At 42.1% G+C, this 121896-nt stretch overlaps 2 protein-coding genes across 8 annotated transcripts; one reads left to right on the top strand and one right to left on the bottom strand.

Moving 5' to 3' along the window:
• Positions 1-371: 371 nt before the first annotated feature.
• On the bottom strand, positions 372-70956 carry KLHDC10 (kelch domain containing 10). 6 transcript variants are annotated; one of them, XM_042972290.1, is made up of 10 exons: positions 70540-70744; positions 41696-41782; positions 26108-26329; positions 23983-24137; positions 22659-22807; positions 20947-21031; positions 19793-19859; positions 19216-19263; positions 17024-17163; positions 372-507 (listed from the first exon to the last, which is right to left on the bottom strand). In XM_042972290.1, exons 1-10 carry the CDS (start codon positions 70613-70615, stop codon positions 430-432), a joined length of 1107 nt encoding a protein of 368 aa, XP_042828224.1. In that variant the 5' UTR covers positions 70616-70744; the 3' UTR covers positions 372-429. The 6 variants fall into 6 exon arrangements, with proteins under 6 accessions (XP_042828224.1, XP_042828207.1, XP_007078143.3 ...); XM_042972273.1 differs by lacking the exons at positions 372-507; positions 70540-70744 and adding exons at positions 11248-16388; positions 70763-70956; XM_007078081.3 differs by lacking the exon at positions 372-507 and adding an exon at positions 11248-16388 and having other exon boundaries at positions 70444-70742.
• Positions 70957-84787: 13831 nt separating this feature from the next.
• On the top strand, positions 84788-104578 carry ZC3HC1 (zinc finger C3HC-type containing 1). Of its 2 annotated transcripts, XM_007078080.3 has the most exons (10): positions 84790-85029; positions 86538-86649; positions 90974-91124; positions 91664-91747; positions 97159-97286; positions 98669-98823; positions 99888-100131; positions 100943-101155; positions 101815-102021; positions 104149-104578. In XM_007078080.3, the coding sequence occupies exons 1-10, from the start codon at positions 84884-84886 to the stop codon at positions 104215-104217; spliced, it is 1509 nt and encodes a 502-aa protein (XP_007078142.1). In that variant the 5' UTR covers positions 84790-84883; the 3' UTR covers positions 104218-104578. The 2 variants fall into 2 exon arrangements, with proteins under 2 accessions (XP_042828179.1, XP_007078142.1); XM_042972245.1 differs by lacking the exons at positions 90974-91124; positions 91664-91747 and having other exon boundaries at positions 84788-85029; positions 86538-86671.
• The last annotated feature ends 17318 nt before the right edge of the window (positions 104579-121896 follow it).

Below are 121896 nucleotides of genomic sequence, written 5' to 3'. Positions count from 1 at the left end.
GGCAACCAGTCCCGGGGCACCCAGCAGACGGCTTCTCCATCTCTGTCGTGCCCAAGTCCTCTCCCAACCCTGATCTCATTAAAAGGAAACCAAAAGAGCTATATTATTTGGCTTCCATCTGGTCTCTTGAGACTCAAGGACTTTAATCAGTAAAATGTTAAAGAACAAAATAACTCTACAATAACAAGAAAGCCGCCAGCTGGCCCTTCCAGTGACCTTGCCAGAGTGCCTGGGAAATGGATCACACCATCTGGGCTTGACTTCCCTCCTGGGGAAGAGTGAGCAATTATGCCATTTTAGGATCCAAGTTTACAAAAAATTTATTTCCCCAAATAAGAAAATGTGTGCCCCCCAAACAGCTTGTATCTAATATATCATCTGCTTCCTGCATCCCACTGCCCCCACCCCAAACCAGCCCTCCTCTCTTCCCTATTCCAGGCCCAGAATTCCAACATGGCATGGCATCTTCGGGAAGGGTTGACAGTTCAAGGCACCACAGAGGGCTCCCTGTGAAGAAACGTGGACAAGTCTAAGAGCAGGAAATAAATTACACTGGTTGAAAAGATAAGAAAATTGGTTGAATTCCTCCTCCAGGTCCAAGTGTAGGACTTACCAGACCTCTTCCTGGGGCCATCTTGCTCTCATGGGGAGAACCTAAACTCTATGAAGGAAAGACAGAGTGGGCAAGGTGCCCAGCAGGTGACAGTTGAGAGAGAAGAGTGCTGGTGGTTCAGGCTGGGTCTCCCTTTTCCAAGGAGCCCCTGAGAGGGAGCTTCAGGGTGTAGACCTGGGAGGCAGCCCTTAAATTCCCACATAGCTTCCTCTGGCAATGGCCGACTAGCCCTTAACCCATCTGGTGTGTCCCTGGGAAAAAGAGGCAAAGGGGAGCGGGAAGGACTCCACCACAGTAGCAGGGTTGAACCTGGAGCCTGGGGCTCAGGCTCTGTGCTCTGAAGTGCCGTGAGGAAGGGGCTCAGGCTCTTCCTCCCCAAGAGGGACAAGGAAGAGGAAACAGTCTGAGGTAAATCTCCCCACCGAAGGATATATTTTCAGCCTTGAGCCACTTGGCTGGCTCCCCCTCTCACCCCACTCCCCTCCTCAGACTCCTTTTCCACAGCCTGTGGAAGCCCATAGAAGCTTCCTTCATAGCCATGGAAGCTTTGCCCGGTTCAAAGGGTTAGGCACCACAAGCAGGCCCCGGGGGTCATTGTCATCTTGGTCTTTAGGGCCCTTTCTGAAAGAACTGGCCATCACCCCAGACCGCAAAGGTTGGTGTGGCCCGAATGCAGTGGGAAGAAGCTGCCTCCCTGAAGGGTGACCTCTGAAGTCAGACCCCAGAGAGACACCCTCGTAAGGTCAACAAGGGGCTTTCAGGGTGAACAGGGCCAGTGAGTGGCACCTGGGTGGGGATGGGGGGATCCTGAGTCTGGGACGAGAGCTGCTTCCAGGCTGTTAAGTGTGGTGTCAGTTGCTCAGGAAGTATCTAACCATGGAGCTGTGGATATTCTGGCACTTTCCAGGTCACCCTGAGTTTCTTCTTATGTCTCATCTTCACAACTTTTGAGGGCAGGTTTTCTCATTTATTTATTTTTATTTTTATTTTTTAACGTTTATTCATTTTTGAGACAGAGAGAGACAGAGCATGAACAGGGGAGGAGCAGAGAGAGAGGGAGACACAGAATCTGAAACAGGCTCCAGGCTCTGAGCTGTCAGCACAGAGCCCGACGCGGGGCTCGAACCCACGGACCGTGAGATCAAGACCTGAGCCGAAGTCGGACGCTTAACCGACCAAGCCACCCAGGCGCCCCAGGTTTTCTCATTTAAAAAACTTTTTTTAATGTTTATTTTTGAGAGAGAGAGAGAGAGCGTGAGCAGGGGAGGGGCAGAGAGAGGGAGGCACAGAATCCGAAGCAGGCTCCAGGCTCCAAGCTGTCAGCACAGAGTCCCACGCGGGGCTTGAACCCACAAACCGTGAGATCATGACCTGAGCTGAAGTCCGGTGCTTAACCGACTGGGCCACCCAGGCGCCCTAGATTTCCTCATTTGAGAAAGGAGGAAGGCAAGGCCCAGAAGATCACATTCTAAGTAGAATCACTGAGACCCAAAGCCATGTACTGTTTAAAGCTCATGTAACTAAAGTGCCCCGGCCAGTGCCCCGGTCCAGGCGCACCCGCGGCATCAGGGCCCCCCTGGGTCTGCCGGCTTGTTCTCTGCAGGGCAGGCTCTCCTCCAACAGAAGCCGCTGGCCCCCACAGCTTCAGGCTCGCAGCCTATCTGGTCAGCAACCCCAAGAGAAAGGCCCCGAGTCTCTAATTCTTTAAGAGAAAGTGTTGAGAATACTCTTATACCTACTACCTGGATTTGTCGTATCTTTATATTCTGTCCTGAGCTGGTGTTTTGAAAATTATCTTTTAAAAAAGAAAATACAGGGGTGCCTGGGTGGCTCAGTCGGTTAAGTGGCCGACTTCGGCTCAGGTCACGATCTCGCGGTCCGTGAGTTCCAGCCCCGCGTCGGGCTCTGTGCTGACTGCTCAGAGCCTGGAGCCTGTTTCGGATTCTGTGTCTCTCTCTCTCTCTGACCCTCCCCCGTTCATGCTCTGTCTCTCTCTGTCTCAAAAATGAATAAACGTTAAAAAAATTAAAAAATAAATAAATAACAATAAAGAAGAAAATACAGGAAAGGGACAAATCGTGGTACCTTCAGACAATGGACTATTATTCAGCACTAAAAGGAAGTGAGTTCTCAAACCATGAAAAGACATGGAAGAAACCTGAATGCATATCATTAAGTGAAAGAAGCCAAGCTGACAGGGCGACATAACGTGTGATTCCAACTGTGTGATGTTCTGGAAAAGGCAAAACTACAGAGACAGTAAAAAAGATCAGGTGTTGCCAGGGGTTGGCGGGGGTGGGGGGGTGGGGGAATAGGTGGAACATTTTTAGGGCGGTGAGAACACCGTGTATGAGGCCGTACAATGGTGGATACGTGTCATTACTCATCATCAGTCCAAACCCACAGAATGGGCCCCACCGAGAGTGGACCCCGAGGTAAACCACGGACTCTGGGTGATAACCACGTGTCCATGTGGGTTCATCAGTCGCCACCAAGGTACAGCTCTGATGCTGGATGTTGTTGGAGGGGAAGGCTGGGGTGGGGGAGGGGAGGCACATGGGAAAATCTCCGGACCTTCTCAATTTTGCTATGAACCTAAAACTGCTAAAAAAAAAAAAAAAAAAAAAAAAAAAAGACGAAGTCTCTTAAAAACACACAGAAATACAATTATTAAGAACGATGACACCCAAGTCTCCACGATGCCCCCCCCCCACCCCCCGAGCTAGTTTCCCAATTCAGCCTCAACAGAGTACCACAAACTGAGACGCTTCAACCACGGGGAACATACGTATTCTCACACAGTGGTGGAGGCTCGAAGTCCGAGGTCAAGGCGTCCGCAGGACCGGTTCCTTCTGGGGCCGGCGGGGGCGGGGGGGGTCCATTCCCTGCTTCTCCCCCAGCTCCGGTGGTTGGCTGGCAATCTCTGGTTTTACAGATGCATCACCCCATTCTCTGCCTCCGTGCTCGCGTGCTGTCCTCCCTACACGTGTGTGTCTGTTCTCAGATACCCTCTTGTTATAGGGACACCAGTCATACCGGATGGGGACCCGTCCTAATGACCTCATTTTAACTCGATTACCTCTGAAAAGACCCCGTCTCTGAACATGATCACATTCTGAGATACCAGGGGGTTAGGACTGCAACCTACATTTTAGGAGGTGGCGGGGGGGGGGGGGGACCCATTAACACCCACTGAAGACACAGCCTTGCCCTGACCTGTGGCGGCCGACTGAGCGCCACATGGCTGTGTCGCTGTGTCACACATGCGTGTGTCCCTGGCAGTATTCCGGCTCGGAATTCTCACAGGTGATTTCACAAGCAGGCTGCAACTCACACCTGGCTCTCCCCATCTAGAGCAGCCTGTCAACGCACGGCGGGGTTAGACACATTTTCCAGGTGTCACGGGACGATGCAACACGTGGCAGGGTGGCCTTCACTCGGCAGGTGCAGCCAAGCCTCAGCCCGGCACATCCAAAAGGTCTCCCGGAGACTTGGGCGCTCCCAGCGCTTTTCTTCTCTTACGACGTCTCTGAGCCACAGAACACATATGCCAGACATTCCGCGGAGGCAATTCCGAGGCGAAGTGTCTCAAGATCTATCGCCCAAAACACACTTACTGTCTGACACAGCCATTTCTATTCCTCTTAGAGTCCCTTTTTGCATTGCTGACTCCCGAGAAAGCTAATTAATTATTGGAGACACCACTATGAAATTGACACGGTGATTAATCTGATAATCCCTTTTATGAAATTACCTCTGAAATGCTAACTTTTCATCTTTTGAAACTCACTGTGTAAATTACCCTGAAGATTACATTGTACCGGCTTTTGGCTCTGTAAATCTTAACGGCGGTTTTTTGCCAAAAGCAATAAAAGCTGTCCCGAATTTTATCAGGTCAATCAGGAAAGAGGCAGGCAGGCAGGAAATTGAAGGTGACACACTGCAAGTGGGGGGTTTGCCTGACGGATTGGTAGAACCTGCTGTTGCCAGTTGGCTACAGGAGACTTTGCGCCGAGGAGAGGCACAGCGGTAGCCTCCTGAGGCAGAGGGACAGGAGCCCCTGGTCGCAGGTGTCGAGGCTCCTCGACACAAGAGCCAGTGTGGTTCTAAGCGGTGGTCCCTTCCCCGCTTCTCTGCACCACCATCCCTACGTCCCCTCCCAATGCACCTCCTGCAGTGGTGGAGACCTCTTGGTGCATGACAGAGACAATGCCTGCCCTCCTGGCGCTTCCATTCTAACAGAGGCAGACAATAAACAAGACAAATGACAAGTGACAGGTGTGAAGAGGATAAGGGAGACCTAGCGGGGGTGGTAATACACACTTTTTAAAAGATTTTTTTCATGTTTTATTTATTTTTGAGAGCGAGAGACAGAGGGCCAGCAGGGGAGAGGCAGAGAGAGAGGGAGACACAGAATCTGAAGCAGGCTCCAGGCTCTGAACTGTCAGCACAGAGCCCGACACGGGGCTCGAACCCATGAACTGCGAGATCGTGACCTGAGCTGAAGTTGGACGTTTAAGTGACTGAGCCACTCAGGAGCCCCTGGAAACATACAATTTTAAACCAAGGGTCAGGGAAGACCGTGTTGCCTCGTTTACCTCACCCTGGCCCTGCCTCGTTGAGATGACATTTGAATAAAGAACTGAAGGCGAGAGATTGGCCATGTGGATGCTGGAGAAAGAGCTTTCCAGGGCACAGCCAGTGCCATGGACCTGGCATGGAAACCTGACTGGTCAAGGAACAGCAAAGGGGAGCTGGAATAGAACGAGCAAAGGGGCAGTGGCAGGAGTTAAGGTCACAGAAATTTGGAATCCATGAGCCATGGAAAGAGCTGAGTAAAGCTGGCACTTTGGGGTGTTTTGCAAGGGAAAAGCAAGTCTGTCGATCCTGTTCTCTGCAGGTGTTCCCTCCCAGCCCTGGGTCCTGTCCTGAAGGCGTCTTCCAGGCAGACCCCAGCGTCTAAGGGCCCACTCAAGGAGAAGGGTGTGGACTGCACGACGTGTAGGTGAGCACTTCCCAGGCCTGTAGTCCCGCCGCCAGGGTTCTCGATGCATCTGCCCCGGGAAACCGAGGCACCTCCCTCCAGCTTCCCACAAAGCATCCACCTTCTTTCTGCTTTGCGGGGGCAGGAAGCTTACTGCCTCCCACCTCCTTCTGTCCCAGGTTTTCTCCCATTTCTGCCTACACAGGTGAGAGCCGAACAGTGAACCCCCCACCCCACCCCCGCCCCCGCCCCCGCCCCCAGCCAGGAAGGCCCATGCCTGAGGTGGAGCCAGTTTCTGATCAATCTCTTATGAAGCCTGGAAACCAGAAGAGGTTTCTGATGCCCTCAGCGTGCAGGAGTTGTGGTCAGCAGCTGGAGTGACGTGGCGACAAATGGAAAGCACCTGTCCCCTGGAGGGGGGAGGGTGGGCACCTCCAGCTCACTCCGCAGCAGGAGAACTGTGGGCTTCTCTGTTTCAGACAAAACCTATCTATGGCCTTGAGGCTCTGGATCCAGCCTCTGTGGCTGCCCTCCGGCTGAGCTGCCCCACGGAAGGATTTTTCTGGAAAGGGACAGCCAGGTGCACACTTGGGGAGGCTCTGAGATCTCCGCCATCCCTGTTTTCTGCCCCCTAGGTGTGGGGATGGAGCCACTGACCGACAGCTGTCACAGTAGCATGTGTGGTTGCTTTTTTGGTGTGTCCCTGGCCCTCCCCGCTCATCTGCCACTGCACGGATGGTGCCTGACTCCTCTCCCCCGCTCCTCCCTCCATCCAGGCCCACACCGCGTTCCAGAACAATCCCCCACCGTGCGTCTGTGGAAGGGGCCGGTCTCCCTGTTGCTTTTCCAGTGAGCCTTTTCTTCCCCTGAAGCACATCCAAGAGAGCCGCACCGACTGCCCTCTGGGTTGCCATGGAAACGAAGCATTCTTCCCACTTCCCTCTTCTGTTTACCTTGGTCAGGGACTGCGGCAAAAACCAGCCAGTCGCTGTAAGGGGAGGGAGGGCGGCTGGGGGAGAGGGAGGGAGGAGGGGAAGGCAGCCGCTCTAAACCAGATCAATCCGGTTCGGAGCGGTTCCCCGCTCTACCCCCGAGAGGCTCTCCAAGTAGGCTCTCCAACTAGGCGTGGGCCGCGGACGGCGGCTCCGCGCCCTGAGATCAGTGGAGAGGGTCTGGAGGCTACTCCGCACCCCCCGCCCCGGGCTCCCCGTCCGCCTGCGCTCTGCCTGCCCCGGCTTCCTCCCCGCCGGTGCGGGGGGTTGGCGGAGCCTTTGTCGTGCCGCCCGGGCTCGCCGGCCTCTGCTCGGCGGTGGTCGGTCGGTCACGACACCAGGGCGCCCGGCGGAGGGTGGGGGAGCGACGGGAGCCGACGTCCAGCCCCGCTCTGTGACCTGGCCCAAAGCACCCTCACCCTGCCCGCACCACTGCCGTGGCCTCCCGACCGAGGGCCCCGCTTCCTCTGGCACCCTCCCTCGGCAGCGGGGGGGACCGGTTCGTCCTCTCTCTGCCTTCCAGCTTCCAGTTGATCTCAGAATGAAAACCAGACGATTTGCCCGGCTCTTCCATCATCTGCCCTGCCTGCCTCTCCTTGCTTCCCTGGCCTCCCCTCCCGGGTTCCCGTCCTCCGGCTACGCGGCTTCTTCCCCTTCCAGAAGACGCCAGGGGCCGGGTTTTTGTCTTTGGAATGCTCTGGCCCCTTGATGGAGTGGCATTCTCCCTCACGTGCTTTCTAGCTCCTGGCGCGCAGGCATTGCATCCTCGGGGAGGCTCTCCCTAACTTGTCCGCGTCCGGCCGCTCGTGCTTCTTCACAGCAGCTGTCTCCCCGCTCCCCGCCTCCCGTGGAAGCTCCCTGAAGGCAGGCGTGCTCCCCGCCGCCTGGCCCGGCCGGCTCCCGGCCCCGCGCGGGCGCGTACTAGGTGCTCAGTTAGTGAGCGGTCCGAGCGGGCGCGCGCCGGCGCCGACCCCGGCCTGCGCACCGCGCGCTCCCGCCTTCGGGCCGGGGGTCGGGCGCCCCCTCCCGGCCGAGCTCCGCCGGCTGCCGCTGCCCGCCAGGGGGAGGCAGAGAAGCCCCGGGACGCGAGGTCGCCGGCCCGAGGCCGGCGCGCCGCAGGGGGAGAAACCGGCTGCGGGCCTCGCTCGCGCGGGGGAGGCGGTGGGGGAGGCGGGCGGCGGCGGCCGGGCCGCCCTCGCCGCCGGCCCAGGGCTCCAGGGCCCCGGAGGGCGACCGTTGTGGGGCGGGGGATTGCAGGCAAGGCCACCCCTTCTCCGGGCTTTGCGGATCTGGGTAACTCTCTCTGCAGGCACGTCACTGCGCTTGGCTTGCCACCAAGTGGGGGTCAGCCCTCCAGGCTTAACATTCCAGTACCGCTTTGGCGGGGAGAAACGAAGCAGGGAAAGGCGCGGCTGGCGCTTGAAGGAGGCACAGGCTGGGTGGGCTCCGAGGTGGTGAGGTTGGCTGTGGGGGAGCAGGGCTGGAGTTCCAGTCCTGGGCGCCTCGGTGCACCCCTAGGTACATGTCACTCCGTGCAACGTCCGCGTTACCGTTCTTACGGATCACCTCTCTGTGGGTGGCAAGTGGGCCTCTTCCTTTGGGGGGGGAGGGGGCAAGGGCAGTTGCTAGCATCCTGAGCCACGATCTGACCTTGGCTGTTGCAGTGCACGCTACCTTTTCCTCCAGGGTGAGGCTCAGGGAGTAAATGAGACCCCAGATGCCTGGCGGAGGCCGGAGCAAGTTCGCTCACTTCAAGTGGAGGAGCTCTTGTAGACATCCTTGGCCGTCGCAGGGAGAGCCACCTCGGCTCCGGTAGCCGGGCAGCTTTCGGTGGAAGGTGCAAGAGGGACGAACTGACCGGTGTGGTCTAAGGTGACGCGGACTAACAGCGGCTTTCTCTTTGCACAGTTGCCATGGGCACAGCCACCCTACAGCTCCAGGCCGGGTGCGGGCTCCTGAAATAGCAAGTGGCCGGAGCTCCCAGCTGTCTCTGTCCTTCTCTCCTTCGCAGCCCTGAGCTGGGCTGGGCTGGTCACTGCCCCGTCTGCCTGAGCTGAGCTCGGCGCCTTCCTTCCTAGGAGCGCTGAGGAGGCCCTCCTGTTAGGCGGACCATTGGAAAGGAACTCTGACACACTCGTGTGTTTGAGGATTTGAGAAAAGTGTCTCCCTCTTCCACCGGAGACTTCGAGGCCAGACCCCAAGGCCTGTGCAGGATGGGTGGGTTTGCCGGGTCTGCTTTGTGTATCGCTCAGAAGCCTTCCACCTCCCCTCCCCTCCCCTCACTGTGGAGTGGATGACAGAAAAAGCCTCTAAAATAATGTATTATCTTGCTTGATTTTATGAAGGGACAGGATGGTGAGGAATGGTCTTCGGGCAACAATTAAATCTTGAGACTTTTTTTTTTTTTTCCTCTCCCTCTCCTGGATTTTTTTTTCTCCTACCGGCTTCCAAGATGGGCTTTTAAATCGAAGATTTCCAAATACCAGTCAGGCTACCTCTTAATCAATGAAGAACTTAAAAATACTAATACTCCAGCCCTACCCTTTGAATCACCCAATTTTTTACAGCCTGATGTGGTCAGAACGGACCCAGATTCACAGTATCGGACCCAGATTCACGGCCCTGAAAAAGGGCTAAATCGAAAGAGTCATGAAGGGTTCTGATTTATAAAGGAGAGAAAAGGGGGAAAAAATGAACAAAAACCGTGAACATACTTAAAAAAGCCAGCAGTCCCTGCTGTGGCCCCCTACACCTCCCGGGCCACCTGACCACTGTTAGCTCTTCTGGCTGTTTTTGTTTGTGTTTTCTGATACCTTCCTTTATGCCTCTAGTCAATATGCTTTCCTGGTTAGTGCTTGATTTGAGACATTCTGTATATTACCTTCCTGCCATGGAACATGAGGATTTAGCTCTCACCTATGTCACCCCACTTCCCTTGTCTCGTCCTCTTAGTTTCTTTATTGGTTAATTTTGTAACTTTTGGTAAATACTTCGTCTTCGTTCCCCGTGCCATCAACTGTAGAGGGCGAGAACGGTAAATACCTAGATCCTGCTTACTATGTGCCAGGCATGCTTCAAAGCACCTCACACATTATTGCAGCCACACGATAACAAGGACTGAGCCGAGAGCCAAGAGCTAACCAAGCCTTGGTTCTCCAGCTCTCCAGGCCATCTCCTTCCAGCACTGCACCGAGGTAGCCGCTAGCTACGCGTAACAGCTTATACTTACAGAAATGAAAATTAAATGGAATGAAAATTGTAGTTCTTCGGTCACACTAACCACATCTGAAGTGCTGAATAGCCAGTGGCTACCACATACCGGACAGCGCAAATATAGAACATTTCCATCACCGCAGGAAACCATTGGTTTTGCGCTGGTCTGGAAGCTGGGCCTTTTATCTGAAGGTAAGTATGGAAACTGGATGGTTTTACCAATGTCGTCTCCCATCAAGCAGTTACTACCAAAGATTAACTGCAAGAGAATTGTGGTCCTACTGTTCAGTTATCAGAGCTTCGTAACAGCATTTTGACAAACTAGAATCTTACACGTGTAACTGGAAGAACAAAACCACCCAAACCAACTAAGCCACTGAAACCTCTTCCCACCCAAGCTGAGACGGGGCTTAACTAAGAACCGAATTAGATACCAACAAGAGTTCATTTCAAAGCTCTGGCTGGTCTAAAGTCTAAAAGGCACAGGGTCCATTTCTTGCCCCTGATGGGCCTCAGGGGAGTATACTTCAGAAGACGTAGGAGAAATAAAGCAAAGGAAACGAGACTGCTCTGCGTAATGAATGTGCTCTGCGTACTAACTGTAACGTGGGCTGGGAAGCCCTATAAATCAGGGGGTAGAAATTGTCATGTTTTCCTCTGGTCGATTTATGGCAGAATATCGAAGATTACTTGTCCCAGGAAGGTATATTCGATCCAACAGTTTGTCGACGGAAACACTGAAAACTAAGAGGCATATGTGCGATTCTGGATGAGAGACCTTAAAAGTGACCAGACTTGGGAGTGTCCACACCTACACCGGGCTTCAGAGCCTGAAGAAAAGCACTGCTGGGAGAGGGATCCTAGCAGAGGGTGAAGCGATACAAAGCAGAGGTTTTGGAGAAAGAAGCATCTGGAAGACCGAGGCAAGAACCAGGAACTGTGGTTTCATCCCCAAAGGACCCCCTGGGAAGGGCTCAGCTCCTCCTGGGGTTTTTTCCTTGACTCAGAGACAGTTGTGACTCTGTATGTAAAGTTTCACATCTTCCCTTTGAATTCCCTGTAGCTCCTCCAACTCTTCAGAAAAGGCTTGAGACATCCGTACAGACTCGGCTAGTGGGAGTTTGGGGAATATACAGAACGGGACAGGAAAAGGGAGTGTGGTCTGCCCCACAGTCACTCGCTCCCTTGCTGGTGTCCTGAGGGGAAGAGCGTTCTGTTGAGGGGATGGTTGTAGGTCCAGGAGTCCCGGATGGTGAACAGAGAGAGGGACCCACGGCAGGCGGCGGTGGAAGGCAGATGACTCACAGATATTAATTACAGAGAAAAGTGCACCCTGGTGGGTGGGAAAGGGGTGGCGGAGGCGGGCAGACTGACGCTTATGTCATAGAGGTGAGCTCGCGTACACGCAAATCACCGCCCCACAATCAAGGTCGCCTTGAGCCAAATAGATTTGGATAAGATTTATTGATCAGATTGTTTTAGAAAACCAACAGCAAAACACTGACAAGGTACATAAATACAGACTGGACATTTTAGGGTAAATTCACTATTTTTCCTACTTGCTTGTAGGAGACCAAATAAGGTGGAAAAGCTGTCCTGATCATATGGCATGCACACCAGACTGCAAAAGGACTTCCACACTATTTAACAGGACTGTGGCAAATAGCTTTACAGTAAGGCAAGCATCGTGTGTGGCCTAAGCACACCCTGTACAAAGAGCCAAGCCCAGGCCTGCCCTCAGAGACTGCGTGTGAGAGGTTCCCCTTTCTTGCCTAGGTTCTTCCAGTCAGATCCTCACCGGCAGGTGCCTTTACAGGGAAATGCCTGGCGCTGTCCCTGCTCAGACTCTGTGTACAAGGAAGTGGCTTCAGAGAAAGTCAGTGTGTTTCTGATGCCTCCTTTGTATTCTAAATGTGCAACTAGTAAAACAGCAATCACTACAGCTCGGCGAGACTGCCTCTGACTCACGCTGCGCACTGACTAAGCAGGGCCTTTCAAAAACTTCTATAAAGTGAAAAAAAAATAAAATCATGAAAATTACAACGAAAAAGATGGTACCGCTTTTGAAGCACAACTCAGAACTTCTTTTTGTAACACCAGGTAAGAGAAGAGGTCGCTTCCCACCAAACCCAGCGACCTCAGAAGGGAAACCGCATCACTGGGCACGACCCGCGGCGGCACACACGGGAGGTACAGAGCTCTACGAAGCCGACCTCGGGCCCTGCCAACGTCCCTAGAGTCCCGAGGAATTTGGGGAACCAAAGCACTTTAAGCTAACAGTGACCAGTTTTTGGAGCTTGTGATCACGGGACCGTAAGCCCTCATCCGTCCTGGAGCTCAACGCCAGAACAATGAAGAGTAAGGAAAACGGCTTCTTGTGCTACATCAGAGTGCTGGCAGGTAGACGATTTATAGTAACGGTGCCACCTGCTAAACATCTGTAAGACCACATAAAAACAAACTGGTTTTACAGAATTAAGACCAACACGGACTTACAGGGTAATTCAACCTTTTCCCACATGCCAAGCTATATGGCTGGAAAAGGTATTCCCAAAGGAAAAAATAAGGCTCCTGCAAGAACAGAGGAAAAGCAAGTATTTGTCAAGAGCCAAAGAAATGTGTTCAAACGATGGGATTCCTTCTGCATCACACACAGCAGCTTTTTCTTCCTCTAGGTGCTAAGAGTTCTTTGGTGGTTACAGGAGAGACAGCCTAGAACTCGGGGCAGGAAAACCGTGCCGAAGCAGAGGAGTGAAGAGTTAACATCTCAACTCAGGATTACCACCCGTGGGTCCTAATTTCAGCATTCAACAGCTGTCGTCAAATTGACAATTACAGCTAATAGGGCTGCCTATATGCTTGCTGGTTTCTAGCCCTCCGTGACTCTTCGTTTTCATTTCTAACTACTTATTAGCCCTGCTCCACTGAAAAGGAGGTGCTTGTGGGAAAGGGGTAAGGAGGAGGAAGAATATAAATGGATCAATTGTTTGATAGAAAAGTTGAAACGCTGATTATCTATGAGTTTCAATTATCTGTGCTTTACTCTTGTTACTCTGGGTAACCGAAGGTCACCGTTAATAAACCTTTTGCTTAGAAATGTTAATGTTTATCATCATATGTTTAAATCTAGCTATGTGATGGACATGAATAATTTAGAGCAAATTTTTACACCATGTCACGAGGGCCCTGAAAACAGATTCTGCCAGTGGAAAGGATTTCAGTCTGGCCCCTGAAGAACAGTGAAAATTTCATTCTATTCTATATTGGTTAATAAGATTTTCCAGAATGTGGAAAATATTTTATTAAATGAAGAAAGCATCATTTTCTTCGTTTAACAAAGTCTTATATTCACAGATAAATTAGTATGTACATGGGAAAGCTGACAGTATTAAATATTAGATTTTAATTCTCCATTTAGAAATTCCTTACAGGTAGACTTCCTTTTTTCGTGGGCAAGAAATGTAGTAAGATAGGCAAGCGTGAGATAGTACAAAAGATGACTGGGGGAAAGTCTCAACTCTAACAAACCCAAGGAATAAGAAGTCTTTAAGAACTGGGGGAAGAAGACAAGGACTTGAAAATCCAGATTGACCAAGAGTTGGCTTACGCTAGCTGGTCACATCTCAAATTCTTGGTATAAGCTGACTCTAAAGGAATGAGCTGGCTTTCCCCAAGGCAGATTTCAAAAAAAAAAAAAAAAAAAAAAAAAAAGTAGTCTACCTGCTTTATAGTTACACCCTATATATAATCTGTATATATCCATATGTGTTTCTATATATTGCACTTGAATTTACAGGACTGCAGTAAGATGGCAGGGAGTACCTCAAAGAGGCAGAGAAGCAGCAGGCATAAACTTTCCTAAACCAAGTAACAGTGTCGGGAATTCAGGGTGCTGGTTATAGGGATACTAAATGGTCGGGGACCCCCTGTATAAAATTCTGCTCATCTACATTTAAGTCATCATACACACAGTCTCATTTGGCATCCAGAACATGTGCATATGTGTGGTTCTATAGCACTCAGAGCTGGTCATGCTACATCGCTTTCACTAGTGTTATATGAAAAGAAGACACTTTAGACCAAGGATATGTACTTTTATAAAAATGTCACACACAAGGTCTTGGATGTCGGGCCTCCAAAGTCTACCTCAAAGAAGACTGCCCTCAGAAGGCTTAAATCCTTTTTGCTAGCAAGTGTGGACTGAACTAGACGCTCTTTCTAGCTCTCCAGTGTAGCAAAGCTAGAGACCTGCTTATTTCCCAAGGAGCACGGAAGGGTAAGCACAGAGGCTGAGCACTGAGGCTTTGGTCCCTACGTAAATCCATGACCAAATACCCTTTCACCACCCTAGACCGCACAGCTTATTTAACTGGATATAGTCCACCGAATATCCAGAGACCAGGCTGGAGTCGTGCGGTAAAGCTTTGTTTTGAACTCATGGGGCTGTTCGACCTGACTTGCTCCGGAGAGACCTCCTCACTGGAGTAAGCTTAGCAGTGGGCGGTAAGAGGTTAAATGTCAAACAGACTTGGTCATGGCAAGATGGGGGTGGGACCTCTAGAGGAGTTGCTCCTTGTCCTGCCTCTGCCCCACACCCATCATTCCCCCAAAAGGACCCAAACTCACAGGTGAGTGGTATCATAAGACCTTGCAGAATTTGGGCTCCATGAACTCAACCCAACATGGATGGGATGTTCTAATAAGGCATGGAAGTTAAGAGTCCAAGTCTAGAGACCACAGTTTTCTCTTCCCCAGAACTCAACACTGGAGGGTGACTTTTTAGCCATAACTCAAAGGTGATTTTAAATCCACACATGAGCTAAAGAGATCCCTTCTGGGATGAAGGAAAAAAGAAGAGTAACTTTAAAAGCTAAGTGAAAAAGAGGCACTTAAAGGAAAAATGTGTCCCAAATCTCCCGTCTGAGTCTCCTGTTGTGAGGTGACCAACGGGATGATCAGCACTGTGCCTTCTTGCATGCCTTCCGCACCTTTCGTACACCTGAGGACTTCCAAATGTTCACGTCTCAGTGACTTGCTCAACTACTCTAGCAGCCTGATGGCAAAGAAGTGAAAATTCAGGTCACTCCTTTTTTTAGAGTTAAAATACAAAACAAACCAGAACTAAAATGTCACACCAAAAAGCTAATGATCTTCAGCTTCATTCCTTCCTCATGCTAGTTCTGAAAATTCACAATAGTTCTTTGGGAAGGATGGCCTGTGGCTTTTCCCCCAAGACCTTTTATCCAATAACTAGACAATTACTCACAGCACCATGCACATTAAAGCAGACAAAAAAGAGGCAATAAGCTAAGGGAAAAATCAAGGGCCAGTTGGCTTTCTAGAGATAAAACCCACTGCCTGAGAAAATGGCAGGTGCATGGCCCAGTGTTCAAGTTCTGAAAAGGAAACGGCCAATATGATGGTCAAAGCTCACAGCCTGGAGCTGAAGCCCTCCCCGCCTTGCTCTTTTCTGGCCTCTCACAAGCTTACTTTTACGCCCCATGGCATTTATGCCACATGTTTAGGGTCTACAAGTCCCCCCACGAAGAAGTCAGAGATACTTGAAACCAGTTATAAGCACAAGGGAATTTCAAAACTGCCCAGAACAAAGAACTTTGACCACCATCAATTCCTTGATTTGAAACGTTCTTGGTGCCATAATTTCTAAGAGCAACAATAAACAGCACAACTACAACACACACACACAAGCTTTTTGACGGCCAAATCTAACCATTGCTGGCACCAGAAGAATGTGGAAAGAAATCACTGATCAAGAGTTGCTGAGCCGCCTGACTTTCCTCCAAAGTCAAAGGATGGGTTTGGGTATCGATGCAGCAAGATGTCAACCGGTGCTGCCATCAGATCCAGCCACGCAATTAGAGGCGTCTTGGAAAACAGTAAGGTTGACATCTAGGTTGGCATGTAACCTGCACAATTCTCAAGGTCAGCCTTCTTGTTGTTGTTATTGTTGTTGCTGGATTTACATTTTTTAAAATTTTATTTGTTTTTGTCAATGATGCTGCTTTAATTTGTGGAGCACTGGCTGACATGGTCATAGTTTCAGAGATCCTTTAAAAAATTCTTTATCTGATCATGATTCATAACATTGTTAAGGTACTTTCAGACTTTCCCTCAAGTCCATCCAGGAAGAGGGAGTATGGGAGTATGTGTGTGTGTTGAGGCAGGAGGGAGAGAAGCAAAGAAAGAAGCACGAGGGAAAGTGAGATTGCCATAAACTTAAAACCAATTTACAGAAAGGCATCTGATGTATTTTCTGAATAAGGCCTTGATCAGGGTAACCAATTCTACACTGCCCATAAATAAAGGAGTCTCTTTAAATTAACATTTCCAGTATCAATGAACAGTCCAGAAATCCTCATTTCAAGCGCTCGATGAGTCCCTGTGTGAGTCCAAGGTGCAGAAGCTGTGTGCGGGAGAGGTTTGCTAGGTTGGGGAAGGCTGCAAGCAGCTTCTCCCATGCCAGTTCCAGCAGGCTCGGCACCACCAGCCAGATCTTAAACAGTGACCCAGTCCGTTTGTTTTCATGGATGTTCACCACTCCTCCATGAATGTACATGCAACCAGCCTATGAACAGACGGCAGTCAAAAGAGGACAAATTCAAATGGGAGAGAAGCAGATAACTTAGGCTGAAGAGTCAGCGACAAAATGCACAGTAGGCCAAATGGAGACGGGGCAAAACAAAAAGAATTTCTCACTGATCCCAACATAGTGCAGAGATCAAGAGGCGTTTAAATAACAAATGAGTTTACTAGGGGAAAACTGTAGCTTTTTTCTTTGTTTTTTTTTTTACTTCAACGAACATTAAAGTAACATTATATTAAGTATTCATTGTGCCAAATACTAGGAACACAAAGATGAAAATAAAGGTCTTTGCCTTGAGAAACTGGTGGGATCTTTAAGAACAAGGCATCGGGGGGATAGAGCTATCCTGCCCTTCCAGAAAACACCTTTTATGTCACTGCAGGGGCCTAAATGCCATGCACAGCATTTCTTTTATATTTATGCTGCTCTTTTAAACTGTGTATGATGGCTTTTCTCCCCTCTTCTCAGAAGAAGGGCTGGCTTTGTCTTGAAGAAAGTTTTAGAAACACATTCTTTATCCAAGGTTGGTAACATCAGAATCTTTTTTTCTCGCTAATATCACTGTCAAGACTTATCATCTGCAACTATGTAAGGAAGATATGAAAACAAGAACTTACTGGTGTAACAGCTGCACAGTGAAAATAAACTGGCTCTGGCATGGTAGCTGGGAGCTTCACCCATTGAAAAGTCTGCAGATTCAGCTTCCAGATGTCTCCCAGGATCACTTCTCCATTATAGCCCCCACAAATAAACACGTCTATCAAGAAGAGAGAGACCCATGATCACACCAAAGAAAAGAGCCACGGCCACAGCGTGTTTTGTAGATCACCTGGCAGGCTGACAGGGGTCAAGTTCAGTGGATTCCCCCCTACTACAGACGGCTCTAGCCGGGTGGTCCTCCCCTGCTGCTGTCTTGTCCCTTGCTAAAGTATGGATACTATGCTGGGATCTTTGCTAAGGCTAGGGATGCAGCAAGCCTCTATGCAGGCCTCGTGTCTGGGTCCTCAAATTCAAATACCTGTAGGCACAGGAAGCGAATGAATGAGAAGGTCCAGGGAAAATACACAAACAGGAGATCCAGGGAAACAAATAAGAAGAGTGCACATGCCCTGCACCAGCTGACTGACACCATGTAGAGTTTAAGGTCAGCAACTGCTAGATCTGTTTTTATAAGAGAAGCTGGAAATCTGGATTTTTTTTTTAAGTGAAACACTTTGATTCTAATCCAAAAAAATTGCATACACATGTGAGCCAGACAAAACATAACTGCAGGTCACCAGTTTACAAATTCTTCTTTTAAATAATGCTCTGGAAAGGATGGACACCTATCTGCCCATAGAGACAGATGTCTTCTATGTAGACATTTAACCTGAGGAGAAACATTCGCTGCAATGTTCAGTTTGGGGCAGAAAAAGTAGTTCTTACAAATTTTCTTTAGCCAAAAGAGGATAGTTTGAAGCCCCATTGGATCTAAACAGTTTTTTAAGTTCTTTAAACCTTCTCCAAAATCAAAGGTCTGTCTTTCTTTCTTTCTTTTTTTTTTTTTTTACCGTCGTCATTGCTTTGTTTTTGTAAAATTAGACAGTTATAACTGGACAACCTGTAACAAAGTCTACATAAACATTCATACTAAATGCCCCAAACTAAGGCACTCCACTAGTATACTGCCTGGCCTCAACAAATCAAATGAATAGATGTCTTAATTCAGGTCTAGGTCAGGTTTAAGCCAATACTTAATTAAACTACAAAATACACCGGAAACTTTTTGGCCTAAGATTCAAGAAAAGTTCAGCTCCAAAGCAAGGTACAGCTTTGCTTCTTCCAGAGGCAAAGCCGAACGATGCCACTATCTATAAATCCTACCGAGAAAGCAGAAGCATAATAAAATGTACCTCTGTACTAGATGGCAGCATGATCCTAGTGAAATCCAAACAAAACTGCCGAAAGGATACAGGCTATCAAATTCATTTACACACACCTTCCTCCCAGGGAAAATGGAAGGGGGTATACCAAACGATAAAATAAGTTGTAAATTAAAAGACAGGAGGGTTGTCCAAAGAGGAGTCATTTATCACACTCGGATGAAGTAGCCTCAGCTGCTTTCTGAAGCCACACAATGCCTCTGTTGTAATACGGCCAAAGAATGAGCCAAGAGTCCTATTTGGCATCTGAGAGAACACAGAATAAACTTTAGAAAATACCACTCTGAAGGACTCATTGTAATTTTAATACTTTGCCCACCAAGGTGTCCATTTTGTATGTCAAGATTGTTAGTATCACCCACCACAGCCACAGACACTGGTTGGGGGGAGGTGCTGAAAGGTCAGGTGGTGTAATAAAAGCTTACTTATCACCAATTTTTGAGTTCTCTGGTAACTGAGGGAACCCAAACACCCCACTAGGTTACTGGATGAAAACTGCTGAGAGAACCATAATTTTATGGGTTTCCTTTTAAGTTTAAACTATAAGAAATAGACTCTTCTCAAAGTTATGCCCCCTTTAAGGAGCTATTATTAAGAAATAAGACATTCTCAGAGCACCTGGGTGGCTCAGTCAGTTGAGCATATTGATTCTGGCTGGGGTCACGATCTCACGGTTCAGGAGATTGAGCCCCACATCGGGCTCTGTGCTGACAGCATGGAGCTTGCTTGGGATTCTTCTCTGTCTCTCAACATTTCTCTCTGCCCCTCCCCCACTCACGCACTCTCACTCACCCTCTCAAAATAAATAAATAAACATAAAAAAAAGAAGACGTTCTTGGCATATACGATTACAAAAATGAAACTAGAATGTTCTTTAGAACACTTACCATTTTTTATTTGAACGCAACTGTGACATCTTCGGGCTGCAGGAAAACCTGCCAAACACATGAACACAAATAACCCATTATCCACAGAAAGAATAGAATAACGGTGATGTGCCACGGTGAAAGACATCCTATGAGTCACTTACTTAAAACAACCCCTTTGTTGCATTAAGCAATCATTGATTAGTCCTTCCAACCCTTCCTTTTTTCACATTAAATTAAAGCCATCGGAGTCCCATCATAACTACAATGCTCAGGTGCCAGGGGAACAAAACGGGGTTACTAATGGCCTTCCCAAGCATTATGCCCACAAAAAACAAGCGGACCTTGATTCAAAGTGCCTGCTTCCTAACCCATCCACATTTCCCTATTTCCACAGAACTCAACAATCCCCATTAAAAGTCTCTGCACAGTTGCGGAGGAAGCATAATTGGGCTAAGGAATAAAATAAGTTATAATACCAGTACAACAGATATTATACTTGTCATATAACTCAATAAAAGCACTTTTTCTCTTCTAAAATAAGTAAAAATATAAAGCATAGTTATTAAAGAAAAATGAATCAATAATTTAAATTTACCTATTTTTTCGTGGGGTTTTGTGGCAATTTCCTCCCATGCATTCGTTTCAAGGTTGTATGCATGGATCTTGGGGAGAAAAAGAGAAGATACACACACATAAATAACTTTAGCTAGCCTGAAAACTGCAATTTTTTAAATTTATTTTTTATTTTTTTAGAGAAAGAGTGTGTAAGCGGAGGAGAGGGGCAAAGGGAGAGAGAGAGAATCTTAAGAAGGCTCTGTGCTAAGCGCAGAGCCTGATGTGGGGCTCGATCCTGGGATCATGACCTGAGCTGAAATGAAGAGTCAGACACTTGACTGACTGAGCCACCCAGGCACCCCTGAAAACTGAATTTTTAACAACAACCTGTATAAACATGTATTCTTGGTTGAAAAGTCTTCGTTTCTTTTGCTTTTCTCTGATTTTCCCTAATATTAAGGCAAAAAACATTAAATGAAGCAGTTGAAAACTAGCAGATATCGGACTCCAATTTTTTAAAATCACAGAAAAAAAACGAAGTAAAAAAGTTGGAATTCTACAACTACCCCATTTTTCACAACGAACGTGTGTATCATTTTTTTATACCAGAAAAAAGCAACTGTTCATAAGAAAATATGAGAATGCAGTTTTGACAAAACTTGAAAAAGATCAATAAGGTTCCAAAGCAGAGCAGGAGCTCTGTAGCCTAATCTAGATCTTCCCTGGGAGATGTGCATTTAGAAATGCCATAGGAATGGATGAATAAAAACCTTCAGAGTACAGCTTTCTAAAGTGAGTGATGCAGAGCCCTAAAAATACTGTTCTTTTTAGACATCTCACTGATGATGAGAGACATTCTGTGGGACATTCTGAGCAACGTGGCTCCAGTTCTCATCGGTTTCTCCATTTAAGCTACTGTGTCCTCCTTTTGGTCTCTTTCCTCATCCAGTTTGTGCCAGGATTCATTTTCATGTGTTTTTAGTGTGTGATCACTACAACTGTCGACTGGAAAGTGTAACAGAGGCATAGTTCGGCCTTCTGTTACGACGAGCAGGTAACACACAACAGGTGTTAATGAAGAACCTGTCCAGAAATCTAAATATCTACAGTAACAGAATTATCTTGCTTGGTATGAAACATGCCTCTTCCTATCCTTCTCTCTCTGTCTCTCATTATTATTATTTTTAAATATACCTTGTTTAAGGAATAAGCTGTCCAGGAAGTACCACCTCCCAAGATGTAAATCCTCTGCCCATCATGTGCAATTTCATGTCTGTATCTGAAAATACACAATAAAATCCATTTATAATAAAGTGAAAAATTATCTACCTAAGATTTAGCTACAGGATATTTTTATTGGATAATTATTCACAGTAAATTATAGAATATATATACAATGGATTAGTATGCTCCAATAAGAAAGTAGGTGTAGACGATGGTTAATATATTGGAAACTTCTTTTCGTGTCATTAACTAAAAAAGAAATGCTCTCATGTAAGAGCAGATAGGCTATAATCTCATTAAAAATTTATAGTTACACAAATACGCACAGAAAAGGACTACAGAGATACATCCAAAATGTTAACCCTGGTTATCCCTAGATTTAGGTTTTGCTTTTTTATTTTCTTCATTTTCCTTATCTGTATTTTCCAGATTTTCTAAAAAGTGATCTGTCTACATTTCATTAGAAACCCTAGACTATGCGCTTTTAAATGAAGATACTTATTTAATAGATACAAAGATATCAGAAAAATTACACTACTCAGAACTGTGAATATGATGTGAAACACCTACCAGAACTTTCATCCAAGCAGTCTAGCTAGAAGCTGAAACAATTTATAATATGTCCATAAAATGATTCAAGAAGGCAACCATGTGAAAATGCTTTGAAAACTTAATCTATTTCCTCCTTTCCCTGAAGGCCCTGGTGCTGATAAAATAAATTACATCAAAATTATTCCAGTAGCGGTCCACCTCCCAAGTCCTCACACGGTAGTTCTACAATCATCAGCCCACTGACATACTGCAATAAAGTCTTCCTTAGCACCTCTATGCTATTTTGTTTAAAGGAAACAGAGTTAACTGCATTCATCTGAACAGAGTGAATAAAAAAATGTTTACTGTCTTTGCATTTAATATGTATTTTTTTAAGTTTATTCATGTAAGTAATCACTACACCCAACATGGGGCTTGTACTCACAGCCCTAAGACCAAGACTTGTGTGCTCTTCTGAGCCAGCCACGTGCCCCCACTGTCTTTACTTTTAAACAGGAGGGGAAGAAATTAAGTTTTTCATAGAGCTTACTGCTAAGAGGAAACTCCTATCAGGAAAGAAAAGTGAAAGGCCTACACCTGTTCCTAGAAGGCAACTAGGAGCACCATGTGATGTTTGCGTGCTTAACAGGGCACTTAAAATCAGTGGCCTCCCTCCTCCTTTCCACCCATCCATCCGATCAATATTCATTGAGTATTACTATGGGAACTGATGCCACGGGCACTGCGCCTTCTTCTGGGTATACAGCTGCGAACAAATGAGCCAAAGAACCCTAATATGCAAGTTAAGAAGGGAAATCAAAAAAGTAACTAGAAAGTAATTGTTTTGTCTGTAATATGGTATTTAATTACAATTGCTACCATTGGTTTCTTCTTCAAAGTGTTACTATCTTCTTAATGCAGAAAAACTGAGGTATAAAAGAAAATAACATGAGGAAAAAATCTATAGTTAATGGAGAAATAGCACTCCTTAACCAGAAGACCTTTCTTTAATGCTGAACTGGGATCTACCAGCCAGTTAGCTATTTTAACCAGGCTTTAAGAATTTTCTTTAAACCATATATTACCAATATTCTGAATAAAGTCAAATCTTAGCAAGAAAGAATAAATATGCTTTAATCCTAGAACCTTACCTCTCTTCTGGCAGATCACAGGATAGGTTGTTTGGTTTCAGTTGTGTCCACTCTCTGGTATTGAGATCTAATTTGTGCAGATCTGTGCTATAAATATAGCCAGTTGTCCCTCCAAAAACATAAAGGGAGCCATTGATGATCGCCATGGCCTGGAAAACAAGGAAATGTGAACACCACTGACTCATGAACACTTTGTTAAAGAATGTAAACTTACTAAATACCCCAAAATCAGACTTTATGAAATTCTTTTGTACTTTTTAACCTTCTAGAATATCAGACGTTTAAAGGATTAAAGATTTTAGAGAACCCAGAGATTACTTTTAGAAAGGTAGAGCTTTGCTCAACTGGAAAGCAGTCCTACCTAGATAGGCAAGAGGACTGGATGTTCCTTACGGGTCTTAGCCAACCCAAGAATGTATACATCGGGGGCATTAGCATTTCCATGCAAAGCTGCTTCTCTTTCTAAGCAGTATGAAGAAAACTGCTCTAAGAAGAAGAAGCAGATATGAAAATAAGCCACCAGAACTCCTTAAGTAAAATGTCTAGAGTTAGCAGTCATAAAACTTCACATTTTCCACCAGATTCTTCTTTAGCATAAGCTCAGCTTTTGTTACGATCATGTTATCAGAGTTTAAATGCCTCCTGTGGTGGGACAGAGTTATCTAGGGTGTGCCTCTACACATAGCTCAGAAGGAAGGTATTTACCAGTACGAAAGCTGGCCAGCTAAACAAGAAGCCAAAGCTTAGCTGTTTTAAGCTTAGTCCATTACTTTCAAAGGGTCTCTGATGCTGGTAGGTCGCACCCTATCTTTTTGGATATAACTTTTCAAACCTAGGATTTGAAGCACGGCAATGTAACTAGAAACTCATCTCCACATAATCTGTGTTTTAGCTCAGATTAGTCTTATAAAAGTCTTGTACCAAAGTGCGGAGATCACCTCCTCTACTAACTTAGGTTAGAAAGCTCTCCACAGAATCGCATTGTTCTAAAGGTGGCAGCGTGCAGACCATACGTAGAGCCCAATCTCTCACTGGAGGTGGGGGTGGGGATGTGGTGGGTCCTGACACTGAAAAATACTTCCGTATAGATCTAGATCACGGTGCCCAATTGGACTAGAAACAAAGAGTGAGGGAAAAAAAGGAAGGGAGAAGGCGAGCAACCAGATTTATAAATTACAACTTCGTATCACAACTGAAAAATCAAGTATTAACCCCAGTGAATTTATTCTCTGTTAAAAACATGGAAATAATTATTCTGACATTGTCCCCCAAACTAGAAAAATCTGCAGAAATACATCCACCGTGACTGGCCACAGATTGGTACCTGTCCATATATACGACTGGGTTTCTTCCCACGACAGCTAAGTAAAGCCCATCTCTTATACTTCACGTTACACACGTGGACATCATTGCCGTTGCTCTCGCCAAATGGGATGCCTGTACCTCCGAATACCAACAGGTTGTTTCCATGCAGCACAACTGGGGAAGGAGAAGCACAAATTCCATTTACGTACTGGCTACCTGTAGTATGTTCCCACATAAACCCAGAATCGCTGAGAAACTGGGGGAAAAAAAAAAAAAGCCTGCTTTAATGCTCTCAGAAGATAGTCCAAACCACTGACATCTAACTAATACAAAGTACTGCAGAAAAAGGTTTAATTCACACTCTATGGACTGTGTCATGTAGCCAGCTCATTGTTAGGTGTGTGACATGTATTCAATGCGTATTTGTGGAGTTCATGAAACACTGTGGATAATAATACTAAATGACATGAACCACTGCGGCTCAAGGCGGTTCAAGTACGCAGCAAAGCAGAGGAAGTATTATCTTTGTCTTAACAAAGGCCCAGCAGGGCTCTGGATGAAGGGATAAAATGATCATTCTGTTTTTGCCAGGGGAATGAATGATCTCTACATTTTAAATTATGGTTTCTGTCACCTTAATCCTCCACCAGATAAAAAGAAACACCAATATCCTGCTGGTAACTTTGGTGTTCTTCTCTAGATCTCTTCTGTTCCTGCCGCCACCACACACACACACACACACACACACACACACACACACACACATTCTTTCTCTCTGATGACAAATGCTCCCAAAATAGTGCTACTGTATTATTTCAATGGCATTTCTTTTCTAAAATCAATTATTCAGTTAATATAGAATAAGAATCAGCATGGGCTCTGAAGCCAGCTAGAGCTAGGTTTCAATTCTCATGTGACCTCAGGAAAGTTATTTAATCTCCAAATTAATCCTCACAACAGCCCTATGAGGTGGGAACTAATCTTATCTTCTCCATTTTTATAGCTGATGAAACAAGTGGAGAGTGGTTTAACCTTGTTGAACGTTTCCCAAAAAGAATCTTGCCAAGCTAGGATTCAATTCCAGGCAATCTAACTCCAGAGCCTGCACTCTTAGCCATTTCCTTAGGGCATCTCTGTAGCCTCAGTTTCTCTTTTTTTTTTCCCTTCCAGATTTTGATTTAAATTCTAGTTAGTTAACATATAGTATAATACTGGTTTTGGAATAGGATTTAGTGGTTCATCACTCACATATAACACCCAGTGCTCATCTCAACAAGTGCCCTCCTTAGTACCCATCACCCATCTCATCCACCCCCCTCACTCACCTCCCTCCATCAACCCTGTTTGTTTTCTATCATTAGGAGTCTCTTGTGATTTACTTCCCTCTTTTCCCCCGCTTCCCATATGTTCATCTGTTTTGCTTCCTAAATTCTACATGAGTGAAATCATATGGTATCTGTCTTTCTCTGACTTATTTCATTTAGTATAATATACTCTAGCTCCATCCACGTCATTGCAAATGACAAGACTTCATTCTTTTTGATGGCTGAGTGATATTCCAGTGTGTGTGTGTGTGTGTGTGTGTGTGTGTGTGTGTGTGTGTGTGTATACCACATCTTGTTTACCCATTTATCAGTTGATGGACATACCTGGGCTCTTTCCACTCAGTTTCTCATTTGTACAATGGCAGTAATTCTAGTTTGTGCATTACGTAGACGTCGTTAGGTAAACAGATACTACACGTGAAGTACTTTGTTCAGAAGCTATCATTTTGCCATTATAAGCCCCATCTGTTAATCTTCTACTACATTGTGCTTAGCATACATACATATATATGAAACTTTATACTGAACCCTCTGAGATATTACTAATCCCAGTTTACAGGTAAGGAACTTGACGCTAAAACTCATCAAGCAAGCAAATGGTACACAGCTAGATTTAAACTCAGGACTATCCAACTGCCAAGTGATTCTGAATCACCATGCTATAGTATTACCATAGTGAAAAGTCTACCCATTAACAGGGTTTAATCATATTACAGTATTATTATAAATTATGAACAAAAAACACGCGGCACTGAACCTGTTCTCACAGACATTGCTTAATTATGAAAGAGTCAAAAGTTCAGGACGGCTTGCACTCACGTGACATAGATGCCAATTCCCGGGGCATGTAGCCATCTGTGCCCATCTGGTGCCATACTCCTGTAGCAAAATGATACCTCCAAAGCTCCCTGAAGAGAGGATAGTCTTCATTATCTGGCCCTCCAGATTCATCGTAATCTGGGTTATAACCTCCAAACACATAGAGGTTGGTATTATCTGCCACACAACGATGTCCACTTCGTGCTGGTGGAGGTCTGTGGCCTAGGAAAGAAGAGGACAGTCTTCCACAGATGGCCAAGCAGATTAAAAACACAAACAAAATTTGGTCATAATCATTTTAGCTTTAAAAGGGGATGGGGAAGATTTATAACGTGGATTTACTTTTTATTTGCTTAGGTTATTTTAGACATTCGCACATACTACTTAAGATAATTTTAAGGAGCTAGTCTCCATTTCTATTTCATACAACTACTTTCAGATTTTGGAAACTGTAAAAAAATTTTTTTCCAAGGGAGGAAAAATAGCATTATAAACTCAAGAAAATGGCTGACAACTTGAAATTTGCAAGAGAAGGAGGAGGGGTTTAATAATCCAAAAGCTAACAGGACAAATTTTCTTATTGCCTTAGAGGAGAACAAAAACACAGGCCAACTAAATTAAACTGAAAATATTAGAGAACTACATAAATATAATCACAAATGTGAATGAGTCATGTATAAATAAAAATACACACACATAAAACCTATGATTTGTCCACAGTATATAATTACACACTTAAAAAGAAAACTGGCTTTCAAAGAGTTATAGCAAAATTTAGAATTTAAATCCCACTCCAGACATTATGGCAGTCAACAAAAAATATCCTTATACTTATCTCAAAGAGCATCTTTCACCCTATTAAGAGCTTTACTAAGGAAAGCTATTTCTACAATTGATATTTGAAAGCTTTCTGAAGCTTTCTGTAATTTCTGAAATTATATCACCTAGTTCACTAAAAACGACTTCCCAATTATTTTAGAGTAAAAAAAACCTAAAATTTTATATGGTTTCTATTATCCTTACAATTGTTTATACAAGTCTACACAAACCCTTACATAGCTATAGAACCAAAGATGCTTAAATAACATATTGGATAGAATAAGAAGCTACTATAGTTGTCTGTTACCTTAAGGACTTATCTAATTTCTTATATTAGGAACAGGCACTAGTATAATGTTAATTAATATTTAGGACGATGCTAGGCACCTAACAAACTTCTGTCATATAAAAAAACATTTATTATCAACCTAACATAAGCCTTATATATATATATTCTTAATCAAAATCCCACTTCCTAAGGTATAGTTTTAAATAAGAACTGAAAAGAAATTGCACAGATCTAAGAGAAACTAAAAAACTAATGAACCATGAATCACCGAATCACTCAACTCCGACCTGTTAGTCCTGCTTGAGAATCTTTGATGGTTCCTTCCTGTTCAAGTACGGAGTGTTCAACTAGTGATTTAGGGCCTCTGATGACCTCACTTTGTCCTGATCTCTCACACTCCTGCCTGTTTAAGTTTGTCTCCCTGCTTGGAAAGGCGAGTGCTTCCCTTAGACCTTGGCCTGGCCTCCTACCCTTCAATGCCTCCTTGTGGAAATGCCTCCAAGTCCAGCCCTTACAGCTTTCTCACCAATAAAACCCTAGGGCCCTTACAGTTCAGCACCCTGCAATTCAAATGATAGGATATGCACTTTCTACAAGATTATGTAAACACATGAATATATTAGGCAATCTAGAATCAGTTAGAAAATTGACTCATGAGCCGTGATTTACCTCAAGTGAAGAACTCAATTTCTCTTTCTAGGAATCTTGAAATACAGAAAGTGTGGTGTGGAAGAAACAGCAAAGGCTCCTACAAATATCTAGATTTGAATCCAGGTTTTTTTCTAACTGCTACCTTGAGCAAGTCACTGACCCTCACTGAGTCTCAGCTTCCTCATCTGCATAAGGGGATATTATTCTTGTACCTCACAGATTTTTCATACTGCTATTAAAATGTTTATTAATAAAGTTTTATTTTAATGTTTATTTATTTTTGAGAGAGAGAGACAGAACGCACACGAGCAGGGGAGGGGCAGAGAGAGACGGAGACACGGAACCTGAAGCAGGCTCCAGGCTCCGAGCTGTCAGCACAGAGCTTGACGTGGGGCTCGAACTCATGAACTGTGAAATCATGACCTGAAGTCAGGCACAACTGACTGAGCCACCCCGGCGCCCCTAAAATGTTTATTGGCTTAGATATGAATCTTCAACGTATCTGCAAGCTATTTGAAAAGAGAGAAATGTACTTGTATTCATCTTTCTAGCACCAAGCCTAAGGCACACAGAAAACACTAAACAAAAACTTACAAATTTAATTCTTCTCTACTCATTTTGTTAATGGTTTTTCTCCTCCAAATAGGTTATAAGCTCCTCAAGGGGAAAGGTCATGTGTAACAATTATTCCGTACTACCTCCAACACCTAAAACAGCTGGAGATATTTAAGGTACTAGAAGTTTCACTGATTTTAAGTCAGAGTAAACAATGACAGGGACGCTCAAAACAGTCCAGCTCTCAGTGGACTTTGATATAATTATACTTAAGAGATATACGATTTGGGGGGCAGGAGTTGGGTTACACAACGGTCTTCTCAAAATATAAATGTTTCTAAAAATTAGTGAGACAAATTTAGGGGCACCTGGGTGGCTCAGTCGCCCGAAGTCCGACTTCGGCTCAGATCGTGATCTCACAGTTCATGAGTTCAAGCCCCACACTGGGCTCACAGCTGTCGGCACAGAGCCAGCCTCAGGTCCTCTGTTTCCTTCTGTCTCTGCCCCTCCCCTGCTTGTTCTCTCTGTCTCAAAAATAAATAGTACTTATTAAAAATAAATATTTATTGAAAATATGTATATTTTTAAAATATATAAATAAATAAAAATTAGTGAGGCAAATTTAAAGAAAAAACAGAATTGCCGTGGTCAGCAGATGGGAACTCTAAGAATCTCTATAACGTCACTCACTTTTATTACCTGCAGTCAACAGACAATTTTTTAAAACTGCTTTTGGACAGAAAGGACATACAGTCTATTCTAGGATTTTCTCTAAATGGCTGTACAGCAGATACTCCATTATAAGTTTATTGGCAACTATTTTTGTGACAACTATAACTCAAATGTATGAAAGGTTGAGGAGTTAGTGAAAAGACAGTTTTAGATTTATCCACTCGTTCATTAAGCCAAAAATATTATCAGATACTTGCTATGTACCAGGTACTATGTAAGATGCTGGGGATACAGTGATAGAGAATGGAGACACCATAACCATTTCTGTCCTTTAGAGCTTGTAAAGGCTAGTCCTACACTGTCCAATGCAGTAGCCACTAGTCATATATTAATGTTGAGCATTAATTAAATCAATCAATCAATTAATTAATTAATCAACCAACATTAATGTTGAAATGAGGATGGTCCAAACTGAGATATGTTCTAAATGTAAAATGCCCACTGGATTTCAAAGACTTAATACCCAAAAATGAATGTAAAATTACAAATTTTCGTATTGAATACATGTTGAAAAATTTTTTATATCCTGAGTTAAATAAAAGTATTATTAAAATTAATGTTGCCTGCCTTTTACATTTTTTTTTTGCTTTGAAATTTAGAAACAAATTTTATTTAAGATCTGAAATACAATTCCTAAAATATCAACTTCTCCAGAAAACCGTGGCTACACAATAATGCATTGCCTCTATCATGTTAGAACGTGCATTAGACTCAAATACAAAAACCATGAAACAAACCACCATCCTTCAACAATTTGAGCAGAGAGAGAATGCCTAAGGAACAACATCGATGGACTTGCAGAGGATGGGCTGTTTTACTTCAAGCACCATAAAAAAAAAAATTAAAAAAAAATTAAAAAAAAAAGAGCACAAATGGCCTTTTACATTTTTAATGTGGCTACTAGAAATTTTTAAATGTTGTGGTTCACATAACATTTCTATTGAACAGGGCTGGTCTAACTCAATTGCTGGCTTTTGTAAGTAATTTCATTATCTATGCAAATTAAACTGTTGGGTAAAGAGCATCTGATCAATTTTTGATAAATATTAAACATCCTGTCAAGAAGTCTGATAGCCGGGAGTGAAGAGGTTACTCTTCTTTCTCTTTGGTCAGTAACTAGAGATTTCTTTGTACATATTTATAGCCCAAGAGTGACTAACATATCAGAAAGTCAAATTTTATTTTGAATAAATCATGGGAGTTTGTCAGGGATAATGTCATGGAGACTAAGCATTGATTTTCATTATGTGGGATATAGCATAGGCTCATCAACTTGACCGAAATAAAATCGGGTTTTAGATTGTTAAATAGTTCTCTGAATCTTCCCCCAAATTCTCCACGTGTAAATCCCACCTTCCTAAAAATGACCTGCTACTATTAAAATCACCCAGAGAACTAGGTTACCTGATTCAGGAACTTCCACTAGAAAATGTAAAAAACTCCAATGTGAACTTGTGTGCAGAGGTGAACTTCTAATATCCAGAAGGCAACCTCCAGCTAAGGTAGTGTGCACCTACGATGTCCGAGCCATCTTCTCTTCTGTGTGCTCACCCTGTCACAACAACTTGCTGTTTACCCCAGGGACTAAGCAGGAGCTTATGGTAACCAGGGAAATGGGCTTTAGTTTCCAGCCTAGAGGAAGGAAGAAGCTAGCTGTCCCCCATGAGGGGACAGATGATTAGGTTGCTGCTGTTTTCACCATTACAATATTGTAACAAAGCTTCCGTTATGTATATTGAGATGCAAATGTCCCAGTATTTCTGGGTCAAAGGAATATATGCTTTGATCTGTTACAGATGCAATGTTGTCATAGAGCCATACTGCTCTCCAAAAAGACTGGAACAATTTACACTCCAGCAATGATTTCTGGAAGTGCCTATTCATGCTGTCTTCAACCTCTTTCATTTGTGCCCATCACAATGGTGCAAATTGGTGTCAGGTAATTTGTATTTCCCTGATTTTTACTAGTTCACATGTTTATCAGCCCATTTTATTTCTTCTTTGGGGAACTGCCTGATCACATCCCTTGCCTACTTTTCCATCTACTGAGTTTTCTTCTCACAGGTTTATAGAGATTATTATGTTTCTTTCTTCCAGCCTGCTACTTGTCTCAATTTTGTTTATGGTATCTTTTAACAGATGGAAGTTTTCGTCTGAATCTTTCAATCTTTTCTTCTAAGGTTTCTTTGTAAAAAGAAAAAGAAACAAGGCTGCTCTGTATCTCATTTATTTCTAAATCATTATAAAATTATAAAAAAATCCCACTTACTTCTAGTAATTTTATAGTTTTGACTTTTTATATTCAGAACCTGAATACATCCAGAACTTATTTTTGTGTATTATATGAGGTAGGGCTCTAGCTGTTCCTCTCAAATGGATAGGCTGTTGCCCCCAAACCATTTATGGAAAGCCACCTCTTCTATACTGAATCGAAATATCACCTTTATCAGACACGAAATTGACATGTTCTAGAGTAGAATCAGGAAAATCCCAATTATCCAGGTCTAATCACAAATTTAGACACAAAATCGATTACTCTTTAAGAATGCACACAATCAATACAAAGCAAAACCACAAAATCTTAATGGCAAAAGCTTGCAAATAAAATAGCATATTAACATTTATTGCTTAATAAGTCTATTACTTACAAGATGTAGCCACCTCTAAATGTTCTATCAAATATGTGTGGGGAGGCCATTAAAAAAATAAGAACTTTTACCGCTAAAAGTATTAGCTGGTTATAAATATCAAATAGCTAAAGGATAAATTGTTTAACTGGTCACTTTTTTCCAAATGTGAAGCTTTCCATTACCTCTGCCGGAGAAGACAGGTCTTCTGTTGTACACCTGGAAACCTGACAGGAAATCCAAGGAAGACTGAGCCAGCTAGCTCCCGCCCCTGACCAGCAACCAGACCTTTTTACTACTCCCAGAGTCCAAGCTGCTCAGGCAAAAGCAACCCATTCATATCAGCATGCAATATCACTTAGTTGTGTAAGCATTTCCTACCAAAGAGACTCTATGCCCTATACGAGATGTGTATGTAAATATTTGGCTTCTCAGGGCAGAGTAATCTTTAGCGTCTAAGATGGCAGCAATAAAATAAATTCGCTTTGACAGGTTCTGGTGTTATCATGAGTTAGTTTCAAGTGCTGAGCACAGCATACTTGAGACAGCAGTCACACTGTTCTAGGGATCAGTGGCCATGGGCTTCTGGGATCTGTTCAATTCCACTGTCTATTCCTATACCATTATCACACTGTCTTAATTATGTTAGCTTTGAAGTATCAATCGACATCTAGTAGGAAATTCCCTTTTGTGTTACTTTTTCATAAACCTCTTGGCTGTTCTTCTCCATTACTCATGTAATGAATTTTGAAATCAGTTTGTTAAAAACCTATAAGAAGTTCTTTGGTATAAGACACCATCTTATACAGATGATCAAAGTTAACGGGGTCATAATGGGACAAATCAACACCATGTGCAATGAGATGAGCACAGCATTACTTCAGAGCATTCCTACCAAAAATGCATTAAGCTGAATGTAAGGGACACTGCACAATGTAACTAGTGTTTACTGTTCAAAAATATCAACATCAAGGCTGAAGATGAGAACTGAATGCAACACATGATCTGGGATTTTCTTTTACTAAAAAGGATATCATCGGAATAATTGGCAAAATCTGAAAATAAGGTCTGTAAATTAGATACTAGTGTTAATTTTATCCATTACTTATAGTTTCCTATTTTGTGTACGAGTCTGCAGTCAAAGAGACTACTTGTTTTTTAGGAAAAGACACAAGTATTTAGGGGCAAAGGGGCATGATGTCTGTAGCTTACCCTCAAAAACGGTTCAAACAAACAATATGCATGTATATGTATACATGTGTTATACATATAGAAAGGGGGGGGATGGGCGAGGAGAGGAGAGAGAGAGAAGAGAGGGAATAGGATAAAGCAAATGTGATCAAATATTAACATTTGGAGAATCTGGGCAAAAGGGACAGAATTTTTTACCATTCTTGTAGCTTCTCTGTTGAATCTGAAATTATGTCATGAAGGAACATAATCTCTAGCTTTTTATCCTCATCTTTTTTGATAGTCATCAGTAGTTTCATTGTTTTTATTTCTAAGTACTTTACAAATTTCCATATAATTGTGACTAGATATCTCTTTTATTTTCTAATTTGTTGCTGTTACTGTATAGGAAAGTAATTTATCTTTGCAAGTTTAAGTTTCATCCAGCCAACTGTCTGAACTCTGGTATTAGTTATCATTAATTATCTTGAATTTTACAGTAGACAATGATATATATGTTATTAATGACAACTTTCTGCTTTCTTTCCAATATATGTACCTTTAATTTTTTTCCTTGTCTTCTATTGTATTGGCTGAAACCTCCAGAATAAGGTTGAAGAGTGGAGATGATAGTAAGCATTTTTGTCTTATTTTTACTTTTTTTTTTCAGTATATGAAGTTTACTGTCAAATTGGTTTCCATTATTTTTACTTTAATGAAGATATTGGTAATGTTTCACCATTATATATACTTGCGGCTGGTTTCTTTTTTAACAATTTTTTTTGAGAGAGCATGAGTGGGGGAGGAGCAGAGAGAGAGGGAGACAGAGGATCCAAAGTGGGCTCTGCACTGGCAGCAGAGAGCCTGATGTGGGGCTCAAACTTGCGAACTGCAAGATGATGACCTGAGCTGAACGAAGTCTGATGCTTAACTGACTGAGTGGGCCACCCAAGGTGACCCTACAATTAACTGGGTTCTTATAGATAGCCTATCAATAAAATAAATTTTCCTTTTTTCTTGGATGCCTGCAAATGTTCCCTGTCAGGAATGGGTATGATTTTTTTAAATAAAATTTTTACTGAAATGTAACATAGAGAAAATTGCATAGGAGAGTACAGCTTGATGCATTTAACACTTAACAAAATGAACACACTGAGAATCAAAGTTTATAAAATGCTTTTTTTGATATCAAAAAAGCTTGTTTTCCCACTTTTCTGATTTTATTGAAATAGTTAAGCTTTCTTATTTTCCTTTCCTTTTTTCCTAGGCAGATCTTCATCCTATAACCTCTAATAATTTTTAAAACCCACAAACTTTGGTTTTTCTAACAATATTAAGAATAAACCACATATGGAAAGGAAGCTGGCTATTAACAGCATTTACTTCTGCAGAGGGGAATAAAGTGGAGAATAAAGATATAAAGTAGGACCTTTGCTTTTTTAATTTAATCTCTTTCACTGTGAAATATAACACATGTACAGAACACATAAAACTATAAATGTGTAGCTTAACAAATTATCAAAAAGGCAATATGTAATCATCACCCAGGTCAAACTACTGAATACTGGCAGCGCTGAGACACCCCTTACCTGCTTCTTTTGGTCACAACTCCATCCATCCCACCTCCTTCACTTCTAGAGGAAATATATTTCCTGATTTTTATGGCAACTATTAAACTTGCTTTCTTTTAAAGGCTTTATCATACCTAAGTTTGCATTCCTAAACAGTATTGTTTATTTTGGCCTAAATTTGAATTGTATTTAAAAAAAATTTTTTTTTAATGTTATTTTTGAGACAGAGAGTGAGGAGGGGAGGGGCAGAGAGAGAGGGAGACACAGAATGCGAAGCAGGCTCCAGGCTCCGAGCTGTCAGCACAGAGCCTGATGTGGGGCTCAAACCCACAGACCGTGAGATCATGACCTGAGCCGAGGTTGGACGCCTAACCGACTGAGCCACCCAGGTGCCCCTGAATTGTATTTTAATAGAATGATATATAGTATGTATTCTTTCTGGGCTCTTTCTTTCATAACTAAGTTTCTGAGATTCATGCATGTTGTTGGGGTGAATTAGTCTGTTCATCTCCATTGCCAAATAGTATTACTTTGTGTGAATATATACCATGATTTATCCACTCTATGTTGTGTGAATGGTGATTTGGGTTGTTTCAAATTAGTGGTTCTTAATGCTGCTATAAACATTTTTGTACAAGTTTTCAGGTGCACAGGGGTCAATGTTTGTAGGCTATAAATCTAGAAATGTAATTTCTGAGTCATAGTGTAAATCTTTACCTTTACTAGATAAGGCCTAACTGTTTACAAAATAGTTGGTATTGTCAGTCTTTTTAATTTAGCAATTCCTAAAGGTTTGTAGACCTCTTTTCATCATGGTTTTAATATGCATTTGTCTCTGCGGTGCCTAGGTGGCTCAGTGGATCAAGCATCTGACCTCGGCTCAGGTCATGATCTCGCAGTCTATAAGTTCGAGCCCCGCGTCAGGCTCTGTGCTGACAGCTCTGAGCCTGGAGCCTGCTTTGGATTCTGTGTCTCCCTCTCTCTATGCCCCTCCCCGCTTACACTCTCTTTCTCAAAACTAAACATTGAAAAAATATGCATTTGTCTCATTACCTTTTTTTATTTATTGACCAACTGGATTTTTCTTTGGGAAATGCCTGCTCAAGCTTTTAATACATTCTTCTATTGAGATGTCTATTTTCTTCTTACTAATCTGTTAAGTTTGTTATATATGCTTGAGATAAGGACGTTCACTTTTCACCCTCCTATGTACTTCCGTATTATTTGAGTTTTAATAAACCCATATTACACCTGTAAATTCTAAAACAAAAAATCAGATGATCTTAAGCAGTTTCACTTTCTCCTTACCCCCAATTTGTTTAAATCACCTGAAATGTCACAGAATGTTATTTATAGGTATATCTATCTATCCACACACACACACATAAATATGCACACATACACATATTTATATTATCCTGTTTTTAGTTACAGAATGTTGTATATGTAACATATATACACACACATACATACACATACACGCATTTATATTATACTTCTACATTTTTATAAATCTTTTCTTAAAAATCAAACTAGGCTTCATAGCCCCTTTATCTGGACACAACTTTAAGTTTTACTGGTTTCTTTGCACACTGTTGCTTTCTATATCCAAATCTCCCTCTTTCTTGGATTTGTTTTCATTTTACTGGGAGTATCTCTTCAAAGTAATTTTCCAAAAAGGGTGTGTATGGTAAACTTTCAGAATTCTCATTTATTTTGACCCCCACATAAACATTAGTGAGGCTGGGTGCAGAGTTCTGTTCAAAATAATTTTCTCTTAGAACACTGAAGCTACTTCTCTTCAAGCAAATCATGTTGCAGGTGAGAAATGCAACACCAGTCTTTCCATGTAAACTATTTTCTGTCTCTGGAATCATAAGGAGTTCACCCATGTACAGATAGAAGCTTTTGTTTGTGTTCTTCCTGCTTGTTCCTTGGTGGCCCTTTCATAGCCTCTTCATTTTAGGGAAATATTCTCCATTTCTTTATTTTCTCCCTTCCATTGTCTGATCTTTCCTTCTGTAACTCTACAAAATGAATATTGACCACTTAGATTTGTCCCGACAGTATGAGTTTCTCTCATGTATTTTCTCTTTTGGTCTTCTTGCCTTATGGTCTCTACATTTCCTCTTTTATTTTTGTAAAAATTGGTCTTAAGACTATTATTGACCACTCCAACTGCATTTTTATTTCAGCAATCGAGACTTCAACACAGAGGTGCCTGAGTGGCTCAGTCAGATAAGTGGCCAACTCTTGATTTCAGCTCAGGTCATGATCTCATGGTTCGTGAGATCGAGCCTCATGTCAGGCTCTGTGCTGACAGAGAGTAGAGCCTGCTTGGGATTTTCTTTCTCCCTCTTTCTGCCCCATGCTTGCATGTGCTTGCTCTCTCTCTCTCTCTCTCTCTCTCTCTCTCAAAATAAATAAATATAAACATTTTTTAAAAAGACTTCAACACAGAACTAATTCTTTAATCATTTCTTTTTCTCACGGCAGTTGGTTTTTAATTTATGGGCCCAATTCACTCTTGATTCTGAGGAAACCTCCTATGATCAGAACTTCCTAAAGTTCCATTCCGCTTCCTCATTATCTCTGTTTTTCCCACGTCAGCTATTTGTTCATCTTAGTCATCCTCTTTCAAGGTTAGTCTCCTGCAAATGTCTGATGGGCCTGGATCACCTATTTATATTAGTAAGTGAAGGACCACATGGGTTAGTAACTGTAAGAGGCATAGGTTTCCTCAACAGTTGTATTACTCTGTCTCCAAGACTCCAAATGAGAGGTCTCTTTCACTGTGGGTCTCTGCAGGTAAGTGGTGCAGTGGAGGTACACTGACAGACAGGTTTCCCTTTCGAAAGAAGCTGAGAAAAGGTAAGCAGTTTTGCCTTAGGATTGCCAGAATAAGGCCGTATTTTGACGGTAGGGTCCTTTAATGTACGTCAATCCCGGATTGAGTTCCCTTTCTTTTCCTGCTCCTGTTCCAGCCTCCTCACCCATCTATTGTGGAGGCACACTACCTAAAGCTCTGCTTTGTGCTCCCACTCTCTCTCCAGTCCAAGTCCATGGGAACAGGGCCTGCTCAACCATCCCCAAAGCAAATCCCCTAACTCCACCTGAAGAGCTGTTCTCGTAGCTTTATCCTAGGAACTAAAGCTGTTGCCAGAGCTCTGTCTATAGAGAGACGGAAGAAGGGAAGTGACTGTTTTGGAGGAAGTCCCTTAATTATTTGCCTTGATGTTCCATTTTTCCTAAACCTGCTCCCTACTGCCACACTTGCAGACTCTAGGCTTGGAGTTTCAGTAAAGAGGCCCTATGGCGAATTCTCTGACTTCAGCATGCAGCCGGAGCACCTATTTTGAGTTCCATGTTACTGTTTTGGTTTCTCGATCAATAAAATTCCAACTGCTTTCTATTACCTCGAAATTCCTTAGACTTTCTGGTATCGTCAAATAATAATGAAAGCAGCCAACATTAATTCGACATTGGCTAAATATAAAAACTCCAAGTACTTTGCACACATTACCTCTCTCGGTCCTCACAATAACTCTAGAAGGTAGGCACTGCTATCATCATCCTTATTTTACAGATGAGGAAATTGAGGACAAAAAAAAAAAAGAGTAAGGAACTTGCCCAAAGGCACACAGTTGGTAAATGGTGGAGCCTGGATTCAGACATAGATAATTTGGATTCAAAGCCTTTCTTTTCTACAATCACGATTTATTAGTTTTCTTTTGTCTGTTTTGTCTTTTGCAATGATATCTAAGAAGTATGGAAAGATAAATGGGTATGTTTAGGCCATCACTTTGTAATGGAAACCCATTGTTTTTATTACACCAATATTGTTTTCACACCACACTTTAATTGGTAGAAATATCTTTCAGAGAAAATGCAGGTTCTAGAGAGGGAATCCAGTGACAGAAAACGAGCCCTTTGAAACTGTTAAATCAGAATCAACAGAGGTAATGCATAGGATTCCCAAAATGAAAGACTTAAAGGTGGCAACTTCAAAAGCATAGATTTTTTTTAATCTAAGAAAACGATAAATGACAGCATTTTTGTGTTCTCAACAACTCTAGTTTACTGCCACATCACCAGAGAGAAGTTGAGAACATACGAAAATTTTAGTCCCATCCTATTTATTCCCTGACAGTGACCTTAATAATTCAATTCAACTGAAATACATATGATATGCCTACCACTTGCACTGTGCTACAAACTGGAGACAGAGAAATGTCAGGCACTGTCCCACCATCCCTGCCCTTGCAGAGCTTACAGTCTAACGGCAGGCACGGACAAGGAAACTGATGACTGTAATTCAGTGTGATAAGTGCTATGACACAGGCAGGTACACCGAGGGTGCCATCGGGGCAGAGCCAGGCCTTCCCAGGAACTTCCCTGGAAATAACTCTTAACCTGAGGGCTCAAGGATACGTTATTATTGGCTTGGGGAGATTAAACTGAATGTATCATCCTCTCTTCAAATCTGCTCCACTCTCCACCCATTTAACATGGGTAAAGAGCACAAAGGTCCACACAGAAAGCTCCTCCTCTTCAATATTAGTCGAATCAAGTGTCATCAAATTCTACTTCCTTATATTTCAAATCAACTCCCTACTCTCCACTCCTAGTACAACTACCTTCACTGCAGTCTCCATCGTTTCTCACCCCAATAACTGTAATAACCTTGTAATTAATCTTTCAATTAAATATCTTCACTGGTTAAAAACACAAAATGATTCTGAAAACTTCCCTTGGGTTGTGCCCCACTTGATCTGGACCTTCTCCAGCTTCTTCTCTCCTTACTCCTTCCCCCTATGCTGAGCCCCCTACGGTTCTCTGGAGACTATGCTCTGTTTTGCCTAACTGCCTTTCCTTAAGCTATGTGGTCCCCATGGTTTGAGATGTTCTCCCTTGCTAACCCTCCCTTGCTAACTAACACCTACTCAGCGTTTAAGTACATCTCTTCTGAAAAGTCATCCTGATGGCCACTCCTCTGTCTGTGCTCCCCACAAGCTGAGTCAGGAGCCTCTTCTGTGCAATCCCATACCATGCTACCTCACCAGGACACTTATCACAAAGAATTACACTCAAATTATTTTCTGTAATTGTTTATCTGATTCTCTGTTATTTAGATACTGAGCTGATACACTGCCTGCTACACAGGAGGCAATCAAGAAATACTAAAAGAATGAAAGAATGAACGAACGAACGGAGAGAGTTAAGTCTGTGAAAGCTGATGAGAGAACCAAAGGAGATAATGGAGAGAAGGACAGAACGCTGGAGAAATGCCCACCTGTAGTGGGTAGGAAGAAAGAAGCTAGTGAAGGAAACAGAATGAACAATCAAAGAGAAGAAGAAAACATCTAGGATTGTACAGGAAAGTAACCCAAAAGAAGAGAAATATTTAAGAAGGTGCAGGTGGTCAACAGCATCAAACACTACAAACAGGTCAAAGAAAGCGAGAACTAAGACAAGACCACTGATTTAGAGGCAGTCACTGGTGACTGATGATGGTGATGCTGGTTTTACTCCCACCTCCCTCTCAGCACAGGCAGAGGCCATCTTCCTAGGCCATTCATTGTTGGAGGCAATTTAGGGCTTACAAAAGAACCGAAGATATGCAACTTACCTGTACTAATCTCTTTTTTCCATGACTGAAGAATGGAAAAACAGAATATTCAAAAGGAAATAAAATCTCACCCTCCAGATACAATGTTGGTTCAGTTTCCTTTTTTTTTTTTATGTTTACATTTGTACAAAACTGTATTATATTAAATTCTATATCCTAATTAAACAATTTCTTAATTGTGCTTAAATTTAGTCAGCCCAAGTTAGCCTTCTCATTGTAAATCAATAAATTGGCATTTTAATTTATAAATAGAAAAAAGAAAAAAATGTTATAGAATTAGATGTGCCACTTGTTTGGCCACATATGCAAAAATGGTTTTGTCATATAATATTAAAATTATCTCTTAGTCTGTATCAATAAAATCATTATTCATTCTAAAAGGGAGCATAACACCCTAAGTATCTTATTTTGACCATTAAGTCCAGATTTCATTCTTTCCATGCTGTGGAACATGGCTGCTAAAAATAGATTAGGTACTAGATATAGAAACATCTATAGCAGCAGCAGGATTTTTTTTTTTTTTTGTAATAATCTTCAGTCAAAATTAGATATACTGGCTTATAAATAATTTAATAAAGTCTAAATCATCACATTAAGTATGCTTGTCTGACAATTTGCTATACCTAGAAAAACAGTGTGAACCAGTTTTCAACCCTCTTCTGAGATTCTTTTTCAGTATGGAGTATGTTCTGGTAGAAAAAATAAGAAATAGAAGGAATGCAACACTTCTAAAAGTAAGAATTACTAGGTCAAAGGATGTCAACATTTTTAAGGTTTTTTATATCATATAGCCAAACTGAATCCAGATAGGCTGTGTTAACTTTACACTTCCCTCAATATATGAGCTTCACGTCCCCATACTTTTGCCAACACTGGGCATTCTTATTTTTAGCCTTTAGCCAACCTCATACGTGAAAATGAGATCTTATTATTTTAATTATCATGTTTATGTAACAGTGAAAATAAGTATTTGTTCATATTTACTGATGCTTCCTTTTTCTGAATTGATTATTCATGTTCTTTTATCTATTTTTCTAGCGGGCATTTGCTTTTAAACTATTGATTTATAAGAGCTCTTTATATATTCATGGTAGTAACCATTTGTTACAAATATTTCCCCCTTTTAATCCATCTTGTTATTTATGGTTTTTGACATAGAGGTTTTTAATTTTTATACTGTCACATAAGTTAATCTTTATTTATTCCTCAGATGATATTTAGAAAGTTCTTTCCCACGCCCATATTTTATAGATTATTCACTCAAAGTTCTCTCTCATATGGCTACAGTGGAATAATACTGATATCAGTTAGATGATTTATTTCTACCACCTAGTACACATTAAGTGTTTCTAACTCCCTAAAACTTACAATTCCAACTCCAACAGTGGTCAATATGAGACACAGGTTTAAAATTAAGTTCTAGACTTTTCTTACTGCAATTTTAGCTGTTTAGACAATTTTTAAAAACCAGAGTTTTGACTTTAGAAAATTCAAAGTTCCCTTTAACCCATATGAAGCACAGATCTCTTGCTAGTTATCACCCACCTCTCAAAAACCTGTTAGGGATCCTTATGATGGGACAGGACTGAATGAAGCGCCTCCTAACTGGGTCCCATCGTATTTTCTTCTTACCTGTTACCACAATCATCAGCAATAAGTCAGACACATACAACACATGGCAAATAATACATAGTTACTGTAGCTATAAAGACAGAAAAACAGGAAACAAAACAATACTTGAATACAGAAAGAAGTGATGTAAAGTAGCATTTAACCCTGTTTTGGAAGTCAAAACAAAATTAAATTAATATACAAGCAGTGATGAAGGTATTCAACTCACCCCCAAAGAATACAAACAATATGTGCACCATTTTTCAGAATTCTGGTTCAACAGAACATGCATTCAATAATCACCAATGCCATCTTGTGGCAAAAATTCACCAGTAGCTTTACAAACAAATTAGAAATTATGACATTTTAAAAAATCAGTGAATGTCAAAAAAGGAGCACTGACTAAAATTAATTCGGCATAATGCAGGCTCCTGTTCTCTTCTGGGTTTGGTATTCTTTTATCGGTTATATGGTTAAGAGGATAAAGCAATGGGCACCATTCTTTGAATATGAAATAAGCAGATCTTGCTATAATTAAAATGTCATGGTGACAACCAAATAAAGCAAACATTTAATATCTTGGCACTTCCACTGGGAGAGAGAAAAAAGGAAATTCATCTGCCTTCCAAGGAAGCAAACCAGTTCCATATTAACCCCAATTAAAGCTTGTTTTCTTGTAATATAGTAGAGAAATACAAAGCATTATTGAACTGTTAAAGGAATAATTTTGTCTCTTTCCAAAGTTTTGATAGCTCCCAAAGATGGCTTTTACTGGCAATACAAAAAGTTAACATTTGTATAGAGTTTAAAGTTTATAAAGAGCTTCCACGCATGTTACCTCATTTGATCCTCACAACAATCCTGTACGGCTTCAACAGTTATTTCATGAAGCATCTGCTATGCCTTGAGCCCTCGGCCAGGCTCTAGCGTAGCGCAAGGATATGTCCCCTACCCTCAACAGCTCTTGGTCTTATGAGGAAGGCAGATGTCTAAACAAACAATTACATTACAGTGAAGTAACTGCCATAACAGTGGCCGTAAAGACATTTTGAGAAAGATGTTATCATCTTAATTTTACAAGCCAGGTAGCAAAGCGACTTAACGCCTCACCCAGGATCCAAGCTCAGCCTGACTTTAAAACCTGCCTTCTTTCCACTACACCACACTTTCCTGTCTCATAGTCATTAGAAAGCGTATAGGTTTTGGGTTTGGCAGTTGCAAATATACTTAGATGGTCGTCAGCAAGGTTCTGGTACACAAATCCTGTGCGATGAAAAGGCATTACTGGTGCGTGCGTTACGCACTTCATACTGTGGAGTAGACAGACTCCTTGGCAAGGGGAAGAATTCTTTGTTTTGCAAAAGGGGTTATCTTTTAATTGTCTAAGTCTTTTAAATCAGCAATGCCCAAATCTTGCTCTACAGACCCCTGCTAGGCTAAGGTGAAGATTCACCAGTCCAAAACAAAATGAGAAAAAAGCGGACAAGGTAGTGATTTTTTTTTTTTTAAAGGAAAATGTTCCATTTAAGTAAATGGCCTGTCCTTTTTTCAGAGATTAGAATTTTTTTTTGATCAAATATGCTTCATTTTATGAGATGAAGGTTAGAGGAAATGGTTAGTTGGTTTTGGTTGAATTATTCTTTCTTAGAAAAACAGAAAATTTTCAAGTCTATGTGTATCCCCAAAATATACATATACATATACATATATACGTATGTATGTGTATATACATATATATATGTATATATATGTTTTTTTAATTACAAATTTATGACATCCAAAAGTCTGGAGAATCACAGGTTAAATCAATACAATTTTTGTTGATGACTCAGAAGTCCAACATTATAAACCACACTGTCAAAGGATACATAAGATGTATAAGAAACTTCCCTTGCCCTCAAGAAGCTTATATTCTAATTAGGGAGACAAGACAGACACATAAAACAATTAGATAGCAATACAAGACAGAATATAACAGAATATAACAAGTGATTAGCTTAAAATTTGACATTTTTATGTATCAAAAGTGTTAAAATGTACATACCCTTTGACCCAGCTATTCCACTTCTAGGAATTTATTCCTAAAGAAACAATCACAGATGCATGGAAAGATGTATGGACAAAGATACTCACTATGATATTATTCATAATGGCAAAAAATTAGAAACACTTTCAATGTCCAGTGATAGGGGGATAGTTAAGTAAGTATGCTAAATAAACATACTTAAATATGTTCATATTTCACACACCACTAAAAAGTATATACAAGAATATTTACTAACATGGGAAAACATTCACAATATATTGCAAACAAAAAAATGCAAGTACAAAATAGTACTAGAGTCTGATACCATATTAGTAAAGAAAAAAGTGCTTGTATAGATTCACGAAAAATACAGGAAGGATGTACATCAAATTTTAATTGTGGTTAACTTTGGGTGGTTATTATGAATGATTTTTGGATTTTTCTCCTTAATGCTGGTCTTTATTTTCCAAGCTTTCCCATTGAGTAGGCATTACTTTTGGACTGGAAGAAAAATAATACCATATTACTTTAATTTATTTATGCTATGTTAAAAAAATACTGTAAAGAAACATACCAAAGCGTTAACAGTGGTTATGATTAGGGTTGAGGGTTATCATCTCTTTTATATTATCCAAATTTCTAGGACATATTTTATAATGGAAAAACACAAGCAAATTTAGAATGACACTGAGGGAATAACATTGAAAATGACTGAATCAAAGTTATAATAAAAAATGCTTTTGATGTTTTCTCAGAGCTCTGCCAAACATCTTTGGCCTCACTCAGCCGCCAACATGAAGTCTGTCATAGGCATAAGCTAATGTTGAGGTTATTCACACAAGGTAGGCACTGACTTCAGAACCCACGTTTTCTTCCTTCACTCAAAGATCAGAAAAAGAGAGAAACCAACAATAGAGCAAATATATGCCGTTCCAAATTCATATAGATATGTTCCTGGTCTGAAGTTTTGCTCGTTAAAGCTTTCATTTGTATAAATTCAAACTGCCAATCTTCCTTCGTGATTGCTTCTACTCTTCAAAACAAAAACAAAAAGGATAATTTCTTCAATGATTTCATCAATATTTTATTTTTGCTGATTTTTGTTATTTTTTTAAAGTAATCTCTTCACCCAACATGGAGCTCAAACTCACCACCCCAAGATCAAGAGTCACATGCTCTACCGACTGAGCTAGCCAGGCACCCCTATTTTTTGCTTTTAAATGTTTTTTTTTATTAAATTTATTTCATTATAAAAATGACATAGTCATTGACTGAAATAGGCTATTAGGCTAAGCACATTCTCCTCTCTCCAAAGCCCAGCAAATAACACAAAAGCCATTTTAAATCTTTTTGAATTTTTGAATTTTTTACAAATCCATAATCAAAAGAAAGCAAGAAATGTCTTCGGTGGACTAACACTATCAGGAATCACTGCAACGTGAAAAACATAGTCCGATACACCCAGAGGAGAGGGCTACTGCAAGTGGTCAGAGCAGACCTCACAGTAAATGAAGCCCAGAGGTGGAAAACAGCAGGAAGAACTGACACAATTTACAGAATTTACAGGTTGGGGGCCAGCACAGAAGGTACAAAGCAGATCAGCCTCTCCCGCTCATTTACCTCTTTGGGTCAACCATTACAGAACAGAGGTATTTGCTCCAGAGGGAAACGGTGGCATCAAAGGAGAGGTGTCCCTCCCCTCCCCGGGTAGGAACAATGACTATAAACACCGGGTCAGACAGACAGGACAGAGCCCTGGGTGGATACTAACTCCCAGGTAGAAGAGGGGACGCTCACACTAAAGAAGACCCTGGCAATGGTGGCTCCATCCTACTTAACATTTCATCTCTCCCCACAACCATTAAAGATCTGCTGCAGCAACAGATGTAATATTCACAGGAAGGCTAACTAGGACTCTCAAATAAAGATGAATAAGCAAAAAACCAAGACTCAGACATGAAAAAGACTCAGGCATGAACGTGACAAACAGAGGAACTCAGACTAAAGAAAGAGAGTTAACAAGTTAAATAGAGTAAGACCTTATATCAAGTATAATTAATATCCTCACAGATATGCAAAGTAATAATACATTTATTAAAAAAAAATCAATTGGAACTCTCAGAAATTAAATTTTGATCACCAAACTAAAAAACCTAGGAACTGAAAAGACACAGTTAAACAGCAAACTAAATTACTACAATGAAAGATGGGGCCAAGAAATTCACCAGAATATAGTATAGAAGGAAAAAGAAGTAGAAAGTATTTTCAAAAGTTAAGATATAAAAGAGAACTGAGCAATCTCTACCAAAATTCCAACTGCCCTTTTTCCAGAAATGGACAAGCTAACTGTAAACTTCATATTGAAATGTAAGAAACCGAGAAAACCAAAGCAATCTTGAGAAAGAACTAAATTAGAAGACTCACACTTCCTGACTTCAAAACTTACTACAAAAATACCGTATTCAAAACAACTTAGTACTAGCATAGGATGAACATAGAGATCAGTGGAATAGAATTGAAAGTCCACAAGTAAACCCGTACATCTATGGTCAACTGACTTTTGATGAAGGTGACAAGACCACTCAATGGGGAAGAACAGTCTTTTCAACAGATGGTCCAGAATTCTATATCTACTCAAACTCTCAATTGTGAGAGTGAAATTAAGACATTTTTTAATGTACTAGGAAACAAAAATTTTGCTTCTTTCAGACTTCTGGCAAAAGAATTACTCAAAGCTATATACTTGGGGCACCTGGGCAGCTCAGTTGGTTAAGTGTCCGACTCTTGATTTCGGTTCAAGGTCATGATCTCACGCTCCATGAGACTGAGCCCTGTGTTGGGCTTAGCATGTAGTACAAAGCCTACTTGGGATTCTCCCTCTCTCAAATAAATAAACTTAAAAACTTTACTTGGAGCTAAAAAAAATTAATCCAAAAACAACAAACAAGGTACAAGAAAAGAGTAAGGGGGGAAACCAGTAAGATCTTGAAGTTAAGTGCTGATTGGGAAAAGAACAAAACACAAAAGTTTACTAATATTCAAAACTCCAATCTTAGATGATATTGACAGGAATCACTGTGAGGGTAAGAAGGGGGTTGAGAGGAGGGAAAGCAGAAGAATAAAGTCTTTGCCTTGTTTAGAAGAAAGATGCAGAAAGTGATTAATACAGATATTGATAGAAAAACACAAATTTAGGTATTGTGCAAAAAAATTAGTAGGAGTACTAGATGGCTTCACTCCGAACATTTAAGGAAGATATATAACACCCATCTTACACAAATGCTGTCAGAGAATAGAGAAACTCACTTAGGAGACTAATAGAACCTTGATATCAAAATCTGATAAAAACATTAAAAGTAATTACAGGTCACAATCCCTTATAAACAGGCACAAAAATTCCAAACAAAATATTAGCAAATAAAATCAAGCTATATAAAAGGATAATACATCATGATCAAGTAAAATTTCTTCCAAGAATGTAAGAATGATTTAACATTAAAAAATCAGTATAATTCACTATATTAACAAAATAAGGAGAAAAACCACAACATCATTTCAATCGGTGCAAAAAAACCTTTGGATAAAATACCAAACTGCAAAAAAACTTAAGCTCACACAAAAACCTGTACACAAATGTTCATAGTAGCTCCATCAATAATAGCCAAAACCTGGAAACAACCTTCCAATGAATGAGTAATTTAACTGTGGTACATCCATACCATGGCATAAGGCTCAGTATTAATGAACTACTGATATGTGTAACAACTTAGATGGCTCCCAAGGGAATTGTGCTGAATGAAAAAAGCCAATGCCAAAAGTCAATGCCAAAAAGTCAATGCCAAAACTGTAGGACTCCATTTATATAACGTTCTTAAAGTGACAAAATTATAGAGATGGAGAACAGATTAGTGGTTGTCAGGGGCTTACCAGGGGAGATGGCTGTGGCTATACAAGGGTAACATGAGGAGTCACTGTGATGGATCTGTTCTATATCTTGACTAGGTGGTCACACAAATCTACACATGGGATAAAACTGCCTAGAACTCAATACAAACACACACACAAATGAACGCGTGCAAAACTAATGAAATCGAAGTAAGGTCAAACAAGCAGTATCAACGCTGACTTCCTGGTTGTGTTATTACACAATAGTAACACAATGTTATCGTTTGGGGAAACTAAACGAAGGGTGTATGGAGCATTCCACATTCTTTCTTACAGTTGCATGTAAATCTACAATATCTCAAAGGAAAAAGTATTAAAAACATGACAAAAACTGATTACGTTGATATGGGGCAGACTGCATTCAAAATGCTATGTCTGAAACAATTATAAATATTTTAATAAACCAAACTATTTAACATGATCTAAGAATTCTGATTTAGGTGGCTATGCCATGTGGCATGATCCTATTGCTTTATACAATTCAGTGTCTATAAAGAATTTCAGAAGAGAAGCAAATTAATACTGTATTCAGAATCACTGCACAGTTGTGTAGGTTGCACACTGCACAAGAGCTCCAGGCCAAGTGGCTAAGTGAGGCTAAAATCCAGCCAACACTCTACTCCCCAGTGTACTAACAGGACTATGCTTACCTGGAAAAGGCTTTCTTTCTTTCTTTCTCTTTCTTTCTTTCTTTCTTTCTTTCTTTCTTTCTTTTAAGATATTTTGAGAGAGAGAAAGTGCATGAGTAGAGGAGAGGGGGAGACGGAGGGGGAGACAGAGGGAGAGACGGAGAGAGGGGGAGGGGTGAGAGGGGGAGGGGTGAGAGGGGGAGGGGTGAGAGAGTGAGAGTGAGAGTGAGAGAGAGAGAGAGAGAGAGAGAGAGAGAATTCAAGCAAGCTCCATGCTCAGCCTAGAGGCCGATGCGGGGCTCAATCCCATGATCCTGGGATCATGACCCGAGCCAAAATCAAGACTCGCAACTAAATAAGCCACCCAGGAACCCCTATTTTTTTTAAGTATACACTCAACGTGGGACTTGAACTCACAACCCCAAGATCAAGACTCACATGCTCAACCGACTAAGCCAGCCAGGCACCCCTGGAAGAGGCATTTTTAAGTAATTTGCATAACAGCACACTTTGGGCTGGCAGTGACCACTTTTTTAAGTAAATGACTTTCTTTTACACTTAGAATTAACATTTATCCAGTGTCTACTCTACTCCTAGCAGTTAAATACACTCATTTTTAAGTTTCTGTCTTTTGCCTCTCAAAGCAAGAAGATCTGAACCCATAATCTTAATTCTGTTGTGTTAGTTGAATACAGGGTATTCTTTTGGAGGCTTTGGATCGGTCTCAAATCCTTTTGGAGACAAAGAGGTATGTAAATCAACACAAACTAAAATATAAATTGGAGTGCTATATTGTACTGTGTATGGCTTAGTCATGGCAGCATTTTACATATACATGTTTGTGTGTGTTTGTGTGTGTGTGTGTGTGTGTGTGTGTGTGTGTGTATAAAAACAACTGAATTCCCTTTAATAACAATACTGTTCCAGGACTCATTTAATCCTCACCACATCTGTATGAGACAGATACTATTATGATTCCCAACTTACAGAGGAGGAAACCAAGACAGAGAAATTAAGTAATTTTCCCAAGGTCACTTAGGCAGGCAAATGAAAAATCTGGGATTCAAACCCATGCAGTTTAGATCCAAACCACTCTTAACGACTCTATGATAATGCTCTTAGTCACAATTCAATTCAGCACCTAAGAAATGTGTCTAATAGAGGCATTTGCTAAATACTTGTTGAACAAACGAATGAACAAATGAAAGAACATTAAGGCAAGGACTCTCAACTAAAGGTACATTCTCCCAACCCCTCCAAAGAAGTTGTTCTCCTCTCCCAAGAGTCTGGTGTTACCCGCACCCCCGCCCCCCATATACCATCATATTGCCACCCTTATTAAAATAAAAGCCATAGTAAGTCATTGTAATGAATGAAACAACTGTAGTGTTTCTTATCCCTTAGGCTTTTAGGAAACAAGAAGCATGCACTCTGGTTCAAGGGCCTTCGAGCTAGGGGTAAGCAGCTATTGACTACTTACTCGCCTTCCCTAATACATACACAGGAAATGTATCTTTAGGGAGTTACAATATTGAGGCAAAAGCAGCTGTCTACCCCCCAGATACCAGATATGATATATCATCTGTCTTCAACTACACCATTTACTTATTTACCTACTTATAAAAAACATTCTATTTTCAGATATATCTCTGTTTATAAGCTAACTCAGGTACTTTTGACACTAAGAGAGGGATAAATGGTAAATGAATGAAAATTGCTGGTTCTTGCCATCTCTGTTGCTTCTCATTGCTGTTTATTAAAACATGTTCATTTCCCCTGCTGTGCTGCATTTTTCTGTTTTCTTTCACATTAGTCTCTTGTCTCTTCTGACTTTACTCCTCTGACATTTGTTGCAAAAAGTAGGCCTATCATGCACAGACTTCTGGAAAAGTGAAGTAATCATAGCACACTGAAAGACATCTTCAAATCTTAAGATGCTTTTTGTCATTCGGTTTACATTATTAGTTATTCAAGTATTACTTTACTGGAGAAAAGAAAAAAGCCTCGTTGGTTGAGTTTTGTCTTTGGGAAAGGGAGGTAGGCACAGGAGGAGTTGTACTAGGCTCAAACTGTTCTAAAACGTACATGGAATATTTGAAACTAGTGCCCCTAAGTGAATCCTAAGCTATACTGTCCTTCCTTCGGAATAGTAAGAATAAAATAGGCTAAAATCTTTACAGATTAAAAATTAATAAAAAAGTATAACTCATAAACCTGTGTTAGATTAAAATATTAAGTCTAACAAAAAAAATCTTGGGAACACTCCTGATTTAAAATAGCACTACCACATTCTTAATGTTTATGAATGGCTGCCAAGGTTTTCAAATAAATTTTTAAATAAAAACCTTACTCCTTTGGATCAGCTTAATCTTTTGATAGAAAGAATTAACTATAAATATACCATAAACTATATATAAACTAAATGGTCTCTAAAGCTCTAAAAATTCTACAATTCTCAATGGAGTCGGAAATGCTCTAAGCATCTCAGAAATTACCTAGTGCGATAGTTCCTGAGATGCTAGACTAGCCGCTCATTGCAAACTTACTAAAAATAATAAAAATAAAAACAAAACCAAAAAGCAGATTACCAGGTCTACCCCGGTAGGTCTGGCATATTAATTTTGGTGGGGAATCAGGTTCTATTGAGGCTAATAAAAATTACTGGCTCCCTTCCCAGAAAAATGCACATATACAATTTTACATATGATATAATCCCCTGAAGACCCATCCCCTGAAGACAGACTCATGAACTGATGGCCCCCAGGTTAAAAAGTAAAACAGAATTCAGACCCAGAATGTTATCAATGTTTTCCAAAGGGTGGTTAAATGGAAGAAAGAACAGATTCATTCTATAACCTGTAAGAAGATACAACTGGGAGAAAGTCATAGAATTTGTAGCTGCACTTAAGGCAAGTCTTTGTAATAATTAGAGCCAACACATAATTTGACAGCTTTCTCCACAATGTAATAGGTAGTCCACTAGTCTAAGAGGTCAAAATAAGGAGACATCTTTAAAATAGAGATTTAGGAACACCAGGCTGGCTCAGTTAGTAGAGCATGTGACTCTTGATCTTGGGGTCATGAGTTCAAGCCCCACACTGTGCATAGAGCTTACATAAAGAAAACAAAAAAACAAAAAAACAAAAAACAACAATATTAAAATAGAGATTTTATAAAAAGATTAGAACTATTGTGGAATGGATTCTCATACTGTGTAGAAGCTAGGGCAAGATAATTAATTTCTAAGGTCTTTTTCAATTTTAACATTTTATGGCTCTAAAGAGTTTTAGAAGAGAGGACAAAGGAAAAAGATAAAAAGTTAATTTTAAAACTTTTTTTTTTTACTACTTATATTTTCTGTGTTTAAGATTTAAAAAAATAAACAAGAGCCTAAATGTCCATCAACTGATGAATGGATAAAGAAACTGTGGTTTATATACACAATGGAATACTATGTGGCAATGAGAAAGAATGAAATATGGCCCTTTGTAGCAACGTGGATGGATCTGGAGAGTGTTATGCTAAGTGAAATAAGTCATACAGAGAAGGACAGATTCCATATATTTTCACCCCTATGTGGATCCTGAGAAACTTAACAGAAGACCATGGGGGAGGAGAAGGAAAAAAAAATGGTTAGAGAGGGAGGGAGCCAAAACATAAGAGACTTCTAAAAACTGAGAACAAACTGAGGGTTTATGGGGGGTGGGAGGGACGGGTGGGTGGGTGATGGGTATTGAGGAGGGCACCTGTTGGGATGTTGTATGGAAACCAATTTGATAACAAATTTCATATTAAGAATAAATAAATAAATTAATTAATTAATCAATATAAATAAAACTGCCTGCATTTGTATTCTATGAGTATCTGTGTTAATGTGACCATCCTGAAATGTAAACCATAGCCAGAGAGTCTGCTTTCCTTCTTTCTTTTATTTTTCTTTTTAGAGATGGAGGGGATGAGAGAGAGAGAGAGAGAGAGAGAGAGAGAGAGAGAGAGAGAGAGAATCCCAAGCAGGTTCCATGCTCAGCTCAGAGCCCAATGCGGGGCTCAATCCCACAACCCTGGGATCATGAGCCAATACCAAGAGTTGGACGTTCAACCAACTGAGTCACCCAGGAACCCCAAGAGTCTGTTTTTCTTAATTTAATATTATCTCCTTTTGTATCTCCAGCAAAACTTTGTTTAAAAAAAAAAAGAGGGCCACCTGGGTGGCTCAGTCAGTTAAGCATCTGATTCTTGGTTTCAGCCCAGGTCATGACCTCTGGACTCTGTGAGTTTGGGGACTGCATCGGGCTCTGCACTAGCAGCATGAAGGCTGGCTGGGATTCTCTCTCTCTCTCCCTCTCTCTCTACCTCTCCCCCTACTCACACTGTGTCTTTCTCAAAATAAATATACACTTAAAAAAATAGTTTAAAAAAATGAGTATGGTATACATCCTACTACCCTAGAAAATAACTTAGCCAGTTTCTTTACTAACAACTATGTATGTGAATCCTAATATACTGAAATAAAAATGTATAGTAATAACCTACTCAGGAGTCAAACTACATGATTTGGTCTTTTCATATTCCTGGATTTCCTGCACTCTGATGAGTATCCAGAGAATAAACTTTCTCCCCAAAAACATCCTTGAGGGAGAGATAGAAACACTATGTACTCAGTGAGTGTAGATATAAGAGACTGAATAGGAAAAACAGATCTTTCAATCAATACATTTTGACAGTGCCTGATGAACTAAAATTTTGCAAACTCCCTCCTTTAAGAGGCACCAAAGGCAGTTAGCTCTTCAGAGACACAGAACACTCCCTATTTCTGCAAGTAAAACTGAGAAATCAAGTAGAAGGAAATTCACAAATTCTATTAAATGATTGTATCCAGAAATGTCATTTAATACTTTGCTACTCATTCTGTTCCTTGATTAAAATTAGAAAAGTAATCAATTTTGAAGTGAAGACACAATTATTTTTTGTTGTTTATTTTTGAGAGAGCGAGAGACAGAGTAGGGGAGAGCAGAGAGAGAGGGGGACAAGAGGATCTGAAGCAGGCTCTGTGCTGAGAGCACACAGCCTGATGCAGGCTTGAACTCACAAACCGTAAGATCACGACCGGAGCCGAAGTTGAACGCTTAACCGACTAAACCACCCAGGCACCCTAAGACACGGCTGTTCTTTATGAATTCACTTTCCCTTCTCTCAAGTCACCATTTTCTGTTGGCAAATGCAATGTCTTCAAAGAAAATATCTACACTTGACCAAAAGCAATAAAAGTTGTCTTGGACCAAACCTGGCAAAAAAAGCAACAAAACAGTCACCAAATAATAAATGTTTGCTATCTTATACAAAACTGTTTTTAAAAGTTCAATATTTAAAATGAAGCTATTTTGAAAAATTGGTGACAATCCTGTCATGTAACAAGCAGAAAGCCAATAAGAACTTAAATGCAAAACTAAAAAATGTCAGATTGAATACTGCTAAAGCAGACATGACTTCTAGTAAGATACTTGCATGAAGCATCATATTAAAAAAGAAGAGCTATTCTAAAAAATAACATAATAGCTATTCCTTCCTTAAAAATAAAAATTTCAAAAGATACATTTCACAAGAACATTTGCATTGTAGTACTTTTTCCATAAATGCAGAGTGAAGTTTTGTACTTAAAATTATAACTGAGCAGAAAAAAATCTGATGTAGCTTTAAAAAGTTATTTTTCTTCCGAAATGGTTTTCTCAATGTTTGGTTTAGTATATGCATGTGCATTTAATGCTAAATATGTTACCTCTTTCTAAAGTACCCAGTTTGGAACGCACATTAGAAATTCCGTATTCTGGGGTGCCTGGCTGGCTCAGTTGGTAGAGCATGCAACTCTTGATCTTGAGATTGTAAGTTCGAGCCCCCCATGATGGCTGTAGAGATTACTTAAAAATAAAATCTTTAAAAAAAAAAAAAAAGGTGCACGTGGGTGGCTCATTTGGTGAAGCGTCCAACTTCAGCTCAGGTCATTTGTGGTTTTGAGCCCTGTGCGGGGCTCTGTGCTGACAGCTCAGAGCCTGGAGCCTGCTTTGAGATTCTGTGTCTCCCCCTCTCTCTCTGCACCTCCCCCTCTTGGACTCACTCTGTCTCTCTCAAAACTAAATAAACATTAAAAAATTTTTTTTTTATCTTAAAAAAAAAGAAAAAGAAATTCCATGTTCTTGCATGAGGTTTGCATGTTTGTATTTTGAGGAATTTGTTTTATGTGACACCAAGATGTTTGTGGTTAGCAGTTTTTGATCAATTACACATCTGATTCAAATTAACTGAGTTGAGAGTTTGTTGATAAAACCATATGGTAGGAGCTACTGTGGGTAAAAAGGGAAATAACTCAAAGAAAAAGCACTATTCAACTCCAAAGACTATTTATTCCTTTTTTTTTTTTTGGTAAGTGAGGGAGAACGTGCACACGTGAGCCAGAATAACAGGGAAGGGGTAGAGGGAGAGGGAAAGAGAGAACCTTAAGCAGGTTCCATGCCTAGTGCAGAGCCTGACCCAGTACAGAGCCCGATCTCATGACGTGAGCCGAATCAAGAGTCAGATGCATAACTGACTGAGCCAACCAGACACCCCTAATTTCACTGTCTAATCTTATAGACAAATCAATGATATCTTAGATAAAGCTTGAAGTAAATTCACTGACCGTATAGCAAATATAGTAAGAACATGATATCAGGTTGGATTCTAAATGTAGCAGGAAGCAACTGAAGGATTTTGGTCTGGGAAGCACATCCTAAAAACCATAGTTTTGCTTTAGGAAGATTAATCCTGTTTCAGTATATAGAATAGAATACGAGAAGAAGACAGGAAATGACAGAAACATTAATTAGTATAGTCCAGTTATAAGGCAGTGAAGGCCTGAATTACATTAGTAAGAGAAAGAAGTGGGAAGGACAGGCAGCAGAGAATACAGCACAGAGTTAAGAGCATGGACTTTAGAACCACATTGATTGTTCCAAATTCTGGCTCTGTCTCTAGTTAGCTAATGGCCTTAGACAAGAAATGCTGGGTCTCAGCTTCCTTCTCTGTGAAAAGGGAACAATAACAGTACCTACTCCTCACTGGGTTATGTTTATAAAAGTTCCTAGTGTTATTATTATGAGGATTAAACCTAAACACTCCCAGACAAAATGGATGGGAAAGTTGAATAAAATAAAGGGATAAATAGAAGCATGAGTTTTTAGTTCCATAACTTGAAGAAAACTTTAAAAACAGACATTATATGGGTAAGGTGGTAATATTTATCACTATCCATTGCAGGAATGTTTTCTCTCTCTTTAAATTTTTTTTAATATTTATTTTTGAGAGACAGAGCATGAGTGGGGGAGGGGCAGAGAGAGAGACACACACACAGAATCCAAAGCAGGCTCCAGGCTCCGAGCTGTCAGCACAGAGCCCGATGCAGGGCTTGAACTCATGAACCGTGAAATCACAATCTTAGCCAAAGTCACTCAACCAACCAAGCCGTCCAGGCGCCCCAGCAATATTTTCAAATTGTGGATGAGGAACAGTTTAAATAAGTATCTACTGCATGAATGGTAAATTACTGTACATCCATATAACACAATACTTTCAGCCATGAAGAAGAATCAGATCAATCAGATCAATCAAAATCTAAATAGTAATATAGAACTACCCCCAAAATATATTTTTAGTTAAAAAAAAGGATAGGTTCATAAAGAATACTTTATATTGTACTCTAATTGCTTAAAAATGAAGATACAATGTATCTATATGCATACATATGCAAATTCTATTTCTGGAAAGGTACACCAGAAACTCTTAACAGATGATTCTCCTGGAGACAGTCTAGAGAACTAGGGATCTAGGGCAGAAGGGAAATTTTGTCTCCTTTGTATACTATTTGATTTTACCATATTTATGTAGTGCTTTTTAGTTAAAAAAGTTATGAAAAGATATTAGGGGATAGGCTAGGATGAGTCCAACAACAGGAAATCATATTTACATATTTTAGCCTGAGCATAACTTTTATTCATTCTACAAGTTTGCTCAGTATAGACAACTGGTAATCTGGTCTAGTGATCTTAGGGTTCAAAACCACTAAAAAACTGCTTTGAAAAAGGTCTTAAAAATAGTTCAGGAAGGAAAAACAAAGTGAACCTTAAAAAGTATAGAGGCTATTAAAAATTAGGCTGTGCTTCAAAATTCTAAATTTATATCTCGGTTTGTGATATGAACTGTGTTATAAACAGTTCATAGGTCCGTAGGCCAGCCCACCAAAGCCTACCACACCGACAATGGTAACTAGAGCACCGTAGTATTAGAGTCCATCATTTTAGAGCCTTGAACGAGATGACCTCTCCCTCCTTCTTGAAAGGCTTTCTTCTCTTGGCTTGCGTGAAATCAAGTAGTCCCAGTTTTCCTCTTATTTTACGGACCTTCTTTGCTTGCTTCTGCTTTCCTTCCCACCTTCAAGTTAGTCTTCTGTGCTTATTTCTATTTACTCTTCCTTGGTGATCTCATCCAGCCCAGCAGCTTTAAAATACCATCTATATGCTAATAATTCCAAAATTTATATATTGACCCGCTACCTCTCCCTTAAGTTTGATTTATATATGAAAATTGCCTACCCCATATTCTCCACGTGGAGGTCATATAGGCATCACATGCTTAACATAGCCAAAACAAAATTCTTGACTTACCCCCACAATCCTGCTCCTTCCCGTCTGTTCCATCTCATTTAATGACACCATCATCCATCCAGTTGCTCAAGACAGAAACATATGATTCCTCTCTTCATACCTCACAGTAAATCCCGTTAATGCTATTTTCAAGGGGCACCTGGTGACTCGGTAGGTTAAGCATCCGACTCTTGATTTTGGCTCGGGTCATGATTTCATGGTTCGTGAGATCAAGCCCTGAGTCGGGCTCTGCACTGAAAGCACGGAGCCTGCTTAGGATTCTTTCTCTCCCTCCTCTACCCTTCCCCTGCTTACACACACACACACACACACGTGTGGTCTCTCTCACAAAATTAATAAACTTTAAAAAAATGCTACTTTCAAAATACATCTCATATTCAATCACTTCTCACCACCTATACCACTATACCCTAGTCCAAGCCACCATAATCCTTTGAGGAGACAACTACAAGTCTTCTAAATGGCTTTTATGCTTCACTTTAGCCAATTCCCACACTCCATTCTCCATCCAGCAGCTAGAGGGAGTTTTAAAAAATATAAATTGCTGGGGCACCTGGGTGGCTCAGTCAGTTGAGCCTCCAACTTCGGCTGAAGGTCACGATCTCACAGTTCGTGAGTTTGAGCCCCGCGTCGGGCTCTGTGCTGACAGCTCAGAGTCTGGAGCCTGCTTCGCATTCTGTGTCTCCCCCTCTCTCTGTCCCTCCCCTGCTCATGTTCTATCTCTATCTCTGAAAAATAAACTTAAAAAAAATTTTTTAGATGTAAATTGCTGACTGACTTATTTTGCTTAGCATACTATTCTCTAGCTCCACGTCGTTTCCAATGGCAAAATTTCATTCTTTTTTATGACTGAGTAATATTCCAGTGTGTGTGTGTGTGTGTGTGTGTGTGTGTGTGTGTGTACACACATATACATATCACATCTTTATCCATTCATCAGTCAACAGACACTTGGACTGTTAAGCCAGTCAGAGAAAGACAAATACCATATGATTTCACTCATATGTGGCATTTAAGAAACAAAACAAATGAGCAAAGGGGAAAAAAGAGAGGGAGAGACAAACCAAGAACAGATTCTTAACTATAGAGAACAACCTGATGGTTACCAGAATGGAGGTAGGTGGGGGGATGGGTTAAATAGGTGATGAAGTTTAAGGAGCACACTTGTAATGAGCATCAGGTATTATATGGAAGCGTTGAATCACTATATTGTATACCTGAAACTAATATTATACTGTATGTTAACTGGAATTTAAATAAAAAACATTAAAAAAATGTAAATCACATCTTATCAATCCCTTGCTTAAAACTGCCCAATAGGGGCGCCTGGGTGGCTCAGTCGGTTAAGCGTCCGACTTCAGCTCAGGTCACGACCTCGCGGTCCGTGGGTTCGAGCCCCGCGTCGGGCTCTGGGTTGATGGCTCAGAGCCTGGAGCCTGCTTCCGATTCTGTGTCTCCCTCTCTCTCTGGCCCTCCCCCGTTCATGCTCTGTCTCTGTCTCAAAAATAAATAAACGTTAAAAAAAAAATTAAAAACAAAAAAAACCAAAAAAAAACCTGCCCAATAGCTTCCCTTCACCTTTAGAATAAGGAAAGGTCACAAATTCAGTTTCAGACATGCAGAACTTGAAGGATATAAGGCATGTAAGTGAAGACGTGAAGACAGTAAGTATACGGCCCTCAAGAGAGATTTGGGCAGAGGTTAGAAAGTGGCCTTACTTATTGGCATATGGATAGAAATTGAAAACCATGGATTTGGAAGAGAATACTTAAAATTAAGTTTGAAAAAAAAAAGGGTGGAGGCATAGGACCATGACTTGAGAACTCACATTAAGGCCTGGTCGAAAAGGAAGAGTTGACAAAATTAAGACTGGGTATGAGAGGTCAGACTCATAATAAGAAGAGCAGATCCGACACCTAGAAAGCTGACGTAAAAGGATGCTTTAAAATGAAGAGAGATCAAATAAAATGGAGATTGAAAAACATTCGTTTGATTTGATAACACATTAGTCATTCTGTGACTTTAACAAGACCTACTTCAAAGACGTGATGGGGAGGTATGGCGATTAAGACAGCAACTCTAGTCAATGCTTTCACAAACTTGGCTATCAAAGGAGAAGGAGAGGGGCACCTGAGTGGCTCTGTGGGTTAAGTGTCTGACTCTCGATTTTGGCTCAAGTCATCATCTCACAGCTCATGGGTTCGAGACCCACATTGGGCTCTGGGCTCATAGCACAGAGCCTGCTTGAGATTCTCTCTCCCCCTCTCTCTCTCTGCCCCCTCCTGCTCACACTCTCTGTTTCTCTCTAAATAAATAAATAAACTTAAAAACAAAAAAGGAAAAGGAGAGATTAGAAGACATAAAACTTAAAGCCATAACGCTATAGGAATGATTTGATGGAGAGAAAAAGGTTGAAGACACAGAACATAATGTACATCTTCTGGAAAGGCAGGAGGGGACAGAATCAAGGTACAGATGGAAGAGTGGTACAACTATTTATGATAATGTTCAACATAAAAGTGTACTCGGAAAAAAAGAATATTTAGAAAAGCCATACAACTCTTGTATGTGCTAAATGCCTCAGTAAAGAAAATCTATTTTAGACCATGTAATGTAAAATAACTCTCTTGCATCAATACCTGCAGACATTGACAATGACCAACTCATTCAATAAACATTTACTAAAAGCATAGTAATGAGCTGGACAGTGTTCTAATCTCTGCAGAATACGGTAAAGAGTAAGACATTCCTTTTGCCTTTAAGGAACCCATAGTTAGCAAGCAGGTAAGTTGAGAATTGCAATTCAGTATACATCAGTACTGTGATACACACTTTGTATATATATACAAAGGAAGGTGGTAACACAAAGAAGGGGCACAACAGCCCCTTGGGATTTGAAGTCCAACAGACTGGTCTGAATCTTAACTCTGACATTTATTAGCTATATACCTTTGGGCAAGTTATGTAGCTTCTCTCTAAGCCTCAGTTCCTCATCAGAGAAGAAGATACAAAAGTTATTTTCCTCACAAGGTTATGAGGATTAAATAAGTTAATGGTTATAAAACACCTTGAACAGGGCCAGACACATAGTACCTACTCATTACAAACAACCTATTTGTATTAAAAAAGAGATTTAAAAAAAAGAGAATTTTAAAAAGTTGTATAAAGTACACTTGAATGGGTCTTAGAAGACAATTAGGAGAATGGCACTCTAGAAAGAAGAAATAAAATGTACTGTAGTATTACAGTAAATTACACATTTTTTTAAATCTCTCTCTTCAACCTACCTTTTGCCAAGAATGTAAAGCAACTAACTACAAATACTTCTATACAGCTGAAATATAAAATCAAAGACATCAGTGGTGAGGTTAGAGAGATAGAAAGGGACAAACTGAAGAGTTAGGGTAAGGAGGAGAAATTGAGAAGACTGTGACCAATTGGGTAAGAGGTGAGCAAAAGGAAGGAATCTACTGTGATTCCCAGGTTTCTGGCTTGGGTCACTAAATGGATGAATTAGCCATGAAACTAGTTAGGATAAGGAGCAAAGAAGAAAGAACAGATTTGGCAGGAAGATGATGAAATTATTTTTAGACACTGAATTTAAGGTACTCTTCAGTAACTTGGGTGGTAATGTCTGGTAGCCACAGGCAAACAGTCCAACAGGAAAGTAGGTCTGGGTTGGAGACAGATTTAGGCATTGTCAGGAAATTAATAACATCACCCAGGGAGAATACAAGAGTAGGAAGGGAAAACAAATAAACAGGCAGATATATTCTTGGATACTAATATTAAGGGGCAGATAAAGGAAAACTAATGAGAAGTTCAAGAGCTAAAAGGATAACTAAGAGCTTTTCAGGAATAGAGACTTTGTCTAATTATGGATTCCTAGGCTCTAGTACAGGAGGTAGTCAAAATAAAAATCTAGAGAAGTTGGGTAGGATGAAGACTAAGAGGTATCCAATGGGTTGAACAATTAGGAAGTTATTACCTTAACAAGAGCACTTGAGTGGAATGAAGGAGGCAGAAGCAAGACTGCAATAGATTGAAGAGAAAAAAAAGAAATTAAAATAAATAACAGAGTCTATTCTTTTTGAAAGCTTGGCTGTAACTGAGAGAAATAAAACAGGACATGGGGTGCCTGGTGGCTCAGTCAGTTAAGCATCTGACTTTGGCTCAGGTCACGATCTCGCAGTTTGTGAGTTCGAGCCCTGCATCGGGCTCTGTGCTGACAACTTGGAGCCTGGAGCCTGTTTCAGATTCTGTGTCTCCCTCTCTCTCTACCCCTCCCCTGTTCATGTGTTTTCTCTGTCTCTGTCTCTCTCTCTCAAAAAATAAGCACTAAAAATTTTTTTAAAAAAAGAAAAGAAATAAAATAGTACATCAGCTAGAAGAAAACCTAAAAGTTATTCATATAATAGAGAAACAAATTCTTCCTAATAATAGAAAATATAAATGAGTGTTTATGAGTAAAATATTTAAACATACGACAGCTTTTGGGTTATTTTGTTGTTGTTGTTGTTTTAAAGTTTATTTATTTATTTTGAGAGAGAGTGCATACATGCAGGGGAGGGGCAAGAGAGAGGGAAAGAGAGAATTCTAAGCAGGCTCCATGCTGTCAGCACAGAGCCCAGCACCGGGCTTGACCCTGTGAATTGCGAGATCATGACCTGAGTCGAAACCAAGAGTTGGACACTCAACCAACGGGACCACCAAGGCGCCCCTAAATACACAACAGTTTTAACAGAATCCAAGTTGCTGCTAGTGATATGTAATTACTTACATAGTATTAAAGAAAAAACAATTCACTGATAACTAAAAGGAAAGCAAATATCAAAATGTTGATATAGTGGTTTTTAAGCAGAATTACAATGGATGATTTTCAAGTGCTCACTCAATACTTACCAAATTTTACTAATGAGCTTCTATTCCTTTTATAATTGTGGTGGTAAGAAGTGGAAGGCAATAAACCATACTGAACCAAAATTAATGATGTTTCAAAGGCAGAAAAAATTTAAGAGATTCTAACTCAAAGAAGATAGACCATAGAAGAGATGAAATATAAGCAGGTTGAAAGCAGGAAAGAAATGGAAGGAAAAAATAAAACCGACACAGAAATGAAATCTTCATTGAATATAACACAAAGGAGTACAAACACTGCTGAAAACATAGTAAAGGACACGGACAAGAGGACTGAGAAAGGCAAGCAAGATATAAGTGAACTCTGAAAACCATAAAACATTGTTGAAAGAATTAAAGAAGATCTAAATAAATTAAAAACATCCCATGTTCGAGTTTGGAAGACTTAATGTTATTAATATGGTAATACTCCTCAAACTGATATGCAGATTCAACACAAATCTCTCTAAGAATCTCAGTTGAGTTCATATAAACTGACAAGCTGATTCTCAAATTTATATGGAATTGCAAGGTACCTAGAATAGTCAAAACAATCTTGGAAAAGAATAAAGTAAGAGGACTCATACTTTCTGATTTCAAAACTTGCTACAGAGCAAAAGCATGGGAGGCAGTGAGGTAACAGCACATGGACAGACATATAGATCAATAGAATAGAATCAAGTGTCCAGAAATAAACCTGAATGTTTACGGTCAACTGATTTTTGACAGAACTGCCAAGGCTATTCCATGGGCAAAGAGCAGTCTTTCCAACAAATGGTGCTGGGACAACAGGGCAGCCAACTGAGACAATCTCTACCCTACACCAAACATGAAAACTTACGCAAAAAGAATCAAACATAAATGTAAAAGTGAAGCTATATAAAACTCTTAGAAAAAACATAGGGATAAGTTTTCATGACCCTGGATTTGGCAAGAGTTTTAGATATGATAAACTGGACTTCATTAAAATTTATTTATTTATTTTTGGACTTCACCAAAATTTAAAACTTTTGCACTTCAAATAACACAATTAAAAAAGTGAAAAGGCAGGGGCAACCTGGGTAGCTCTGTGAGTTGAGCAGCAACTCTTGATTTAGGCTCAGGTCGTGATCTCAGAGTCATGGGATCAAGCCCCTGTCGGGCTCCATGATGAGTGTGAAGCTTGCTTTGGATTCTCCCTCTCTCCCTTTGCCCCACTCCCCTGTTCACATGTGTGCACTCATTCTTTCTCTCTAAAAATAAATTTTTAAAAATTTGGTGGGGGGTGCCTGGGTGGGTTAGTCGGTTAAGCGTCCAGCTCTTGATTTTGCCTTAGGTCATGATCTCGCAGTTGGGTTCGAGCCCCATATCAGGCTCTGTGCTGATAGTGCAGAGCCTACTTGGGATTCTGTCTCCCTCTCTCTCCACCTCTCCTCACTCTTTCTCTCTCAAAATAAATAAATACACTTAAAAAAATAAAAATAAATAAATACAAATAAAAAGTCAGATAACAACAAGTGTTGATGAGAGCATGTGGACGCAATTGGAACCCTCATACACTACTAGTAGGAATGTAAAATTCCAGCCACTTTGGAAAAGTTTGGCAGTTAATCAAAATATTAAACATAGAGCACAGAGCTACTATATGACCTAACAATTTCACTCCTAGGTATATACCCAGGAGAAATGAAAACATATGTTCACTCAGAAATCTCTACACAATTTATAGCAGTCTTATTCTTAACAGCCAAAAAGTAGAAATAGCCTAAATGCTCATGAGTGGATAAATGGATAGACAAAATGTGGTTTATCCATACAATGGAATATTATTTATCCATAAAAAGGAATGGAGTACTGATATCCACCAATTTAACATGGATGAACTTTGAAAAAATTATGCAAAGTAAAAAAAGGCAGTCACAAAAGACCACATATTATGATTCCATTCATATGAGACAGTCTACAATAGGGAAATCTATAGAGACAAAAGGTAGAGTAGCGGTTGCTTAGGGTGGGGGTGGGGTGGGGAATGGAAGCAAGAGGATAAGGGAGGTGCAGCTAAAAAATATGAGGTTTCTTCTTGAGGTGATGAAAACGTTCTAAAATCAACTGTGATAATAACTGCACATATCTGGCTATATTTAAAAACCCTGGTATTTAAATGGTGAATTGTTTGTTTGACATGTGAAGTGTATCTCAAGCTATTGAAAACAGAAATGGAAATGTTAAGAAAGAGTTTAAAAGGATTAACTAGGGAGTTGGGGGCTAAAAAAAAAAAATAATAAAGGGATTAACTACTCTTGTACTAAAGAAAATAAATAAAAATGGAATTGATGGAATTGCAAGATATTTAGAAAATAACTACAACAGGAAGCCTATAACCTACAGAACACAACTAAAGCAGTATTTAGAGGCATTCTTATGATTTAAACACTTAGAATGAAAAGAGCATTAAGCATCCAACATAAAAAGACAGAAATACAACCACAAAATAAAACCTAAGAAAAGCTAAAGGAAGGATTTAAAGCAATGAAAGAAAAAAGTAATAAATAAGAAAATAGTAGAACTAACTTAAATAAATCCAAGAGCTGGTTCTAAAATCCAAGAACCAAGAAAAAAACACAGGAAAAATTTTTTTAATCATAAAAGAGTATCTGTTCAACGTCACACAAAATAATTTTAAAAACTTAGATGAAATGGGTTATTTTCTAGGATAATAAAATTATCAAAGCTTCCCCTAAAAGAGGTATATTGTAAGCAGCCAAATTATCATAAAAGTAGACATTATTTGTCAAATAGTTTTTCTTCCCCTCAAATACTCAAGGTCCAAAGATTTCACAGGCAATTGAATCAAACCTTTAACTTCAATGCCATTTAGCCAGAGATAGAAAGAACACAAATTTAAAAGCACAAAAAACCAAAACTTTGAAATAACTTTTATGAAAGTGGCATAATCCAACAAAGATAAACCAAAAACTACGGAGCAATTTAGCTTATGAGGAGTGATACAAAATTTCTAAATACAGTTTAGCAAATAGAACCCAACAGCACATTTAAAATAGTAATACATTGTGACAAAGTGAATTGATTCAGGAATGCAAGGATGGTCCAGTAGTACAATTCACCACAAAAGTAGATCAAAGGTAAGAATTATGTAATTTTCAAAGAAGCTATAGATGAAGGCTTTAGATGAAATTTACTTCTGTATTAAAAAATCTTAATAAAATGGTAATAGTGGACTACTTTAACATGATTAAATACGTACACTTCAATCTGAAGTCAGATCACATTCCAACAGGAAAGCACCAAAAACACCCAATGAACTTAGGAATAAGACAAAGATCCACTATCTTACTGTTTCATATTTTTTGGAAAGTACTTGCCAAAATAATGTGACAAAAGAAAGAAAGAAGTATAAAAACTGGAAAGAAGCAGATAAAATTATCTTTATTTGGTAATGATATGATTATTTAACCCCACAACTCTAAAAAGACAACTGGGAAACTAGCTAGTATTAGAATTCTAAAAGTGGCTAGATACAAAATTAACATCAGAAATTAACAACATTCCCACATTCAAACAAGATAAAAGATATAATGAAACTATAAACTCCATTTACAATAGCAACAAAAAAGATAAAATACCAAGGGCTAAACATAAGAAATGTGAAAGGTCTTTATGAAAAAATGTTTAAATGTTATTGAGAGATGCAAAAGAAGACTTGAACAAGAAATGAATATATTCCCTGCTCTTGGAACAGAAGAATGAACCGCAAAAAGACATCAAATATCTCTAAATCAATCTATAATGTTCTATCAATAAAAATATCAACAGCATGGGGGAGAGGAGCTATACAAGCAAGACTATCCAGGAAAACCCTGGCAAGTAGAGTAAGAGCAGACTATAATCAAAGAATGGGGTCATTAAGGTATAAATAGGTGAACTGATCAATGAAACAGGATAAAAGCCCAGTAAGAACCTCAAATTATATGTAGGAATCAAGTACACCTATAGACAGTATTTTAATACTGCAATAACTTGTAGCCACCTAGAAAAAAGTCGGATTCTTACCTTAACACTTTACATAATTTATATTTTATATAGATAAGTACATTTAACTTAAAGTAAAATTATAAAAGTACCTAGAAAAAACAAGAATTTTCATTTTAATCAGAAATAATAGTTAAATAGGAAAGGTCTTTCTTATGATGCAAAATCTAAAATCCAAAAAAGAATGATAATTACAACTACAAACGAATTTTAATTTCTGCTGAAAAACTGTACCATAAACAAGGTCAAAAGCCAAATGATGAGCTATGAAAAATACCTTCAACACGTAGCAAAGACAATTAATTTCCTTAAAACACAGAGTTCCTATAAACAATATTAAACATCCTGATAGAAAATGAACAAAAAATATAACCAGATGAATAAAACCTATAAGCAGATGTTATAAATAAAGTTAACAAATATGGTTCTCATACCTATTGAAAAGATGAAGAAAAATACACCTATTAAATAGGCAATTTTAGAAAGTTTGATAACCCACTCTATTATCAAGGGTCTGGGATGCAAGCACTCCAACACCAACAGTGAAAACAAAACTGGTACAATCTTTATGGAAGGCAATTTCACAATATCTATGAAAATCTAAATAGTACATATCCTTTGACCCAGCAATTGCACTTCTAGGAATTTATTCTAAAGACAGACTCACTCATGTGCAAAAATATATAGACAGATATTCATCATATCATCATTTATATTAGCAAGACTGTAAACATTTTAAATGCCCATCCAAACAAAGAAATGCTACCATTTCTTCCCACGTGCATGTGCACACACACACACACACACGCACGTGCACTCAAAATTTATCATTGCTTGCTTCTAGGGAAAGAAGCCAATTAGCTGGGGTCAAAGGTAGAAGGAAAACTTGCCTTTTATCATATGCTCTTTTGTACCATTTGGATTTTGTATCAGCAACATATATCACATTTCACATTTTTAAGTTATCAGTACTGTTTTTGCCCAGCTTTACCAGTTGTTACATATTTCCTTCTCTTTGTCAGTTTTTCAGTTCTTTCATTAGCAGCAATGTCTAACTGTCATCGCAGGTAATACATTTAATCAAACTGACACCGTGAAATCACAATAGTAACTTGCACTCTATTATCTCCATGATCTGGGTGCCCCTGAGCTCTACCTCTGCATACCTATTCTACAAAAATGTTCCCTGTTCTTTCTTTACCATGTGTATAGAGATTATGAATTAGAAATCCAGGACCAACAAGCTATGAATGTCTTGGCCTATGGGACAAACACAAACTCAAGACTGCATTTTAGGAGACAGCAAAAAGGCAAGAAGCTGCTCAAACAAGGTTTCACAAAATTATCATTTGTGCTGTCACCATGAATGCAGAGTGTGGTCTACTTTTAAGTGTAAGAACTTGATTTTATCCATTTGTCCAGAGTCAATGGGGCTGTAGAGGATTGAACCACACTAATCAATCAAATTCACAAGAAACTAATTGCTTACATATAATGCCAATGCATCCATCTAGAATTTAAGTACATGTACATATGTACAGACGTATATACACAATTAGTGTGTGTGCATATACGAAGAGTGTCAAATCATGCAAATCAAGGAATCACCCATAAATGATAAGTATGCCCAAGGAGAACCACACGGCACTATAAGTGTGTATAGAGAGAAGAGAATAAATCAGAAGGTCAAAGAAGGCATCCCTGAAAACACAGTGTGATCGAGTTAAGTTCTAATGGAAGAGAAGCTAAAAAACAAAAACAAAAAACCCTAAAAGCCAAAAAACAGAAGTGGAGTTAGAGAGTTCTTGGATGATGGGATAGCATGTGAAATGGCCTCGTGGCAGAAAGAGCATGATATGTCTAAGGTAGCAGAAAACGATCTAAGAGCAAGACCGTATGACGTAAAATTAACTCAAGAGTTACACAATGCAGTGCCTTTTAGGTCATGTTAAGGATTTCTGCCTTACGCTAAAAGCAATGAAAAGCTAGTGAAGGGCTGTAAGCAGAGATGAGAACAGATTTGCGCTTGCAAAGGTGAGTGTGCTATATGTATTGCAGGGCAAGAGGAGAAGCAGGAAGACTGCTTAGAAAACTGCAGGAGACCTAAGTGAGGGATGATGGCAGCATGAGCTGGAGTTATAGAGCAGAAATAAAATAGATGGAACTTGGTGATTAATTATACCTGAAATACAAGGGAGAAGCAAATTTCAGGAGGATGCCCAAGTTTCAGGTTGCGTAACTGCGTGCATAAAGATGCCACCACTGAAGGAGAGCGCAAGAACACTCCAGGAAGACCAGAGTGTTGTGTTTTGTTTCATCAGGGACTAGATGGAGGGTCTGCGTGCAAAAAGCAAGAAAGGGTTCTGGGTGCTTAGTATCTGGCAGTCTTGGTAGAGCCGGACAAAAAGTGGAAAATGGGATTAGATGTCAATGGAGAGAGAAAGTTAGCTACAAAAACTTAAAAAAAAGAATCCTTTTTTAACCTCCAGGGTCAGCCATAAAACAGGCCTACATATTTCTATGCCTCACCAGCACCTAAAATCTTCTTAAACACCTCAATACACAACCTTTCGATGAGTGTGGGGGGAGGGGACGGTCAAAATGCAATGTTGGGGAAAATAATTAATTGGTGTAAAAGAATTTGAAATATATTGAGATGGCAGATGTTCCCAATTCTGATAGTAAAGAAATGACAGAAGCTGCCTACTTGGGGAAGGAAGAATGAAGCACCAATCAAAGGGAAAAGAAAGAGAGAAGAGGCTGATCATCCCATTGCATGAATTCTCACAGTTTAAATTTTTCACGTTTTATCTTTCCCTCTGGACAAATGGCTGTTCGTGGCCTTGTGTGCTAAGGAAACGCAGAAATAGCTCCACACCTAAGCCCCACATCAGAAAGCATGGCTTCCACTGCCATCTGGTGGTGGCAGTGAGGAAGTGCACCAACTAGGTTCTTGGAGCCTGGGAATGCCTATATGTAGTCCATGGTATAATTAATCTGAGATCAAAGACCTAAAGATCGCAGTGGTAGAGGGAAAACCGGTAAAAGTCTTTGGTAAGAGATTTATCTTCTAATCTGTCAATACACAAAAATAGAAGTGTTTGCTGTTAATTTGAGGTAGGTAAAAGGATTTCTCCTTTTTTCTTTTTCATGTTAAAGATCACATATATAGCAGTTCTAAAATACCCAGTCTGATACTACCACCTCAAACTCAACTCTAGTTTATTATACTCAACTAGTATATTATATATTTGACTATTTACAACTGCTTCAATGTGAATTTTAATGGCACATATAAATGGTTAATGTGCATTTCTAACACACATCAATAACCTCATCACCAGCAAGCAACTGTCTCATTGAACGTGCAAAATTCCCTTTGTTGTCTTCAAATTAATCAAATAATTTTTGACTACTTAGAACCACAGGCATGGTACTAAAATGAATTCAAAAACCATCATGTTCTCAAAACTCACCGGCTAAGCAAATATATCACTGATAAAATCAACATTATTCACAAACAATATGGTGAATGATTAACACATCATTCCTGATCGTTCTCTTCAAGGTAAAAAAAATACGCTTGCCCAATATAATATTTGACATTCTGTGCAATATTTACTTCCCTACCTTCCCTCTACTACACTTCACTTACAAATGTACCTCTTTAAAATTCTCTGCACACACACATCGATTTGATTTGTTTTTTAAAGCATCTGAACTCCAGGATAGGAAATTGTAGGCCAAAACGTAAAATAATCACATTGGATACATTTTTCCAATTCTCAATCAGCTGCTTTTATCATAATTTTGTCACCAAGTATATTCTTGATCTTCATTTTTCTCCCCTTAAAATCTAGACCACGTTATCGATTCTGTCTCTGGACATTGCAAAATATTAATAATTTAACTAGTTTTTCCTAATTCTCTTGGTTCTGTTCCCCATCCACATCCCAACACCCTCTACCCCCCTCCCCGCGCCTTTCCTCCTCCTTTCTAGTCTCAGAATGCCTAACTCTTAAACACTCGAGGTGGTTTTTACAAAAACACTCTTTGGAATGTTCCTCCCTCTTCTCTCAACTTAGCACCCTTTAAAAAATAATGTCCCACAGCTAGGCGCCAATACCCTCCTTTTACAGGATCAAACTGCGGAAGAGGATGAGACTGGGAACAGAGTCACCGAAACATTTGGGAATGTCAATGAAACATCGGCCTCTCCTTTGAAAAGAAAACACAACTCTCAGCACAGAGCTTTCAACTAAGCAAAAATGCTTCTTTTCGTTGTGTTCCTGCTCCGTCCCTGACCTCAGACACCTTTCCTTTTCTCTAAGCCCCAGTTCCTCTGCTATGCGTGGGGCCTGCCTTTGCTCCTCCCAAGGAAAAGAAAGCCAGGGAGAAAAGAAAAGGTAGCAGTCGCCTTCCCTTCGCGCCCGCAAGCTGGCAGGACCCTGTCCCACGACTCACCTGGCAGGTGCGGCCGCCCGGAGAGTTGCACGAATCTGTTGAGCTGGCCAGTCCCTCGACCCCCGCTGCCCCCGCTGCCCCCGCCAGCCCCGCTACCTCCGCCGCCGCCGCCACTGCCTGCGGCGCCTCCTCCCCGCCGGCGGTTCCTGTCCCAGCCCTGGGCGGCCGACATGACCCGCTAACGATTGCGGCAGCCGGGTCCCGGCAGCCCCTGGCCCGGCGGCACTAGCGGAGCCTCCTTGCTGGGCTCCTCAAGAGACCCGGGAGACTGGGGTAGGGGGAGCGCCCTGTCCTCACCAGCGACCAATGACTGGCTTACTTGGTGACAGGCAGCCAATGGCCAGTCGCCTTCTTGGCAGGTGGAGAGAGGCGGGGAGAGACGTGGTAACCATAGCTATGGCTAAAAAAAAAAAAGTGGAGAGAGAGAAAGGCAGAAGCAGCCACTCAACACACGCATCAACCGCGCTAAGCAAGCCCGCGTCGCGAGTCCTGCGGGATCAGGAGGGCCAATCGAAGGCCGAGCAAGAGAGGCCACGCCTGCAGAAAGAGTCCCGGCGATAGTCGGTCCTCCAGCCGCGGTTAGGGTTCAGGAACTCTTCCCATAAGTACTCAAATCAGAACTAGGCTGTGAACATAATACACATGTTTGGGGGCAATACAGTGTTTCGCCGGCGGTGCAGACTGAGACCCCTTTCCCTGACTGTTAACACACACAAAGGGCTCTGTTGGAGGAGGAAAAAAACAGAGGCGGAGTCATAGCTTAAATATAAAAGTGAGGTAGTCTGGGTTTCATTTGTCTCGTCTTTGAATTGAGTGGCTGAGCTCCTCAATTAAACACCAGCCACCTACCAAGCAAGCAATTTTAAACTTGGTTAATAAACATAAAGAAGTGTTGAAGCTAACCAGTAATCCTGGAAATACAAATTAAGACTCCAATGAGAAACCATTTCTGGCTTATTAGGTTAGTAAAGATTTTAAAAATAACACCTATCAGTAAGAAGAGTACCAGGAAAAAGGTAATTTCATGGATGACTGATGGCTATGAAAATGTTTTTGTCCAATCAAACCCTTTTTTGCTAGTAGAAAATCTGAATCACCTGAAAGAAACACAGAAATAGGTACGGAAGATGAAGATTGAGGAAAACTGCAGATGTACAGTTCAGAAATTCTTATTGTTAAGTAATTGTCGAATTATTACTGTCAAATTATTGTTCCAAAATTAAACAGAAAACTTGGCTATGAACTTACGGGGGGGGGGGGCAGTGCAAAGTGGGAAAATACAGATTATTAAAGATGTTTATGAATAAGGGAAAAGCATATATACTCTTCAGAGAAAACAACTTTTCAAGGTTCTTAGGTACGGTGGCTTTTCTTTTTTTTCCTGTAAACCTTTACATAGGAGAACCTTATGTGATGCAAGGAAAAAAGAGAAAATCTGCTGTAGCTGAGGCTGCATACATATGCTTTTGGTCAAATCTCATGTCACCAGTGGTCCTGCCTCCTTATTTTCCTACTTTTAGTCCCTCAAGGCAGGTGTTTTACCTTGTAAGCACTATAAGGCACTGCTTATGAAAATGTTTGAGACTTGAAAAAAAAAAAGTTTATGGCTCTAAAATATGAAAGTCAAAATTAATAAATGTTAATTTTTCTAAAGAAATTGTACCATTGAGTAAACCAAATAGTAGATGAAGGAAATTTTCTTTTTATAGGAGTATTCCCTAAATAAAGAACAATACAATATCACCATTTTTCAACCCTTAATACACTCAGAGATCAACCTATTGAATATTACCCACTGCTAGCATCACAAAATTAAAGATGAGATATATATGCCTCTAGAACATAAACATAAGTATGAAGTAGTCTTGTAGAAAAATTGAACTTGAATCTCATCAGATATCTATATCTATCAATTTATAAGAAATACTGAGGATAGAGGAATATAAAAAAAAAAAAATACTACAGAGACACAAACCGCAAAATCCAGACTATGGAAATTCTACAGAATAATCAAATTTTTCAACAAATAAATTACAAAGGAAAATGAGAGATTTGGAAGGAAAAATCTATATGATAAGAGACCAGTGATAGTGATATAATTGTGAATATACTAAGAATCACTGAATAGTAATGGTTGCACAACTTTGTTATTATATTAAAAACCACTGCATTGTACACTTGAAAGGGTAAATTTTATGGTGGATTTTATGTGGATTATATCTGAATTAAAAATTTTAAATAATATGGGAAGGGAGGAATGGATGTGGAGCTAGATGAAACACATTAACCATAAGCTGAAGCTGGGTGGTGAAGAAGGACATAAGAACTGTTCATTATACTGTTGTGCCTACCTTTGTATATGTTAGAAATTCTTCATAATAAAAAGGAAAAAAAAAGGTCTACAAAAACAAGATTATATTAACGAATCAACTGAAAACTATCTCATGTAGTTATTATATATTATGTAGTATATATAATACACATATAATTTGTATGTAATATATATGATAATCAGTTTTAATTCCAGAAACAAAATGAAACTTTTGTTCTTAACTAAATTTAAAATATTAAATTATTATTTTTTTAATGCTTATTTATTTTTGAGAGAGAGAGCACATGGGGGAGGGCCAGAAAGAGGAAGACAGAGGATCCGAAGTGGGCCCTGTGCCAACGACAGAGGGCCCAATATGGGGCTCAAACTCTCACACCCTGAGATGGTGACCTGAGCCAAAGTCGGACATTCAACCAACTGAGCCACCCAGGTGCCCCAAAATTATTAAATTATTTTGAAAACCTTCTAAAAATTAGGTTGCCATCAAAACTTTTTAATGTGGAATATAGGTACACTTTGATGGACATTGACATGATTTGGACAGGGGCCTTCAAAATAAGTGCATGCAGAGGCACATGGCTGGCTCAGTCAGTACTCATGCAACTCTCGATCTTTGGGCCATGAGTTTGAACCTCATGTTAAATGTAGAGATTACTTAAAAAGTTAATAAAGTTAAGTGCATGCAGACAATATGTACCTGCTAACATAACATAACATGAAGTACATGATACCATCTACGAAGTCATCATATCAAAAATATTCACTTGAATCTATTCAAGATTTAACCTCTAACATCCAGTTTACAGAAACTTTCAGGGCACAAAGGAACAAGTTAAATAACATGTGAAACAACTAAATCCAAGGAGACAATCTTCACTATATCTAGCCTGGTTTCGTCAATAAGTCAATGTAATGAAAAACAAAATGAAATAACACAAAAACAAAATGGGAAGGTGGTGACCCCTAATGAAATAATAGAGGTAGGCAATGACAATCAATGGCTGCTAGCATAACAAAAAGGAACAAGCAGACATTACATGTGTGCTAACAAAAGTATAATCATTGATGGTGAACTATTCTTTTTAAAAAAATTTTTTTTAACGTTTATTTATTATTGAGAGAGAGCATGAGCATGAGCACAGGAGGGGCAGAGAGAGGGGGAGACACAGAATCCGAAGCAGGCTCCAGGCTCTGAGCTGTCAGCACAGAGCCTGACGTGAGGCATGAACCCATGAGCCATGAGGTCATGGCCTGAGCTCAAGTCGGATGCTCAACCGACTGAGCCACCCAGTGGCCCCTATGATTAACTATTCTTGACAAAAAACTGAATCTGAATAAAGTCAAACGTGTAACTCTATCCGTTTACAGGATATAAAAAACAGTACATGTGAAAGTACATGGAAAAGTATGTTTTATATAAATGTAAGGTCATATTCTCATGTTAGCAATCAATCAATGTATAGCAATCCTTTAAAAATAGGGGCGCCTGGGTGGCTCAGTCGGTTAAGCATCCGACTTCAGCTCAGGTCACGATCTCGCGGTCCGTGAGTTCGAGCCCCGCATCGGGCTCTGGGCTGATGGCTCAGAGCCTGGAGCCTGCTTCCGGTTCTGTGTCTCCCTCTCTCTCTGGCCCTCCCCCGTTCATGCTCTGTCTCTCTCTGTCTCAAAAATAAATAAACGTTAAAAAAAATTTTTTAAAGAAAAAATAAAAACGTTTACTTCTTGGATTGTTGGTTAGTTTGTCATAGATTAAACATGACCCAGAATCCTACAAATTCCTTGGTGAATAGTCAAAGGTGACTAACTGTTTGTCATCAGCCCAGATCAAATCAGCATTGATACTGAGAAGCCCAAACTAATGAGTCTGTAGTTTACTTAATTACAAAAATTATAACCATCTACTCATAAACATTACACACATAAGCATCACACATACAGATGTCGTCAAAACGCAAAGTATAAATTGTAGCTAAGGTTAGGTCTGGCTGCCCAGAGAAAAGAAGGAAGAAGGCTCACATTTATTGATTCACCTGTTGTGAACTAGGCACTTTTATGTATATTATGTTTTTTAATAGGCAGATTACCTACCATAGCATTTTTGAAACATTAAGTCATGAAATCAATTCAATGGAACATGACCAGTATTTCCTAAAAAGAAGAATGAAACTGTAAGAGTGCAAGAAAATAAAGGGGTGGGGGGACAAAGTGGTTCAGGAAGGTCTTGAAACACCTTGCCTCTAGGTATTCAAGTTGGAAGGGCCTCCTCTGAAGGGTTATAGAAACCTTAAGCTCCCCTCTCACAATGTTTAGGCAGGCATTTGATCAGCAAAAGGGTAAGCAACCAATGTGTTTACCAAAGTTTCAGGTTCCCAGAAGCCCAGTAACTTCAGCCCTGTCTAAAAAACTTATATGGAAATTTTGAATGCAACTCTTTGCCCTTATCCCACCCCCACTTAAAACACACACACACACACACACACACACACACACACACACACACACACACAAATATCCCACTGTTTCAAAGCTTCCATGTTTCTTTGTGTAGCTTTATTTTTTTTTTTTCAACGTTTTTTTATTTATTTTTGGGACAGAGAGAGACAGAGCATGAACGGGGGAGGGGCAGAGAGAGAGGGAGACACAGAATCGGAAACAGGCTCCAGGCTCCGAGCCATCAGCCCAGAGCCTGACGCAGGGCTCGAACTCACAGACCGCGAGATCCGCGAGATCGTGACCTGGCTGAAGCCGGACGCTTAACCGACTGCGCCACCCAGGCGCCCCTCTTTGTGTAGCTTTAAACATAAAAGCCTGAGTTTGCCTTTGATAGGTGGAAAAAAGGCCTTGGACTTTGTAAAGGTAAAACCAAGATTTCATTTTGGATAGGGAAGGTATTAAACAGTTCTGCTTAAGATGACACCGGAAAGACAAATCTCATTAAGGAGCTTAGGCTGAATCCCAATGGAGTGAGGAGTCATTGAAGTCTTTAAGAAAAGAGGTGACATGATCAGATTAGTTTTCAAAGATCACTCCAGAGAACTGGGTTGAGGATTTATATGGGAGGCTGTCCATTGCCGTGGGTGAACCTGCCTATAGGCAGCACCCTCAGGGAAAAGACCTCTGCTCCCAAATATCTTCTCCTGGCCACACTAAGGATCTATCATGTTGGGGCACCAGGGTGGCTCAGTCCATTAAGCATCCAACTCTGGATTTTGGCTCAGGTCATGATCTCACGGTTCATGGAACCGGGGCCTTGCCCCAAGTGGGGCTCTGCACTGACACTGCGGAGACTGCTTGGGATTTTCTCTCTCCCTCTCTCTCTGCCCTTCCCTTGCTTGTGCTCTCTCTCAAAATAAATAAACTTAAAAAAAAAATCTATTCTCACATGCATATTTTTGAGCAGTATCACAAAAGATTGGAATACTTGTTTAGGCTATGACTTAAATGCAATATTGCTCTAGCACTAAGCCATGTAGTCTTATAATCAATTATAAAGACAATGCTCTCGCACCTGGCTACCTCAGTAAAAACTCTTGATCTTGGGGTCATGAGTTCAAGTTCTACATTGGAACCTGTACATTAAAAAGTACAAATAGGAGTGCCTGGGAGGCTCAGTCAGTTAAACATCAGCTCAGGTCATGATCTCACAGTTTGTGAGTTCAAGCTCCACATCAGGCTCTCTGCTGTCAGCACAGAGCCTGCTTTGTATCCTCTGTCTCCCTCCCTCCCTCTCCCTCTCTCCCTCTCTCAAAAGTAAACAAACATTAAAAAAAAAAACATTTGGAGCGCCTGGATGGTTCAGTGGGTTAAGCATCGGACTCCTGATTTCAGCTCAGGTCATGATCTCATGGTTCATGGGTTCGAGCCTCACATCGGGCTTTGTGCTTCATAGCACATGGAGCCTGCTTAGAATTCTCTCTCTCCCTCTCTCTGCCTCCACCACTCATTCATGCACTTTCTCTCTCCCTCTCAAAATAAATAAACTAAAAAAAAAAAAAAAAAGTACAAATAAATAAATAAACCTAAAAAAAAATAACACTCTTGTAGCGGTGCTTTATAACTGAAAGACCGAAACAGAATTAAACTAGTCTATTGTCTTTTGATAAATTTACTTTTACACTTGACATCAGAAAAATGACATAATGAGATGCAGTAACATATTACTTTAGCTGTTGCAGGCTAATGAGAAGGCGACAAGGACTGCCATATAACATGAAAAAATACACTCATGGCATATTTGAAGGTTGCATGCCATCACAGAAAGCAATCCAAAAGCGAGTTTCACAGTGCTCCTAATGTTCCAAGTCCAATAAGAAATGTAAGTTTCTACAGAAAACTGAATAATGGTCAATCGTTTTTAAAGTTATGTGTAGAGTCATTTGGATATTTACTTATTTACTTCAGTAATCTAATAGAAAGTTCTGGGCTAAAACCAGACTTTTTTTTTTGTAAGTTATTTATTTATTTAAATAATCTCTATACCCTACGTGGGACTCAAACTCATGACCCTGAGATCAAGAGTGGCACACTCTTCCGAATGAGCCAGCCCAGTGCCCCTGGACGGTTTTTTCAACATCTGAAATATTGAACTTGAAGTCCAGATAGGATTTACTGTTACCAATTCCAGTAATAATTGTTTTACATATTCATTTGATTCAGATTTAAGTGACACTAACTTAACTGCAAAGGAACAAGATAATTTTATGAAGATATTAAGTGACATCTCATTAAATTGACTTCAGGAGAATGCTCTCTGGCAAAGATTTGTCAAGTATTAAGTCTCATCCCAAACAAATAAACAAAACCTTGAAACTATTAATATCATTTTGTATTTTTGGTGTGGTAAGCTTATATGAACAGGCACTCCCTGCATATGTTAATACTATTGAAACTAAATCACACACAAGAAGATTAAATAAAGAGCCTAAACCAGGCCATATTTTTCTACTTTTCTCCAACATTGGTGATTATAGTTCAGCAAACATCATTCAGTAATGTGAACTGTTTTGAATATATGGTTATTTAATTTAGAAGTTTATTCTGATTTTGTTTTTAAAGCACTATAAGCATATATAAGAAGCTTATAAATAATGTATGCATTGAACTTCTGATAAAAATAACATGTCAACATTGAGGAGGAGGTTTTCTTCTGTGTAAAACAGGATGAATAAAATCAAAAGGTAGAATGAACATTAATCATTTTAAGAAATACTGTTCTACCAAATGCTCCTTCTTGCTTAAGATAGATTTAATTGAGTTTGTCACGCGAAACCAATATAATCCTAATTAATATACTACCTCTAGAGTTGTAAGAAACAGGTATAAACCATACAGTATAATACAAATGTGAGGGATTTCCTACGTAACATAGATTCTTTTTTTAAGTTTATTTATTTCGAGAGAGACAGCCCATGTGGGGGACACAGAGAGAGGGATAGAGAGAGAATGCCAAGCAGGCTTTGCACTGTCAGTGCAGAGCCTGATACAGAGCTTGAACCCACGAAACTGTAAGATCATGACCTGAGCCGAAACCAAGAGCTGGATGCTTAACCGACTGAGTCACCCAGGCACCCTACACAAAGTAGATTCTTAAAAAATGCTTTTTAATTAGTCAGCTGGGAGAGGTGAAATAAGATAAAAATACATAAAGTTGTAATAGTCCCAAGATTGGTCCAATAGCCACATGGGAAATGATTTTGAGTCTTTATATCAAACTCTGATTTGTAAAATAATGAATACATCCTTACTGTATAATCTGTAAATAGAAGAAGATATAGAAAAAGTGAAACTCTCCCATCCACTTGCTACCCAATCCTACTCTCCACCCCCAAAAGACCGTTAATGGTTTGATGTCTATTCTTCCAGATCTTTTTCTTTTTTTTTAAGTTTATTTTTATTTATTTTGAGAGACAGAGAGAGAGAGAGAGAGAGAGAGAGAGAGAGAGAGAGAGCATGAGCAGGAAAGGGGAGAAGAGAGATAGAATCCCAAGCAGGAGCCCAACATGGGGCTTGATCTCACAACTGTGATATCATGACCCGAGCTGAAATCAAGACTTGGATGTTGGGGGCGTCTGAACTGGTTAAGTGTCCAACTCTTTTTTTTTTTTTTAAATGTTTATTTATTTTGGGCGGGGGGGGAGACACAGAATTTGAAGCAGATTCCAGGATCTGAGCTGTCAGCACAGAGCCCGATGTGGGAATTGAACTCGTGAACTGCCAGATCATGACCTAAGCCAAAGCCAGACGCTTAAGGGACTGAGCCACCCAGGCACCCCAAGCATCAAACTCTTGATCTCGGCTCAGGTCATGATCTCATGGTTCGTGAGTTCGAGTCCAACATGGGGCTCTGAGCTGACAGCACGGACCTGCTTGGGATTCTCTGTTCCCCCACTCCCCACTCTCTCTCCCAAAAATAAATAAACATTAAAAAAAAAGAGTTCGATGCTTAACTGAGCCACCCAGATGCCCCTCCAGATCTTTTACACACACATGCAGGTATTCTATTTTAGTTTGTTACACAGATGGGATTACACAGTGTATTCTGCAGGCAGCTTTTGCTCTCCTATACAATATGTCTTGGACACATTCTTATTAGTTTTTAACAGGATTTCGTTATTCTTTTTTAACCGGCAGACATTCTTCTGTCCTTTGGTGGAAACAGGAAGAGTGAAGATCTCTTAGTCCCAAAACAGCACGTTGTCTTTTAGGATGTAAATTTACAAACACAGCAAAAAGCAAACGAAAAGATGTAAAGAAATCCAAGGACTCCAAATAAATTCAAGCAAAGTTGGAATTGCTTTCAGCATCTGAATAATCTTTCACACCGAAAAACAAACAAAGGAATGGTATTTGGGAGGGAGGATTCTTCTAAATGGGAAAGATAATTTGTCAAGGTCTGGGTGGATCTGGGAATACCTTTGGCCATGCTGCATGGTAGGCTGAAAAACTCCACTGACTTTCATTTCCCCTGAGAGATTTCTCAAGACTATATTCTTGTTTCTCCATGCAAATTTCACTGCTTAAATCAAGGATTCTGAAACTCTTTTAGCCTGGTAAGGCCTATGGATACTTTTTTCAGAATGATCTTTTCAATGCATAAAATAAAATGTATAAAATTACCAAGGAGACTAATTATACTAAAAGATAGCTATCAAAATATTAAAAGAATTAATTTTTTGATATAGTAAATCATATGCCACTGATACTAACACATGAAATAACAAAGTTGAGTGGGAGTCTCCAGAACTACTATATTTAAAACGGTATAAACAATATTTTAAGGTACTTGCAGTAACTCTAATGGTATATGACAATATCTGGATTTCTATGGGTGACAAAGTGACAGTACAGTTAATACTACTGTGGTTTGAACAGCTGATGGGAATTAAGGACGCACTTATTGTGATAAGCGCAGGGTATTTTATGGAAGTGTGGAATGACTATATTTTACACCTGAAAATAATATTACACTGTATGTTAACCAACTGGAATTTAAATAAAATTTCAAAAAAAGAAAAGAAAAAAATACGACTGTAGTTTATTGCCTACATTTCTATTGACAGAAATGCTAAATTTCAGTTAGGGGATTGTGAAAATCACGGGACTTTTTTCCCTAACCATTAGTTTCCTTGGTGTATTGGCTTGCTTGGGCTGCCATTACAACACCCCACTTAGTAGGTGGCTTAAACAATGGAAATGTATTTTCCCGCAATTCTGGAGGCTCGAGGTCTGAGATCAAGGTGTCAGCAGGACTGGTTCCTTCTGGAGGTTCTGGGGGAGAATCTGTTTCATGTCCCTTTCCTAGTTTCTGGTGGTTTCTGGCAATCCTTGGCATTCCTTGGCTTGTAGCTACATCACTCCCATCTTGTGACATGATGCATTCCCTGTGCATCTCTGTGTCCAAATTTCCCTCTTTCTATAAGGACACCAGTCATATTGGATTAGGGCCCACTCAAATCCAGTGTGACCTCATCTTAACTTAATTGCATTTACAAAGACCTCATTTCCAAATAAGGTCATATTCATAGGTTCTAGGGAGACATAACTTTTGGTGGGGGGGGGGGACACTATTCAACCCAGTATACTATCCAAGTTCACAGATTCCCTGGTTTAAGTGGAATCAGTACGAAGTCTGAAAGAGAGAAATGATAAAAAATGCTAATGGTTATTGTGTTGAAGAGTGAAATTATGGATTGTTTTCTCCTTATCTCTAATTTTAGAAAGTTCTAGAATATGACTTTATTACTTTCAGAGTAAAAAATAAAGAAATTATGACATGTTATTGATTTTAATCATTAGCAACTTTTTAGATAATAAAAGTTCTTTGAATTTGGCCTCAGATAATTTTATTGGCATAAAGGCAAAGGGACCTGGATGGGTAAAAGGCTCCTGCTTTTATATATCTGTGAGGTTATAGATTAACCAGAAAAGTTTCTCTTGAGGAAAAATGTACAGTCATATTTAATTCTTTTAGTATAAAAAGAACATGTACAACGTCTCATAGATTTAAGGAATCCTTGGATAAATACAAACTATAGATACCATATAATGAAGAAATTAAAAAACACTAGTAAACATGCCTCATTAAAAAGAGGTATGGACCCTATATTTGTGGCCAATTTTAGGCAAGGGTGCCAAGTACATTTAACGCAGAAATAACAGTCTTAACAAATGGTGCTCGAACCACTAGATTTTCCACACACTAAAGAATCAAGCTGGACCTCTTTCCTCAGACCATATATAAAAATAAATCTAAAATGAATCAATGCCCCGAACATAAGTGCTAGAACCATAAAAGTATTAGAAGAAAAACATAGAGGTGAATCTTCATGATCTTGGATTTGGCAAGGGATTCTTAGGTATGACACCAAAAGCATAAGTAACAAAAGATAAAACAGAAAAATTGGATCTCAACAAAATTTAAAACTTACACATCAGGGGACATTCTTCAGAAAGTGAAAGACAACCTACAGAATAGGAGAACATATCGGCAAAGCATGTATCTGAGAAGAGTTTAATGTCACGAATATATAAAGAATTCCTAAAACTCAACAAAAAGACAACCCAGTTGAAAAATGGGCAAAGGGTCTGAATAGACACTTCTCCAAATAAGAACGGTCAATAACTGGGGCGCCTGGGTGGCTCAGTCGGTTAAGCGTCCGACTTCAGCTCAGGTCACGATCTCGCGGTCCCGTGAGTTCGAGCCCCGCGTCAGGCTCTGGGTTGATGGCTCAGAGCCTGGAGCCTGCTTCCGATTCTGTGTCTCCCTCTCTCTCTGGCCCTCCCCCGTTCATGCTCTGTCTCTCTCTGTCTCAAAAATAAACGTTAAAAAAAAAAAAAAAAAAAAAAGAACGGTCAATAACCACATGAAAAGATACTTGGGGCACCCGAGTGGCTCAGTCGGTTAAGTGTCCCGACTTCAGCTCAGGTCATGATCTTACAGGGTTCGTGAGTTTGAGCCCGGCATCAGGCTCTGTGTTGACAGCTAGAAGCCTGGAGCCTGCCTCGGATTCTGTGTCTCCCTCTCTCTCTCTCTGCTACCCACCCCCCACCGCCTTCCTGATTTGCGCTCTCTCCCTCTCTCTAAAATAAATGAACATTAAAAAATTTTTTTTAAAGATGCTCACCACTATGGTTAAGGAAATGCAAATCAAGAGCACAAAAGATGGCACGTCACATTACCTAGGTCAGCTAACATAAAAAAGATAGACAATAAGTGTTGAGAGGAATGTGCAGAGATTAGAACCCTCATACACTGCTAATGGGATTGTCAAAGGGTACAGCCACCTTGGAAAAGTTTAAGAGTTTCCAAAATGTTAGAGTTACCAGCTGACTCAAGTTTTACTCCTTGATATATACCCTAGAGAAATGAAAACCTATGTCCACACAAAAACTGGTACACAAACATCTACAACAGCATTATTCGTAACAGTCAAAAAATGTAAACGACGCAAACGTCCACCAACGGGTAACGGAAAAACAAAATAAGGCATCCATCCGTACAATGGAATATTATCCAGTCATTAAAAAAAAACTGCAGCATGAATGAACCTTGAAGACATTATACGAAAAGCCACATATTGGGGCACCTGCCTGACTCATCCGGTGGAGCGTGCAACTCTTGATCTCGGCATTGTAGGTTTGAGGCCCACGTTGGGTGTAGAGATCACTTAAAAATAAAATCTCTGAAATACATATTGTATGACTCCATTTATATGAAATGCCCAGCGAAAGCAAATCCATAATGACCAAAAAAAAAAAAAAAAAATAGTGGTTACCTGGGGCTGGGGGAAGGGAGGAATAGGGAATAACTACTAATGAGTATGAGGATCCTTCACGGAGTGATGAAATGTTCTGGAATTAGATGGTGGTGATGGTTGCACAGCTCTGTGAGTATACTAAAAACCATGTTATGTTATGTAAGTTACATATCAATAAAAAGTAGCCCATAAGAAATAAAAAATGTTTGACAAATGTATACCCACTTAAGAACTTAGTCATGTTTTATAGAAATTAAATTTTCACTGAAAACGTCAATCTTGCTGTTGGACGCACCTTTGTACTTTATGAAAGAATTGTACTTAGCAAACATAGTATATTTGACTCATTCTCAAGAGGTCCAACACGGCATAAAAAGCTTACTTACATACATGTGTGTATATTCTCACATTAAAAAAACCACACACACACACACACGGGGGTGCCTGGCTGGCTCAGTCAGAAGAGCATGCGACTCTTGATCTGGGGGTTGTGAGTTCAAGCCCCATGTTGGGTATAGAGATTACTAAAATATAAATAAATAAACAACACCCCACACATACAATAAAGACAGTCTGACAGCTGGAGCTATCAGCAGAACTGTCTGCTTCCCTGGGATAAACAAAGTGGATAAACTGACCCTGAGAGTGAGATTAGCATGCCAGAGGGTTTGGGATCAACACCATGGAAAGGAGGGGAAGGAAGCAGGATAAGGTAGGGAAGAAGCTGGACTGCCATGATGTCTCAAGGTTGGCCCCAGGGGACCCCACAGGAAACTCCAAAGCTGGATGGCCCTTTAGCATTGTCCTGAGTTGGGACAAGGATGCTGGGCCTTTTATACCCCCTTCTTGATTAGTCCCTGGCTGCAGGATTCCCTGGGGAAGGCAAATGGCTCTTTTCATTCAAGTAACTCTTCCAGGAACTGACAGCTAAGGGAAGGGCTTCCTGCTGGTGGTACTCCCAGGAGCTATGAGATTTAGTTCTTTATTCCTAAAGGGGGCCCTCGGTGGTGCAACACTGCCTCCAAGACCCTATGCTAAAGGTGGTCCCACTTTTCATCTCGGCCTATTGCTCAGTCACAAGTCTTTTTTGCCAGTTGATCGGATGAGACAAACTCCTTCCAATCTGATCTCTTTCCCCCAATCACATCTATTTTAGCTCCAGCACCTGATTGTCCCGGGACAATTTACAGACTAAATTGGGTCCCTAGTACTTAGTACGTCTTCGGAGCATTTCTAATCATAATCTCAAAACTACAGGAAAACGTATTTGTTGAATGTCTAACTTCACTAACACCTGTCTCCTTTGTTCGCTGTCGTCATTGACAACGCCTAGGACGGCGTCAGTAGGGCACACTCAATAAATACTTGTTAGACAAAGGAGGGAGGGTGTTCAGTGCCAATGCCACAGACGCTCGCTCTCTCGCTCTCTTAGAAACCCACTGTAACTCGGTTTCTAGGAAAAGTTCGAAATGCTTTACTCTCAAGAAACGGTCGCCATTTCTTCCCTTGTAAAAACACGTAACTCAGGAAGGCCCTATCAGTTAATTAATTTAAGACTCAACCTGGCCCCCCATCCCTGTCGAATTTGCAGAAACACCGCTCCAAACACCCCACATCATAAGCCTCAACCTAGGCTTAAACACTAGGAGCTCCCAAGGCGGTTTACCTCGTTCTGTAATGAGGGTTTACCTCGTTCTAAGATGGCCACGAAGGGGTGGGCCCCGCGGTCAGATTCTGCGAGTTGCGTGGGCAAACGCGCCGGACCGCGCCTCCAGAGGAGGATCTTAACCGCGCAGAACGGAAGTTCCTGAGCCTTCAAGCCCGCGGGGAAGCAAGTCGGCAACGGACCAAGATGGCGGCGCCCAGTGAGGGGCAGGCGTTTGCCGCGGGGGTTGAAAAGAATTGGGGTGCGGTTATTCGCTCCCCAGAAGGGACGCCCCAAAAAGTCAGGCAGCTGATAGATGAGGGGATTGCTCCAGAAGAAGGAGGCGCCGAAGCGTGAGTTCACGAGTCCACCCTGGGTCCGGCGCCGGCGGATTGGAGAGGGTTTGGGGAACGCGGGCCCGGGGCAGGGGGTGGGGGGAATCCTCTGGGTCGGCACTTTTGTCTGTAGGGTTGGCAACGTCCCGGGATCTGAAAGAGACCGGGTTTACTACGTTTACTCGGTTTTAGTCTCGGGATGTACTGCTTTCAGCACCACGGGCGGCAATGCTATAAAACGGGTTGGGGGCGGAAGGGAAAAAAAAAGAGGACTGCTAACTGAATATGCATCTGACATCTGTTAGTGGGGTTTCTTAATCTTTTTTGAGCCTTAGACACCTTTGGCAGCCTGGCAAAGCTTATGAATTCCTTCTCAGAATATTTTTAAATGCATAAAATAAAGTGCATAGGAACATAAAGGGGACCAATTACTTTAGAATGCGGTTATCAAGGTAGTAAAAGAAAAAAAGTGCAGTAACATGCCTCATTACTGGAAAGTTAAGTAATCTCTAGTAATAAGTCTATTATTTACCATAATTTTGAAGTAATCATGGGCATAAGTGGTATTTCACAACATGTTGAACAACCGTAATGTGACAAAATGCCTGCGATTTCCACTGGTGACAAATTCATAAGTACTGCTGATGCTACTATGTTTTGTGAGGGTTTTTTTAGTACCTTCATTCGTATTTGAAGGACGTGCTGAATTTCAGCTAGAGGTTAATAAAATAAACATCACTTTTTTCTCATCCAAGTTTATGGATCCTCTGAATTTCTTTCAAGAACCGCACCTCCCTGAGGCTGGCTCTCTGAGAAAGATTCCTAGAATGAGTTTATATCTTTCGAGTTATAATAGCTGCTGTCATCCTGTTTTTATTAAGATGATTTTTGTCCTCAAGGATTCCTCCCTCTGCCCCTTCCAGGTGCTGTTGAAATGCCTTTCACTAAAAATAGATAATTGTATTGTTGGGTTTTTTCCTCCCTGAATTTTTTTCATGAAATTGCCCAAAGATCTTTACTTTGATTTGAATTCTGAAACTCTTTTTTGGGAGAGTGGGTATCAATGGTCGACTCAGGTAGAAAGCTATCAAAATTCTTTTTCTCTGTGTTTAAAGGAGTTCAATTTGTAAGGTGGCTCAAATTTGTAATGCATAGAAGCTTTGAGTCTCATTTTGTGTTTACTAAAGTTGTGTGAAATACTGTTGGAGAGCAGTAAGTGAGCTAGAAGTTCTCCGGTATAGGATTAGTGGAGCACCGTGGAGGTAGAAATTACTTGAAACTTAGATATGAACGAACAGTAAAGAAATTTGAATGCCAGACTGACGAATTTGGATTCTATTTAATAATTATTGTGAAGCTAATTAATAATTTTAAGCAGAGGAATGACATTACTGAAATGATTTTTAGAAAGGTTAAAATCCAGCGTGGCGTGATGGACGCTGTGATGTGCCGAGAAGCGAGATGCAAAATGTTTAGGGAAAGTGATGCTGTGAAAGATTTCTGAGAGTTCTGCCCCTTTATTTTAGGAAGGACACCTCTGCCACATTCCAGTCAGTTAATGGGTCACCCCAAGCGGAACAGCCGCCATTGGAATCTACAAGCAAAGAAGCCTTCTTTAGCAGGGTGGAAACATTTTCTATATCCTTCTTTATTAGTTCATGTGAGTTGCACTTTCTGCTCCTGGAACGAGGAATAACAGCACTTATTCTGATGTTGTAAATTTAAGAATTAAACTTGGTAAGATATTTTATAGGAAAATTAGCATCATAAGATGTTATTCCTCAAAGGGATATTTGAGATGATCTGGCCTTTGCTTTTTGTTGTTTTGTTAATTAATTATTTTGAGAGAGAGAGAGAGAGAGAGAGAACCCCAAGCAGAACCCCAAGCCCCATATGGGGCTCCAACTCTCGAACCTTGAGATTATGACCTGAGCCGAAATCAAGAGTCAAATGCTCAACCAACTTAGCCACCCAGGTGCCTCTGACCTTTTCTTTTTACAGAAGAAAACACTAAGAGCTTGAGAGGAAAAGGAATAGTAACTAACATTTGTATGTGGTGTGTTTTCATGTACATTATCACATTCAGTCTTCACCGTAAACCCGTGAAAATAGGTATCATTATTATACTCATTTACAGAAGAGGAAACAGTTTCAGGTAGGTTATGTGACTTGCCTATGGTCAGCCTGCTAGCTAATGGCAGAGCCAGGATTACAGCATGAGGCTGTGTATACTACACTTCCTGTCTCTTTCTGGATTTTCCCCTATATATTAGTTATCTGTTGTATAGCAAATTACACTAAAACTTAGTGGCTGAAAACAACAAACATGGGGCGTGCCTGGGTGGCTCAGTAGGTTAAGCGTCCGACTTCAGGTTAGGTCATGATCTCATGATTCATGAGTTTGAGCCCCCCCCCCCCATTGGGCTCCCTGCTGTCAGCACAGAGCCAGCTTTGGATCCTCTGCCTCCCTCTCTCTCTGCCACTTTCCCGCTCACTCACCCTCTCTCAAAAAGAAATAAACATTAAAAAAAAAAAACACATTTTTTGTCACAATTTCTGTGGGTCAGGAATCTGGGCATGGCTTACTTGGGTCCTGTGGCTCAGGGTTCCTCACAGGCTGCAGTCATCTCCAGGCTCCGCTAGGAAAAGATGCATTTCGAAGCTCACCCACGTGCTACTGGATTGAGGGCTTCAGCTCTATAGTGGCTCTCGGGTAGAGACCTCCCTGTGCACCTTGCAGCGTGGGCCTGTTGACAGGGACAGTTCACAAAACGTGGCAGCTGGCTTCCATCGGAGTGTGCAAGTGAAAGAGAGCAAAGACAGAAGCTAAACTCTTTTTGTAACCTAATCTCACAGGTGGCATCCCATCACTTGTGCCCTTTTCTATTCACTAGAGTGATTTTTTAAAAACATAAAATGATTATAGACTCGCAGAAAGGTCGCACAGGTTACAAAGAACTTCCTTTCTAAGCTACCTTTAAGTAAGTTGCCAAAGTGATACCTCATTACCCCCAGATATTTCCTACACACCAGGACTTTTTTCCCTATGTAACTGCAATGCAGCCATCAAAATCAGGAAATTTCACGTAATAAATTACTGCCATCCAACCCTCAGACCCCAGTCATTTCATCAGTTGTTGTAATAATATTCTTTTTTTTTTCTTTTTAGGTTTAAATATTTTGAGAGAGAGAGAAAGAAAGTGAGCAGGGGAGAGGCAGAGAGAGAGAGAGAGGGAGAGAGAGTCCCAAGCAGGCTCTGTGCTTTGCTGTCAGCACAGAGCCCAATGTGGGGCTCAAACTCACGAACTATGAGATCATGACCTGAACCAGAATCAAGAGTCGGATGCTCAACTAATTAAGCTACCCAAGTACCCCCTAATAATATTCTTTATAGTGAAAGGATCCAGTTGAGATTCTTGTTTTTCCTTGAATTTCATGATCGTGATACTTTTGAAGATTACAGGCCAGTAGTTTTGTAGAGAGTACCTCCATTCACATCCATCTGATGTTTCCTTATAGTTAGATTCAAGTAGCTTAGGAATATCACAGGATGGTGCTGTGTTCTCACTGTATCCTGTCAGGTGGCACATGAATTTGATTTATCCCTTTCCTGGTGATAATCGCTTTGATCACTTGATTAGGGAGTGTCTGCCCATCTTTGCCCGTCTTTTCCATTGTAACACTTCTTTTGTAATTAAAAAGTGGGGTGAGGGCGGGGGGGCGGGGTACCTCCGAGGCTCAGGTCATAATCTCGCAGTTCGTGTGTTCAAGCCCCGAGTTGGGCCCTGTGCTGACAGCTGGGATCCTAGAGCATGATTCAGATTCTGTCTCCCTCTCTCTCTGCCGCTACCCTGCTCTGGCTCTTTCTCTCTCTGTCTCTCTCTAGCTCTCAAAAATAAACAAACATTAAAAAAAAGTGTTTTGTGCAGAGGTGCTTTGAAAATACGCAAATATCCCGTTCCTCATCAAACTTTATATAATTTATTTGTAGCAGCATGGGCTGCTTTTTCAGTGGATTTTAATCTGTTACTATCATTATATGTTTTGATATTACAGTTATCCCTGATTTGGTGAGTGGGGGCCCTTAGAGATTCTCTTTACACTCCACTTGACTCCCAACACCTCAAGGTGCAGCGCCTCTTTACCCAACTTGGGTTCTGACACCCTGTGCTGAACTGCCTCCCTCACCCTCCTGGCTGTTCTCCTTGCTCACCACCTGATGGCTCTAGGACTAAATTTCTCAGGAAGAGGAAGGTATTTTAATCATCTACTGCCGTGCCTTGGACTAATTCCTCATTTTCTGCAAAGGAACCTTGTCCTTTGTTCTTTTTTGTTTTCATTGGATATAAATTGACCACCGCTTTGGGTATGATAATCATTTCTTTCACTTAGCCAGTTAAGTAATTCTGTTACTTTTATTTTAGGTGATGCCACCTCCTTTAACATCTGTATCTAAATTCTGTTTTCTAGGCTTCAGTCCTTCTTTTGCTAATATTAGAATGTTTTCAAATTCCTGTATCCCTTATAAAAATATAGAACTTTCCTGCATCTTCTTTCATGTGTTGTGTGTGTGTTGGTGTGTGTGTGCTCTGTAAAATAGAGCTCTTTAGGTAAAATGTTGAGTATTGAGTTTTAAAGATCAATAAATGTTTTAGGACATTTTCCCAAGCGCATGCTTCTAGATGCTCTGGGTACTCTCAGCCTGTTTAACACACATAGACTACGTGCACACATTAGTTCATAATAATCAAATTTTGGGCAGGGGAAATAATGAGGAATATTATTATTATTAATTTTGCTGACTATTCTTTAGAATGTAAAAGCAAACATGGCACAATAAAAGAGCATAGATGAGTGGCAGAAAATATTTCTGCTTGTTTGACTTTTACCATCCTTATTGCTGAGGCCTATCCCTGTACTTTTACAAGTGTTTTTAAATCTCTAGTATTTCACAATAAGTGAAAGGGAATGGCTTCTGTATTCCACCCCACAACCATTAATAACGTCAACATTTTATTTATTTATTTATTTATTTATTTATTTTTAATTTTTTTTTTTTAACGTTTATTTATTTTTGAGACAGGGAGAGACAGAGCATGAACAGGGGAGGGTCAGAGAGAGGGAGACACAGAATCTGAAGCAGGCTCCAGGCTCTGAGCTGTCAGCACAGAGCCCGACGCGGGGCTCGAACTCACGGACCGCGAGATCATGGCCTGAACCGAAGTCGGCCGCTTAACTGACTGAACCACCCAGGCGTCCCAGCATCAACATTTTAAACATGTAGAATACATAGGGCTTTGTAGAGGAAAAGTTCAAAATTTTTTTCCCTCTGGTTATTACTCAAATGACTTCCATTGTTCTGTGAAGTATGTGCCTGTGCTTTAAAAAAAACTTTTTTTTAACATTTATTTATTTTTGAGAGACAAAGCACAAGCAGGGGATGGGCACAGAGAGAGAGAGGGAGACACAGAATCTGAAGCAGGCTCCAGGCTCTAAGCTGTCAGCTCAGAGCCCGACGTGAGGCATGAATCCATGAGCCATGAGGTCATGACCTGCGCTGAAGTCAGAGGCTTAACCAACTGAGCCACCCAGGCGCCCTGCCTGTGCTTTAAAAATAGTTTTTCAGGGTGCCTGGATGGTTCAGTCGGTTGAGCATCCAACTCTTGATTTCGGCTCAGATCATGATCCCAGGTTTTGGAATCGAGCCCCATGTCAGCCTCTGTACTGAGCATGGAGCCTGCTTGGGATTCTCTCTCTCTCTCTCTCTCTCTCTCTCTCTCTCTCTCTCTCTCTCTCTCAAAAAAATAAAAAAGTAAAAATTAGTTTTCCAAACTTTCCTTACTTGCTTTTCCTCTTAATCTAACGTGTTTATTCCTATATATGTAAAGAATGAGTTAAAGTTTTCATTTCTGACTTACTCATCTTAATATACTTGCAGCATTGTTTTTCTTAACATGAATACTCTCTGAAATGGGCAGGTAAGCCCTCTGAGCTGTCTCCACTTGTCTGTGCAAAGTACGGCTGGGTCACAGTTGAATGTGATATGCTCAAGTGTTCCAGCTGTCAGGCTTTTCTCTGTGCCAGTTTACAACCAGCTTTTGATTTTGACAGATGTAAGTATAAAGTACAAATTACATTTTCCTCCATTTTCAAAGATATATTAGACTGGTTTTCTAAGAAGACCAGTCACTTGTGTTTGATCAAAGAATGTGTACTGTTACATATAGCAAGGCGAATCTGTGATTGTCTCTGTCCTAATCATTAGCTTCAGTTACTACTGTGTTTTAAAACTAAGCTACTTTAGAGTGAACCTGACTTTCTGTATTCTGGGAAACTAACAGCAGAGTATATTTACTTCTTGGTTTCAAAATTTATACTTAGGCAAAGAGACAAAGCACTTCTATGAAGCCTTGTGCTTTAGAATGCCCTGCCTTATAAGATACATAATACTGTTACTGACCTTAGGATCTTGATTTAGAACTTGTTTTCTGAAAATTATTAAGATGATGCAGTTGCTAGTATTTTCATATCTTCTAAAATTATCTTAGTCATTTTTATTTTTAATTCTATCCACACTCTTAAAGGTTCTTAGTCATTAGATTTTGAATCCATATAGTGTTTTCTAAGGCACTGCTGCCTGTATGGGTTTCAGATAAGGACCGATGTGCTGAGCTGAAGAAAGCCTTGTGCACCGCCCATGAGAAGTTCTGTTTCTGGCCAGACAGCCCCTCCCCAGGTACTTATTTCCAAGATTTCCCATTGACCATCCCTTCTTGGTTGTTGCATTTCTAATATTGTCTGTTTCTTTGTGAAAATCTAGTCTTTGGAGTTTCATTTTTTCCTTTCTATTTGGGCTTTTAAAGAAGAATTTACATTCATTTACTTGTTAGGTTATTACTTAACTTTATTAAGGGCATTTGACATGACAACAGCTTAGCCATGCATACATTATCCCATTTAATTCTCACAGGGGCTGTGGGAGGTAGATTACCAACACAGTTTTTTAAGTGAGGAAACAGAATCAGAGATCTTTTTTTCCTAACGTTTTTATTTTTGTTTGTTTTATTATTTTATTTTCTAATTTGAGAGCGCACACATGCAAGTAAGGGAGAGGGGTGGAGGGAGGGAGGGAGGGAGAGAGGGAGAGAAAGAAAGAGAGAGAGAGAGAGAGAGAGAGAGAGAATTTAAAAAAAAAAAGAGGCTCAATGTAGAGCCTGACACGGGGCTCGATCCCACGAACCTGGGATCATGACCCAAGCTGAAGTCAAGAGTCAGTCACTCAACTAACTGAGCCACCCCGGCACCCAGAATCAGAAATCTTAAAACCAACTGGTGAGGAGGCAAAACTGTGGTTTTATCTGCTTTCAGACTCTCTGCTTTGCCCCCCATAGCAAGCAGTCCCATGTTCTCCCCAGGCTTCCTTTGGTGCGCTAACCGTGGCAGTTAAATGGAGTTGGGGTTCGGTTCCTAAAACCAACTCACGGGAAGCCAGATGAGAGTGATTACAAATGTATAATTTGTCCCAGTGAAGTGACACAATATAAACAACAGCATTGAAGCCAAAGACCGCCTCTATAAGGGCCTTGGCAAGGCGCCCTCTCTTGAATCCGGTGAATTTATGATTGTCTTACTTGAGTTATTGACTTTAATCATTACTTTTTTAAAAAACTAAGCTACTTTAGAGTGAATCTGACTATGTATTCTGGGAGACTAACAGCAGGATATGTTTACTTTATGGTTCCAAAATTCATACTTAGGCAAAGAGACAGGAATTTTATGAAGCCTCATACTCTAGAATGCCCTGCCTTATAAAATATATGATAGCTCCTTTGTTACTGGTCTTAGGATCTTGATTTAAAAGTTGTTTTGTGAAAAATATTAAGGTGATGCAGTTGCTAACATTTTCATATTTTTTTAATTCAATTTTTTTTAACGTTTATTTATTTTTGAGACAGAGGCAGAGCACAAGCAAGGTGGGGGGGACAGAGAAAGAAAGGGAGGCACAGAATCCGAAGTAGGCTCTAGACTCCGAGCTCTTAGCTCAGAGCCTGACACAGGGCTCAAACTCACAAACCGGGGATCATGACCTGAGCCGAAGTCAGATGCTCAACCTACTCAGACACCCAGGCATCCCAATATTTCCATGTCTTTTAAAGTTATTTTAGTTCTTTTTCTTTTTAATTGTATCTATACTCTTTTTTTTTTTTTTTTTTAAGTAGGTTCCATGCCCAATGTGGGGCTTGAACTCATGACCCTGTGATCAAGAGCCGTGTATTCTACCAGCTGAGCCAGCCAGGTGCCCCAATAGTATCTTGGAATCTTAAAGACTCTTAAGTGTTGTATCCACAAAATGCTTCAGAATGAGGGAGCCCAAAATGTAGTCACAAGTGGGAGTTTTACATATTTTACTGGTCACATGGGCATGTTCCTGCTGAGTGAGTAACTTCTACAGCAGAGCCTTCTGGAGGGCTCACCAAGACCAGGTGCAAAACTTAATGCTTGACCAGACATTAGTGCCAAAAAGTAGGTATACTTTTTATTACTTCAGTAGGACAACTCAGGCTAATTCCAGGGTCACTGACACCTGGGAATATTCCATGAATAACCATTAAGAAGGAAAAAAAAAATAGATTGAAAATGTTCATAGAGTGCCATCTACTGATAGATGAACAGGTGATAGAAAGGGACTATTAGGAAATGATTTTTTTTTAATTTTTTAGGTTTTTATTTATTTTGAGAGAGCGAGTGAGCAGGGGAGGGGCAGGGAGATTCCCAAGCAGGCTCCGCTCCTGATGCAGGGCTTGAACCCACAGACTGTGAGACTGTGACCTGAGCCGAAAGGAAGAGTAAGATGCTTAACCGACTGAGCCACCCAGGTGCCCCGAGAAATAACAGGTTTTTTTTTTAAAAAAAAACATTTATTTATTGTTGAGAGACAAAGACAGACAGAGCATGAGCAGGGGAGGGGCAGAGAGAGAAGGAGACACAGAATACGAAGCAGGCTTCAGACTCTGAGCTGCCAGCACAGAGCCCGACGTGGGGTTTGAACCCATGAACCGGGAGATCGTGACCTGAGGCGAAGTCGGACGCTCAACCAGCTGAGCCACCCAGGCACCCCAAGAAATAACATTTAAAAAAAAAATTTTTTTTAACATTTATTTGTTACTGAGAGATGGAGAGACACAGAGCATGAGCAGGGGAGGGATAGAGAGAGGGGGAGACACAGAATCCGAAGTAGGCTCCAGGCTCTGAGCTGTCAGCACAGAGCCCGATGTGGGGCTCGAACTCACAAACTGCGAGATCATGACCTGAGCCGCAGTCGGTCGCTTAACCAACTGACCACTCAGGTGACCCAAGAAATAACATTGTAAAGTGAAGGTCATGGTAACAGAAGTTTCTGCTGTCGGCCCAGCTATTTCTCTGGATAGTACAACCACATTCGCTCCTTGAGGATGTGAGTCGTCTCTCCGTGTGCCCTGTCCAGGTTTCTAGGATCCGCCCAGGACCCTGCTGGTGGCTCCTGCCTCTTGGTACTACACACTCAGCTTTCTTGGTCCTATTCATAACTTCAGCTGCCACCTACTTGCATACCTCTAACTCCTATCCAGACCTCTCTTTTGAGCTTGACTCATTTCCAGCTGCCTTCTAAACATTTCCATGTAATATCTGCTGCACAGACCTGGAATTCAACATATACAAAACTGAATGCTTCATTTTATACCTAGAACTTGCTTCTCATCTTCTATGTTCTCCATCTTGGTAAATGGTACTGACACCTCCCCCCGCCCCCCCCCCCCCCCCCCCCAGTTGTCCTAGCCAGAAACCTGGAAGTCACCTTAGATGCTCTTCCCTGTTGTCACCACCTGGTCCTATCCATCCTACCTCCCAAATCTGAAATGTGACCTTTCAGTTACATCATCCCTTGGTTTGGTTCTTTCACATTCAAGAGACTTTAGTGTGAAGAAAGGAACACCGACAGCTCTCTGTACTTTTAGTGCTTTTATTTATTAAGCATATCTAATAAATACAGTTTTGTAGGTAATTTTTTCTAACATTTACCAGTATTTACAAACAAAACTAAATCCCTTTAAACATTTCAAATTATAATAATTATAATTACTAATTTACTAGACTGATTATTTTGAACATATCAAACACTGAAGTAGACCAAATACTCACATATGTTAGTTATAAAACATATTTTAATTCATGTTAAAACATTTACATGATGGGTTTAATTTCTTCTGTTTGCTCTTTTGCCTTCATCAATTTTTACTAGTATTTTCTTAGAATTGTCGGAATCAGACCAAACCCTAAATTGGAAGGTGATCAGAAGGACATTGGGATCTGTTTTTTTCTCCTAAGTTTTGTCAAACGTGAGCCACTGGTCATCAGAACATGTTTTATTTTTATTGTTAAACGTCACTTGATTTTGTAAAGTCCATACCTTTTTTGTTGACCTTAGTTTTTTATAATCAGACATTCCTTGTAAAATGATACATCTTTTTAAATTGATGGCATATATTTTTGACATATTTGGTTACTTGCAACAGGTTTAAATAGTTTGATAATATTTAATAATATTAGAGACCAAAATCTGGTTGTTAATGATACAATAAATGGCAGACAAAAGTGCTATTGTTAACTACTTTTGTATCTCTCTCTTTTTTTTTTTAAGTTTTTATTATTTATTTTGACAGAAGGTGGGGGGGGAGAGAGAAAATCCCACGCAGGCTCTGCACTGTCAGCACACAGCCCGACGTGGAGCTTGAACTCATGAACCGTGAAATCACGACCTGAGCCAAAATCGAGAGTCAGACGCTCAACCAACTGAGCCACCCAGGTGCCCCTGTACCTCTTAGTAATAAAACTGGAAAAGAGATTTTTTTCTTCCTTTTTTTTTTTAAATGTTTATTTTTGAGAGAGAGAGTTTACCCAGGGGAGAAGCAGAGAGAGAGGGAGACAGAGGATCCAAAGCAGGTTCTGTACTGTCAGCACAAAGCCTGATGCGGGGCTCGAACTCACAAACTGAGATCATGACCTGAGCCAAAGTTGGACGCTTAACTGAGCCACCTGGGTGCCCTTTCTTTTCTTTTTTCTGTTTCTGTTTATTTTTTTGAGAGAGCAGGAACACGCATATATGTGGGCAAGCGGGGCAGGGGCAGAGGGCGAGTGAGAGAATCTTAAGCAGGCTCCGTGCCCAGCTCAGAGTCTGACCCAGCACAGAGCCCCACATGGAGCTCGATCTCACAGCTGTGAGATCGTTGACCTGAGCCAGAATCAAGATTTGGACCCTCAACTGAGTGAGCCACCCAGAAGCCCCCCCCCCCATTTTTTAAACAGCCTTATTGAGGAATAATTGACATAAAATGTGCATATTTAGGTATACAGTTTGGTAAGTTGTGACATACTTGTGGGCTTGTGAAACCATCACTGCTAGATTTCTATTTAACATCAGGAGTTGATATCATTATCCCAATTTAACACTATATATTACTATGCCCTATTTTTCTTACAGTATGAAGTGTCCTTGATCATTAAGAGTTTTATAACATTGATGCTCCTTCTCTCCATCTTTATGCCACCAGTATCTTGCAGGGATTATTACCTTAGGTCACTTTAATGTCTGCTAAGCTTATTTTATTTATTTTTTTTTTTGCATCCCAGCTGGCCCTTTAGGATCTCTACTCTAAACTACTGCATATTATCTATAATATCACTTCCTCCTTTAAAAAAATCTTTTCGGTAATTGCTCTTCACATACATTAGTAAAATCATGGTCTAGTTACTCTCTACACTTCAACCCCGTCTCCTACTACTTTCCCCACAGGCGCACTGGGTTCCAGTCCCGTGAAACTGTTGAGAAACTCCGCACCTGTCCCATCCTTTGGGCCTTCGCTTTTACACACTGTTGTTGGTCTCAAATTCAGCTTAGACCTGACTGCTTCTGAGAAACCTTTCTCGAGAAATCTACTTTTTTAAACATATTCACAAAAACATCACAGCTCTGTCAAAAAAAGTCAGTGATTCTTAATATCTTCAAGTACTTGATCAGTTTTATCAGTACCTGTCCCCTGTCGTTCCATGCACGTCTTTGACTTTTCACCATTTACACCAATATGATCTTCCAGTTTACCTTGTCCGCAGATCGATTTGGGATGTTGCCGTTGGATGAGCCTGCTGTTCTTGTTAGCGAATTCCTAGATCGTTTTCAAAGCCTTTGTCACTTGGACCTTCAGCTTCCTTCCCTGAGGCCAGAGGACTTGAAAACTATGGTGAGTTTTTCTTAGCGAGCCTGAAGCCTGAAGCCGCCTTCAGTTGTCACTAGTGATTGTACGTGAAGCATTTCCTTAAATGACCAGGGGATTCAGATTGCTGTGAAGAGAGCTAGTTGTTTGCCCCTCAACTGAATTTTTTCAGTCTCTGCTAGAAGGGCAGCTATTGACAGTTAAGTAAATGGTTCCCTCGAAACTTCTAGATATTCTTTAAATGGCATACATTCAATTTTATCTTGAGTTGTTACTTAAACTATTTAACAGAAGATACTGAAATGTGACTTCATATGGTTTATTGCTTATTTCCCAAAGAAAATACTCCAGGAGAAGTTATAAACTCCCTTCTGCCCTGTGAGTAGAAATTAGAAATGCTCTGCCCTATCTTTAGTGTCCCTATCTAGTGTCCTGTTTCATCACCCTGCACACACTCTGGAGACAAGCTTTACTGTAGGAAATAGTAGCTATTATTTTGCTTCTTCAAGTTGCGAGGCCATTTGGATTTTAACTGAAGTGTTACCCTCTGTGCCTATTATAAATGTCCCTTGTCCCTAGCCAAGGCAGCTTTTTTGTTCACCCTGTCAGTTCTTTATACAAAAATAAAGACCTTGGTAAGTTCTCATTTTGTCAAGAAGTAAATTTAGTGTCAGGTCAAGATATAAATAGTAATCTGTTTTTCCTATTTTGGTTTGAAGTGGACAGGTTTGAGAGAAAATCCGCAATTGGTAAATATCTTTTTTTGGGAGAGAGAGTGCACGTGCAGGGGAAGGGCAGAGAGAGGGGGAGAAAGAGAATCCCAAGGAGGCTTCTCACTGTCAGCGCAGAACCCAATCTCCCCAACGGTCAGATCATGATCTGAGCTGAAATCAAGAGTCAGGTGCTTAAAGGACTGAGCCACCAAGGCACTCTTGTAAATTGATTTTTTTTAAGTTAATTTATTTATTTTGAGACAGCGAGGTGGGGGAGGGGCTGAAAGGAGAGAGAGAATCCCAAGCAGGCTCCTCACGTCAGCTTGGAGCCCAACAGGGAACTCAGTCCCATGAATCGTGAAATCATGACCTGAGCCAAAATCAAGACTGGGGCGCCCAACTGACTGAGCTACCCATGGGCCCCTGCAATCGGTAAATTGAAAACAAATTAGTACTAAGAAAAGATTTAGTACTTATAGGAAAACTGCTCCCTTTCTCAGTCAGTAGATCCAGAGCAATTCAGAAAGGTTTGTAATACCTTAGCCCTGTCCTAGAGGTAAGCCTTCCGTAATGAAGAGAATTGTCTTCGTGTTTGGCACTTCTTTCATGATTTTTGCGTTGTACCATCTAAGTACATCATTATATGTCATTTTTGTGGTTGGACGTTTAATTTAAGGAACCTTGGTTCCTTTATAGTGCTTGACAGAAGACAAGATCAGTCTTCTCCTGCACCTGCTTGAAGACGAACTTGATCACCGAACGGATGAGAGAAAAGCTGTAAGCAAATTAGGCTCAGACATCCAAGTCCACGTCACTGCCTGTGTCCTCTCTCTGTGCGGCTGGGCATGCAGGTCAGTCAGTGAGTTTGCAGGGTGACATGAACTTTGACATCGTCATACACTGGTTTACATCAGTCACTGATAGTATTTGTAGATCACGTGGTGTTTTCCTGTCAGAAAAGCAGACAAGGAAAACCTAAGAGGGTGGTGAGGGGATGATAAGAATCAATAACAGTTCCAGAATTAGAACGCGGGAATTCTTGGACACACCTGAACTTTGGTTTTTTTTGTTTTTTTTTTTTTTTTTTTACTGTCGCTTCCCAGCTGGGAATTTGTGCTCCTGTGAGCAGTGAAGCTCCTTTCTGTTTATAGAAAGGAAGAAAAGTCAGTTGAGTTCATAAAAACTACCAAAGGAAACGTCAGCCAGAGTCCTCTGAGCCTCCATGTTGGTATTTGTATTCCAGCTGCTCAATTTAGCATAGACTCCCTCTGAGATAGAACACTGTTGGAACTGGGACACCTGGCTGGCTCAGTCGGTAGAACATTCAACTCTTGATCTCAGGATTATGAGTTCCAGCCCTGTTAGGTATAGAGACGACTTAAAATATTAAAAAAACAAAAAACTGTTTGAACCAATCTTGATTTACCTTAACTATGCATTCTTTGATAGATCAAGGGATATTTTTTATTTAATTTAAGGTTGGTTTGTTTGTTTGTTTATTCTAAAGTTTCTTTAAGTTGAGCGTCTTGTAGACTTGAGCGTCTACACCCATTGTGGGGCTTGAACTCAAGACCCCGAGATCAAAAATTACATCCTCTTCCGACTGAACCAGCCAGGTGCCCCGGGGATATTTTCATTTAAAAGGAACAGAAGAAATTTATAAAATAAGCTTTAACGTAGTCTTGCCTTCGAGATGACACCAAGACCATTAGATCTTTCTGTAGGAACTTTGTGAACGACACTGGAGTTGGGGTCCCGAGATCAGAGGACAGGGGCCTCGAGATGCCATGATTCCCAATCCACTGGACTGTTCCAGAGACTTATTTGATGAGATAAAGCATTCTCACAAATGATTACACTTAGTCCCTTGGAAGTGTTACCTTTTGAGAAAACTCTCTTTTCTGTTCCTACCTAGTTCTTCTCTGGAACCCATGCAGCTCTCCTTGATAAGCTGTTCACAGTGTACGAGGAAGGTGGGGCTCTGGGGCTTCCAGCAGATGGAGTCTTCCATGACTGAACTGGACGCATCGTTTGGCCTGACCAGCTCCCCCATCCAAGGCCCTGAGGGGCGGGCAGAGCGCTTCCCTCTGGTGCCTGAATCTCCTCGGAGGATGATGACTCGGAGTCAGGATGCCACATTTTCCCCTGGCTCCGAGCAGGTATAGACTTACTTGGCTTGTTGGGGTGGCCTTTTTAAAAGCGGCATTCTTGGGGGCGCCTCGGTGGCTCGGTCCAACTTGAGCGTCTGACTTCGGCTCAGGTCATGATCTCAGGATTCATGAGTTCGAGCCCCGCGTCGGGCTCTGTGCTGACAGCTCAGAGCCTGGAGCCTGCTTCTGATTCTGTGTCTCCCTCTCTCTCTGCCCCTCCCCTGCTCGTGCTCTGTCCCTCAAAAATAAATAAACATTTAAAATAATAAAGCAAGTAAGCAAGCGTTCTTGGGGTGCCTGGATGTCTCAGTTGGTTAAGCTTCCGACTCTTGCTTTTGGCTCAGGTCATGTTCTCAGTGGTTCTTGAGACCAAGCCCCACGTCAGGCTCTGTTCTGACAGGGAGGAACCTGCTTGGGATTCTCTCCTCCTCTTTCTCTGCCTCTCCCCCTGCTCATGGATGCTTTCTCTCTCACACTTTCTCAAAATAAATAAATGAACATTAAAAAAAAAAACATTCTTGCCAAAAGTGTTGTGGTGGAAAAGTTGGAGATTAACTTAGGTGGGGAAGCTTTAGTTCTGACCACAGTGATCAAAATACCGCATGTTTTTATTCACCAGTTGCAACGCAGAAGCTAAATTCATGATTTTGCATAAAAATCGATTATTTTTTGAAGAGTTTAGATATGTCGACAGTTCAGAAAGTAAATTCTCACAGTTTAAGCTGTGAAGTATTTGTTTTCACCTGCTTCTAGAAATACGTCTTCTGACCATAGTCATTTCCATCGTCGGTGTACTTCTCTTCCCTCTCCTTTCCTTCAGGCTGAAAGGAGCCCAGGCCCTGTCGTCTCCCGAACTCGGAGCTGGGACTCTTCTAGTCCCGTTGACCGTCCTGAGCCAGAGGCTGCTAGCCCCACCACGAGAACTCGTCCTGTGACCCGAAGCATGGGAACAGGAGACGGCACTGGCCTGGAAGTGCCATCGAGCCCTCTCCGGAGAGCCAAACGGGCTCGCCTCTGCTCTTCTAGCAGCTCGGTGAGTCCACCTGCGTGTAGAGGTCATGGAGCGCAGACAGCACGCGAGACCCTCACCGCGTAGTACAGAGAAGCAGGTGTGGTCCTGTGGCTGTGAGAAGACAATAAGTTTCAAGATGGGATAGTTGGGTGACCAAAAGGAAAAAACTTGAAGAGGTTTGTCATTTCAGTTCTTTGGAATGGTTCTGCAGAGGTAGTAACTATTTCAAGCACATGAGGATGGCAGGGGGATGGGAGGACATACCCGATCAGGTGCTGTTGATTTAACACAAAGGGAATGAAAGAATTTGGAAAGAGAGTGGGCACTACATAGGCAGTGTTCAGATTTTTTTTTTAAAGTGTATTTATTTTGAGAGAGAGCATGAGCTGGGGAGGGACAGAGAGTGAGGGAGACAGGATCCCAAGCAGGCTCTGCACTGACAGCAGCAAGCCTGATGCGGGGCTTGAACTCATGAACCGTGAGATCACGACCTGAGCCAAAGTCAGATGCTTAACCAGCTGAGCCACCCAGGTGCCCCGACATAGGCAGTGTTTAAAGGAGACATCAAATTGGAAATGTGGGCAGTTGTGAGATTCTGAACTGGACAAGTCACAGCAGCGCCTCTCTGGATTGACATTGTCTCTGCCCTTCATCAGCACTGTTTCTTTTCCTCCTCTCAGGACACATCTTCCCGAAGCTTCTTTGATCCCACCTCTCAGCACAGAGACTGGTGCCCTTGGGTGAATGTCGCATTTGGCCAGGATACCAGGGAGGATGGCAGAACTGAGACAGATGCCAGTGCCGCGGCAGAGCCAGGCTGGAAGGCCGTGCTGAACATCCTCTTGGCCCACAAGCAGTCCAGCCAGCCAGCTGACACAGACTCCATGGTGAGATAAGCCGTTGCCTCTGTGTGTGCAGCACTCACTGTTTATGGGATGAGGAACAGGGGCTGGTCCTATAATTAGCACCCTGCCTGCCCTCAGCTCTCCTAAGTCAGGTTAGACTGAGTCCGGGTTCGTCCTGGAGAACAGGCGTGGAACTGATTCAGTCTTCCTGCAGTTTAGCATTTGGCGTTCCATCAAATTCTGGTAAATTCTTTGTCTTCTCAACTAAAGTGATTCAAAGTAGAAAAGGAATACAGAACCAGAACTAGATGATGAGGCGGCTGTTCCGGCCTCATGTTGCACAACAGCTGCTTTTTCTATCAGTTGCTGTCACTTGCATTTGGAGCCTGGCCAGTTAGCTTAGCCGTCTGAGTACTGTGCCCTGACCCCACGATTGCGATTTCATTCCTCACGGTGGGCACGTTACTTGGCTCTGTTCCACAGCCCCAGACTTGGGCACTGAGCCTCCGCAAGCCACGGCAGTAGTGATTGCTGCTACCGCACATGTGGGCAAATGCAAATCCGTCATGACAGCTGAGAAGACGGGTCACGTGTTTACTGTGTGTAAAGGATGGAAGTGATAGGAGGGTAAGCATTAAGGAATCACGGAAACTGGGTTCGCTTTCCTTTGCTGGCTCATCGGCAAATTTGCCTCTTAGCATGGTGTAAATAGAATAATTTCTGATTTCCGTAACCTCCAAGGACAAAGTAAAATAATACTTGCCGGTACACGTTTAAAAGAAGTGGTCCCAGGTTCGTGGTTCAGTAGGATCATGGGATTCTACTGGGGGCAACGATAGCGAGCCCGAGAATGTACATCTGTACCCTTAAAATACACAAATGAAGGCTTTCCAGGTTTTCCCGCAGGTAGAAAATCTACGTTTTTCTAATTTAAAACTTTTGAAAATACATAAAGCTATCTGAAGACAAATGTCTGCACGTAAATTCTTCTGCCTACATCTTCATGAAATAGTGTACTGGAAGTTTTTATTGACTCCCCTCTGTCACTATCTTACTAACAAGAAATCCCACAGGGTTTTTACGGGGTTTTTTGTTTTTGTAGTGGGAAAAGTTGGCCTCATAATTGACCCTGGTTTCCAGGACTTTTAAGATCCTTTTTGGTGGTTTGTCTTTTAACCTTCCCACAGCTGCTGTGACTGGGAAGTTCAGAGCTTAATGAGGCTACACAAAGGATCCTCATGTTAGAAAAAAGCTTATGTTGTTTTTCAACTTAAGTTCCTTTTAACGTTGTCACCGTATTAACTAAATTCCCCTCGATCATTAGTAAGAGCTCAAACTCCCCCCACCCTCACCTCCCACCCCGGGACTTTTATTTTATTGAAACATTCATCCACAAAGAGGATGAGAAAACAGTGAAAATGTCATCTGATGTCAGAAACTGGAGATAACTTTATGGATTATCTGCTAGATTATTATTTATGTTCTCATTGAGACCCTGTGCTCTTTATTGTGCCTCTCAAAGGCTGAGAGATCAGCGTGTTCTGATTCTCTGAGAACTTTTATCTTTTAGTGAATTGTTTTGTCTCCCTGTAACACCATTTCTCAGAATCTCAGATCACTTCATAGGCATGATCAAGTGGCAGTGAGAGTCTTCCTATTATTAGCTCTGCTGGCTAAAAATGAAGCTGAGAAGGCCAGGGTCATAGTTTAAGCTCCAAAGAGTCATTTATTTTACTCCTTGGCCTTGAATTATACTGTTAACCCCACCGAAGCATCACATGAATGTGAATCTTTGTTCACAAGAAATAACGAACTAGGGCCAATTCGGAAACCGGTGTGATATGTGCACTGCACTGATGGTGGGTCAGGAGTGTCAGCCTCACAAAGATGAGGACAGATGCAGATACTTGGAGGGAGGACATGAGCCATGTGTTAGAGGCTCAGAGTGTGTTAGCAGTCTTGTGACAGAACGCAGCTTTTTAGTCTGGTTTTAGGTGTGTGTTATGTATACAATATAAAGTAATACGAAACATAAAATGGGTTTTATTCAATTCTAGATGTACCTAGATCCCTGTGGGAGGAATTTATAGACGAAGCCTTAACGCCGTTACCCGTCTTTCACCTCTATAAAAGAATTTAATCTCTAACAATGAGCTTTTCTACCTATAGAGTCTCTCTGAGAAATCAAGGAAGGTATTCCGAATATTCCGGCAGTGGGAATCCTTATGCTCATCCTGAAGATATTCCAGCCCTTCCTGGAGAGAAGCGGAATGAGTGACTTGGAGAAACAAGAGTCTGAATTCCCTTTTGGTCGGCTGATTTCTCCATCCCGGTTTAACCACAAGGATCCCCCGTCTTTGCAAAAGGCAGCGTCACTGTCTGCGTCTGCCTGAGGGGAAGCCTGTTTCCGTGCCGGGATTGGACAGGTGAAGTACGCCAAGCCTGGCTCTGTTAAGGGAGTGCGGGGTTGTTAAACTAGATGGCGGACCGAGCACTTGAGCTCTTCTGGTGTCTCTCAGTACGGGCTGGTGTTGTGAAGACTCTTGTGTCCCAGGAATGTGACAGAATGTGTTAATAAAACACTTGTTAGGATTCTTACTGCCGGCGAGTTGTGTTCCTCCTTGCCTCTGGGCTGTTATAAACAAGGCAGACACTGAGCACACGTGAGGGGAGCAGTAGGCAGAATCAAAATTTTCGTTTTCAGATTGGCCGCAAAGCCTGAAATTTGCTTGTGATTCTCATCAAAGAGGTATTTCTGAACCAGAGAGTGTTCGTTATGTCACCAGGAGGTCTCCTGATGTGTTACAGTGAATGGTAGGCTGTTCGTGTTCTCTGTTCACTTTGACAACAATAGGCTAGGTGAGGGAGGAAGGTCCTTCAGGAGAGACACCCTCCACATGCCTTCCGGTACATGGCTCCCCCGAGGGGGACTCCCCCAGGCTCCTTCACTGCTGCTGGTGAGCATCAGTCTCTGTGGTGAAGATTGACCCTGACCTGCCCCGTCTAAATAAGACTGCCCTCTGATAAAGGGACTGTGAAAGCTGATAAAGGGACACTGATAAAGAGACATTTCTCTGAAATGTCATATTTTCTTTGAGTAACTGTAGTTTTAGGACTCACTTTTAAAAAAAAAAAAATTTTAGCGTTTATTTTTGAGAGACAGAGAGTGAGCAGGGGAGGGGCAGAATGAGGAGGAGACACAGAATCCGAAGCAGGCTCCAGGCTCTGAGCTGTCAGCACAGAGCCCGACGTGAGGCTTGAACCCACAAACCACGAGAACATGACCTGAGCTGAAGTCAGACGCTTAACCAATTAGGACTCACTTTTATACTCCAGTATCTTAAAGAAAATAAGACATCATAATATTCTGCCCCTGCTAAAACTTCGGTTTCCATCTCTAAATACATTTTTTCTATTTTCTTTACCCAACGAAAATTAACGATCTCTTAACATCATCTAATACCCAGTCCGTATGCAAAATTCCTGGGTATTCCGAATGTTTTTACATTTGATTTGTCTAAACCAGGATCCAATTCAAGATCATGGGTTACGTAAATCTCTTTAGTTTGAAGGAGAGTCCCTTTTTTTAATGCATGTCAGATTTTCTAATTTGTCATTTTTCAATCCTAATTTTTAAAAGGGTAAATAGTGTTGATATCTCTTCCGAATGAAGCCCCGGTCAGTGGCTGAGGCCAGGAGAGGCTGCTTCCAGGTTATTTTGTAGGGGTGCTCTTTTGCCTTCAGCGTGAGCGTGGTTGTCAGGCCCCGTGGTCTCCTTAGAGGGGCACACTGCCGGGCAGCTCTCTGATGTTCATGGACGTGAGCCTTTGGGCCCAGGGGGTAAGCCCTTTGCTGACTGGTGACTAAGTGAGTTTGAAGTCTGCTCTCTGGAAGCTCCTGTCTAGGTCACCACTTTAGGAGTGGTGTAGAATCATTAACACAAGGTCTTCAAAAGGACTGCAACCCTAATTCCAGGTTATAATAATGTGGGTAAATTTTTAAAAGTCTTTCCACTGCATTTTTTTTTTTTTTTTTTTTTGAGAGAGAGAGAGTGCACACACTTGTGATCTAGAGAGTGGTAGAGGGAGAGAGAGATTTTTTTTTTAAATCTTTCTAAGTTTATTTTGAGAGAGAGAGTGCACACAGCGGGGAAGGAGCAGAGAGAGAGAGAGGGAGAGAGAGAATCCCAAGCACTGTCAGCACAAGCCCTATGTGGGGCTTGAACTCTTGAACCATGAGATCATGACCTGAGCCAAGAGCATCAAGAGTTGGATGCTCAACTGACTGAGCCATCCATGTGCCCTTCCACTGCAATTTTTAATTTATACCTCCCTCCAGGGAAATAGTCACATTTCTTTTTTTTTTTTTTTCTTTTTTTTTTTAACGTTTTATTTATTTTTGAGACAGAGAGAGACAGAGCATGAACGGGGGAGGGGCAGAGAGAGAGGGAGACACAGAATCGGAAGCAGGCTCCAGGCTCTGAGCCATCAGCCCAGAGCCCGACGCGGGGCTCGAACTCACGGACCGTGAGATCGTGACCTGAGCTTAAGTCGGCCGCTTAACCGACTGAGCCACCCAGGCGCCCCAATAGTCACATTTCTTTAAAAAAGACAAAGCTCCACAAGTTTTGTTTATGTGTGTGTGTTTAAAGTATAAATGGAAGCAGTTTGGGATGGGCTTTGTGCAATTCAAGAAACATTCAGTCTCTTCCGTGTGCAAGGCCCTGTACAAGCCCTTGGGTAATGCAAAGGTGAAGGACTGCCTGATTCCTGCCCTCAAGGAGTCTGTCTCCCAGGCTGAAAGTCATGTTTATAAACACCTGTTGCACAAGACAGAGTGCTCAATACTCTGGAAGAATTAGTATAACAAAAGAAGCGAGGGCCGCCTGGCTGGCTCTGTTGGTAGAGCATGCGACCCTTTGATCTCAGGGCTGTGAGTTCAAGCCCCACGTTGGGCATAGAGCCTATTTAAGAAAAATAAGAATCAACTCTCACGTATGGAATTGGAGAGAATTTTCAGGAAGGTATAGATTTGAGCTGGACCTGGAGATGAGTGGGAGATGTAGGCTCTGTGAGAACTGGGACCTTGTGCCTCTTTTTTTTTTTTTAAATCTACCCCCACACATGGGGCTCAAACTCCTGACCCCAAGATCAAGAGTCCTATGCTCCACCAGCCAAGCCAGCCAGGCGCCCCCTTGTCTGTCTTATTTATAACGTCAGCACTTGAAACTGCCTGGCTCACGATAGACACTTAATGAAATAAGGACATTTGAGGCTAAAGGAGTGTTGTGAGCAAATGGGTAGAATTTCACGTGTTCCTGAACGAGCAGGTGTTCTGCTGTGGCTAGACCTTTGCGCTGAGGAATAGAAGAGAGAGGAAAAGAAAATAAAAGTTGGGCCAGATAGGAATCTTGTATGTTCTGCTGAGGAGTGTGGTCTCGATTCTGTTGGAAAACGGAAACCATCGAAGAGTTTTTGAGCGGGGAAGTGACATTAGTGCTTCGGAAGATAATTCTGGTGTGTGTGGATAGCACGCATTAGGGGAGACAGGAAGGCTCTAAGGGAGGTACGATGGCAAGGACAGAGGATGGCTTGAGAATAATGTCAGGACAACTTCAACACGAACAGTCTGGGCATGAAGAAAAAGGAGCAATCGGGTGACCTTGAGGTCTCTGGCCAGCCATTCAAGACAAAGAATCCAGGTGGGGAGGGAAGAGTGTAGTTGTATTGTTTAACATTTTGGGGTTAGTGTCTGTCTAGAAATGATGTTCCAGAGGACCGGAGAAGAGGATCCAGTATGTTCAAGTCAAGGCTCATTGTTTCAAATGTCTGCCATCTAGAGAGCTGCGTGGAGGTGAAGCCATCCACCTTATCGTCAGCCTGTGTCACCGCGTACCTGAGGCTCGAGGCTACCGGTTTCAAGTTTCTGGTACATACTCCGCTAGGCCGTACTGAGTATACTTTCAGATGGTAATGGGTGTTCTCAGAGGGCGTGATGACTGACTTAAAAAAATTTTTTTTTAACGTTTATTTATTTTTGAGAGAGAAACAGAATGCGAGTGGGTTAGGGGCAGAGAGAGGGAGACAAAGAATCCGAAGCAGGCTCCAGGCACCAAACCATCAGCACAGAGCCCGATGCGGGGCTCGAACCCACGAGCCGTGAGATCATGATCCGAGCCGAAGTCGGACTCTCAACCCACTGAGCCACCCAGGCGCCCCATGATGATTAATTTTATGTGTCAGCTTAACTGGGCTGAGGGATGCCCACATAGCAGGCAAAACATTATTGCTGGACATATCTGTGAAGATGTTTCGGGGAGAGATTAGCTTTTGAGTTGGTGAAGGAGTAAAGATCACCCTCACCAGTGCGAGTGGGGATCATCCAATCCATTGAGGGCTTGAACAGAACAAATACAGAGGAAGCGTGAATGCTTTTTTCCCTTGAGCTGTGACATTTCATCTTCTATTCTTGGACCTCGGACCTCCTGGTTCTCGGGCCTTCAGGCTTGGATTGGAACCGTACCACCAGCTTGCCTCCAGCTTGCGTGAGACAGAGGAGGGGACTCCTCAGCTTCTGTCGTTGTGTGGGCCAGTTCCCATAATAAATCTCTTCGTATGTGTCTATATATATTCTACCTGTTCTGTTTTCCTAGAGAACCCTGACCGATAACGATGGCATTGAGTTCATGAATTTCTTCCTAAAGGTGCTGGTCTCTTCCACACATTAGGACATCACTTCAGCCCTGGGCTATTGTTCTTCTTGTGAGTTCTTCCTATAACTCTTTCTGGCATGGCCTCTCTAGAAACCCACTTTTCCTGATTTAATTTAAGTTTTTTTAATGTTTATTCATTTTTGAGACAGAGACAGAGCATGGGGGGGGGGGGGGCGGTGCAGAGAGCGAGGGAGGTGGACACAGAATCCGAAGCAGGCTCCAGGCTCCGAGCTGTCAGCACAGAGCCTGATGGGGGGCTCAAACTCACGAACCGTGAGACCATGACCTGAGCTGAAGTCAGACGCTTAATTGACTGAGTCATCCAGGTGCCCCTTTTAAAATTTTTATAAAGTTTATTTTGAGACAGAGAGAGACAGCGTGAGCAGGGGAGGGACAGGGAGAGAGAGAGAATCCCAAGGAGGCTCCACACGGCCAGTACAGAGCCCGACTCAGGTCTCGAACCGACAAACCACAAGATCACGAGCTGAGCATAAATCACGAGTCCAGACGCTTAACCAACTGAGCCACCCAGCCCACCCCCACCATGATTTGATTTTTTTATCTGAAAATACAATTTTTCGGGGCACTTGGCTGGCTCAGTCGGTACAGCATGCAACTTGACCTTGGGGTTGTGAGTTTGAGCCCCATGTTGGGTGTACGGATTACTTAAAATCTTGGAAATACAGTTTTCTTTTGGCAGGCCCTTTCAAAAGAGATAATTGCCTAAGGACACGTGGGTGGCTCAGTCGGTTAAGCGTCCAAACTCCTGATACCAGCTCAGCTTGTGATCTCGCAGTCGTGAGGTTGGTGGAGTCTGCTCAGCTCGGAGCCTGCTTGGGATTCTCTCTTCCCCTCTCTGCCCCTCTCCTGCTTGCATGTGCGTGCTCTCTCTCTCAAGATAAATAAAAGTCGTTTTTTTTTTTTTTAAAGATAACTGCCTAAAATTTCATTTTTGCTACTTTACCATCCTCCAAGGTGGCATTATAAGCCATCATTGTAGGGAATTTTTCTACTTTCGTTAGCCACACTAGGCAGCTTATGGGGATGCTGTGGAATCTCTGTATTCATCATCTGCCAGCAAATGGAACTTCCAATGCCTTCCTATCTACTGCGCAGGTGAGAACCTTCTTTTGCAGTCTTGGTCCCAGCATCAGGGTGGGTGGCCATATCTTGGAGACCCCCTGCTATTCTGGGTCATTTAAACTCCCTCATTTGGGCAGTCCTCCCTGCCTTCGGCCTCTCCTTTTACTGTTTTGGTCCACCAAGGTCTCAAGGATTCTATGTTTAAAAAAATTTTTTTTAATGTTTTTATTTATTTTGGAGACAAAGCATGAGCAGGGGAGGGGCGGAGAGAAAGGGAGACACAGAATCCGAAGCAGGCCCCAGGCTCGGAGCTGTCAGCACAGAGCCCAACGTGGGACTCGAACCCACAGACCGTGAGATTATGACCTGAGCTCAACCGACTGAGCCACCCAGGTGCCCCTCAAGGATTCTGTTTTACCAAAGGCTGCACTTCCCATCCAAGTAGCTTTGGGAAAGATTGAAGTTCAATGACATTTAACAATAAGTGCTGTCATACAGCTAGAATGTGGCAGAGTTGGCAGTTAAATCCGTGTTTCCCACCCTTCTGATCTTTCCATGGTCATACAGCTGGAACTAACTTCCAGCGTGGTGACTTTGTGATCCTCCTTTCCCGAGCACAGAGTTGAGATCTGCCCCTCACAGTTGAACGGACTATCTTGCAGCTGCCCGTGGGACGCTGGCATCCAGAGGTGAGTCTTTTGCCCGGCTCTTTTTAAGTTTTAGCCAACTTTAATCGATTTAGCGGGTGCAACATGCTGTTTGGGGGCTTTCCTCATTCGTCAAGCCCTTAGACCAGTCGTGGCTCCCTCGGAGCCAGCTTTTAAATCCCTTCCCACCCTATTCCACCCTGGCAACAAAAACAGCTGCACGTACAGCTTGACCAGCAGCAAAAGTACAAACACTTCCTCCTCAGTTTTCCTTGCTATTTTTAGTTTTATTCCTACCCTGGGTTTTCTTTGGCTTTATGTAGCGGTCATCTGGGTCAGCTGACCCATGCCTTCCGAAGTAGATGCCGTGTCTCTAATTAGAGACCACTCATTCCATCTGCCTCCCATTCTCTCTTCTCTCTCATGGCTGTGGCTCAAGTGTTGCTGGTGGCCACTGTTTTTCTTTCCATGGTGCCTCTCTGGTCTGTTGTGGAACTGAAGCCAATTAGGAAGACCAGGAAAGGGGAAGCCAAGTTTGTATGGAGGTCTGTGGGGAGGAGCAGTAGGCCGTGGAGACTTGGCGGTTTTATTCAGATTATCCAAAGATTCAGATCACTTTAATAATACACTTTTCAGCTTTCTGACTTCAGTTCTGTCAGCTGCCTATCACTATCGCAGTAGGTAGGGGTGTGGGTGGGGTGGGGTGGGGGGAATGGGCCGGTTGCCCACAGTAGGTGAGGAACAGCCATCGAGAGGATGGGAGTAGGAACATAAAATGTCTGACCAGGAAGGAGGTTTTACCTCCAGGACCCCACCGTTTTCATGAGGAAACCAAGGTCCCAGAGATAAGAAGATCATTGTTTAGCTTCGGTGCCCATTTCCTAGCGAGTCTTGTCCAGCCTAACTAGGACCAAAGGAGAAGGAAACACACATGTGAGTGCCTGGGTGGCAGGGTGGGTTTCGAGCCATTTTGAGAGGCAGAGACTGCAGCTGGAGCCCGCCTCTCTCGTGCGACCTGAGCCAGAGAAGAAGAACATTCTGGAACAGGAGAACCCCTGAAAATTGAATTTACTGCTGCTACAGATAGCTGTCATTCCCTGTAAGGGCTATTGATACCCACCTTTCTAAACACCACATGTTTTACCTCACTGAAGCCTCAGAACAAGCCTATGAGGAAGTCACGTTACTATCTCTACTTTACAAGTGAGGAAATTAAAGCAGAAGTTCATTGCTTGCCTAACCCTCCGCTATCTGCCTCCTAACCAAGAATATAGTTCAAAAGAGAAAAAGTGATCTACCGGAAGATGTTCAGCACATGCTTACTTATCATAAAAAGTTGAATGTAACTTAACCACCTAACGGTTGAAGAGTGATTAACTCCACAGAGTGCAAATCAGCCGAACACAATTTGAACTCTTAAAACGATCGTTGTAATAAATCCGTTGCGGGGCAGAAAGTTGTTTGTGACATGTGTGGAAAACGGTGCAAGGGCATGTACCTCCGCTGTGGTTTACGTGGCCACGACTAGAAGAAAACTTGAGAGAATAAAAAGCTCATGTATTAAAATGGGACATGTGACGTTCTTTGGATTTTTTTTTTTTTTAATCGTCACCCTACCGCTTGTGTGGCTAATTTAAAAATTGTCTCCTTAACTCTTAAAAACTGAGAACAAACTGAGGGTTGATGGGGGGTGGGAGGGTGGGGTGGGTAGGTGATGGGTATTGAAGAGGGCATCTTTTGGGCTGAGCGCTAGGTGTTGTATGGAAACCAATTTGACAATAAATTTCATATATTAAAAAAAAAAAATGGTCTCCTTAGTCTTTGTAATTCTACAATCAGTAGTCCGTGGCCTAGCAAAGGTTTCTGGTCACGTTACGTTCTCCAAGTTATCTAAGATAGCCCCAGCTATCTAAGTTTTCGTATTTGTTTGTTTTTCCTGTTCTGTTTTGTATGCCTGTGATAGAAGGTAGGTGAGAAACAATACAAGTAATAGCAGTAAGTGGCAGTGTTCAGACAGAACAATAATAAAGCTTTATCTTGAAAGTTGCCAAGTAATGTATTACCTCATTCTGGTAAATATTTTATATGCAAACAAATATACAAAACCCATCCTTTGTAGCTTACCAGCTCATAGCGGTATCGTTTTTCACAGTTTATAGACTGGGCAGGAGGGTGACCTGTCGTAAATCCTACAGTCAAGGATATAGAGGGAGCTGTGCCCTCCTTCCCTCCCTTCCGTTCGCCTTCAAGCCACCTTCGCTCTGCTGTGGAGTCTAGCCCGTCCTTTGGTGAGCGGAGTCTCTTCATAGCTGTTAACAAAGAAATGGCCACACACCCGTGTTCACTGCGGCATTATTCACAATTGCCAAGAGTTGGAAGCAAACTGAATGTCCATGGACAAATGAATAAAGAAAATGTGCTATATGTACAATGGAGTATTATTCAGCCATTTAAATAGAGGAGGAATCCTGTCCTACGCGACAACATGGATCAACCTTGAGGACATTATGCTGAAGGAAAGAAGCCGGGACAAAAACCGTGTGATTCCACTGTGATCTAAAGGAGTCAGACTCAGAAACAGAAAGTAGAACGTGGTTACCAGGTGCCGGGAGAAGGGGGAAGTTCAGTGGGTATAGAGTTTCAGTTGTGCAAGATGAAGAAGTTCTAGAGATCTGAGCACGGCAGTATGCATGTAGTCAACACTACTCTAAAAAATGGTTGAGATGATATGTTTTATGTTACGTGTGCTTTTTTGGTGGTGGTGGTGGTTGTTGTTGTTGTTGCCACATTAACGAAGAAAAGAAATGGCCGCTTCTACAGAAGCAAACCACCACTTGAACACTGTCCTTTTAACCCTTACCACCTAGGTTTGGGCCACATTGCCCATCATCCCTTTTCTTTCTATTGACACGTCTTTGCCCTGAGACCCTCCGGCTGTGCCGTGGTCTTGGTCTTCCGTGGATTTCAGCTACTCCTCTAATAAGGGAAGAAAGTGGACGTGATAGATTCTTTTGTAGATTCGAGGAAATTGCATGTCAAGTGAAAGGCGACTTACCAGATGTTAAGTGACTAGAAGATCTGCCCTCCTTAAACCGTCATGCCGCGTCCCGGAAGAGCTGAGGTCTGAGCTGAGGTCCCCGTAGCCTACTTGAGAATCAAGATCAGATGCGTGGCCTCGGTGCTGAGCGGTGGTGCAGCAGTACCTGCCAGGAGCCGCTAGATGGCCCCCATGCTCCGCATCTGACTTCCTTGCAGGCTTTCTGAATTCTAGCAGGAACAGAGAGAGACCAGACAAACCTCGCCTCCCCACTTTGTATGAACGACTAACAGATCGGCAGTGGCAGACATTACTGCTCTTATTTTCTCAAGTGGCTTATTTTCACTTTCAGCATCAGTCTCCCATTGTCCTTACTTTTTGCTACCGGTCTTCTCTCTTAACCAAACTGATGTTCCTTACAGGCTGAAGCTGCCTTGTTTCTACCATAGGCTTGTACTAGGATGGAAAAAGAGATGGACTGAAAGCACGAGACAGTCAGTAGGGAGAGAGAGAAATAGAATGGATGTTTATTGAGGAGCCAGAGAAGGAAAAAAAAAAAACCCAAAACTTAGGGTTAGGACCCCGTGTCCGGGATCAGAGGCGAGAGAGAGGAGCACGGTTGAGAAGCAGATTGGAATAGGAATTCAGCTGTAAGAGGAAACCCAGGGGACGATCAGCCACTGGCAGGGACATCAGCACACGTGCGATAGCCCTCCTGAGGGGTCATCTCCTGCCAGTCTCAGCACCAGCACTCGGAGCTGGGTCACCTCAGGGTCAACCCACAAAGCTAGGCAAGCCACTAGTGACGCTTTGAAGACATGCTCCTAGGGGCATGGGCCAGAATGGTGTCTCATCATGACCGCAGTGTGGCCCGGACCTAGCAGATGACCCTTTTCTGGTGAGGATTCCAAAGCCTGTGACTAATGGTAATTAACCATGACTCACTGTAACACTGAGCACAAAGAGGTCATTGTCTCCACTGAGTCCAGTGGGGGGAAACTGAGGTATGGAGTGGGGAAGCAGCTTTGCTCCATTAGTCAGGGGCACCAGGCCGCGAGTTTATCACTGCCCTGCTGAAATGCCCTCGAGGCTGCCCTTGACAATCAGGAGTAAACACTTCCCGTGGGCTGTTCAGAGGAGAAGAGCAGGACCTTTCCTCCGTGCTGTTCTATGTGGACCAGAGCCATAGAACTAGCAACTCCCAGTTGCAAAGACCCTTTGGCTCGATAACCCCTCCACTACCTCTGCTTCTACAGTGAGGAGTCTGGAGGCCAGGGTGACAGCTAAGATCACACCATGGGTGTTGTGAGTGGGCCAGGCCTTGCATCCTGAGGTGCTGTGTGCTACTCCCTGTACACCCGGATGACAGCAGGAGAGAGGCAGGATTGTGCGAGTTACAAGCACGGGCTCGGGCTCGGTAGCCTGGGTTCAGATTCTGGATTCGTTGCTTACCACCTGTGTGCATCCGAGCCAGCTCCTCTGTGCCCCAGTTTCTCCATCTATAAAATGAGGCTAATGCAAGTGGCTAGATCGTCGGGATGTTTTGAGAAGCGAAGTAGATAAATGTAAAAAAAAAAAAATGATAACAACAAAAATATGTAGCAGGGGCACCTGGGTGGCTCCGTCGGTTGAGCGTCTGCCTTCGTCTCAGGTCGTGATCTCACGGTCCGTGAGTTCGAGCCCCGCGTCGGGCTCTAGGCTGACACCTCAGAGCCTGGAGCCTGCTTTGGATTCTGTGTCTCCCCCTCTCTGTGCCCCTCTCCCCTTCACGCTCTCTCTCTGTCTCTGAAAAATGGATAAACCTTTAAAAATTTTTAAAAAATACATAGCTAATTTTTTGTAGTGTTATTTAAACAAGGCAGGTATGAGAATCCTTAGCTCTACACCTGGCCACTCAGCTCCCCTACTGGGTCCAGCCCAGTTGTCTCGCTGGCCATTTCTCCAGTTTGCCTGGCCTTCTGGGTCTCCTGAGAGAAGGGAGCAGTGAAAGAATAGACGTTGGGCTCAGGAGAAAGAGACATCCCGGAATTTCTTCCCCTTTCTCTTACTCCGAGGTAGGCTCTTTTAGCCCAGCAGCCTTCGTGACATCATCAGACAATGCAGGTGCTGCTGGCTCAGCTCCCAGCCCAGCGCTAGAAGCATCAGAAGGCATCTTGGGCAACAAGACACAGACCAAGATAACCACATTCCTGCCCATCTCCTCAGGCCTTGGCTCCGGGCCCGGCAAGCCCACCCTCTGAACGAGGTGGGATAATGACGACAGGAAAGCTAATTACAGTCGTCACCCTGCTGGGTTGAGAATACTGGCTTGTTTGTCTAGCACAACTTACCTGAGTCATCCAGCCCGTAGCCTATAGCCACCTGGGTCTGGACCTGGGCCGGCAGGCTGCCCGGAGTCTGGAACACCTTCTGCATGCTCAACCTGGCGAGTGCCAGCGCTTCCTGCCTGTTCTCCCCTCCCGAAAGCAAGCGGAGACCGTTTAGCTCCGGAGACACAGCTCCAGACTGAGCGAAGAGCCCGGCCAGGGCTCATTCTGGGGTGAGCAGAACCAGAGCGGAGGCCTCACAGCCAGCCTTCGGAAGGTCACCTCCATGGATCAGAGATGAAACCAGGCGTTAGAGAACGGCCAGGGCGCCAGCTGCCTCGCCGCTTCCATACCACCCGCCAGCCTCACCGTTGAGCTGCTCCCTGTCCCCCATTCAGGGGTCCTCACGACGCTGCACAGGCCAACCCCGCAGGCCAGCAGCGATCTAGGCTCAACTCCCACTAGTTCCACCCAGGGTTTTTCCGAAGTAAAATGAAGAAAAAAGGTGCTGTATTTCACAAAAACATTTTTTTAATTTATTAATTTATTTTGAGAGAAAGTGCACACAGGCTGGGGAGAGGGGCAGAGAGAGAGAGAGAGAGAGAGAGAGAGAGAGAGAGAGAGAGAGAATCTCAAGCAGGCGCCACGCCCAGTGCGGAGACTGATGCGGGGCTCGATCCCACAGCCCTGAGCTCATGACCTGAGCCAACATCGAGGGTCGGACCCTCAGCCAACTGAGCCACCCAGGCACCCCTCGCAAAAACATTTTAAAATTAGACCTAGAAAGTACTCTCACAGAAAGTATAAACGAAATAAGAGTGAGAATCCCCTACTCCCTTTCTGACTCACTGAGTAAGGGAAACTAGAAGGATGTGACAGAGAAGAAAAAGGTGGGCCCCTTCTCTGGGACTGGAGGAAGTTTACAGCCTTGAGGTGATTTCCACCGTCAGGACCATCTGTGGCACGGCTGCTAAAAAGAACCCAACAAGGCCAAGTGGGGACACTGTAGGTGGGACAGGAGACACAGGAAGCAATGTTTTAAGGCAGCAATCCCAGAAGCCTAGGGATGTGGCTCTCTCCTCCAAGAAAAGAGCTAGAGAGCCCCATAAAAGCAAGCTCAGGCCAAGAGACCAGCTTCCCCGGGGGCTGGAGGACCTGATTAGTGGGGTTGCCTCAGGCCCTGCCTCCCCACAGCTGTGGCTGTTGCTTGCATCCGTCTCTCCCTGCAGCTCCCCAAGTAATTGGGGGGCTCAGCAGTAGCGTCTCCTGCTGTGCAATCTGCTCCCCGTGAAAGCCTCAGCATTCCTGGTGCCACCCGTGGCCCCTCACACTTTGTAGTTGGGCAGGAAGTGAGACTGATGACAGACTATCCCTGGAGGGGAGGGAGAGGCAAGGCAGGAGGGTGGAGGGAGACCTAATTCTTCCTTGCTCCCTAGAACGTGACCTCAGCGTCCTCACACCTGGCTTTCCGGTCGACCTGCCGACTGAGGGTGACTCCCGGCCCTGACCTTTATGACGGCCTTATAAAGGCTCCTGGTAGGCAGCGAGCAGCCATCGGCTTCCCCTCACGGAGGCCAGCCAGGCGTGGGCCCCGTGTGCTTCCTCCACTAAACAAGGCCTCACGGCTCCACTCCCTCGGGAGGGGGCCTGCGCCCTGTGATGCCAGGAGGCTCTCCATCACCACATATCCTGGGACATGCGGTCCCAGAGCCGGACCGAGTTCGTGAAAATATGACAGTTTGGAACTGCCCTAGAGGACAAGGGACACACCATCTCTGTGCCCGGCGCACTTCATGCAGGCGGTACTGTGGTGCAGGGGGCAACTGGGCTGGAAACGGGGAGCCTGGTGGTCCCAGTGCCCCAGCACTGCCTGTCACCCTGATGACCTTGGGCAAGCCAGTCTCCATTTCAGTCTGTCTGTCCAATGGGATAGTAGTAACTATCCAACTTGTTTAGAACTCACTGATGAGGCCAAGGAGCCTCCGGGAAGTTGGAAAGTGTCTGTCTATCTGTCTCTCTCTCTCTCTCTCTCACACACACGCGTGCGCGCACACTCACAAACACACACATACCACGTGAGCTGCGATGAGTTGGGACTTGATTTGAAGAGGAGGGGCACTACCACAAGAGTGGGGGTGGTGTGCAGACAGCGGCTGGTATCTGAGTCAAGAACAGGGAAAGATAAGACGGGAGAGACGGCAGTGAGAAGCCAAGGAGCGAGGACCCAGAGAGGTCAAGCTGAGAAGCTTTGGGGCTGTGTCAGGTGATGCCCCAGGCAGAGGGACGTTGTTTCCCTCGGCAGCCGCCGAAGTTTCCCCTCCGGAGCTAGATGCAGGCCCGCGGTCAGTCCCCAGCCTGTCCACTGACGGACGCGACGTCTGGATGCCAGGCTGTGCCCGTCTCTGGACACTGCTCGCTAAGCCAGCAGCAAACAGCAGAGGCCTGCAGACTGTCGGGCGTGAATGCCAGAGATGACATTAATTCTGCAGAACGGGTCACCCCATCATGGGTTTGGGTCCATCCTAGGCAAGTAAGACAATCCTTAGAGAATTCTGATTTTTTTAAAAAAAGATTTTCTTTTGGGGCGCCTGGGTGGCTCAGTCGGTTGAGCGGCCGACTTCGGCTCGGGTCATGATCTCGCGGTCCGTGAGTTCGAGCCCCGCGTCGGGCTCTGTGCTGACAGCTCGGAGCCTAGAGCCTGTTTCGGATTCTGGGTCTCCCTCTCTCTGACCCTCCCCCGTTCATGCTCTGTCTCTCTCTGTCTCAAAAATAAATCAATGTTAAAAAAAAAAAGATTTGCTTTTTAAGTAATCTCTACACCCTGCGTGGGGCCGGAATCCAAAACCCCAAGATCAAGAGTCGCACGCCCCACCGGCTGAGCCAGCCAGGTGCCCCAAGAATTCTGATTTTTACCCCCTTGACCGCCCGAGGGGAAAATTAGTGCCACCCAAGGTCCCCAGCTCTCTCGGGGAGTCCCCAAAGGGTGCCTCACGAGCATCCACAAGCCAGTCTGTCACCGGGCATCTTATACCGGGCTTCAGCTCCCACCGGCTGACCACACAGCTTCTCGAGGGAGCCCAGGCCCCCATGCTTCCAGGTGCCCCAAGAAGGTGGACTGCCTGTCTATGCGGGGACAATACCCCTCTCCTTGATTTAGTGGCAAGCATTGTCAGCGCACCCCAAAGCTTCAGTGCACGGTCCAAGTCTCCCAAAGCCATTTGTGAATGGTTTGGTTAAGCTTCTGGCCCTCGTCTTCAAACCATATGGGACCTGAAGCAAGACAGAGGAGGCCAGGAAGGAGACAGACACAACCTCTCCTCCCCTCCACAGTCCTCTGCCCTTTGCCTTTAGCACCCTACGGCCAGTTTAGCTTCGGAGTCAGGATACCTCCGTCTCCATTTCAGAAAAAGCTGTTCCAAACAAAGGAACCGGGTGCCCTTGAGGCATACTGATGCCTGATACAGGAGCAGCTTTCCAATGAGAAGCTGATTGTGATTGTTCCCTTGGGCTCTGAAAATCTTCGGCCTGAGTTTCAGCAGGGCACAACGGTTACAGAAAAGGATGTGAGGAATGAAGAGAGGACGGAGGCAACTGAGCTCTGAAAAAACGTGAGGTCGTGTGTAAGGCGATCTCTCAGGACTTCTCAGCTACTTCATCTGCTGCCCCCTTCGTGGATCTTCCTCATTCCTGTATCCCCAGTGCCCGGCCCGGCGCCTGACCCAGAGAGAGTGCTCAGGAAATATTTGCTGCGTAAATGAACAAATCGATGTCCAGAGCTGGCGCGGGAGTTCGGAGTCAAAACTCACTGTCTTGCAGACTGTGCGGCATGAAGACGAGGGGTTCCATTCTGGTCCCTCGAAGAACCTACTTTGACAGGGGTCGGGAAGACATGCTTTGCCCTCCTCTTGAGAAGACAGCAGACCGGGGTGAGAAGTGGATGGGGAAGTTAGCCAAGGGCTAGAAAGGGGAGATTTGGGACGATGTTAAGGCTGAGAAACGAAGAGCAGGAGAGTGTCCCAGCAGGTGTGTGGCCTGCGTGTGGCAGCAATAGGAAGGTTGTAACCTAAGACACACCTCTGTGGCTCCTCTCCAGCTCACTTGACATTCTCAGCAAGGGGGAGGTACATGAGAGAGCTTCTGTGTCAGCCCTTGGGTTTAGTTTTCATTAAAATGAAGATGGGGCGCCTGGGTGGCTCAGTCGGTTAAGCATCCAACTTCGGCTCAGGCCATGATCTCACGGGGTTCGTGGGTTCGAGCCCCGCGTCAGGCTCTGTGCTGACGGCTCAGAGCCTGGAGCCTGCTTCGGATTCTGTGTCTCCCTCCCCTCAGTTCCTCCCCTGCTCACACTCTGTCTCTCTCTCAAAATAAATAAAGATGAAAAAAAAATTTTTTTAAATAAGGGTAACCTCCCAGCACTGGTAGGTAAGGGCTCTATAGCCTCCTATTTACTGAGGGTGTATATTTACCCTGAGGGCAGAGATAAGCGTGCGGCCCTTACCAGCTCCAGGGCTGGGATTTCATAGGGTCGATAACAGGATCTGCATGGTCTGGACCTTGCTTGCCCGTCCTTCAACAAAGAATGACAAGCTGGGTTTGGGGGTAAGCATATAGAAAGGAAAAGAGTGAGAAAGGAGCGCATTTGAGGGGGTGTCAAGAGTTTTAATTTGGCTGTAGTTAACTTTGAGATACTCGTTAGGAATCCATGGCAAGACATCATGGAAGCACTTAGGACCATGGGGTTCATCATTCTGTTCTCTTTATTTTCTATAGATTGGAATTTTCCCATACTAAAACGAAAAAGGAAAGAAGGGAGGGAGGGAGGAAAGGAGAGGAGGGAAGGGAAGGGAAGGGAAGGGAAGGGAAGGGAAGGGAAGGGAAGGGAAGGGAAGGAGGGAGGGAGGAAGGAAGGAGGGAGGGAAGGAAGGAAGGAAGGAAGGAAGGAAGGAAGGAAGGAAGGAAGGAAAGCAGGCAGGCAGGCAGTATATGAGCCTGGAACCCCAGGAAGAGGCTGGGTTAGAGGTGAAAATTTGGAGATGATCTGAGTACACTTGGTGTTAAGGTCATGGGCCTGGAGGAAGTCACCTGGGACAACCAAGGAACCAAGCTCTGGGAACCCTGATATCTAGAAGCCAAGAAGAGAAGAGGTGGAGGGACATAGGACGTGAAGAGGATGTGTCCTGAAAGGTGATAAAGGAGTTTTAAGGAGGGGATGATCAACAGTGTCATTTGGCTAAGTTGAGGGCTGGGAATTGACTGTGACCTTGGCAAGCTGGAGGCCGTGGTTTCAGTGCAGTGGTGGGGGCAAAGCCCATAGCTGATGGGAGTAAAGACACCAATGATGTGTGTGTGTGCGTGTGTGTGTGTGTGTGTGTGTGTAATGAAGACCGATGTAGGTAACACGACCGATGGGCTTTAGCTATACAGAGAATAGGAGTGGTGGCTAGAAGAGCACTTTGCCTGTTTTTGTTGCAAGAGCAAAGATATTACAGAGTGTCTGCATGCCGATGGAATGATCCAGTGGGGTGGGGCAAACATGATGAAAAGTGCTGATGCCAGAGAGAGAGACTTAACTGCGAGAGCAATATGTCTGAGTAGAAAGTAGAGAAGCGAATCCAGGCAAAAGAGAGCCGGACGAGGGAATGGTCTCTCTCCCTTTGCACAGTTGTGTCTGTGTGTGAGTCTGGGACTGCCAGGGCCCTTTCCGGCCAGCCTGAGGATGAAGTCCGTACTAAAGGTGGAGTAAGGGAGAGACGGAAGGAACCTAGATTCTCTGACATCGCGTGGTCGCTGGACCATTAACCTGTAGCCTATCATTCCCCTGGACTTGCTGTTATTTGAGAAAATAAACTGCCTCCCCGTGTAAACCAGTTCAAATTAGATGTGTGCCGGGGAGAGGTTGTTTTTCTTTATTTTCAAATAATTTCAGTTTCAGAGAAGTTGCAAGAATAGTAAGGAGACCTCTCATAAACTTGAGTCACCAACTTCTAACGTTTTGCCATATTTGTTTCTTTTTTTATTATTTTTTTTAATGTTATTCATTTTTGAGAGAGAGACAGAGAGAGCGCGCAAGTCGGGGAGGGGCAGAGAGAGACACAGAATCCGAAGCGGGCTGCAGGCTCTGAGCTGTCAGCA

Source organism: Panthera tigris, chromosome A2 (genome assembly GCF_018350195.1).
Source record: "Panthera tigris isolate Pti1 chromosome A2, P.tigris_Pti1_mat1.1, whole genome shotgun sequence".
NCBI lineage: Eukaryota > Metazoa > Chordata > Mammalia > Carnivora > Felidae > Panthera > Panthera tigris.
Note: the sequence above shows the minus strand (reverse complement) of the source record. Positions and strands in the feature narration are given on the sequence as shown.

Bases quoted from the DNA above. Each gene is read 5' to 3' on its own strand.
- KLHDC10 (XM_007078081.3), bottom strand. From the start codon at position 70,615: ATGTCGGCCGCCCAGGGCTGGGACAGGAACCGCCGGCGGGGAGGAGGC. The intron at 41,783-70,443 runs GTGAGTCGTGGG...TTGTGGTAACAG, and splicing joins CGGGCGGCCGCACCTGCCAG to GTAAGAAGAAAATACGATGG. The intron at 24,138-26,107 runs GTGAGTGCAAGC...CTCCTTCCCCAG, and splicing joins GGAATTGGCATCTATGTCAC to TTGTGCTGCATGGAAACAAC.
- ZC3HC1 (XM_007078080.3), top strand. From the start codon at position 84,884: ATGGCGGCGCCCAGTGAGGGGCAGGCGTTTGCCGCGGGGGTTGAAAAG. The intron at 91,748-97,158 runs GTACTTATTTCC...CCTTGTCCGCAG, and splicing joins GCCAGACAGCCCCTCCCCAG to ATCGATTTGGGATGTTGCCG. The intron at 102,022-104,148 runs GTGAGATAAGCC...TTCTACCTATAG, and splicing joins CAGCTGACACAGACTCCATG to AGTCTCTCTGAGAAATCAAG.